The sequence below is a fragment of the Hyla sarda genome, chromosome 8 (assembly GCF_029499605.1).
Source record: "Hyla sarda isolate aHylSar1 chromosome 8, aHylSar1.hap1, whole genome shotgun sequence".
Classification (NCBI taxonomy): Eukaryota; Metazoa; Chordata; class Amphibia; order Anura; family Hylidae; genus Hyla; species Hyla sarda.
The window spans coordinates 233,646,003-233,790,181 of NC_079196.1; the positions used below are offsets into that span (position 1 = coordinate 233,646,003).

Consider the following 144,179-nt stretch of genomic DNA (forward strand, 5'->3'; position numbering starts at 1 on the left):
TAGGTTTGGCATCTTCTCCGGTCTTAGGATAAATTGGACCAAGTCCTACCTGCTCCCTCTCCGACCTTCTGGATGGCCCGCTGTTTTTGCTGTGCTGGTCTCCAGGTGGTCGAACAGTTCAAGTACCTGGGCATTATAATTCATACAGACATGACTAAGGACTTTTTGTTAAACTCTTTCCCTCTTTTAACTGTAATTAAAGATAAGTTTAAAATATGGAGTTCCCTACCTCTATCGGTCCCCGGGCGGATAAACTTGATCAAGATGATCATACTACCAAAATGTCTATATGTTTTAGAACATGCCGACATCCCTGTCCCTGTGTCTTTTTTTAAATCGCTCCACTTCCTATTGCCGGCGTTTATATGGGCCAATTCCCGTTCTAAGTTAAAGCTTTCCACTCTTCAGCGTGTGAGGGACCAGGCGGGCTATGCCCTCCCGGACTTTCATGTGTATTACCTGGCTGGACAGCTGCGGTTGCTCCGGTCCTGGGTGCGGACGGAGCCATTGCCCAACTCAGAACATCACTTAGCTCATTTTGCCCGCCAAACTCATCTCCGCACCTGGTTGGAGATGCCTTCCCCTGGGGGTAGCCGCCTTTTGCCTCTACATCGCTTGGCATCACAGGTATGGAAAACAGTTAAACAGCTCCACTCCTATATGGATGTAGCTGCTGACCTCCCTTTCTGGGACGCTACTTACCTGACTAATCTGACGACTGACTTGGACCCGACATTTTGGAAAGACCGTGGTGTTAGGGAACTGAACCATGTTTACTCTCACAATGTAGTATACTCTTTTGCCCAGATGCAAGATAAATATGACTTGCCCCGGACCGCTTTCTACAAGTACCTGCAGTTGCGTCATGCTTTATTTACTCAATTTCCCCCAACCACTACCAAGATTTCTGATTATCCGCTAATCGGTGTTCTGAGATCTCAGGGCCCTGGAGGCTTGATTTCAGCACTGTACACATACTGGAAACCAAGCACACTCGGATGCCGATTGCAGCTGAGACATATTGGAGTAGCCATATTCCAGGTCTGTCGGAGGAGCAATGGCAGGAGGTGCAGTTGTCCCATACCTTAGTCTCCCCTGCTGCCAATAATAAAATTATACAACTTTATATAATTCATAGTTGCTATATTACCCCTGTTAGGCTTTTTCGTATGGGTAGGTCTCCTAATGATTGGTGCCACTGATGTCGTTTTTGGCACCTTATGTGGTCATGCCCTTATGTTTCCTCATTTTGGGGTGATGTTCTCTTATTTCTCTCCTCTTTGTTAGGTAGGGTAGTTCCGAGTGACCCCTGCTCTGCTTATTTGGAGTTCTGGATGAGGAGAGTTGGCCACATTTTGTTAGGGTCATGTTGCGTGAGTCCCTTTTTATGGCACATAAAACGATAGCACTAAAATGGATGGACCCTAGACCTCCCACTCTTTCCTCTTGGAAAAGGCTGATTAATACTATGTTACCCTATGAACGGTTAGTGTACAAGCATAGGAATTTAACAAGGTGTGGGGTGTGTGGTGCTCCTCTGCTGACACATTGTTCTCGGCTAATGAGTTCCGTTCCTCCAAAGACGCTTTACTGTCCAGGATGTTACCTTGAGTGTACTGTATGTGACTGGGTGATACTTGCTTGTGTCTATTAGGATAGTGCTGGTTGTATGGCTGTTTCGTTTATTTGATTATTGCTTCTTCCCCTCTTTGGACTCTCCTGTCCACTTCTCTCCCCTTGCCTCCTCTTCTTGTGTCTAGTTGTCCTGGGCTCTTCCCTCCACCCCCCCCCCCCCCCCCCCCCGTCCATTTTTTTTTTTCTCTTTGTTTCCTTTTCTCTTCATGTGCTCTATTCTTTTTCTACCTCTGCTCCTTTTCCCTGATTCTGATCATTATGCTGTGATATATGGTAATCCCTTAATCGGAATATTCTTAAGTGTAGTGAACTTGTACTTATAGGCATTATGCTTCTGAAATAATGTGTCTTGATATTACATGTTCCTCCACTGAGCTGATATTATCACATACCCTTGTTGTCATTGTATTATAATCTCCCCTGCGAGGGATTTTGTCGCTTCGAGTTTTGGCTTGTGCGGAGCCTTTGTTATGCTTACTCTGTGTTATTGTCTTTTTTCCCTTGTTCAATAAACCGATTAAAAAAAGGCTGATTAGAGACTGAACAGACGTGATTACAGCCCAGGGGCCGGCGACAAGTTCGAGAAGCCTCATGCCCTGACGCCTAGTTGAGCCTCCTTTACATAGGGCACAGGAAGGAGGACATTCAGACATAGTTGGAAAGCTAAACTTCATATCTATAGCGTGTTACTCAGGGCCGGCTCTGCCTACAGGAAAAATAGGCAGCCGCCTAGAGCGCACTCTTGATGGGGGTGTCTCTCTCACCGCAGAAATAAAGTTATCAACATCCTTGATTCTTACAGCATGTGTAAGTGTACAATTATGTATAACACTAAGGGTTCCTGCTGCAGGACCCCATTACTGCATAATGTCAAATGACAAGACCCCGGTAAGGTTGGCATCATCTTCAGTGGAGGCTTCTGATTGATTACATGAGGAGGAGGTTTGTTACAGTGTGTCATCCCAGTAGTAAGGAGATTACATGAGGAGGAGGTTTGTTACAGTGTGTCACCCAGTAGTAAGGAGATTACATGAGGAGGAGGTTTGTTACAGTGTGTCATCCCAGTAGTAAGGAGATTACATGAGGAGGAGGTTTGTTACAGTGTGTCACCCCAGTAGTAAGGAGATTACATGAGGAGAAGGTTTGTTACAGTGTGTCACCCCAGTAGTAAGGTGATTACATGAGGAGGAGGTTTGTTACAGTGTGTCACCCCAGTAGTAAGGTGATTACATGAGGAGGAGGTTTGTTACAGTGTGTCACCCAGTAGTAAGGAGATTACATGAGGAGGAGGTTTGTTACAGTTTGTTACCCCAGTAGTAAGGAGATTACATGAGGAGGAGGTTTGTTACAGTGTTTCACCTCAGTAGTGAGGAGATTACATGAGGAGGTTTTTTACAGTGTTTCACCCCAGTAGTAAGTTGGGGTGTGTCAAAGGGTGGAGCCAATGGGCAGCAAAATAAGCTTTCGCCTAGGGTGGCAAAAATCCTTGCACCAGCCCTGGTGTTACTGCTAGTTATATGATAGTGGTCTCAAACTGTGGCCCTCCAGATGCTGCAAAACTTTCATACCCAGCGTGTTCGGACAGCCAACAACTGGGAGTTGACGTTTTGCAACATCAACGGGGTCACAGTTTGTAACAACTGTTTTATGGGGTCAAACTTGGGGACGGGTTTCCTTTAAGAACGCATTGGATGGAGGAAAAATATCAATAAATACATAGATTACTGGAATACATGTCAGATGTATCACATATATAAACCAAACTTTATTATTATACACTGTAAAAAACATTATCAATCTTTATTGTACACAAAACACACATTAAAACATATATTAACAATGGAAGAGAAATTGGTATACAGAATACACATGCTGAAGAATGGAGGTGAGGATGATAATACTGATCACGTGATCCGGGTGTCTAAAGATCAGGTACAAAAGCCCAACTCTGAAACAGTATCCTATATCATGGTAGATATACAGGTAACTCCCCCTGATGAAGCCATAGGCGAAAATGCGCGTTTGGGGAGGTGTCTCTATACAGGGTGCTATGTATCGACTCTGTATATTAGCACTAGATACTGTGTGTATTATTTGCTCTGATAAATATGCTCTAAACCTGTATTGACTATAAATTGATAACCCAAATGTGTTTAATATTATTGTAATTTGAGTTACCTGTATATATCTACCCTGATATAGGATACTGTTTCAGAGTTGGGCTTTAATACCTGATCTTTAGACACACGATCACATGTGATCAGTATTATCATCCTCACCTCCATTCTTCAGCATGTCTATTCTGTATACCAATCTCGCCTCCATTATTAATATATGTATACCATAAGAAGAAAAATGGAGACTAATGAATTGGCACTGGACACAACACCGCTAAATTCTATGGATTATTGATAATGGAACTTGCCATTACCGGACAGGAGTGCGGGAGGTGCTTCACGAATAAAGAAAGCTCCAAATACAATCACCACCACCAGTTATTATTCTGGATATGCAGCTCGACACCGACGGGGTATGCGTCTTCGGCAGAAAGGCGGTAGATGGAACGGGGGGAGCTCAGGGGTGATCATTTTTAATATATGTTTTAATATGTGTTTTGTGTACAATAAATATTGATAATTGTTTTGATAAACAATTCACATCTGGCCTCATTTTTTTGATGAGTGTATATTGTGGTGGCCGACGTTAATTTGCCCTCAGATAGCCGATCATTTTGGTAATTATCCTGTAAATAAATGTAAGAAAATAGCATCAAGACAAATGCCCCATAAATAAACCCCAAGAGTGAAAGAGTGAACTGTGTCAGGAAGAAATATATATATATATATACACACAGTGACCCCCCGACCTACGATGGCCCCGAAATACGATCATTTCAACATACGATGGCCTCTCAGAGGCAGCATCAACATACAATGCTTTTGTATGTCGGGGCCATCGCATAAACGGCTATCCGGCAGCGCAGACTGCTTCAGCTGCCACCGGATAGCCGTTTACGGTGCCCCGTGTGGTCCGCTGACGATCACTTACCTGTCCTCAGGGCTCCGGCGCGTCCTCTTCAGGATCCCCTGCATCGTCGGTGCTCTCCATTGTCATCATCACGTCGCTGTGCACGCCGTCCCATCATCCAATAGGAGTGCCGTGCGTAACGACATGATGGCGGCGACGGAGAGAGAAGATGCCAGGAAAGCAGAGGCCTTACCGGAGCGCCGGGGACACCTGGGGACGCGGCGACAGCGATGGAACATCCAGAGCAGCGGTGATGGTCCGGAGCGGTGGGGACAGGTGAGTGCAACTTCCTCTACCAGTGGTCTTCAACCTGCGGACCTCCAGATGTTGCAAAACTACAACTCCCAGCATGCCCAGACAGCCGTTGGCTGTCCGGGCATGCTGGGTGTTGTAGTTTTACAACATCTGGAGGTCCGCAGGTTGTAGACCACTGTTCTATACTTTACATTGCACGGATCCCTCAATATACGATGGTTTCAACAAACGATGGTCCATTTGGAACGGATTACCATTGTATGTTGAGGGACCACTGTATATATGTGAAAAAAGTAAGATAAAAGGTGACTGGGAAAGCTCTTGGCTACCATAGAGACAGAGACCCCACACTTTCTACTTCTTCATCAGGAGGAGCCTTGAGTAGCAGAACACTCGGGGACAAGAAGTTATTGTGATGAGCCTTTGTGTCTTTCGTCCCTGTTCACACTTAAAGTGTTTGGTTTGGGCTCAGTGTCAGTTTGTTGGGTCTCCAGAGATTCGTCTCCTTCTGAAGACCTTCCATGTTCTTCCTTGAAGACGGATTCGAGAGCCTTGGCGGTGGGGACATTCTTCCTCCATCTCCCCACAATGATGTAGATGTAGGGATTGACCGTAGAATTGATGGCAGAACACAAAGAAATCATAATGTAGCTGAGGATCTTTATCTTTCCTGTAGGTACGAACGAAAAGAAGAACAAGAGTCTCACCATGGTGGCTGGAACCAGAGAGATGAGGAAGGTGATGACCGCGGACACAACAACTATGTACAGTTTTATGGGCCGGCATTGGATGGACGTCTTCTGGATCTCTATGAGAAGGACGGCACTGGAGCCAAACATGAACAGAGTCACAATCAGGAATATGACCGATATAACTGCGTACACGGTGGACCTGGATTCAGGGATGAGGAACCTCTCCAGCACAGTTATGAAGACTGAAATAATCCATATAATGCCACACAATATGGCCGACAAGTGCTCAGGGCGACGACACTTGTACCAAATCGGAAAGCAAACAGAGAGGCAGCGTTCAATGCTGAGAATAGCCAAAAAGAAGAGACTGGAATTAAACCCAAAACTGTTCAGGAACTCCCCAAACCCAGAGAATACAGTGTCACTCTGCTGAGAGGTGGGGACTCTATTATACACGCACAGGAAGTACAACGACACCATGCAGCAGCCAAAAACGAAGATGAAATCCGCCATGGCTAAATTCAGGATGTAGACCGTCGACTGGTTCAACTTGAGGCGAAAACAGAAGAGATAGATTGTAATCCCATTACCGACCAGACCCACCAGGCAGATGAGGACTGTCAGGAGGCAAATGGTGATGGGGACGGTGAACAGAGACATGTCTGGGATGACCACCTGGACTGGAGGGTTCGTATTGTTCATGGAGGTGTTGAGGGACATTGTGGTATGCAGTTAATGGACGCCAACAATGTCCTATAAACTGGAAAACAAAAACATTTCATTGAGTTGTAAAAAAGCAGCAACAACAAAAAAAAAACACAACAGCAAGATGGGGTCCAGGCCCTGTTCTACAAGGATCGGGGTCACCGCCGGTTCACTTCTCTTAATTGTATGGGATGATGATCTATATGGCCTTTAATTGCTTTATTATTAGTTTAATCACAGACAGTCATCAATTTTACTTCTCTTATTATCCTTTTAAACCAATAATAATCAGGGCTGTATGATCTGAGGAGCCCACTAATAGGAGCCCACTAACCACTAACCAGAACGCACTGAGGGCCCATTGGATCAATAAAAAGAAGAGAAATTAACTACAGAACTGATTTTGTCTAAAGAACCAAAATAGAAGTAAAGAAGTAAAAGTTCCCACACAACAGACAAATAAGGAGGACCCCTGGACACCTCTACAGCCGGACATACATCTCACATTTCAGTGTTCAGTTGACATCTCTCCTGATCTCCATATACACATGTACATTTAGTATTACATCGGTGGGGAGAGGGAGGAAAGCTGCTCAGACCCTCCAGGCCCATCTCTCTTCCTCCAGACCCCTCTGTCCTCCTCCTCCTCTAGGATCCTCTCCCCTCCAGACCCCTCTGCCATCCTCTAGACCCCTCTTTCCTCTTCCTCCATACTCCTCTGTCCTTTTCCAGATTCCTTTGATCTCCTTCAGACTCCTCTGTCCTCCTCCTCCAGACTCATCTGTCCTTCTCCTCCTCCATACTCCTCTATCCTTCCCCAGACTCCTCTGTTGTCCTCCAGACCCCTCTTTCCCCTCAAAATTCCTCTGCCATCCTCTGTACCCCTCTGTCCTCCTTCAGACACCTTTTTCCTCCTTCAGACCCCACTATTCTCCTCCAGTTTCTAATGTTCCCTCCAGACTCCTCTGTCCTCTTCCAGACATCCCTGTCCTTCTTAATTCCCCCCTGTCTTTCCCAAGACTCCTCTGTGCTTCTCCCTCCTCCAGACCGCTTTGTCCTCCTCCTCCAGGCCCCTCCTCCAGACCCCTCTGTCCTCCTGCAGACCCATCTGTCATCCTCCAGACTTCTCTGACTACTCCAGACCCTTTGTCCTGCTCCATACTCCTTTTTCCTTCTCCAGACTTATCTATCCTCCTCCAGACCCCTCTGTCCCTCCAACTTCCTCTGTTGTCCTTTAGAAACATCTGTCCTCCCCCTCTAGAGCCCTCTGTTCTTATCCGGACTCATGTGTCCTCCTCCAGACCTCTTGTCCCATTCCCTCTGCTCTTTCTCCCGACTCCTTCTCTGTCCTCTCCTCCAGACTTCTTTGTCCCTTGTAGACTCTTTGGCTTCCTCCAGATTTCTCTGTGCACCTCAGACTCCTTTGTTTCTCTGAGACTTTTCTGTACTTTGACAGATTCTTCTACCCCCTTAAGATTCCTCTGTTCTGTCTTCCAGACTCCTCACTCCTCTGACTCTTCCTTCAGACTCTTCTTCCCCTCCAGACTCCTCTGTCCTCTATAGACTCTATAGCTCCTGATATTTGTGCTCCCAGCAATCTGTGTTTGGCAGCTTCCCCTTTAGCCTGTACACTCCAAGCCAATATCTTCAAAGAAGCAGATATATACACACCACATGTGAAGTATACTGTAATACTTATGCTGCTCCCCTGCCCCTTTATTATAGAAAACAAATTTACACATAGATTATCCTAAAATCCATACATCTAGTCCTCTTTATCCAACCGGCTCCACCAGACTGGGATTCCACTCATTACTGTGACCAGATTGTCCTGACTTAATGAACATCTCTAGAAACATCTGTAATATTTGTGAAGCTGTTTTCTTCAGACCCTTTTCTCTTTTTTTACCCACTGGACCCCTGTGTCTATTCCCACAGCTCCCCATTCACTCATTTTAACACTTCTAAGGCATAATTCCTCTTCTTGACCAACACGTTCCAAAAAACATACTTTACTCTGTTCCTAAGGTTAACCTCACTAGTGCAATTCCTGGTGTTGATTCTTAGAAATATGATATAACCAAGGGTTAAAATAACAATGCTCACAGTTAAGGAATTTCCTCCTGTCTATATCCTTAAAGATTATTATTTTTTTTTTAATCTGAAACCTTTATAAAGTTTGAAAATATTTACATTTAGTTTATTATTAGGGTCATTCTCATTTAGACGTCTTTTGAACGCCCCCAATTCCTCCCTTTTACCATCTCATATCAGAAAGTTGTCATCTATATATCGCCAACATTCTTTCACTTGTTCAGGACAACTCACATAGATGGTTCTTGTCTCCCAAACAAATAGGAACAATTTAGGATAGCTTGAGGTAAATGCTGTCTCCATTGAGGTTACTATAGTTTCTAGGGGGAAAACAAATCTGCCTCCCATCAGAAGTAATTGTGCACCAGGCAATGCTGATATTCTCCAATATAAACAAACATAGGGTACCACTGGTTTTCTATCTCTACCCATCTATTCTTTGACCACCTCCAACCCTTTTTGTGTGAAATAATGGTGTAAAGTGAGAAGACATCTGCTGTACATATCAAAGACTTTCCTGTTTTTATAAATTTTTTTAGGATATCCCCAGATCCTGACATCCTGGGAGAACTTAAGGTGAAAAGCTTTGCCCTAACCCACTCTATATCAGACAAGTTTCATATTTCAGGACAAGATTAAGAGACTGATAAATGGAGACAAAAATAAAAACACACATGTAAAAGTATGTACCCCTTATTACCTGCAATCCCTTCCAATGACGTCCTAATTTAGAGTGACGATGGGTTAACCATCATGCGAGGATCTTTGACCATTATATGTGAAGTTTTTAGGTCATGGATGTCTTGAATGAAGGAATGATCATCTCTGCTCCTCCTTCTAGAGGGGAAAAAACAAAAAAAACATTTTTTTGTCAAATATCTTTTTAATAAAAAATAAAAAAGTGCTTACAATTTTTCAGAACAATGAAGTGATCAAAAACAATTACACTGGTTACATAAAATGGCAAGGATTCGCACAGCCAACGAGTTTCGAGTTCGTAATGAACTCTGAGCGAGGGGATGCCGAGTGTGCTCCCGTTTTTTTCTTTCTATTTTTAGATACATATATCTTGGGGGTTATGTGCTTCTGTAGGGTTTATGCCTCTAGTAAAAAATGGAAGAAGAAGAAGATGACCGCTCTCCCTCCATCAGCTCAGGTTTGTACAGTTCATTAGAAGACAAAACTTCTGGAATAATGCCAACCGGTCAGAGACCAACGCACAGTCGTCTGCTATTATAATAAGAATCTGACTCATCCCCCAATCTATGGTCACATTGTCTCCTACATTCATGTTGGACAGAAGTCCAGGTGCTTTATGCTCCTTAGACTTTTGGGAGAATGTGGAGTTATATGCTGTTATAATAAATCTCTGGTACAATGAGAACGATTCCCCCAGTCCTCTCCATGTCTCAATCATTTATGTCTCTTCCCATGTGGGGAAGTCCTCTGGGATCTGACTCTTATGGGGATGTTCTCTGCTCCATTCATTGCGACATAAAATTCAGGTGTCTAAGGTTCTACCCCGGACTTATTCCCACAAGTAACCAAGAGAGTAATAAGAATGTTTACAGCATTTACCATTTACAGCAGATATGGACGAACCCAACCCAAGACTACAGCACAGAGGGTTTGTTGGTCACCAGAGATTTCCTGGGCTAGTCGTATTATTATTATTAATTTTATTTTTTTATATATATATTATTATTATTCTTGTTGTTGTTGTGATGATGATCATAATTATGAAGACTATTATTATTGTTATTATTTATATTATTAATGTTGTTGTTATGATGATTATTATTATTATTATGATGACTATTATTATTATTATTATTATTCAGTTTTCCCAACCTATGGCTCTCCAGCTGTTGCAAAACTACAACTTCAAAGGCTTTCAGAGCATTATAGGAAATGTAGTTCTGCAACAGCTGGAGAGCAACAGGCGGAGGGACACTGGTGTATGTATGTCATGTGGTGTGGTGATGTTGATCAGCTGTTGATATGTGGTTATGTCCCGCTATTTTAGAGAGATTTGTTGATTTCCTACCACAGTTGCCTGGGTCCACCATGTAATGTCTATGTCCACCATTTAATGTCTATGTCCCCTTGTGGCTGTAGGTCGGCAGAGCTTAACTTACCAGCTGTTCCCAGATGACTGTTGTAAGAGGATCCAGCACTCTCCATATGTGGACCCACGAAAACTCGCTGAGTGTCTGCCAGCCGGGACTGCGCGGAGTTGTACTTGGCTCTCAGCCTCTCCATATTTCCTCATCCTTACATTCCAGGGCGGATGGAGACTTGTTCTGAATGGTAATAACAGAGATCGATGACCCAAATTCTTCGCCTGTCACCAACATGAGCACGATATAACAATGAGACCTTTCATAGGAGACCCAAGTGTTATCACTGAGGGGATGGTGGAAGGTGTGAACATGCTCCAGCCCAGTCCGATCTTATTATTAAATGTATCTGTAGTTCTGTAAATATGCTTTTTATTCCTTCAATGTAAAGAAAATAAAGAATAAGTATCGTCCCTACTGTTTTGTGTCCTCAGTTCTTGTTCTTGTTTGGTCTATCGGGGGCATAACACGCAGAACTGCATTGCTCTCTATGTCCGGCGCAGGTCAAAGTGCCAATTCATTACGGTGGCGCATACTGCGCATGGAATGTCCACACAGAATTTCTCTGGACAGATATTCTGTAGTGTGCAGGGGCCCTAACAAGTGGGAGAAAAAGATGATTTAACTTGTACCTTATAGAGGATGCAAATAAGATTCAGAATCTCAGCCTGGGAAGGAAAAACAAGCGGCTCTTCTGAGACCCCAAGACTTGGTCACAACCCACCCCCCTCCTGCACCTCCTCCAGAATTATTGATTAGGGTCAGGATCAGGTGCATTGGTGATCACCGTGAGGTTCTGAGATCCATCACTTCCAGACCCTCACTGTACAGCACCAAAAATGACAAGGTGTCCAGTCGGTTATACAAGAAGCTGAAAGGCATCCGCACATTGTGCCACCTCCATAGATGGTGAGTCTCTGGTCGTCATGTCAGCAGTGGTGGAACTCTCCACGGATGGACTGACCCAGGACTTGTCTTTTAGTTGTCCTTGTCTGGAAGATTATCATACAGAATAAGCTCAGTTTGTATCGGTGATTTAATTGGTGATATTGTCAGTAATTGTATCATTGATGATATCAGTGATTGTATCGGTTTTTGGGTCAGTGATTGTATCAGAGATGGTGTCAGTGATTGTATCGGTGATGGTGTCAGTGATTGTATTGGTGATTTTGTCAATGATTGTTCCATGGATATTGTGAGTGATTTTATCGTTGAAGATGCCAGTGATTGTATTGGTGATGGTGTCAGTGATTGTATCGATGATGATGTCAGTCAGTGATTGTATCGGTGATGATGTCAGTGATTGTATCTGTGATGGTGTCATTTATTGTATAAGTGATGGTGTCAGTGATTGTGTCAAGGATGGCAGCGGATGAGGCCTTAAAATGTGCATGACTGCCACTGTATACTACTGAGTGTCGACACAAGAAATACACACCAGACAAAAAGTTGGTATAAAAATCTTTCTCAGCAGGAAGCTAAGGAGCTGTCCCCAAGAGTGGTAAAGAGTTCTGTTGATTACACAGAAATACATTGGTTTTTACAATTGACAAAAAAGGGAGGCTAGTTATCACGTCAAAATCATCATGTTATATTTTGATTGGTTATTTGAGTTTTGTGTGTGTATATATTAGCATATTTAAGAATCCATTTCTCTCTTGGCCAAAGTTCACTCATACTGGAAAATTCCGGATTTCTCTATCCTCCTCCAAATCTCAGCCTTCTTTATCTCACTTCCCTTGGCCTCATCGCAACGTCTCTATCTTAATCACGAGCAGATAGCAAGCTGGTATATAGGTTAAGGGTGGGTAACAAATACCTTTTTGCAGCATTAGCAATGGCATAAAAGTAAATATATTGATCAGTCATCAGGATCATTTTAATCAATTTCAACAATTGTGCTGGTGATTATGTCAGTGACTGTATCGGAGCTGTTATCAGTGATTGTGTCGATGGTGCCAGCAGCTCTTTAGCATTCACCTTTCACACTTCTCTACCTCTTATGTAATAGGATACAATACCTCGCCAAGTGTTTCTTGCTGCAGGCGGATTTACTCAGTGAAGGATTGTGCAGGTTGTGTAATCGTTCTTTTCCGGTGTCAGACCTGCAGGTCCTGGAGATCATCAGTCACATCTAGCACAAGGAACATTTCCTGCTAGAAGGAACCGAAACGGAACCTCAGCCACTGGTGTGATGCCTAAGTGTATGTACCAGGTATATTCTACCACATCAGCCGAGCTGTGTAGGTCCTCCTCAGTAGAGATTATTCTGTTTTAAAGTTACCCACATGTCTGGACTGAGTTTATTGCACAACAACATAGGTACACCCTCAGACACCATACCATACTGTACCCCTGGCTCATGGACTTCAAGGACTTACTATTGGGCAGACCCCTCTGGTGTCCAGGTGCAGAACACTTATCTACCTGTCCTGTCAGGTGGATATCACCTTATGTGACCGCTTCTGGCACATAGCTCCATGTCAAATGTATTGTATTTTAAACCATTTCTTCATTGTCTTCCCATTTTCTAATGTAATTGCATTCTTAAGTCATGTACGGAGTTTATGTTATATGTGTAAGAGGATGGGTGAGAAATCACATGAGCAATCCAGCCAATCAGGGCCTCCTGCCCTTCTTCACCCAGGTCTGTCCAGACAGGGAGGAGTTTAGTCAGTCTAATTAGTCATAGTAGAGGCAAAATCTCTGCTGTGTGACCCCTTCCCCACCTCATAAGGACAGTGCAACTATACTCTTCACAAGAATCCCACCGACCAGGTTGTCAGTCCAAAGTCTGCTTCAGAGAGAATAGAAGAATCTGACAGGGCCCCATAGGAACCAAAGGCCACCCACGTTGCCCCTGTCCACTAAAGTCCACCCTATGAATCAGCGCAAGGCAGTGATAGTCAGCTGTAAAGTCAAGCCTACACAAGTAATGTCTAGTCAAGTCTGTTCAAGTCATGTCACAGTCGGTTAAAACTACAAGTCCCAGAAAGCCCTGTAAGCCCCGTATCATTATATTTTCACATCTACTGAACTGTCTGCACTACCTATCCTGCAATTGTTCAATTAAAGTTCACGTGGTTACCTGGAATTTGAAGTATTATTTACCCGGCACCAACTTTACCTTGCAGTGTGGTAGGTTAACATGAACTTACTACATAATATTTACCTCACAAACATTTACCTCAGTCTCATTACCCAGCAGTCTACAGTTCCCACCACCCTAACCTTACACCCATATTTACAAAAGTTGCTTACATCCACAAGGGGACATACAGGGTTGGCTAACAACAAAACTTCCATGATCACATAAGAGACTTAACCAGAGGAACTACTACTCTCATTTGTCCTAAACTACCCCATATATCTTACTCTTGGTTACCACAATATCATGTTCTCACAAGGCCTACCTGGTGGTAGTACTAGTGAATCCTTTGGATTACCAACATACTTTTTCATTGGTTGTTCTAGGGATTCTAGGTGCAGAATCTTAGGAGCCTTCTGGTCTTCAGCCTTTAAAAGGGGTACTCCACCCCTAGACATCTGATGATGGGGGTCTGTAGCTCGGGACCTCCGCAATCTTAATTGCAGCACCCCAGACATCCAGTGGATGCAGCAAACTTCGTTCTGAGCCGAATGACTGTCAATGCTGGGAGGAGACTCATGGCGTCACATTCACACCCTGCTCGTGACATCACAGCCATGCCCCCTCAATGCATGTCTATGGGAGGGGGCCGTCATGCCCCCTCCCATAGACTTGCATTGAGGGGGCGTGGCCATGACATCACGAGCGGGGCATGACCGTTACATCTCGAGTCTCCAGCGCTGCATTCAATGCTCTAAATGAATGCCTGGTGTTATGGAGATTATGGGGGACCCCCGCTATCAGACATCTTATCCCCTATTCATTGGATAGGGGATAGAATGTCAACGGGCAGAGTACCCCTTTAACCCTGAACAAGATTTGGACTGGAGTGGATTGCAGGCCAATACCTTCACAGCAATTCCAGGCATGGTGCAAGAGGAGTAGACTGGAGACAAAGGTGTACAAGCCGTGATCAGGACGAGTGGAAATTATTATTTTTTTTATTGAAAGCCAAGGTACGTGCTCTCAAATCACCCAAGTGCTAGTAAAAAGTGCAAGTGTTCACACAAAAAAACGTGCACGAGGATGCGGTCTATCGCAAGCCCTTCCGAAAGGAGAGAGGCCCCCCAACAAACCAAACCCTTCGCCTCCGGGCCAAAAGGCACCTGCAAGGTTCCAGGTACAATGTCCCCTTTCGCCGAAGCTACTCAGGGACCGAAAGTGTTCTCGGCAGACAACTAGGCGTTAACCAGGTTGTCACCAAGGAACCAGTAAAACCGGTTTGGCATCCTGCCGAAACAGGATGTCACGGGTTATAGCAGGGAGGTGAGGAACCTAATGGTCACACACACCTCCCCTAGACCAGCAGGAGGGACACCCAGAAGGGCTACCGCACCCTACCAAATCCTAGTGGACAAAACAAACACAAAAAGTGGACACAGTGACAAAAAATAAATAAATAAATAAGTGGATGTGCACAGTGTGTAATACTCCCCGATCCTAGCCGGAAGGCTGGGATACTAAGGCTGAGTGCCCAAAAGAGTGAGAGAAAAAGTGCGTGCGTTGTGCTTTCATTCAAGCGGGGTCACCACTCCCAGGGCATGTGCACCTCAGCCTTCACTCTACCGGGACCTTAAGGCCAGATCCAGCAGGGAACAGGTCTCATCGGGGATGACTGCTGTGCTATACAGCCATCCCTGGTACACCCGTCCTACTGTGTGGTTCCCCATCCTGCCTTGGTGGTCTTCCACACCGCCAACTAACAGGAAAGGTACTACACTTGATCTTAGCCAAAAGGACGAGTGGAAATTATTTATCACAGTATACAGACATAAGGTCTTGTGATGTGTACAGCCCTGTCACAGAGACACAAGGGTTTTGAAGGGTAAACCTTACACTCCCTAAGGCTGATACAGAGATTAGGGGGCTGCACAGGTGGTGATAGCCCGCCTGGGTCACATCCTGTATGGTATCATGGCTGATGGTGGCTGGGGGTGCCCTTGATGTTGGGGAGGTACAGATGAAGCCCAGACAACAGGATTAAGGGAGTTGTGAACAGGTAACTTTACTGAAAATGTAACTTCATCCAGATAATGAAGGTTCTTAAGCTTTAAACTGTTCAAAGTTCTTAAATGGGTACTCTCATTAAAAGAAAACTAATTTTTGCTATTGCACTCCTTATGGTAAATAAAAAAAAAAACTTTCTAATGCACTTTGTTTTAAAAAAAAAGTTATGTTTTTTTGTTTTTTATTTGAAAAAGCTTCCACTAGGTGTCTCCCTACTTGTTCAGAGCACCCCCCCACCCCCATCTTTTGAACAGACTTTGGACTCTTGCTGGCCTGGCAGAAGTCCAAAAGCAGGAAATGCTGATGGGATGTGTGCAGCATTATCCAATCATAGCTTATCTAACACTGAACTGCTCTGGGCTGTGTGTAGCAGAGTGAGAGAGGAAGTTATCCCCTGTATGGCTTCAGATTAAGTCACGCCTGCTGGGGAACGCAGCAAATACAGAGCAATATCAAGGTAGAAAACTAACAAATAATAACAATAAAGGCAAAGGGTGGTTTATCATGATCGGGGCAGTGGCTAGAGAATAGTTAATGCTATTAGCCACTTGCAACTCAGGCGGGGTTATGTAAACCCGATGCTCTGCTTGTACACTCTGCTTGTGATTGGTTCTACTTTGATTGTTTTACGATTCACCTTTGCTATGTCTGTCTGAGTTTTTTCCATGGTTATTATGCCTGTTTATGATATAGATTTTAGTCTGCTTGGTTGAGATTGCCTGCTGGTTAGGAGTCTATTTGGCTTTATTACTGATGTCCCTCCATGTTTGGAGTGGGGTGTCTTGTTTGTTTCTTTGTTCAGTGTCCAGTGTGAACAATGTTCTATGTTTCCTGACCTGTTTAGTGTTTTACATTCAGTTCATCTGTTCATCCCCTTCATCTCCTGGTTTCTGCTGTATACTTATTCCATATCTAGTCTTGTTCATTTATTCATATCTGACATTTCTATTGTTTCTGAATTGTATGTTAGGATGCTATATGCTGCTTTGTTAGTATTATATTCTGCCTGGTATATCTGTTCTGGTTTTTGTATTCCCGTTACATTTTTGACCCCCCAACTAAGTACTGTATAATTTGTGTATCTTTACGCCCATTGCACTTTAGTGCAGGAAGGGACTGGCGCCCAGCTGTCGATCTATCATTTAGGGTGGATGGGCAAGTAGGGTAGGCAGGGAGAGTGTTTCAAGGGACAGTTTAGGGCTCACTTCTCCCTGTCCACCCCTGGTCATGACATATATCTTTTGAAATGTTCTGGAACTCTTTACCCTACACTACCACTAGATGGCAACAAAGTGTAACCTATACTGAATAAAGTGTGCGCAGTGTTAATCCTTCACCACTTCCTGAACACTTGGTGCAATGATAAAAGTGAAGTATAAATATTATCAGACAGACCCAACTTTTGTTTGGTGTTTTTTTAGCGTGAAATAAATATATGTGGCATTCATATAAAAAAAATGTGTATTAGTCCAAGATTTTTTAAATAAACTTGTTTATAATCCCCTGACTTTTTGTCATTGCAAATCATGTGAGATTACTCGGGGCACCTTAAAAGAGAACCCCCCTCTACAGGAAAGATGCCCTACATGCCCCCAACTTTTCATACACTAAAGAGCAAACATTCACCCGATCACCGAGAGTGTTCCTCCATACTTTTGCCACGGGGAGGATTATTTGTCTCGTCGACACTAAACACCTCGCTTGCCATGTGTGATACCAGACCACTACACTGACTAAAAATAAATTGCACTGGTTTGTGAAGGCCCCATAAAGCCACTCAGCATAGGAAAGGGCAGACAGTTTTGGTCAATCAATGGAAGCTCCCACCCTTTGATTTTACCTCTATATTAAAATTGCACTGAAGCAGGAAGTGGTCCATGTCCTCCTGCACACCCCCACACTCCTCCCAGGGACAACCCTTTTCATCGGAGTTCCTCTATTTCAGATTGCCCCTTACATATGGCAGACCATGGAAGCCTCGCCAGGTCAAGTCTCAATACTTAGGTGAATTTAAGAGAGACAACCCAACCCCTTGATTCCAACCTGGGCAATTATTGAGGGACAGTGGTTTCTGGAAATGCAAGACCCTGTTATCGAGGATTTTTGTCGGCAGAGTTCTTACCTCCCACATCCCCAGCCCCCACCTCCTGATGACCTTCAGAACCAGTGGAGAATAATCTTGCAGATGCCCATGTGGCCATTCCTAAAAAGTAGGTTAAAAATTTCCTGCAAGAGGAGCCCTATCTGTCCAGAGGTTAGATATATTTGTCTTTAAAAAGGTGTTTATGGTTGACCATACCCAACTCACCTATTCTCCTTGTGTGGCAAGTCACCACCCTCTTTAGTTCAGTCTGTTCCCTGACAACATTAGGAAAACAGACTGTAGACCTGAGTCCAGAGGGATTCCGGCAAAAGGCTGACACTGCCCAAGTAGATTAACAACAGGAGCAAGCAGGACTTAATCAAGAAGACCCTTTCCCTAAAGGTCAAAGACCAACCTTTCCACTGTTCCACTCTTTTGGAGACATCTTCCAGTCTGCTTTTCCCAATTTTGAGGACAAGGAGGGAAATATCTGATACTGACCACCTCTCTGTAACATCTAATCCAGACCATGATGTCTATACAAGATAAATTTGTTACACGTTAATACCGTCACTTTATTGATGTTGTTTGGACAACATAATCTTGCCACTTGGGTTCTATCTTTACTGGCTCTTATAGAGACCAAAAGAGCTTGAGCCCTTCGACCCACACAAAGTGACATCAAAAAGCTGGATAAGGATGTATGAGGACAAAGATTTTACCTTAAATCCATCTTAAGGAGAATTTCCACTACTACTTAAGACAGACCACATTCCTCCTGGTGACCCCAGACCCAAGAAATTATCATGGCCCCTCTCTGTTGTTCTCGGAAGGCCCTGAGGCCGTGCCGCTCTATCCAGAAGGACAGTTCTACCTCTCTACCCTCTACAGTGATTGATTTATCCCCCCTCCTCAAGGCCTCCAGAATGTGTCTCTGAAGGTCACTATTCCCAGGACCAGAAGGCCTACATGACCCTGATTGACCAATCACTCTGGCATCTTTTTCAGGAACCTCCCCCCCACATGACTGTCCACAGAATCCACACATTCTCCCATCTCTCACCCAACAACCATACGACCATCCAGATGTGTTACTTGCCTTAAGTGCATCTCAGCTACGCATAAAGGGGGAGATTGATCAATCCTTGTTTAGATGAAGAGTGGTGCAGTTGCCCATAGCAATCAATTGGATTGCTTCTTTTTATTTTTCAGAGGCCTTTTTAAGGGTAGAGCAGTTTTTCATTTGTGGGGTTAAACTGAAAGTCAAATGCTATTCTGACATTTTTGGGGGCTTCCGATTTTTACGCAGCTCACTTTACAGTACAAATGACCCATTATCTTTATTCTGTAGTTCCATATGATTACAGAAATACCCGATTTATATAAGTTGTATTTTATTTTTCTACTTAATTATAATTATATAAATTATAATTTTTCCTTAAAATCCTCCTCCTTTTCACCCCTATAACACTTCTATTTTTCCGTATGCCCCCCCCCAAAAAAAATTTGTAACCCGATCTCTTCTGAGTATGGAAATCACCTATGTTAGGATGTAAAATGCTCTGCGGGCGAACTACAATGCTCAGAAGAGAAGGAGTCACATTTGGCTTTTGGAAAGCAAATTTAGCTGAAATGGTTTTTGGGGGGCATGTGGCGTTTAGGAAGTCCCTTTGGTGCCAGAACAGCAAAAAAAAAAAAAAAAAAAAAACATGGCATACTATTTTGGAAACTACACCCCTTAAGGAACATAACAAGGGGTACAGTGAGCCTCAACACCCCACAGGTGATTGACGAATGTTCGTAAAATTGGGACATACATTTTTTTTTTGTCAATAAAAAGTTTGTGTTACCCCAAATTTTTCATTATTACAAGGGGTAATAGGAGAAAAAGCCCACAAAATGTTTTAACCACATCTCTTCTGAGTATGGAAATACCCCATGTGTGGAAGTCAAGTGCTCTCCTGGCGCACTACAATGCTTAGAAGAAAAGGAGTCACATTGGGCTTTTGGTGAGAGAATTTGGTTGGAATGGAAGTCGGGGGCTATGTGTGTTTACAAAGCCCCCGTGGTGCCAGAACAGTGGACCCCCCCCCACATGTGACCCCATTTTGGAAACAACACCCCTCACAGAATTTAGTAAGGGGTGCATTTAGCATTTACACCCCACTGGCATTTGAAAGATCTTTGGAACAGTGGTCTGTGCAAATGAAAAATAAATGTTTTCATTTTCACGGACCACTGTTCAAAAAATGTGTGGCATAAATGTGGGGCATAAATGCTCACTGTACCCCTTATTACATTACATGAGGGCTGTAGTTTCCAAAATGGGGTCACATGTGTGGGGTGGTCCTTTGTTCTGGCACTATGGGGGCTTTGTAAACACACGTGGCCTTCAATTCAACTCTTTCTCTTCTGAGCATTGTAGTTCACCAGCGTAGCACTTTACATCCACATATGGGATATTTATATACTCAGAAGAAATGGGGTTACACATTTCAGGGGGCTTTTTTCCTACTACCCTTTGTGAAAATGAAAAATTGTGGGTAACACCAGCATTTCAGGGGAATATTTTTTTTTTTCTTGTCCAACGTTAACGAAAATTTGTCAAAGACCTGTGGGGTGTTAAGGCTCACTATACCCCTTGTTACGTTCCGTGAGGGGTGAAGTTTCCAAAATGGGGTAAAATGTGGGTGTTTTTTCTTTTTGCACTCATGTCAGATCCGCTGTAACGATCAGCCACCCCTGTGCAAATCACCAATTTAGGCCTCAAATGTACATGGCACTCTCTCACTCCTGAGCCGTGTAGTTCGTCCGCAGAGCATTTTACACCCACATATGTGGTATTTCCGTACTAGGAAGAAATTGCGTTAGAAATTTTGGGGGTCTTTTTCTCCTTTTACCTCTTGTGAAAATGAAAAGTATGGGGCAACTCCAGCATGTTAGTCTAAAAATGTAAATTTTTTTACACTAACATGCTGGTATAGCCCCCAACTTTTACTTTTCATAAGGGGTAAAAGGAGAAAAATCCTTCCAAAATTTGTAGTACAATTTCTCCCGAGTACGGAAATACACCATATGTGGCCCTAAACTGTCTGAAGTGAGAGAGCTCCATGCGCATTTAAGGCCTGCAATAGGGGCGGACCCGGTTACAAGGATGGGGCTTGTCTCCACAAAAACCCTACAGCAGTGTTTCCCAAACAGGGTGTCTCCAGCTGTTGCAAGACTCCCAGCCTGCCAGGACAGTCTATGGCTGTCCGGCACTACTGGGAGTTGTGGTTTAGCAACAGCTGGAGTCTCCGTTTAGGAAACACTGCCAAATGAGATGTTTTTCATTTTTATTGGAGGTGGGGGGGGGGGGGACGTGTAAGGGGGCGTATATGTAGTGTTTTACTTTTCATTATTTGGTAGGTTAGTGTTTTTAGGGTACATTCACACGGGCGGGTTCACAGTAAGTTTTCCGCCGGGAGTTTGAGCTGCGGCGTAAAATTTGCCACAGCTCAAACTTGTAGAAGGAAACCCACTGTAAACCCGCCCGTGTGAATGTACCCTGTACCCTGTACATTCACATGGGGGGGGGGGGGGGCACCCCAAACCTTCAGCTGTGGCAAAATGACAACTCCCAGAATGCGCTGACAGACCGTACATGCTGGGAGTTGTAGTTTTACAACAGCTGTAGGCACACTGGTGGGGAACCACTGCGTTAGAAAACAGACTCTAACTCAGTGATTCCAACCCGTGTGCCTCCAGCTGTTTCAAAACTACAACTCCCAGCATGTACGGTCTGTCAGTGCATTCTGGAAGTTGTAGTTTTGCAACAGCTGGAGGCACACAGGTTGTAATCACTGAGTTAGGAAACAGACTCTAGCTCAGTGTTTCCCAACCAGTGTGCCTACAGCTGTTGCAAAACTACAATTCCCAGCATGGCCAGATAGACAGGGATGCTGGGCGTGTAGTTCTGCAATATCTGGCCCTTCAGATGTTGCAGAACTACAACTCCCAGCATGCCTGGACAGTCTGGGCATGCTAGGAGTTGTAGTTATGCAACAACTGGGGATATACAGTTTGGGCACCGCTAAGTAGTGGTCTCCAAACTGTAGCCCTCCAGATATTGCAAAACTAGAACTCCAAGCATGCCTAGACTGTCCAGGCATGCTGGGAGTTGTAGTTCTGCAACATCTGAAGGGCCAGATATTGCAGAACTACACGCCCAGTATCCCTGACTGTCTGGCCATGCTGGGAATTGTACTTTTGCAACATCTGGAGGGCTACAGTTTGGAGACCATCGTATAGTGGTCTCCAAACTATGCCACTTCTCAGGACCCCCCTAGGCATTGCCATGGGATGCCTGCTAATAGATATCAGCAGTTATCCCAGTCCGATCACCGCCCGGCGAGCTGCAGTGATCGGAAATACGGAGGGCGTTTGGATACGACCCTCCGCCCTTAAGTGACGGGATGCGAGGGCGTATGTATATGCCCTCTGTCCCCAAGGAGTTAAAGGCTGCAGTCAACTTTGATCACAGCATCTAAATGGTTAATTCTGGACATTACTCTGATCGGTGATGTCGCCCGTAGCCATGCGCACCCTGCGTCCTCTGGGGGTTTAATATGAAAGAAGTGATCTGATTGGTTGCCATGGGCGACTTTTCCTCTGGACAGGTTTATATAAATCTCCCCCAAAATGATTTCCTGTTCATTTTCATGAAGTTTCGGATTCCTTCTTAGAGGCTCCGGAGGCCTCCGCACCCCCCCCCCCCCCCCCACGCCCGGCTCCTTCACATCCACAACTTCTCCACCAGGTCTTGTCTCCTCCTGCATCACAAAATCTAAAGAAGGGAGAAGCTGCGGACAGCAGGGAGGCGGCTGATAACAGAGAGCAGTAGAGCAGCTGTAGACCTAGAGAAGATCAGGGTGTGATGAGGATGAGGAGGCCGCAGCACGTCCTCAGGGGTAAAGGTCACGAGGGGGAGGCCACAGCACGTTCTCTGGGGTAAAGGTCACGAGGAGGAGACACTTTCACTTTCACTTTCCTCTTAGAGCAAAAGAAGAAGAAGCTGAAAGAGAAAAGACACAAAAGAAGAAGAACGAGGAGGACGGGGAGGAGCGGACCCCAGGAAAAGAGGGGACACACTGACCTGTACAGACAGGTGGGGGACGGGACCACAACAAAGAGTTATCAACGCAGGAGAGGGCATGTTACAGCTGCTAAGTTGTTTTATGCAGTTCTGCAGCAGCTTAGGTGTGACTTATGAGGCTCTTTAGCAGTTGGGATGTGTATTATGAGGTACTGCAGCAGCTGAGGTGTGTTTTATGAGGTACTGCAGCAGCTGAGGTGCGTTTTATGAGGTACTGCAGCAGCTGAGGTGCATTTTATGAGGTACTGCAGCAGCTGAGGTGCGTTTTATGAGGTACTGCAGCAGCTGAGGTGCATTTTATGAGGTACTGCAGCAGCTGAGGTGCATTTTATGAGGTACTGCAGCAGCTGAGGTGTGTTTTATGAGGTACTGCAGCAGCTGAGGTGCATTTTATTAGGTACTGCAGCAGCTGAGGTGCATTTTATGAGGTACTGCAGCAGCTGAGGTGCGTTTTATGAGGTACTGCAGCAGCTGAGGTGTGTTTTATGAGGTACTGCAGCAGCTGAGGTGCATTTTATGAGGTACTGCAGCAGCTTAGGTGCATTTTATGAGGTACTGCAGCAGCTGAGGTGCGTTTTATGAGGTACTGCAGCAGCTGAGGTGTGTTTTATGAGGTACTGCAGCAGCTGAGGTGCGTTTTATGAGGTACTGCAGCAGCTGAGGTGCATTTTATGAGGTACTGCAGCAGCTGAGGTGCGTTTTATGAGGTACTGCAGCAGCTGAGGTGCATTTTATGAGGTACTGCAGCAGCTGAGGTGCATTTTATGAGGTACTGCAGCAGCTGAGGTGTGTTTTATGAGGTACTGCAGCAGCTGAGGTGCATTTTATTAGGTACTGCAGCAGCTGAGGTGCATTTTATGAGGTACTGCAGCAGCTGAGGTGCGTTTTATGAGGTACTGCAGCAGCTGAGGTGTGTTTTATGAGGTACTGCAGCAGCTGAGGTGCATTTTATGAGGTACTGCAGCAGCTTAGGTGCATTTTATGAGGTACTGCAGCAGCTGAGGTGCGTTTTATGAGGTACTGCAGCAGCTGAGGTGTGCATTATAAGACTTTTAAGCAGTTAAGATATGTTTTATGATGCACTGCAGCAGCTAAAGTGTGCAATGTAATGTTCTACAGCAGCTGAGGTGTCCAATATAATGTTCTACAGCAGCTGAGATGTGTATTATAATGTTCTGTAGAAGCTGAGGTGTGTACTATAATGTTCTGTAGAAGCTGAGGTGTGTGTATTATAATGTTCTGTAGAAGCTGAGGAGTGTATTATAATGTTCTGCAGCAGCTGAGGTGTGTATTATAATGTTCTGTAGAAGCTGAGGAGTGTATAATAATGTTCTGTAGAAGCTGAGGTGTGTATTATAATGTTCTGCAGCAGCTGAGATGTGTATTATAATGTTCTGTAGAAGCTGAGGTGTGCATTATAATGTTCTGTAGAAGCTGAGGTGTGTATTATAATGTTCTGCAGCAGCTGAGGTGTGTATTATGATGTTCTGTAGAAGCTGAGGTGTGTATTATAATGTTCTGTAGAAGCTGAGGTGTGTATTATAATGTTCTGTAGAAGCTGAGGTGTGTATTATAATGTTCAGTAGAAGCTGAGGTGTGTATTATAATGTTCAGTAGAAGCTGAGGTGTGTACTATAATGTTCTGTAGAAGCTGAGATGTGTATTATAATGTTCTGTAGAAGCTGAGGTGTGTATTATAATGTTCTGCAGCAGCTGAGGTGTGTATTATAATGTTCTGTAGAAGCTGAGGTGTGTATTATAATGTTCAGTAGAAGCTGAGGTGTGTACTATAATGTTCTGTAGAAGCTGAGATGTGTATTATAATGTTCTGTAGAAGCTGAGGTGTGTATTATAATGTTCTGTAGAAGCTGAGGTGTGTATTATGATGTTCTGTAGAAGCTGAGGTGTGTATTATAATGTTCTGTAGAAGCTGAGGTGTGTATTATAATGTTCTGTAGAAGCTGAGGTGTGTATTATAATGTTCTGTAGAAGCTGAGGTGTGTATTGTAATGTTCAGTAGAAGCTGAGGTGTGTACTATAATGTTCTGTAGAAGCTGAGATGTGTATTATAATGTTCTGTAGAAGCTGAGGTGTATTATAATGTTCTGTAGAAGCTGAGGTGTGTATTATAATGTTCTGTAGAAGCTGAGGTGTGTATTATAATGTTCTGTAGAAGCTGAGGTGTGTATTATAATGTTCAGTAGAAGCTGAGGTGTGTACTATAATGTTCTGTAGAAGCTGAGATGTGTATTATAATGTTCTGTAGAAGCTGAGGTGTGTATTATAATGTTCTGTAGAAGCTGAGGTGTGTATTATGATGTTCTGTAGAAGCTGAGGTGTGTATTATAATGTTCTGTAGAAGCTGAGGTGTGTATTATAATGTTCTGTAGAAGCTGAGGTGTGTATTATAATGTTCTGTAGAAGCTGAGGTGTGTATTATAATGTTCTGTGGAAGCTGATGTGTGTATTATAATGTTCTGTAGAAGCTGAGGTGTGTATTATAATGTTCTGTGGAAGCTGATGTGTGTATTATAATGTTCTGTAGAAGCTGAGGTGTGTATTATAATGTTCTGTAGAAGCTGAGGTGTGTATTATAATGTTCTGTAGAAGCTGAGGTGTGTATTATAATGTTCAGTAGAAGCTGAGGTGTGTATTATAATGTTCTGTAGAAGCTGAGATGTGTATTATAATGTTCTGTAGAAGCTGAGGTGTGTATTATAATGTTCTGTAGAAGCTGAGGTGTGTATTATGATGTTCTGTAGAAGCTGAGGTGTGTATTATAATGTTCTGTAGAAGCTGAGGTGTGTATTATAATGTTCTGTAGAAGCTGAGGTGTGTATTATAATGTTCTGTAGAAGCTGAGGTGTGTATTATAATGTTCTGTAGAAGCTGAGGTGTGTATTATAATGTTCTGTAGAAGCTGAGGTGTGTATTATGATGTTCTGTAGAAGCTGAGGTGTGTATTATGATGTTCTGTAGAAGCTGAGGTGTGTATTATAATGTTCTGTAGAAGCTGAGGTGTGTATTATAATGTTCTGTAGAAGCTGAGGTGTGTATTATAATGTTCTGTAGAAGCTGAGGTGTGTATTATAATGTTCTGTAGAAGCTGAGGTGTGTATTATAATGTTCTGTGGAAGCTGAGGTGTGTATTATAATGTTCTGTAGAAGCTGAGGTGTGTATTATAATGTTCTGTAGAAGCTGAGGTGTGTATTATAATGTTCTGTAGAAGCTGAGGTGTGTATTATAATGTTCTGTAGAAGCTGAGGTGTGTATTATAATGTTCTGTAGAAGCTGTGGTGTGTATTATAATGTTCTGTAGAAGCTGAGGTGTGTATTATAATGTTCTGTAGAAGCTGAGGTGTGTATTATAATGTTCTGTAGAAGCTGAGGTGTGTACTATAATGTTCTGTAGAAGCTGAGGTGTGTATTATAATGTTCTGTAGAAGCTGAGGTGTGTATTATAATGTTCTGTAGAAGCTGAGGTGTGTATAATAATGTTCTGTAGAAGCTGAGGTGTGTATTATGATGTTCTGTAGAAGCTGAGGTGTGTATTATAATGTTCTGTAGAAGCTGAGGTGTGTATTATAATGTTCTGTAGAAGCTGAGGTGTGTATTATAATGTTCTGTGGAAGCTGAGGTGTGTATTATAATGTTCTGTAGAAGCTGAGGTGTGTATTATAATGTTCTGTAGAAGCTGAGGTGTGTATTATAATGTTCTGTAGAAGCTGAGGTGTGTATTATAATGTTCTGTAGAAGCTGAGGTGTGTATTATAATGTTCTGTAGAAGCTGAGGTGTGTATTATAATGTTCTGTAGAAGCTGAGGTGTGTAATATGATGTTCTGTAGAAGCTGAGGTGTGTATTATAATGTTCTGTAGAAGCTGAGGTGTGTATTATGATGTTCTGTAGCAGCTGAGGAGTATATTTGATTGCTATAACTCTTTCCCTCCATTCTCCAGAAGACTTTGACCATGAAGCGAGTGGTCGCGATCTTCTCCCGGGACGGTGACACCAATTACAGGTTTCTCAGTGACTTCCTGAAGGCTGAAGGTTTAGAGGTGAGAAGCTGCATCATAACCAATAATGGCCAAAAGAGGTTCAGAGAAGAAGCGTCCACCTGTCACTTTGCCATCCTCTACCATACAAAGAACAGGGGAAGACTGAATATCACCGACGTGACCGACTCCCTGTACGACGAGGAGATCACAGAACTGAACACAACGTTAGGTAAGAGCAGGAACAACCCCAATGGATTAGATCAGGAGATTCCTCCACATACGGATCAGATCAGGAGATTTCATCACACGAGAGATCAGATCAGGAGATTCCATCACACGAGAGATCAGATCAGGAGATTCCATCACACGAGAGATCAGATCAGGAGATTTCACCACATGAGGGATCAGATCAGGAGATTCCATCACACGAGAGATAAGATCAGGAGATTCCACCACACAAGAGATCAGATCAGGAGATTCCATCACACGAGAGATCAGATCAAAAGATTCCACCACACTAGAGATCAGATCAGTAGATTCCTCCACACGAGAGATCAGATCAGGAGATTCCTCCACACGAGAGATCAGATCAGGAGATTCCTCCACACGAGAGATCAGATCAGGAGATTCCTCCACACGAGAGATCAGATCAGGAGATTCCTCCACATGAGGGATCAGATCAGGAGATTCCTCCACATGAGGGATCATATCCGGAGATTCCTCCACATGAGGGATCAGATCAGGAGATTCCTCCACACGAGAGATCAGATCAGGAGATTCCTCCACACGAGAGATCAGATCAGGAGATTCCTCCACACGAGAGATCAGATCAGGAGATTCCTCCACATGAGAGATCAGATCAGGAGATTCCTCCACATGAGTGATCAGATCAGGAGATTCCTCCACATGAGGGATCAGATCAGGAGATTCCTCCACATGAGTGATCAGATCAGGAGATTCCTCCACATGAGTGATCAGATCAGGAGATTCCTTGTTACACCGAACGCTCCGGCTCCTCCTCCGAAGCGCTCGCGGCATCCTCTGCCTTGCAGCGCTCCGGTCGGCAGCTCTGACCGGAGACGCTGCTCTGTTGTGCCCGGCGGGGATGCGATCCACCTAGCGGGACTTGCCCGCTCGCGGATTGCATCCCGTGCCACTCACCTGTCCCGATCTCCTGCTGGGTCCCGGTGTGCGCGGCCCTGCTCTCTAGGGCGCGCGTGCGCCGGGGCTCTCAGATTTAAAGGGCCAGCACACCGCTAATTGGTGACTGGCCCAATCACCCTAATGAGCTTTCATCTGGTCCATATATATATAAACCCACTTCCCCTTCCTGTCCTCGCCAGATCTTGTTGCCTCAGTGCCCTGAGAAAGCGTTTAGTGTGTTCCCAAGCTTGTGTACCCAGACCTTCTGCTGTTACCGACAGTTTATTCCCCACTTCTCCACCATAGTGGCCCCTATTGTGGCTCTGACCAGAAAGAATGCTAATCCTAAGTAGTGGTCTCCACAAGCGGATAAGGCCTTCAATCGGCTCAAAACTGCCTTCGCCTCTGCACCCGTTCTGTCCAGACCTGATCCATTGAAGCCATTCTTCCTGGAAGTAGACGCTTCCTCAGTCGGAGCCGGAGCCATACTTCTTCAAAAAAACGCTACCGGACGTAACATTACTTGTGGTTTTTTCTCAAAAACTTTCTCTCCGGCAGAAAAGAACTACTCCATTGGAGATCGTGAACTTCTGGCCATCAAGTTAGCACTCGAGGAGTGGAGACATCTATTGGAGGGTTCCAAACACCCCATTGTCATTTACACTGACCACAAGAATCTCTCGTACCTCCAGTCCGCTCAGCGTCTGAATCCTCGCCAGGCTAGATGGTCGTTGTTTTTTGCCCGCTTTAACTTTGAGATACACTTCCGTCCTGCTGACAAGAATGTCAGAGCTGACGCCCTTTCACGTTTCTCTGATGCCTCTGAATCTGAAGCCCCTCTGCAGCATATCGTACCGGCTGAGTGCCTGGTCTCCTCTGCTCCAGCCTCACTGGGACAAACCCCCCCTGGAAAGACTTTTGTTCCTCCACGTCTTAGCCTCAAGATCCTCAAATGGGGACATTCCTCTCACCATGCTGGCATTAAAAAGTCCATTCAGCTCATTTCCCGTCTGTATTGGTGGCGTACACTAGAGGGTGACGTTACTGATTTAGTTCGGGCCTATACTTTTTGTGCCCGGGATAAAACCCCTCGCCAGAAGCCTGCTGGACTCCTCCTTCCTTTGCTCGTCCCTGAGCAACCATGGTCCCAAATTGCCATGGATTTAATTACTGATCTTCCCGTATCCCATGGCAATACGGTCATCTGGGTGGTCGTTGATCGTTTTTCCAAAATGGCTCACTGCATTCCGCTTCCAGGCCTTCCTTCTGCGCCACAGTTGACGAAGCAATTTTTTCAGCAGATTTTTCGTCTTCACAGGCTTCCCACGCATATCGTCTCGGATAGAGGCGTTCAATTTGTGTCGAAATTTTGGAGAGCTCTCTGTAACCAATTAAAGATCAAATTAAATTTCTCGTCCTCCTATCACCCCCAATCCAATGGGCAAGTAGAGAGAGTAAACCAGATTCTTGTTGACTACTTGCGACATTTTGTCTCCTCCCGCCAAGATGATTGGGTCGACCTTCTGCCCTGGGCTGAATTCTCGTACAATTTCAAAAATTCGGAATCCTCCGCCAAATCCCCATTCTTTGTGGTGTACAGCCATCACCCTCTGCCCCCCCTCCCCATTCCCACTTCTTCTGGAGTTCCTGCCGTAGATGAAGTAACCCGGGACTTCTCTGTTATCTGGAAGGAGACTCAAAAGTCGCTCCTACAGGCCTCGTCTCGTATGAAGAGACATGCAGATAAGAAGAGAAGAACTCCTCCTGTCTTCGCTCCTGGGGACAAAGTGTGACTCTCTGCCAAATATATACGGTTTTGTGTTCCCAGCTATAAGCTGGGTCCACGTTACCTTGGACAATTTAAAGTCAAAAGTCAAATCTACTCTGTCTCCTACAAGCTTCATCTTCCTCCTTCTCTTCATATTCCTAACTCCTTTCATGTTTCCCTTCTCAAACCTCTCGTTTTTAACCGCTTTTCCCCCAAGGTCACCGTTCCTGCTCCTGTCTCTGGCTCCTCTGATGTCTTCACGGTAAAAGAAATCCTCGCCTCCAAGGTTGTCAGAGGTAAAAAAAAAAAAATCTTGTTTATTGGGAGAATTGTGGCCCCGAAGAGAGGTCTTGGGAGCCCGAGGAAAATATCCTCAACAAGGAGCTCATCCATAGGTTCCTGGGCTCCAAAAAGAGAGGGAGACCAAAGGGGGAGGGGGGTACTGTTACGCCGAGCGCTCCGGCTCCTCCTCCTCCTCTGGAGCGTTCGCGGCGTCCTCTGCCTTGCAGCGCTCCGGTCGGCAGCGATAACCGGAGACGCTGCTCTGTTGTATCCGGCGGGGATGCGATCCGCCTAGCGGGACGTGCCTGCTCGCGGATCGCATCCCGTCCCACTCACCTGTCCCGATCTCCTGCTGGGTCCCGGTGCACGCAGCCCCGCTCTCTAGGGCACGTGCCAGGGCTCTCAGATTTAAAGGGCCAGCGCACCGCTAATTGGTGCCTGGCCCAATCACCCTAATGAGCTTCCATCTGTCCATATATATATAAACCCACTTCCCCTTCCTGTCCGCGCCGGATCTTGTTACCTTAGTGCCCTGAGAAAGCGTTTAGTGTGTTCCCAAGCCTGTGTACCCAGACCTTCTGCTGTTGCCCCTGACTACGACTCTTGCTGCCTGCCCTGACTTTCTGCTACGTCCGACCTTGCTCTTGCCTTGTCCCTGTGTACCGCGCCTGTCTCAGCTGTCAGTTGGGGTTGAGTCGCTATCGGGTGGAACGACCTGGGGGTTACCTGCCACTGCAAGTCCATCCCGCTTTGCGGCGGGCTCTGGTGAAAACCAGTAACCCCTTAGATTCCGTTCCCCTGGTACGGCCCACGCCATCACCCCACTGACACAGAGGATACACCTCCAGTGTCCTCGCTGCATACCAGTCCGGATCCTGACATTCCTCCACATGAGGGATCAGATCAGGAGATTTCTCCACATGAGAGATCAGATCAGGAGATTCCTCCACATGAGGGATCAGATCAGGAGATTCCTCCACATCAGAGATCGAATCAGGATATTCCTCCACATGAGGGATCAGATGAGGAGATTCCTCCACATGAGGGATCAGATCGGGAGATTCCTCCACATGAAGGATCAGATCAGGAGATTCCACCACATGAGAGATCAGATCAGGAGATTCCTCCACATGAGAGATCCGATCAGGAGATTCCTCCACATGAGGGATCAGATCAGGAGATTCCTCCACATCAGAGATCAGATCAGGAGATTCCTCCACACGAGAGATCAGATCAGGAGATTCCTCCACATAAGGGATCAGATCAGGAGATTCCTCCACATGAGAGATCAGATCAGGAGATTCCATTACATGAGGGATTAAATCAGGAGATTCCTCCACATGAGGGATCAGATCAGAAGATTCCACCACATGAGTGATCAGATCAGGAGATTTCTCCACATGAGAGATCAGATCAGGAGATTCCTCCACATGAGGGATCAGATCAGGAGATTCCTCCACATGAGAGATCAGATCAGGAGATTCCATTACATGAGGGATCAGATCAGGAGATTCCTCCACATGAGGGATCAGATCAGAAGATTCCTCCACATGAGGGATCAGATCAGGAGATTCCTCCGCATGAGGGATAAGATCAGGAGATACCTCCACATGAGAGATCAGATCAGGAGATTCCATTACATGAGGGATTAAATCAGGAGATTCCTCCACATGAGGGATCAGATCAGAAGATTCCACCACATGAGTGATCAGATCAGGAGATTCCACCACATGAGGGATCAGATCAGAAGATACCTCCACATGACGGATCAGATCAGGAGATTCCTCCACATCAGAGATCAGATCAGGAGATTCCACCACATGAGGGATCAGATCAGGAGAGTCCTTCACATGAGAGATCAGATCAGGAGATTCCTCCACATGAACGATCAGATCAGGAGATTCCTCCACATGAGGATCAGATCAGGAGATTTCTCCACATGAGAGATCAGATCAGGAGATTCCTCCACATGAGGGATCAGATCAGGAGATTCCTCCACATGAGAGATCAGATCAGGAGATTCCATTACATGAGGGATCAGATCAGGAGATTCCTCCACATGAGGGATCAGATCAGAAGATTCCTCCACATGAGGGATCAGATCAGGAGATTCCTCCGCATGAGGGATAAGATCAGGAGATACCTCCACATGAGAGATCAGATCAGGAGATTCCTCCACATGAGCGATCAGATCATAAGATCAAGAGATTCCTCCACATGAGAGATCAGATCAGGAGATTCCACCACATGAGGGATCAGATCAGAAGATTCCTCCACATGACGGATCAGATCAGGAGATTCCTCCACATCAGAGATCAGATCAGGAGATTCCACCACATGAGGGATCAGATCAGGAGATTCCACCACATCAGAGATTAGATCAGGAGATTTCACCACATGAGGGATCAGATCAGGAAATTCCTCCACATGAGAGATCAGATCAGGAGATTCCACCACATGAGGGATCAGATCAGGAAATTCCTCCACATGAGGGATCAGATCAGGAAATTCCTCCACATGAGAGATCAGATCAGGAGATTCCACCACATGAGGGATCAGATCAGTAAATTCCTCCACATGAGAGATCAGATCAGGAGATTCCTCCACATGAGGGATCAGATCAGGAGATTCCACCACACGAGGGATCAGATCAGGAGATTCCTCCACATGAGAGATAAGATCAGGAGATTCCTCCACATGAGAGATCCGATCAGGAGATTCCTCCACATGAGAGATCAGATCAGGAGATTCCTCCACATGAGCGATCAGATCAGGAGATTCCACCACATGAGAATCGGATCAGGAGATTCCTCCGCATGAGGGATAAGATCAGGAGATTCCACCACATGAGGGATCAGATCAGAAGATTCCTCCACATGAAGGATCAGATCAGGAGATTCCTCCACATCAGAGATCAGATCAGGAGATTCCACCACATGAGGGATCAGATCAGGAGATTTCACCACATGAGGGATCATATCAGGAGATTCCTCCACATGAGCGATCAGATCAGGAGATTCCACCACATGAGGATCAGATCAGGAGATTCCACCACATGAGAGATCAGATCAGGAGATTCCATTACATGAGGGATCAGATCAGGAGAGTCCTTCACCTGAGAGATCAGATCAGGAGATTCCTCCACATGAACGATCAGATCAGGAGATTCCTCCACATGAACGATCAGATCAGGAGATTCCTCCACATGACGGATCAGATCAGGAGATTTCTCCACATCAGAGATCAGATCAGGAGATTCCTCCACATGAGGGATCAGATCAGAAGATTCCACCACATGAGGGATCAGATCAGAAGATTCCTCCACATGACGGATCAGATCAGGAGATTCCTCCACATGAGAGATCAGATCAGGAGATTCCACCACATGAGGGATCAGATCAGGAGAGTCCTTCACATGAGAGATCAGATCAGGAGATTCCTCCACATGAACGATCAGATCAGGAGATTCCTCCACATGAACGATCAGATCAGGAGATTCCTCCACATGAGGATCAGATCAGGAGATTTCTCCACATGAGAGATCAGATCAGGATATTCCTCCACATGAGGGATCAGATCAGGATATTCCACCACATCAGAGATCAGATCAGGAGATTCCACCACATGAGAGATCAGATCAAGAGATTCCTCCACATGAGGGATCAGATCAGGAGATTCCTCCACATCAGAGATCAGATCAGGAGATTCCTCCACACGAGAGATCAGATCAGGAGATTCCTCCACATGAGGGATCAGATCAGGAGATTCCTCCACATGAGAGATCAGATCAGGAGATTCCATTACATGAGGGATCAGATCAGGAGATTCCTCCACATGAGGTATCAGATCAGAAGATTCCTCCACATGAGGGATCAGATCAGGAGATTCCTCCGCATGAGGGATAAGATCAGGAGATACCTCCACATGAGAGATCAGATCAGGAGATTCCTCCACATGAGCGATCAGATCATAAGATCAAGAGATTCCTCCACATGAGAGATCAGATCAGGAGATTCCACCACATGAGGGATCAGATCAGAAGATTCCTCCACATGACAGATCAGATCAGGAGATTCCTCCCCATCAGAGATCAGATCAGGAGATTCCACCACATGAGGGATCAGATCAGGAGATTCCACCACATCAGAGATCAGATCAGGAGATTTCACCACATGAGGGATCAGATGAGGAAATTCCTCCACATGAGAGATCAGATCAGGAGATTCCACCACATGAGGGATCAGATCAGGAGATTCCACCACACGAGGGATCAGATCAGGGGATTCCTCCACATGAGAGATCAGATCAGGAGATTCCTCCACATGAGAGATCAGATCAGTAGATTCCTCCACATGAGTGATCAGATCAGGAGATTCCTCCACATGAGCGATCAGATCAGGAGATTCCACCACATGAGGATCGGATCAGGAGATTCCTCCGCATGAGGGATAAGATCAGGAGATTCCACCACATGAGGGATCAGATCAGGAGATTCCACCACATCAGAAATCAGATCAGGAGATTTCACCACATGAGAGATCAGATCAGGAGAGTCCTTCACATGAGAGATCAGATCAGGAGATTCCTCCACATGAGAGATCAGATCAGGAGATTCCACCACATGAGGATCAGATCAGGAGATTCCTCCACATGAGGGATCAGATCAGGAAATTCCTCCACATGAGGGATCAGATCAGGAAATTCCTCCACATGAGAGATCAGATCAGGAGATTCCACCACATGAGGGATCAGATCAGTAAATTCCTCCACATGAGAGATCAGATCAGGAGATTCCACCACATGAGGGATCAGATCAGGAGATTCCACCACATGAGGAATCAGATCAGGAGATTCCTCCACATGAGAGATAAGATCAGGAGATTCCTCCACATCAGAGATCCGATCAGGAGATTCCTCCACATGAGAGATCAGATCAGGAGATTCCTCCACATGAGCGATCAGATCAGGAGATTCCACCACATGAGGATCGGATCAGGAGATTCCTCCGCATGAGGGATAAGATCAGGAGATTCCACCACATGAGGGATCAGATCAGAAGATTCCTCCACATGACGGATCAGATCAGGAGATTCCTCCACATCAGAGATCAGATCAGGAGATTCCACCACATGAGGAATCAGATCAGGAGATTTCACCACATGAGGAATCAGATCAGGAGATTTCACCTGAGAGATCAGATCAGGAGATTCCTCCACATGAGGGATCAGATCAGGAGATTCCACCACATCAGAGTTCAGATCAGGAGATTTCACCACATGAGGGATCAGATCAGGAGATTTCACCACATGAGAGATTAGATCAGTAGAGTCCTTCACATGAGAGATCAGATCAGGAGATTCCTCCACATGAGGATCAGATCAGGAGATTCCTCGGCATGAGAGATAAGATCAGGAGATTCCTCCACATGAGAGATCAGATCAGGAGATTCCTCCACATGAGAGATCAGATCAGGAGATTCCTCCACATGAGAGATCAGATCAGGAGATTCCTCCACATGAGAGATCAGATCAGGAGAGTCCTTCACAAGAGAGATCAGATCAGGAGATCACATGAGAGATCAGATCAGGAGATTCCACCACATGAGGGATCAGATTCGGACATACCAGTCAGTAAATGGCAGATGGTCTCTGTGGCCCCTGAGATAACCTGGTCCAGTGTAACATTACCACCTCCACATCCCCCATTACCAATCTCCTTCCATTACATATCTGCCCTGGTCTTCAGTTTGATAGCTTTTCTGACTGCACCGATACAATGTAACAAGGCCTCAGCTCTGTGATCCACCCATTGTAAGTGGAGTGTTCCCTCCTTTCACACTGTTTCCTTGTTTCCCTCTGATCTTGTCTTATTATTACAGGGAAGAAGAATGTGGTTGTGGTGGTCGATGACCTGGACTGCAGCTCCTCAGAGAAGAAGATGGAGATCCTCGCGGGTCAGCCTTCTATACTCAACATGGCCGCCCAACTCTTCCTTGTCAGCAAAGCAGATAAAATTTCTGAGGCCCTTTTGAACGAGAAGCTGCAGCAATTATTACCTCACATCATGAAGAAAGGTATCAGCTCCTTCTCCCCTCTCCAGCAGGAAGTCACAGCTCGAGCCCAGACAGTAGTGACCACCAGATAAGTGATCACATGACTAGGCGGACCATAGACAGAAGCGGGAAATTGGGATGGCAAAAACTGGAGTGGTTATGTAACAATACTGTAAATGGTATGGGGGGTTATGTAACATTACTGTAAATGATATGGGGGGGGTTATGTAACATTACTGTAAATGATATGGGGGGGTTATGTAACATTACTGTAAATGATATGGGGGGGTTATGTAACATTACTGTAAATGGTATGGGGGGTTATGTAACATTACTGTAAATGATATGGGGGGGGTTATGTAACATTACTGTAAATGATATGGGGGGGGGGTTATGTAACATTACTGTAAATGGTATGGGGGGGATTATGTAACCTTACTGTAAATGGTATGGGGGGGTTTGTAACATTACTGTAAATGGTATGGGGGGTTATGTAACATTACTGTAAATGGTATGGGGGTATGTAACATTACTGTAAATGATATGGGGGGGTTATGTAACATTACTGTAAATGATATGGGGGGTTATGTAACATTACTGTAAATGGTATGGGGGGGTTATGTAACATTACTGTAAATGGTATGGGGGGGGTATGTAACATTACTGTAAATGGTATGGGGGGTATGTAACATTACTGTAAATGGTATGGGGGGTTATGTAACATTACTGTAAATGGTATGGGGGGTTATGTAACATTACTGTAAATGGTATGGGGGGATTATGTAACATTACTGTAAATGGTATGGGGGGTTATGTAACATTACTGTAAATGGTATGGGGGTTATGTAACATTACTGTTAATGGTATGGGGGGTTATGTAACATTACTGTAAATGGTATGGGGGGATTATGTAACATTACTGTAAATGGTATGGGGGGTTATGTAACATTACTGTAAATGGTATGGGGGTTATGTAACATTACTGTTAATGGTATGGGGGGTGAGGGTAGATGTTACTTAAGGTAAGAATATGAGATTTAATGTTTGAGAGCTGTAATTAGGTTAAAATAATTAAAATAAAAAACACCATCTCTTCATAACCCACCCCTTATTTTAACAGTCTTTTCCCAAAATTTCCCCAACTCTGTGGTCTCTTCTGTAACAAATGATGAACACAATAGTTTTGGGGTACTTCAAACTAGCAAAGGGCTAAAATTCTCCGAAATTAGACATTGTTCCATCAAAACCACCTATGAAAATTCATACTTTTCAACTGCCCCTCCACTTCTCCTCCGGTACGGAGATGGGATCTAATGGTACAACTGGGTCACAGCAGGACGTCCCTGGTCCGGAGGAGGAGCAGAGAACTGAAGCTGTAGGTAGTTTAGTCCCAGTGCCCGCTCCAGGGTCCAAACCAGTGCCCACACCAGGGTTCACACCAGGGTCCACACCAGGTTCCATGCCAGGGTCCGCTCCAGGGTCCACACCAGTGCCCGCTCGAGGGTCCACACCAGGGTCCACACCAGTGCCCGCTCCAGGGTCCACACCAGTGCCCACGCCAGGGTTCACACCAGGGTCCACACCAGGTTCCATGCCAGGGTCCGCTCCAGGGTCCACACCAGTACCCGCTCCAGGGTCCACACCAGGGCCCACACCAGTGCCCGCTCCAGGGTCCACACCAGTGCCCGCTCCAGGGTCCACACCAGGGTTCACACCAGTGCCTGCTCCAGGGTCCACACCAATGCCCACACCAGGGTTCACACCAGGTTCCATACCAGGGTCCGCTCCAGGGTCCACACCAGTACCCGCTCCAGGGTCCACACTAGGGTCCACACCAGTGCCCGCTCCAGGGTCCACACCAGTGCCCGCTCCAGGGTCCACGCCAGTGCCCACACCAGGGTCCACACCAGGTTCCATACCAGGGTCCGCTCCAGGGTCCACACCAGTACCCGCTCCAGGGTCCACACCAGGGTCCACACAAGGGTCCACAGCAGTGCCCGCTCCAGGGTCCACACCAGGGTCCAGGCCCACATTCTCCTGACGTCCCCTGCTGCAGGAGGCAGCCACCGATCACTGATTTATTGTGGCCATGGCACTGGCTGACAATTTAAGATCAGGTGGCACAAGCCATGGACACATTAAGAACATGACCAGTGGCTGCTGAGTCACAGAAAATACAGAAATGTCTATTTTGTTCAGTTTCGTTTTTAAAAATGGGACAAAATCTAAATATTTTTGTAATAAAGAAGTGACAGTCTAAATACAGGAAAAAAAACAGCAAAAAAATTGACGGTCCGGTTCAAAATGGGATATATGGTCGGACTACACATGACTCTGCACGTCTCTGAAGTCAATGTAACCCCATCAGTGCCAGGTACTACCCTTACTAATTGCTTATTATCAGTGCCAGGTACTATCCTTATTATTACTTATTACCAGTGCCCAGTACTATCCTTATTATTACTTATTACCAGTGCCCAGTACTATCCTTATTATTACTTATTATCAGTGCCAGGTACTATCCTTATTATTACTTATTACCAGTGTCAAGTACTATCCTTATTATAACTTATTATCAGTGCCAGATGCTATCCTTTCTTATTACTTATTATCAGTGCCAGGTACTATCCTTATTATTACTTATTATCAGTACCGGGTACTATCCTTTCTTATTACTTATTATCAGTGCCAGGTACTATCATTACTTACTACTTATTATCAGTGCCAGGTACTATCATTACTTATTATCAGTGCCAGGTACTATCATTACTTATTATCAGTGCCAGGTACTATCATTACTTATTACTTATTATCAGTGCCAGGTACTATCATTACTTATTACTTATTATCCGTGCCAGGTACTATCCTTATTATTACTTATTATCAGTAGTGTTGAGCGGCATAGGCCATATTCGAATTCGCGAATATTCGCGAATATATGGATGAATATTCGTCATATATTCGCGAATATTCGCATATTCGTAATATTCTCGCGTATGCGAAAATTACCATATACAAAAATTAGCAGAAAACAGAAATTTGCATATGCGAAAATTATCATATGCTATTTTTCGCATATGCGAAAATTCGCGCACCAGTCTCACACAGTAGTATTAGAGCCTTCTTTACACCACACAAGCTGGAAGTAGAGAGGGCTGATCACTGTGATGTGTACTGTGAAAAAATAATAATAATTAAAAAAATATATATATATTCGTAATTACCAATATATAGCGCTATATTCGCGAGCAACACTAATTATCAGTGCCCGGTACTATCCTTATTATCAGTGCCCAGTACTATCCTTATTATTTCTTATTATCAGTGCCAGGTACTATCCTTATTATTACTTATTATCAGTGCCAGGTACTATCTTTACTTATTACTTATTATCAGTGCCAGGTACTATCTTTACTTATTACTTATTATCAGTGCCAGGTACTATCCTTATTATTACTTATTATCAGTGCCAGGTACTATCCTAACTTATTACTTATTATCAGTGCCAGCTACTATCATTACTTATTACTTATTATCAGTACCAGGTACTATCCTTACTTATTACTTATTATCAGTGCCAGGTACTATCCTTATTATTACTTATTATCAGTGCCAGGTACTATCTTTACTTATTACTTATTATTAGTGCCCAGTACTATCCTTATTATTACTTATTATCAGTGCCAGGTACTATCCTTATTATTACTTATTATCAGTGCCCAGTACTATCCTTTCTTATTACTTATTATCAGTGCCAGGTACTATCCTAACTTATTACTTATTATCAGTGCCAGTTACTATCATTACTTATTACTTATTATCAGTACCAGGTACAATCCTTTCTTATTACTTATTATAAGTGCCAGGTACTATCCTAACTTATTACTTATTATCAGTGCCAGGTACTATCATTACTTATTACTTATTATCAGTGCCAGGTACTATCCTTTCTTATTACTTATTATCAGTGCCAGGTACTATCATTACTTACTACTTATTATCAGTGCCAGATACTATCATTACTTATTATCAGTGCCAGGTACTATCATTACTTATTACTTATTATCAGTGCCAGGTACTATCATTACTTATTACTTATTATCAGTACCAGGTACTATCATTACTTATTACTTATTATCAGTACCAGGTACTATCATTACTTATTACTTATTATCAGTACCAGGTACTATCATTACTTATTACTTATTATCAGTGCCAGGTACTATCCTTATTATTACTTATTATCAGTGCCCGGTACTATCCTTATTATTACTTTTTATCAGTGCCCAATACTATCCTTATTATTACTTATTATCATTGCCAGCTACTATCATTACTTATTACCAGTACCAGGTACTATCCTTACTTATTACTTATTATCAGTGCCAGGTACTATTCTTACTTATTAACAGTGCCCGTACTATCCTTATTATTACTTATTACCAGTGCCCAGTACTATCCTTATTATTACTTATTATCAGTGCCAGGTACTATCCTTATTATTACTTATTATCAGTGCCAGGTACTATCCTTATTACTTATTATCAGTGTCAGGTACTATCTTTATTATTACTTATTATCAGTGTCAGGTACTATCCTTATTATTACTTATTTTCAGTGTCAGGTTCTATCCTTATTATTACTTATTACCAGTGCCAGGTACTATCCTCATTATTACTTATTACCAGTGCCCAGTACTATCCTTATTATTACTTATTATCAGTGCCAGGTACTATCCTTATTATTACTTATTATCAGTGCTCAGTACTCTCCTTTTTATTACTTATTATCAGTGCCCAGTACTATCCTTATTATTACTTATTATCAGTGCCAGTTACTATCCTTACTTATTATCAGTGCCAGGTACTATCCCTATTAATACTTATCAGTGCCCGGTACTATCTTTACTTATTACTTATTATCAGTGCCAGGTACTATCCTTATTATTACTTATTATCAGTGCCAGGTACTATCCTTATTATTACTTATTATCAGTGCCAGGTACTATCCTTCCTTATTACTTATTATCAGTGCCAGGTACTATCCTTCCTTATTACTTATTATCAGTGCCAGGTACTGTCCTTATTTTTACTTATTATCAGTGCCCGGTACTATCCTTATTATTACTTATTATCAGTGCCAGGTACTATCCTTATTATTACTTATTATCAGTACCAGGTACTATCCTTCCTTATTACTTATTATCAGTGCCAGGTACTGTCCTTATTTTTACTTATTATCAGTGCCCAGTACTATCCTTATTATTACTTATTACCCGTGCCCAGTACTATCCTTATTATTACTTATTATCAGTGCCAGGTACTATCCTTATTATTACTTATTATCAGTGCCAGGTACTATCCTTCCTTATTACTTATTATCAGTGCCAGGTACTATCCTTCCTTATTACTTATTATCAGTGCCAGGTACTGTCCTTATTTTTACTTATTATCAGTGCCCGGTACTATCCTTATTATTACTTATTATCAGTGCCAGGTACTATCCTTATTATTACTTATTATCAGTACCAGGTACTATCCTTCCTTATTACTTATTATCAGTGCCAGGTACTGTCCTTATTTTTACTTATTATCAGTGCCCAGTACTATCCTTATTATTACTTATTACCCGTGCCCAGTACTATCCTTATTATTACTTATTATCAGTGCCAGGTACTATCCTTATTATTACTTATTATCAGTACCAGGTACTATCCTTCCTTATTACTTATTATCAGTGCCAGGTACTGTCCTTATTTTTACTTATTATCAGTGCCCAGTACTATCCTTATTATTACTTATTACCCGTGCCCAGTACTATCCTTATTATTACTTATTATCAGTGCCCGGTACTATCCTTATTATTACTTATTATCAGTGCCAGGTACTATCCTTATTATTACTTATTATCAGTGCCTGGTACTATCCTTATTATTACTTATTACCAGTGCCCAGTACTATCCTTATTATTACTTATTACCCGTGCCCAGTACTATCCTTATTATTACTTATTATCAGTGCTCAGTACTTTCCCTGTTATTACTTATTATCAGTGTCAGGTACTATCCTTATTATTACTTATTACCAGTGCCAGGTATCATCCTTATTATTACTTATTATCAGTGCGAGGTACTATCCTTACTTATTACTTATTATCAGTGCCAGGTACTATCCTTATTATTACTTATTATCAGTGCCCGGTACTATCTTTACTTATTACTTATCATCAGTGCTAGGTACTATCCTTATTATTACTTATTATCAGTGCCCGGTACTATATTTACTTATTACTTATTATCAGTGCCAGGTACTATCCTTATTATTACTTATTATCAGTGCCAGGTACTATCCTTTCTTATTACTTATTATCAGTGCCAGGTACTATCCTTATTATTACTTATTATCAGTGCCCGGTACTATCCTTATTATTACTTATTATCAGTGCCCAGTACTATCCTTTTTATTACTTATTATCAGTGCCAGGTACTATCCTTTTTGTTATTTATTATCAGTGCCCGTAACTATCCTTTTTATTACTTATTATGAGTGCCCAGTACTATATTTACTTATAACTTATTATCAGTGCCAGTTACTATCCTTACTTATTATCAGTGCCAGGTACTATCCTTATTATTACTTATTATCAGTGCCAGGTACTATCCTTCCTTATTACTTATTATCAGTGCCAGGTACTATCCTTCCTTATTACTTATTATCAGTGCCAGGTACTCTCCTTACTTATTGACAGGGTCGGGCCTTACTGCTTTCATTGAGGGAAATATAGTCCAAAGAGTGGAAGAAGTCTTGTTCTGGCTGATGCAGAGGATCATGTGATCTAGATCAGGGGTTGGTGGAATAATTATGGGACAGTAGAGGTGGAATTGTTTATAGTCCTGCTACGGTTGTGGTCCCAGGAATGATTTAGCACATGTCCTATAGCACTTGTGTTTATCCTGATTTTCTTTCTAGATATATTGGGAGTGATGTCTTTTATGTTACTCAAAGTCTCATTTATTATTTTTCTACAGTTTCAGAGACAAGTGAGAAGAATGTGAGCAAATCTGAGCCAAATACCATCATCATATGGTCCAGAGTAAGTAACTGGACACTGTACCCAAACCTCTTAATGTTCCTTCAATAAGACAACACGTGAAACTTCTCAATCTTTATAACTGATTCTAAGGTGTGGATCTTGTCATTCACACTAGGGGGCGCTCTATACTTACTCTCCCTGGTCACTACACCCTCCAGGTTCCTGTACTGTCCCCACTCTTTATTCTCTATTGTAGTCACAGATTTTTGTATATTTCATTTGGACAATATTTTAGAATCTTAAATCTTGAGAATTTTGATTTAGAACCAGATGTCATTTTATGTTTCTCTTTAGAAGATAATTCATGGAACCTTAGAGCTCCTCAATAAAGCCATCAATTATCTCCCGGTGAGTGGTAATCATACTTTATATACTTTATATCACATCCGACCCCTCACATCATCTCTCTCATTGTCATGTTACATCATTTCACACATTGTGTTCTGTGTGGCTCCTATAACAGCACTCCATGTGGTCAGGATGAGTATTACTGAAGATAAAGTTAGAGCTTCTAATGTAAAATAACTTGTGACCCTCTGTTATCATGGTCACCTTCCATCTCAGGGGTGATTCCTCCCTGTAGACACATTGTATGATCTCCCTTATATATCAGATTCCTTCCACATTACAAAAACTGACAGATAAATAAATGACTTATTCCATGAACAGAGTCCAAGATCCTCTGATAGACGGGACAGATGTGGGGGACGTATTGTGCGTCCAGATGGAGATGCTTACAGTGGACGTCTAGTCATTATAGTGACACAGGGGAGATCATACCCGTCCTGTGGGTTTTCTTGCACTTCACCCATCTGCTGATCTAGAGTCCTGCTGGGACCGTTCACACAGTGACGTCTCCTCTTATCAGTCCTTCAGTGTCAGGGTTGGTCAGCAATAACCAGAATTATTTATGGTGTTTTTGGACTATGAAGTTTTACGAGTCTTGATTATAAACAAGATTTGACTTTATTTTTCACTTTAGATACCATCGTGGTGCAAGCAATTCATCTGTGATAAGATACGTTGGTGGGTTATGGTAGGTAATATCCTTTCTATACATTACATAACTGGTTCACCGTCCTCTGAACCGGCTGCTCCACTTTCTTTCCTCTTAAAAAAATAAAAATAAAAAATGCTCCATGTGATCAAAATGGAAAAGCAGAGGAAAATAAAGGTTTGCACCAAGTGCAGATCAATGGGATAAATCAGGTCTGGAAAGGTGAAAAAAAAGATGGCACCTTACCTAGATGTGTAATGCTAAGAGCAAAATATCTAATTGTGCATGAATATAATGGCCGGTCCGCTGGACTCACAGGATCGAGTGTCATGTAAAATGATTTTATTTAGAAGGAGAGATGCTACGTAAAACAATCTAACTTTTCTAGCCCAAACAGGGCTCTTCATCAGGCACACAAGCTTTGAAAATATTGTCACTTAAAAAAAATTGTGTTGGAATACTTCTGGGTGACCGAGACTGGAGCACTACCGGAACCAAAACTGGGTTAAAGATCATACATTAAAAATAATAAATATATAAAAACTATGTAGAATATGAACCAAAGGCTCATTGGTAGTCAGGGCACAATGGTAATGTACATCCTTAAAGTGGTACTCCTGTGGAAAACTTTCCTTTTTTTTAAATCAACTGGTGCCAGAAAGTTAAACAGATTTGTAAATTACTTCTATTAAAAAATCTTAATCCTTCCAGTACTTTTTAGGGGCTGTATACTACAGAGGAAATGGTTTTCTTTTTGGATTTCTCTGATGTCACGACCACAGTGCTCTCTGCTGACATCTCTGTCCATTTTAGGAACTGTCGAGAGCAGCATATGTTTGCTATGGGGATTTTCTCCTACTCTGGACAGTTACTAAAATGGACAGAGATGTCAGCAGAGAGTTACTAAAATATATACCTTTAAAGGGGTACTCCGCTGCTCAGCGTTTGGAGCAAACTGTTGCGAATGCTGGAGCCGGCGCCAGTAGCTCATGATGTCATAGCCCCACCCCTGCATGACGTCACGTACTGCCCCTCAATGCAAGTCTATGGGAGAGGGTGTGACAACTGTCACGCCCCCTCCCATAGACTTGCATTGAGGGGGCGTGGCGTGACATCACAAAGGGGCGGGGCTATGATGTCATGAGCTCCCAGTTTGCTCCAAACGCTGAGCAGCGGAGTACCCCTTTAATAAAAAAATTGCACTCAAAGAATAGCAAAGCCGAGTTTACCGTATCAGCATAAGCGCTGCAGGGACCTTGTTTCTGGCCGCTAGTGCTGGGCGGTATGGCCTAAAATGAATATCACAGTATTTTTTTTTTATTATTTATCACGGTATTACCACCTGTCCCCCCCCCCATGGGGTCCCTGTGCCCACTAGCGGTGTCAAATGTGCCCCCCGCGAGCGCGATCGCTACCATCACCGCTATCGGGGTTCCTGTTCCCACTAGCGGTGTCACAAGAATGCCGAGCGCGGCTCTGTTCCCCGTCCCTTTCAGCTCTCAGGGTACGGGAACAGATTTAAAAGCTTTGTGTGCAGCTAACGTAGTAATGCGCATGCGCAGTACTACGCAAATAGCGTAGGGCTAACGCTAGGCTCCTAGCGCTGCCTACGTTAGCCCTGCGCTATTTGCGTAGTGCTGCGCCTGCTTCTGTGGGACAAGTGAGGGAGCCGCGCTGGGCTCTACAATTCATCCAGAGGGTGGGGAAGGGGGCCGAACGGTATAGTGGTATGGGCAAAAATCCATACCGTGGGAGAAAAAAAAACGGTATCCGATTCATACCGGTATACCGCCCAGCACTACTGGCCGCTGGCTGTGCTGGACGATCGTAGTGAGATGCGCTTGAGCATCTGGTTCTGTATTTCTAGACAGCAGTGGACGGAGCGCTGGAAGCGTTGTATATAGAGATTAGCGAACATACAGTAAATTTGATTCGTCACGAACTTCTCGGCTCGGCAGTTGATGAATTATCCTGTGTAAATTAGTTCAGCTTTCAGGTGCTCCGGTGGGCTGGAAAAGGTGGATACAGTCCTAGGAGACTCTTTCCTAGGACTGTATCCACCTTTTCCAGCCCACGGGAGCACCTGAAAGCTGAACTAATTTATGCAGGAAAAGTCATCAACTGCCGAGCCGAGAATTTTGTGACAAATCGAATTTACTGTAAGTTTGCTCATCTCTACTTGTATAGCCTGTGAATAAAGTGGATGAGTTCTGCACAATCCTGTGTAGGAATTGCTGGGAGATAATACTACTCGAGTGATTTCATGTAAGTGACTTCATGTAGCAGCAGGAATCCTCAGTCACTTACATGGAATCACTCGAGTAGTATTATCTCCCAGCAATTCCTACACGGGATTTTGCACAACTCATCCACTTTATTCACAGGCTATACAACGCTTCCAGCGCTCCGTCCACTGCTGTCTAGAAATACAGAACCAGATGCTCAAGCGCATCTGACTACGATCGTCCAGCGCAGCCAGCGGCCAGAAACAAGGTCCCCGGAGCGCTTCTGCCGATACAGTCAACTCGGCTTTGTTATTCTTTGAGTGTTATTTTGAGTGTATGATCTTTAACCCTGTTTCGGTCCTGTGAGTGCTGCAGTCCCGGTCACCCAGAAGAATTCTTACACAATTGTTTTTAAGTGACGCTAATTTCAATGCTTGTGTGCCTGATGAAGAGCCCTGTTTGGGGTAGAAACGTTAGATTGTTTTACGTAGCATCTCTCCTTCTAAATAAAATCATTTTATATGAAACTCAATCCTGTGAGTCCAGCGCCCCAAGTCCTGTTTTTCTACTGGTCAGCCTTCCATGGCGGTCCTTCCTTTGAATGTGATAAAGATGGATATTTGAAAAAAATCACATTTCTAGTGCCAAGCATTGTCATTACACCTCAGGCAGGTAATTTATTTTCAGGAGGCGCTGTCAGGGGTGCAGATTAGGAGCAGCACAATTTCTAGACATTAGATAACCTCTATATCATATTTTCAGCAGATTCTCATCTTTAATTTTCAGTTCTCCTAGTCCTCATGACAAGAGAGTAGAGGTTGCTAGAGCCCTGCCAGGACCTTGTATACAGTGATATACTGAAGTAATAGGAGAAGCTCCTCTAGAGCCCTGCCAGGACCTTGTATACAGTAATATCCTGTAGTAATAGGAGAAGCTCCTCTAGAGCCCTGCCAGGACCTTGTATACAGTAATATCCTGGAGTAATAGGAGAAGCTCCTCTAGAGCCCTGCTAGGACCTTGTATACAGTAATATCCTATAGGAGAAGCTCCTCTAGAGCCCTGCCAGGACCTTGTATACAGTAATATCCTGTAGTAATAGAAGAAGCTCCTCTAGAACCCTGCCAGGACCTTGTATACAGTAACATCCTGTAGTAATAAGAGAAGCTCCTCTAGAGCCCTGCTAGGACCTTGCATACAGTAATATCCTGGAGTAATAGGAGAAGCTCCTCTAGAGCCCTGCCAGGACCTTGTATACAGTGATATCCTGGAGTAATAGGAGAAGCTCCTCTAGAACACTGCCAGGACCTTGTATACAGTGATATACTGTAGTAATAGGAGAAGCTCCTCTAGAGCCCTGCCAGGACCTTGTATACAGTAATATCCTGGAGTAATAGGAGAAGCTCCTCTAGAGCCCTGCCAGGACCTTGTATACAGTAATATCCTATAGGAGAAGCTCCTCTAGAGCCCTGCCAGGACCTTGTATACAGTAATATCCTGTAGTAATAGGAGAAGCTCCTCTAGAACCCTGCCAGGACCTTGTATACAGTAATATCCTGGAGTAATAGGAGAAGCTCCTCTAGAACCCTGCCAGGACCTTATATACAGTAATATCCTGTAGTAATAAGAGAAGCTCCTCTAGAGCCCTGCTAGGACCTTGCATACAGTAATATCCTGGAGTAATAGGAGAAGCTCCTCTAGAGCCCTGCTAGGACCTTGCATACAGTAATATCCTGGAGTAATAGGAGAAGCTCCTCTAGAGCCCTGCTAGGACCTTGCATACAGTAATATCCTGGAGTAATAGGAGAAGCTCCTCTAGAGCCCTGCCAGGACCTTGTATACAGTGATATCCTGGAGTAATAGGAGAAGCTCCTCTAGAACACTGCCAGGACCTTGTATACAGTGATATACTGTAGTAATAGGAGAAGCTCCTCTAGAGCCCTGCCAGGACCTTGTATACAATAATATCCTGGAGTAATAGGAGAAGCTCCTCTAGAGCCCTGCCAGGACCTTGTATACAGTAATATCCTGTAGTAATAGGAGAAGCTCCTCTAGAACCCTGCCAGGACCTTGTATATAGTAATATCCTGTAGTAATAAGAGAAGCTCCTCTAGAGCCCTGCTAGGACCTTGCATACAGTAATATCCTGGAGTAATAGGAGAAGCTACTCTAGAGCCCTGCCAGGACCTTGTATACAGTGATATCCTGGAGTAATAAGAGAAGCTCCTCTAGAGCCCTGCCAGGACCTTTCAAATAGTTGTATCCCAGACTCTCATTTATTGCTTACAGTTTTATGGATATGAAATCTTAAATCTTGATAAAATGTGACTTAAAAAGTTTTTTAGTCTGTTAAAATAAAATGTTCAGCCCCACAGGATTCTGGGATTTCCATTTTCAGGATTTTCCTGAGGTTCTGAATCCTGCATTTGGAATATGACATCCTGAGAATTTTCATGTGATTTTATTTTTTCCCTCTAGATGCCAATAACAATCATTCAGCGTCTCCATGATATAATATTTTGTCCGCGCCCGATACGTTATACACTTCACTCTCCGTAAATTCTTCCATTACTGTCTTATTTTTAGAGGATGTTGAGAGTTATTGTTCTTAACAGAATTCCTTGTTTTATAGTCCAGCTACCAACGGGTAGAGGGCATAACCATCGACAATGATACCATCTTAGCCAGCATAGATGTCGAAGCCCTCTACTCCTCCATCCACCATCAGATTGGTCTACGAGCGGTCGAGTATTTTCTGAGCTTTCGAGGTGCCCAATTCCATGAACATAATTTGTTTGTGCTCCGTCTGCTTAGGTTCACTCTTACACATAACTATTTTCTTTTTCAAGGCCGAGTCTACCACCAACTCAGAGGGACCGTGATGGGGAGCCCCTGTGCCCCCAGCTACGCGAATCTCACGCTGGGTTGGTGGGAGGCCACCATCATTTCTCAGACACCCGAGAATATTTCAGTGAATCTGCGTTGATGTGGCTACGCTTCATCGACGACGTGCTCGTCCTGTGGAAGGGCACGAGAGACACCTTTGAACAATTGATTCATGCTATTAATATTAACGATATAGGCCTATTTTTTACATTTGAAACACAGGAACAAGTACTCAATTTCTTGGACATTAACATCTTGAGGGACTCTGATGGCACACTCCAGAGTACAATTTACCGTAAAACCACCTCCACGAACAGCCTCCTGAGGTGGAAAAGCTGCCACCCGGGTCCCCTTAAGAGGGACATACCCAAGGGACAGTTTATACGCCTCAGGAGGAACTGTTCACGCTCAGAGGACTATAAGAGAGAGGCACGCATTTTGAAACAACGATTCCGCAATAGGGGATATCAGGATTATATCCTGAATCAAGCCCTTAGAGAAGCCTCCTTGAAGCCCAAGAATTAACTTTTGACCCCAAAACAGAACATTGATCACTCTAGCACTAAACCACTTGCTAGAATCATAGGCACATATGACAAACTAGCCATCCCTATACGTAATATTATAACAAAACATTGGGATATCTTAAAAATTGACTCTGATCTACAAGAAATTGTAGGGAATTTTCCCACAGATTACATATAGACAAGGCCGCAGTCTTGGCGACCTGCTAGTCCACAGCCATCTGCAACAGCCTAATTCCATCACACAAAACTGGCTGGGTCGTCTAGCTCCAATGAAAGGATGCTCTAAATGTGGGCATTGTTGGGCCTGCCAATTTGTTGCGAGAACGAACATCTTACCCCATCAAACAGAATCTATCACCATTCAACACTTTAATAATTGTTCAACTAAGGCAGTCATCTATCTTGTAGTTTGTTCTTGTTCTCTTTCATACGTAGGGAAAACCAGCAGAGAGTTTACGAAAAGGATACTAGAACATATTGGGGACATTAGAAACCATTGTGACACCTCTATTGCTAATCACATCAATAGTGTACATGCTGGAAATGCTAATCAATTATCTTTTATAGGTATTGAGAGAGTTTTCACCTCAGAAAGAAGGGGGGATATAGACCGTATATTATTACAAAAAGAGTGCCGGTGGATACATAGATTAAAAACAGTAGCCCCTAGGGGCCTGAATGAGCATATACAATTTGGGTGTTTTCTCTAAACTGGATCCCAGATGGCCTCGGCAAATAATGACCAGTTAGGCAGTGAGGGACGGCTGTAGTCAGCCGACAGGAGATAGTGGTCATTACCATTATCTAGGTATGAATGAAGTGTGGCTATAGGAGGTTCCTGTGCGGGACCGCCCTTTTTAGGGTGCAGGGATTCTTAGGGCTAGTTTAGTATCCCTTAGCGCCATGTCAACATCCCTCACAATTTAAATAGTTACCTCCCTCCATTCGTGCGGGGCCACGTGGAATTCCTCTCACCCTATTGCTCAGTATCTATTATAGTTCCAACCCATGCACTTATAATCTACCCTGTATAAAATGTCTTCCTAACCCGCCTCTATCGATCCCCATCTTTAATGTTCTATTTACTACTGATATAATATTAATAACAAACTCGATTGATTGTCATCTCTGCCTATGATTTGAACGGCATTTGGCTCCTTACAACTTTTTTTTGCCAACTTTAAATTATAACTAAAATTATAAATTTTATTTAATTACTCGGATGTCCCCTGTAAATTGTTGGTGCCTCTCTGCTGATTACTGTAGAGATATTAATTTTGTCCTACTAATGGAGCCAGTGTAATGTTCGTGCCTTAGCCATAGACCTATCTGTCAAACACTCTAACTCCTAATCACATCAGCGTTCCATGCCGCGATTGAGTGGGCGTGGGCTCTTACGTGCGCAATTGCACACACCCTCTGTGTTCACGTTGACTGGGGGCGGGGCCTAACGTATACTTAGTCACGGCTAGCAGCGGATGTGAAGTCAGACGCCACACACTCGCAGGAACCCGCGAGAGAGCCGATAAGCCTCGGCTCCCTGCTGGATTCAGGTGTCTCACGTTGAATAGATGTAGAACCGCAGTAACCGCAAGTACAATGGTCTGTCAATGCACAGGTCTATAGCATTTCCTTTCACAGGACACCAGTGGGAATGGAATCCTTTGTGTTTCTATTTCAGGTGATCGTCAACATCAGTGGCATCTGAACAATTGAGCCCTGGGATATTGAAATATATTCTTCTGTCTTATTCCCTCAGAGCATCAGAGCTGTGTGCTTGACTGTGTGTATGCAGCAGAGCTGAGTGTGTAAATTTATATGCAGCAGAGCTGAATGTGTGATTGTGTAAATGCAGCAGAGCTTAGTGTGTAAGTGTGTGTTTGTAGCAGAGCTGAGTGTGTGATTGTGTAAATGCAGCATAGCTGACTGTGTGATCAGGTGTATGTAGCAGAGTTGAGTGTGTGTCTGTGTGGTAATGCTTACACATAATCACACACATTCAGCTCTGCTCCATACCCATGCCGTACACTAAGTTCTGCTACATGTACATGATCACACACTCAGCCCTGGTACATGTACTCAGTGTTTACCAACCAGGGTGCCTCCAGCTTTTGCAAAACTGCGTCTCCCAGCAAGCCAAGTTTTGCAACACTTGGAGGCATTCTGGTTGGTAAACACTGATATAGAGGTAAGGGGACAGATGGTTCAGCAAAATTACATATTTTTTTAAACCCAGACATTCTGGGGGAGATTCTCAAAAACTCCAGTAATTTCTGTTCCAGCGATATTATTCACACCTTTTTTTTCTCCTCACATTTTCAAGGTCTCTTGTGCTTCTTTGAAAATATGAAAATGTGAAAATTCATTGTTTTTTTGCGCCCAAATTATTACTATTTTTTACAGCCATATTGGATTTTTTTGTGCCAAAATTGCAGAGTGAGAAACTTATCACAAAAAAATATATATATTATATTATGAGAGTAGTTAGGAGTAGCCGTATTAGTCCAGTGACGCCACAGATCATCCATCAACCATTAACAACCATAGAGAAAAGGACTATTGCACCCCAGTTGGACACCATTTCACCCAAACAGGTCACTCCCTACAGGACCTCAAAATCAAGATCCTGAAAGGAAACTTCAAGAACATCCAGGAAAGAAAGACATTTGAAGCCAAAATGATAGTTCTTAAGACTCCAAGAACCGAGGACTTAATGTGGATTTAAGCTTCTTATCCCATTGTCAAAGTTTCCTATAACCTTTGCTAAACTGTCTTCCCTCTCCCTGCTCTAACACCATTACCCCCCTGCTCTCCCTCCCCTGTCTAAGTCTTATCTTCAGTCTATGGGTTTGTAGTAAAATTGTCCTTTCTCCTCTGTCCAGCATAATCACCACTCCCACCTCTCCCCCCCCCTCATCCTTATCTGTATCTATCATCACCATTCTCACCTCTCCCCCCCCCATTCTTATCTGTATCTATCGTCACCATTCTCATCTCCCCCCCCTCATCCTTATCTGTATCTATCATCACCATTCTCACCTCTCCCCCCCCTTTTTATCTGTATCTATCGTCACCATTCTCATCTCCCCCCCCCTCATCCTTATCTGTATCTATCGTCACCATTTTCACCTCCCCCCCCCTCATCCTTATCTGTATCTATCGTCACCATTCTCACCTCTCCCCCTCATCCTTATCTGTATCTATCGTCCTATAGCTATACAATTTATGGCCCAACTTATTGTCCATTCTCCACATATGTTGTTTTAACCCCTGCATATTTTGTGAGATAGAACCTGTGTTTTCTCCTTGTGAGCTCAGAAATGCTTATGACTTGATAAAGGGAGGAATCCCGAAAGCTTCTCTACAAAATCTTGTTGGTCCAATAAAAAAGGTATTACAAGATACTGCAACTACCGATGATTTTGCTATATATATATATATTTATTTATTTTATTTTATTTTATTTTTATTTTTTTTATTTTTTTTTTATTTTTTTTTATTTATTTATTTTTTTTAATTTTTTTTTTTATAACATTTTTCAATATATTTTTTTTTATAATTACTTAAATAACACCTTCTGACAAAAAAAAGTGTGAAAAAAAAAACCAAAACAATAAAACTACAACAAATCAAAAAGCTGGTGTGAAATTTTTGATGTAAACCAGACTCTGATCCCTTTGAAAATATCATGCCACGCCCACTTTTACAAAACTGACGTGAACAGTGTAAACCGCATCACAAAGCTCCTTAAAAAATGTGGTCGATACTTTTCGTGCCAATTTTATTTTTATTTTTTTGGGGCGCAAAATTCTTTGAGAATCTCCCCCTCCGTGTACTTTATAAAGATTTACGATTTTACTATTGAGCAGAGTTTTGTTTGGCGCACACTGCTGCTCCGGCACTTCTAGCTATGTGAGCAGTGTACAGCGGGAAAATGCCACCGCTCTGTGAAGTGTGCGGTAGAGGGAGTTCACAGTACAGAGACGGGGTGTTTCTATATTTGCACAAAATTTATCAAAGGACGTGCACAACTTCTGTAAATTTTGAGCAAGAATGAATACTATACAAGCAGTGTAAAGGGGGAGATCTGTGTCTACAATAGACGCCTAATGATAAATCCCCCCCCAATGTTCATATATTATGTCTGCTCTAAGAGCAGAGATTAGAGATGAGCAAAAATTTGATTCGGACAATTCACCAAATTTTCCAAAAATATTCGGTTCGGTACGAATTTTTTTGCGTCAAATTGTTTTAAAAATGGCTATTTCTGGCCTACAGCGAGCCTCAATAGGGGTATAGAACACTTTGCCTTGCTGTAACACACATATGGAGTGTGCTGGGGTAGTGAAATAATACTGTTATTCAGAATAACATGCAGATTACCGGCATCGCTCTTAGAATCACTGCTGCACAGCAGCACAATGACAGAGCCTGGAGGTGGCATCAGTGTCAGGAGACCATATAGTGACTGAATGACACAGCGTGGGGGTGTTGGCAGCATGAGGAGACCATATAGTGACTGAATGACACAGCATGGAGGTGTTGGCAGCAAGAGGAGACCATATAGTGGCTGAATGACACAGCGTGGAGGTGTTGGCAGCATGAGGAGACCATATAGTGACTGAATGACACAGCGTGGAGGTGTTGGCAGCAAGAGGAGACCATATAGTGGCTGAATAACACAGCGTGGAGGTGTTGGCAGCATGAGGAGACCATATAGTGACTGAATGACACAGCGTGGAGGTGTTGGCAGCATGAGGAGACCATATAGTGGCTGAATGGCACAGCGTGGAGGTGTTGGCAGCATGAGGAGACCATATAGTGACTGAATGACATAGCGTGGAGGTGTTGGCAGCATGAGGAGACCATATAGTGACTGAATGACATAGCGTGGAGGTGTTGGCAGCATGAGGACACCATAGAGCCTCATCTTCCCTAAGATTAAAAGATAAATCTTCACATTTAAATTGAAGATTTATGGTAGCTAGTGCTACCCTAAAAAAATTTAGGTAATGTCCCATCAGTATGAGGAGACCATATAGTGGCTGAATAACACAGTGTGGAGGTGGCTGAAGAATGAGGATAACATATGGTGGCAGAATGAGACAGCCTGGAGGTGCCAGCAGCAGCATCAGGAGTCCTAATAGTGACCGGGGGATAGAGTGGTGCGGTGGGTGGCAATACCAGTACTCAGTGACGAAGGTGGGTGAAAAAAGGTCTGATGTGGAGAAATGTTTGTAACTGGGGAGCAGCACCTTAAATCTGTTTGGCACTATCCATATTTGTGCAGTGTTGGTGTGGCACCATGGTCAATCTACTCTGATGCATCAGGCATTGGTGGCTGGAAATCCTGGCTGATCCATGCCTGATTTAACTTCACAAAGGTGAGTCTCTACACATTTTTCGTGGACAGGCGAGTTCTCCTTGTGGTGACTATGGCCCCGGCCGCACTAAACATCCGCTCTGATGGCACACTACTGGCCGGGCAGGACAGCTTTTTCAGGGCAAACTCTTCTATTCGCGGCCATAAATCAAGTTTGGCTGCCCAGAAGTCTAGCTGATCTTCAAGGTTTGTTGGCATGGCCATGTCAAGGTATGCCACCACCTGCTGGTTCAGGTCCTGCTCCATGTCTACCTGCTACTGATGAGTTGCTTCACTATGCGGGTGAAGAAAGGTACTCATCAGCGACTGTAGACTCAGGCTGCTGCTGATTGAGCTGGTACTGCTCCTGCCACCCCTCCCCAGCAGCCATGGCAGTGGAAGGTGAGCGCAGGGGGCCCCCCCGAGTCAGACCTGCGAGTGGAGGGATGATGGTGCCGATGTGCTGAATACATAAGATGCCTCTGTAGTAGGTCAGTTTGTCCTCCCTCTCAGTGGGTGTAAAAAAAGGCCCCTATTTTGTGCTGGTAGTGAGGGTCCAATAAGGTGGAGAGCCAGAAGTCATCCGCTGCCGAATGGTGACAAATTGGCGGTCACTACGCAAGCAAGCGAGCATGCATAGTGCCATTTGTGACTCGGAGGGACTCCCTGCCTCCATCTCCACTGAATACTGCCACAGTGTGTCTGGGTCCTCTGTCTCGCCTTCCTCATAACCCCCTAGCTCCTCTGGCTGATGACTAGAAAAACTACACATCTTGCAAAACCTAAACTGTGCTCCCCTGTACCTCTCCCCTCCTCCTCCAGTTCAGCCCCCACAGGGATCATGTGGCTGTGAGATGTAGGCGCCACGTCTCCTGTGCCCTGATCAGCTATCGTTTCCAACACGTGTTGCAAGAAATGATGCAGTGGAATTAAGTTGTTCATCCCGTAATCCTGTCGACTTACAAATAATGTGGCTTCCTCAAAGGGCCTGAGCAAACGGCAGTTGTCACGTATGAGCTTTCACTGGTTCACATTAAAGTTACACAGGGGAGTCCCCCTATCCGCTTGGATCATCAAGAAATCGGTGATGGCTCTTCTCTGTTCGTATAGTCGGTCCAACATATGTAGGGTGGAATTCCAACGTGTGGCAACGTCACAAATAAGACTATGTTGTGGGATACCGTTCTGACGCTGCAGCTCAAGGAGGGTGTGCTTTGCGGTGTACGAGTGGCTAAAGTGCATGCACAGTTTCCTTCCCATTGTTAGGATGTCTCGCAAATGGGGGGAGCACTTCAGGAACCACTTGACAACCAGATTGAACACGTGTGCCATGCAGGGTGCATGGCTCAGCCTTCCTTGTCGCAACGCAGACAAGATGTTCTTCCCGTTGTCAGTTTCAAGTTTTCGTTGAGTAAGCCATGCTCCGATTTCTTTACGAATTACTTCTAGCAGTTCCTTCCCTGTTTGACTCAACAAGGCAAACCATGTGAAAAACAACGTGACACCGCCGAGCCCTGCACACATGGTATGCTGAAGGGGACACTGAGACTTGTCCGGGCAGTGGAGGCTGAGGACACGGTGGAGGATGAGGAGGCGGCGTCGCACACTGTCACAGGACCAATGAGCTGACAGCGTGGAGTAGGAAGCGGCATGACCTGTCCAAGTTGGGGTTGGGGCTGTGCAGGAACCACATTCACCCAGTGAGCCGTAAAGGACATGTATTGTCCCAGACCATAGTTACAGCTCCAGACGTCGGCGCTGCCATGCACTTTGGTACACACCGAAAGGCTCAAGGACTGGCCCACCTTCTCTTCCACAAAATTAAGCAGGGCTGGTACTGCCTTCTTCGCAAAGAAATGACGGCTTGGGACTCTCCACCTCGGCTCGGCACAAGCATTCAGTTCTCTGAAAGGTGCAGAGTTCACCACTTGAAAAGAGAGGGACTGCAGCACCAGCAACTTGGACAGGTGCACATTCAACTTCTGCGCCGTTGGATGAGTGGGCGCATACTGTTGTCTCTTGGATAGGGCTTCGCCGATGGATTGCTGGCGGAATGGTTGACTAAAAGTAGAAGGACCAGGAGCATCTGGAGCGACAGAAGGAGGGTATGACACACATCTCACTTCGGTTGAGGTGGTGGAGCCTTGGCTGGCTGAAACAGGGAGCGGCGTGCCACTGGGGGATGCAGCAGACTGGACCACTACATCGGAGCCACGGTTCTCCCAGGCCGCTTTATGTTGGTGAAGCATATGTTGACGCAGGGCCGTCGTGCCAACATTGGGACCCGGCCACGCTTCACCTTCTGCTGACACATCTTGCATATGGCTACGTGAACCTCCTCTGGATGCTTAATGAAAAACTGACACACCCCCGAGTAGCTCATTTTCCCACCAACAGTCCGCAATAATTGACTGCTACTGCCGACGTCTCCAGAAATCCCTGTTCCACCTCCCAGGAAGGTAGACTGACGCGAAGCAGGTGGTCTCCCCCGGGCACGTTTGGCTCCAGAATTTCATCTTCTACCACCATGCTGACTGCCAACCATGCTACAGCCTTGCTGACTCAGCTGCTGCCTCAAGGGCAACCTGCAACCCTCTTCTCCTGATGATGATGAAGCCCCTCCTGCACCCGGCTCCCAATTGTGATCAGCTTCATCATCAACAGTTGTGTGCACGTCACTGATGTCCTCCTCAGGTTCCCCAACAGTATCTGCTTCAGGAGCCTGAACCCTTGCAACATCGCCTCCCACGTCACTCCCTCGTCCCTACTTGACCGCCTAGTGGAAGAAGCATCGGATGCCTCCTCCAATTCTTATTCTTGGCTGTCCAGTAGCTGCTGACTGTCCTCTATTAGATCGTCCTCACTGAATAGTGGAGCTGAACCCACAGCATAAGATACTTCTTTAGGGAAGGGAACAGCATAGGGCAGAGGGAATGGGAGGACAGGGACTGCTCCTGGGCCATGCCAAGTGAGGGTTGTGTCTGAGGAACCCACCGACTGTTGACTGGGGGTATCAGATGTCACTTGTGATGATTAGTGTTGAGCAGCATAGGCCATATTCAAATTCGCGAATATTCGCGAATATATGGACGAATATTCGTCATATATTCGTGAATATTCGCATATTCGTAATATCCTCGTTTAATTTTCGCATGCGCGAAAAATCGCGTATGCTGAAATTTGCATAAAAATTAATATAAATGAAAATTTGCATATGCGAAAATTAGCATATGCTAATTTTCGCATATGTGAAAATTCGCACGCCAGTTTCACACAGTACTATTAGAGCCTTCTTTCAACCAAACAAGCTAGAAGGAGAGAGGGATGATCACTGATGTGTACTGTGAAAAAAAAAAAAATAAATAACAATATTCGTAAGTACGAATATATAGTGCTATATTCGCGAATATTCGCGAATTCGCGAATATGCGATATTCACGAATAAAATTCGCTTTGCGAATATTCGCGAGCAACACTAGTGATGATGTGGATGAGCGTGTTAACCAATCGATGACAGCAGATGGGTTGCTGGTCGAGACACGACCGCTAGCTGATAACGGGAGCCCAGGCCTCTCGCTGCAACTCCTGCTGCCACTTGCCCCTAGTCTGCTGCGACCTCTGCCTGATGAATTTAGGCCTCTGCCACTCCTCTGTGCACGTCCTGGCACTTCTCTCCCTGACATACCAAGTGCTAATATGAGGGAAGTACAATACGCTTCACTATGCTTAAAACAGTATTTGCGTAGAACATCATCAGGTGATTACTTTTGCCTCTACTTTTACAGTATCTAGGCCTTTTAACAGGAACAAAATAGTACACTACTTAGATGTATGTATGTGGAATGCACTTATGAGGGCTGAAAAATGCTCTACATACACTTAAGTATTTGTGTACAACACACGCAGTACACAACAGTGCTGTAGCACAAAGTCGCTGTGTACTAAACCCAAAATTGCACTCTCTCCCAATCTCACTCCCTTCCCTATCAGTGCTTCTAGGCAGGATTTGTGCTTGAGCTGAATCGCTGCTGTTCTGTGCAACAAGCTCTCTGCCCCTCTCTGTAATACTTTAACAATACCAAAAAAAAGGGCCACCTATAGAAAATACAACTCCTTGGGGAATTACCTCCTCAGGGTAGCCCTGACTGAAAATCCCCCTAAATAATATTTAAAACTTAACCTTTCTTTCAATGGTAGAAAGTTGAATTTTTTTTCTCAGCGGCCACTAGATGGCAGTGTACTTTTTACGTTCCTCTAATCAATTTATTTTGAGCGTTACACAGACTATTAGGAATGGACTGCTAAGTATGTATTATACCATCTACAGACTAGTATAACCATCAGACCATTTGTTGTGGAACAAAGACACAGAGTTGCGCAAAAAAAATATTTCTTCCTCCTCTTCTAAGGTTTCTTCAGCTGAGCCAGCTTTTCCAATGGTATGAGGCAACACACAGCTCTCTGCCCCTCTCTGTAATACACTGCTGTAGAAAGTGACTGGGAGGTTAATGGCTGCAGTAAAATTTATTTTCTGTGAAAAATGCACTGCTCTTTGATTCAGGGTAATCCTGCCTACCCTTGTTCCCGCCTTCCCAGGTTTCCTTGCCCCATGTACGTACATATAGATCTACCATTTTAGATGCCCTGGAGCGTGGACTACCCTAAATTGAGTTTAATGAAGCGATTAACGAGATAGTGAATTTACGGAAATTACGGAAATATTCGCATTCATTGCAAATCAAATTTTTCCTGACATTCTTAACGAATTCAGGAATTTTTAGAATGTGATTCTGCTGCAATGGAATATCCAAGCTGAATTAATCCAACAGATTCCACTCGAGAATTTGGCTGTGTGAACAGGACCTAAGGGTGCAAGAAAATGGGGGATAATAAAAATAATAATCCTTCCCTGGATACTCACGAAGCCGACCTAGAAAAAATCTGGACCTTCCAACTTCTTGACAGCCGGATCTATGCAGATTACTATATTGTAACCTTGTCTTGTTAATATGTAATGACCGCTTTTTATTATTATTCTATGTACTTATTTTTTCTTTACTGACGAATATGGGGGGGGGGGGGATTCATCAAAAGTTACTTCAGAAAGTCATTATATAAGTAGTTTCTTTTTTTCTTTTGGTCTTTCTTTCTTGCTCAAAATTTATCAAAATGTCACACGGCAGTGATAAATTTTGCACACAAAAGTCACACTTTCAAAATCACCTTACAAAGTAACTTTCAAAAGACAGGATTTTATTTGCTTTGCTGTGCAATATTTTTTTCTTACCGTATTTTTCGCCGTATAAGACGCAATTTTTCCTCCCCAAAACTGGGGGGGAAGAGTTGGTGCGTCTTATACGGCGAATACACACCTATCGGGTCGGTCCCTGCGGCCATCAACGCCCGGGACCTGCGGCTAATACAGGACATCACCGATCGCGGAGATGCCCTGTATTAACCCTTCAGACGCGGCGATCAAAGCTGACCACCATGTCTGAAGGGAAAGTGACACTAACCCGGGCTGCTCAGTCAGGCTGTTTGGGACCGTCGTGGTGAAATCGCGGCATCCCGAACAGCTTACAGGACACCGGGAGGGACCTTACCTGCCTCCTCAGTGTCTGCTTCGTGCCGGGATCCCCTGCATGGCGGCACTCTCCTTCGACATCATCACGTCGTTGCGCATGCCGTCCCGTCATCCAATAGGAGCGGCGTGCGTAGCAACGTGATGACGGCAACGGAGAGCGTGGATCCCGGGGAAGAAGACGTCCAGAGCGTCAGGGACACCCCGGGAACGCGACGCCAGCGATGGAGCGACATCCAGGGCAGCAGTGACGGGTCCGGAGCGGCGGCGACACGTGAGTATTACCTCCTATCCAGTGGTCTTCAACCTGCGGAGCTGCAGATGTTGCAAAACTACAACTCCCAGCATGCCCGGACAGCCATTGGCTTTCCGGGCATGCTGGGAGTTGTAGTTTTGCAACATCTGGAGCTCCGCAGGTTGAAGATCACTGTCGGGTGCAGAATCTTTTTTTTTCTAGATTTTGCACCTTTAGAATTGGGTGCGTCTTATATGCCGGTGCGTCCTATAGGGCGAAAAATACGGTACGTGCGACTTTTTTTTGCAAATGTCACTGTAATAAATTCACTACTACTGCAAAGGGAAATACTGAAAACTTGCTTACCTAGGGTTTGTAACAAAAGTTGCTTATCAGCCACTGCCTTCAAAAAGTCGCACGGAAAGTTGCTTTGGCGCACATGCGGCAATATCTGCACATAGAATAAGCAAAAAAAGTCCCTTACCAGCTTTGATAAATTCCCCTCAATATCTGTTTTAAAGAAAAACACTTTTATAAACAAACAGTTGGAAAAAATTATAATACTAATAATAAATGTGATGGAAAGATTAATTATAAGCGTATGGGAATAAGTGATAAATAATGGAATTTTGATGGAGAAAAATATAATATCATATAAAAAAGAAAGGATATAAGAAAGAAGAAGAAGAAGAAGTGAATGCGATACTGTGCAGTTCACCTTTTCTTTTCTTCCCATATTATTATTATAGTTGAGCGAGACGACCCCGCTATAGTGAATTTATTATAGCGACATTTGCAAAAAAAAAGTTGCACTTAGCGTATTTTTCGCCCTATAGGATGCAGCGGCATATAAGAAGCACCCAATTTTAAAGGTGCAAAATCTAGAAAAAAAAGATTCTGCACCCAACAGTGATCTTCAACCTGCGGACCTCCAGATGTTGCAAAACTACAACTCCCAGCATGCCCAGACAGCCGTTGGCTGTCCGGGCATGCTGGGAGGTGTAGTTTTGCAACATCTGGAGGTCCGCGGGTTGAAGACCACTGGATAGGAGGTAATACTCACATGTTCCCGCCACTCTGGACCCGTCACCGTTGCCCTGGATGTCGCTCCATCTCGGTCGCCGCGTCCCCAGGGTGTCCCCGACGCTCCGGACGTCTTCTTTCCCGGGATCCACGCTCTCCATCATCACGTCGCTACGCAAGCCGCTCCTATTGGATGACGGGACGGCGTGCGCGACGACGTGATGACGCCGAAGGACGGCGCCGACCATGAAGGTGATGCCGGCAGGGAGCAGACACCGAGGAGGCAGGTAAGGTCCCTCCCGGTTTCCTGTAAGCTGTTCCGGACGCAGCGATTTCAACGCGATGGTCCCGAACAGCCCGACTGAGCAGCCGGGTTAGTGTCACTTTCGCTTCAGACGCGGCGGTCAGATTTGATCCGAACTTTGGTGGATTTGTGGCTCGCTGAACTCTTGATCCATGCCAGGTTCATCTGGAGAGTACCTGGTAATGTTGGGGCTGAGCTGTGCTCGCAGCTGGCAGCCCCATGTACAGTCCCGTGCCCAGCAGGAAATTAGTTTATTCCAGCGCTAATTAACTCCTTGGCGGGGAGAGGGGTGTATACATTATACAGCCATCTACAGTATATGGTTGTATAATGTATAAAGTGAAGACAGTGAAACCATCTCGTCTCTAGTCCAGGCCTCTTCTTGTGTAGCCCTGCCTCTAGTGATAATGTCAGAAGGGGGTGGAGCTAAAGAAGAGGCCTAGACCAGCGACAAAATGGTATCTCTCTCATCACTTTAAACATTACACAGCCATATAGATGGCTGTATAATGTATACAAGCCTCCACCCCAAAGAGTTAACTAGCGCTGCTTAGCAGCACTATGTAACTCCTTCCATGTTAGACCTGTGAATAGCGCTCCGCAGGAATTCTGTCATATTCTGTTTCTGATTATTTTGTCTAACAACAGATGATAAAAAAAATCTCCTAGCACCGACCTTGTTCACACAATTTACCTGAATACTTTGATTTTATTTTTCTTATTTCTTATTTTTTTTATAAGTTTCCAATGATAATGATTATTATTATTATTACTACTACTACTACATTTTGGAATACTCCTGTCTAAAGTTGCACCAACATGAGGAATAATCTTTAGTTGGTCAATAACAATATCATTGTTGTTTTACTATTTGAGCTGCCACACGGCCTGTTTGCTTTTTACTCATACACCTCACACTTTATCGTGAACTCTCCATTCTCCGTCCCTGCTGGACAGACTTGGGGATCACTTCTTGTCCTGACTATTACCTCTCGCTGGTTATACTCTGTAAACATTTAAGAACACAACATGTGAATGAGCTCTTTTTCATGGAGATTGTTTGTATCCACAGGGAACAAGGAACAATATGAAAACACAATGACCCTGGACCCTGCTCCCAACTCCACCACCGGTCCCTGCCCCTGACTCGACAGGACCCTGCGCCATCTCCATCCATCGGTCTCCACAGTCACTATTAATGTCCATAGAGAAAGAAGAATAAAATGTTATCACTTGAGTTTTTTTTGTAAAATGTCTGAAAATAAATAAATATTTTGAAATAAAAAGAGAAGAGAGAAGTTAATGTGAAATGTCTGAGCGGAGAAGAGGCAGAGGACACAACAAATTACACACATAGTGCCCCCATAACAGTGATTTCTACAACTCTTCCATATTATCTACAGCTCCTCCATATTATTTACAGCTCCCCCATAACATCTACAGCTCCTCTATATTATCTACAGCTCCTCTATATTATCTACTGCTCCTCTATAACATCTACAGCTTCTAAGAGCCCAAAGAGTTAATCTGCACTGAGTAATTTTGTTATTCTGGTTACTGTGAAAATGCCCTGTTCTCTGCATGGTCAGCTGACCTTGCTGACTTTTCACCTGCTTAGCTCCCTATTTAAATCCTCAGTATTCACCCAGGCCTCCCCTATGAAAGAGCTCATACTCCTAGCTAGCGTTTGTATTATATCTTGTATTTCTGGCATATCTGACCCATTGGCTCCACTCTCTGACTTCTCTTCTGTTTGGCTTTTCTGTTATTTCTTGGTACTGTCTTGGCTTGTGGACTGTGACATATTGTGTGTGTGTGTATGTTTAGTTATTATTTCTGTTATTGTGTGTGATTCCATACAGACAGTGTCCCGACCTCCATCTGTACTGTTAGTTTATTTTATTGACGTTTTACTCCCTGCACGTATTCAGGCAAGAACTCTCACCATGGTTGTGGATTCGTCGCCTAGAATGGGTACGTAAGTTGGCAGGGATAGTGTGAGCGGGCGAGTTCAGGGCTTCACTCTTCCCTGCCCATACATGACACAGCTCTTCCATAACATCTACAGCTCCTCCATAATATATACAGCTCCTCCATAACACCTACAGCTCCTAATGTCTTGACCGACTGTGGGGACAGGGAGAGTGAGCCTGAAACTTACCCTAAAAACACTCTCCCTGCCTACTTGTGCCTCCATCCTAAATGATGGATCGACAACTGGACGCCAGTCCCTTCCTGCGCAACAGTGCACTTGGTCACAAGCCCGAAACAAAAACGGAAAACTACTCATACAACACATACAAAAAAGAAAACACAAATATGGGGCGCGACTAAACTAATATGGGGCATGAAACATCTTAGCTACGAGGAGCGATTAAAGGAGTTACAATTGTTTAGTCTTGAGAAGAGAGGTTTAAGGGGGGATATGATAAACGTATATAAGTATATTAATGGCCCATACAAAAAATATGGAGAAAAACTGTTCCAGGTTAAACCCCCCCAAAGGACGAGGGGGCACTCCCTCCGTCTGGAGAAGAAAAAGTTTAGTCTCAAGGGGCGACACGCCTTCTTTACCATGAGAACTGTGAACTTATGGAACAGTCTACCTCAGGAACTGGTAACAGCAGGAAAAATTAACAGCTTTAAAACAGGATTAGATACATTCCTGGAACAAAATAACATTAATGCTTATGAAGAAATATAAAATCCCATCCCTTCCCCAATGTTGCGCCGCGCCCTTCCCTTCAATTCCCTGGTTGAACTTGATGGACATATGTCTTTTTTCGACCGTACTAACTATGTAAATGCTATTTAACAGCACTAAACAACAAAAATGTATGAAGTTTAAATCTCTCTTTTCCATTCATACTCTCAACATTCACCCAACATCCACTGCTTCCCTCTACCCTCCATCTCTGATCTTTATTATAAATTTTGCCTCAGTTTCCTAATTTTTGAATTTGTGTTCCAAAAAATTCCCAAATCTTTCTCCATTTCCTTCCGTTTCTTGAGTTAGGCAAACTATCCAATCTCAGATTCTCCATAGTGCAAATCTGTTTTAAATTTCTTATTATATCCGATGTTTTGGGGAGTTCCTTGGTTTTCATTTGTTTTGCAATACCTACACGGGCCGTTGCTAAGTTGTGATAGCTTATTGTTATTTTCTCTAATGAGAATGTCTCTAATCCCAATGATAGAAGGGCCATTCCTGGGCCCCAACCTTGGATATCCTCTAGATCTAGTAATCTGGATAGTACATAATAAATACTATTCCAGAAGGGCTGTATTTTTATGCAATCCCACCATATATGTAGCATAGACCCTGTGTATCACAACGCCAACACAAAGAGGAATTAGTCGATTTAAATTTAGCAGTTTTTAACGGGGTCATGTACCACCTGTACAATAACTTACGTGAGGACTCTAGATGGAACGCACAATGAGATACCTTTATTGGGATACGATATATAAAAGCCCATTTTTCTTCTGTAATTGTGATCCCCAGGTCCTCCTCCCATCTATTCTGGTAAATCTGCCTATTACTCTGCTTTATTGATTGAAGGGCTTTATACGATTTGGAGATACCCCCTCTTTCACCTTTGCTTTTGAAAAAATATTCATTATAGGCTGGTTTATCAAGAGAATTCTTTAATTTAAGAGATAAAATACAATGTCTGAGTTGAAGATATTTGAAAAATTATTTAGAAGAAATTCCAAAACTAGTTGAGATTTGGGGAAATTGAAGGAGTACTCCTTTTTCACAGATAGAGCCTACTGTCTTGGTGCCTTTACTTATCCATATGGACAAGTCCGTTTCTGGTAAGAGATGTTGTATGGCTTCCATCGGGATTGCCTCCAATCTTCCCAAATGAAGTATATTTTGTTTTAGGGCTTTTAGCCACTCTTCTATACTTGCTACCAGCACGGAAGGATAAGTTATTTTGATCTTATTTGCCAGTGCTGCCTCCCAGAGTATCAATCTGGGACATCTTACTCCCGCAGCCTGAGATTCCAGGGCAACCCAATGCATCTCCAAATCATTGTGCCTCAATCTTTGTGTTTGAGTGAGTGTTATGGCGTTATAATAAATCTAAAAGATTAGGGCAGCCTAAGCCTCCTTCTTCCACTGACTTGTATAAAATTTTTGCCGCTGTACGTGGTTTCTTATTTCCCCAAACAAAATGTTGTATTATTTGTTGAAGTGTTTGAATTATTTTTATTGGGATTTTTACTGACAAATTTCGGAACACATACAAAATTTTAGGCAGCAGTATCATTTTTGAGACTGCTTTTCTGCCGATCCATGATATCGACAGTTTTGTGTATGAACTTATATCTGTGTTTAGTTGCCGGGAAAGCCTGATTCTTGTGGGGAGGAGGCTAAATCAATGCCCAAGTAGGTTATCGACTTATTGGTCCAGTGGAAGGGGTAAGATTTTTCTAGTTGTAATTTAATTTCTGGGTCAGTGTGTAGTAGTAAATCTATTGATTTAGAAACATTTAATTTGTAATAGCTGACTGATGAAAATTGTGCTATAAGGGCCATCAATGATTTCAAGGATTCTATTGGGTCAATACATGAAATAAGAATATCATCAACGAAAACACTTATACAGTGCTCGCCGCTCCCTATTATGATGCCCCCTATCTCCACCGAACTCCTCACTTGGTCTGCAAAGGGCTCTATCGCTAGGGTAAACAATAGTGGAGACAGGGGGCAGCCCTGTCTTGTACCATTTGAAGTGGTAAATTTCTTTGATAACACTCCCTCCGTATATACTCTTGCACTAGGGGCTGAGTACAAGGCCATTATGACTGAGATTAACTTGGGGGAGAAACCAAATTTGGTCATCACTGAAACTAGGTATCCCCAGTGTACACGGTCGAATGCCTTCTCCGCATCCAGACCCAGGAAAAGAGAAGGCACCCGACCGCGTCCCACTATATCGATCAAATCCAAAACTCGTCTAGTGCCGTCTGATGTCTGGCATCCTTTTGTAAATCCGACCTGGTCGACTTGTATTAAATTAGGAAGTATTTTATTAATTCTATCTGCGATGATTTTAGCATAGAGTTTAATGTCTTCATTTAGTAATGAGATTGGCCTATAATTTGATGTAAGTGATAGGTTCTTTCCTTCCTTAGGAACAGTAATCACCATTGCCTCTAACATCTCACCCTTCACTGTACCTGAGCTAAGTATCTCATTAAATACTTCTGTTAATATTGGGGCTATTTTATTTGCGTGTGTTTTATAAAGTTCACATATTAACCCGTCCGGTCCTTGGGCTTTTGCTAAATTTAGTTTATGTATTTGTTTAATAATTTCCTCTCTAAGGATGGGTTGACACAAGGTTGCGTTTTGGGGTTCAGAAATAACCAGTAAATACATTTGTGATAGAAAGTCTTTTATCATTTCACCTGTTGGCTAATTAGTATTAGTGTCCTCTTTTAAATTGTACAGATTACTGTAATACTTGGCGAAAGCATTCTCCACACTCTTTGGGTCATAAACTCTTACTCCTGTAGGCAGGGCTATATAATCGATTTTATCTCTTTTGGTTTTCTTTTGAATCTGTCTGGCTAAATACTTTCCTGGTCTATTGGCCAACCAGTAAGTATTCATTTTTTTTTTTATTTTGAAGTGCTTTATTAAATTTATGTAAATCAAGATGATGTAATTCCGAGGTTATATCAGTAATCTTTTCAGATGTTTCTTTACTATGTTGATTTTTATTCTTCCTGTGAAGCTCCGAGAGTTTCATGTGTAGGGTTAGTCTTTTAGATTTGATTTGTTTATTATAAAAGGCATTTTGACTTATTAATTGACCTCTGATTGTTGCTTTCAAAGCATGGAAGATGTATTCACCGACTTTTTATTTATTTGTAAAAAAAGACTCAATAAATGAAGATATAATCGGTTTTAACTCTTCATTCATTATAATATGGGCTTTTGCTCTCCATGGTCTATACTCATGATTAGGACCTGCCTTTTGTAACGTTAATTGAATCGGGGCATGATCTGACCAAGAAATGGTCTTGATATCTGAAGATAATACGCCATCCAACAGAGGTCTGCTGATTAAAAAATAATCAATACGGGTATATACTGCGTGCACAAGAGAAAAGTATGTAAAATCAGACTCGGTCAGGTGACGTATTCTCCAGACATCAAATAAGTCGTACTGGACCCTAATCCCAACTATCTCATTGGTTCTCTGTGGAGTACCTTAGAGGTAGAGTCCACAGAGGGCCAAATTGTTTGGTTAAAATCACCCATTACTACAACATTGTCCCTACTTGAAAATGAAGCTTTACGAAGCACTGACCGCAAAAACTTATTTTGGTTAGAGTTAGGAGCATAGATTCCTATTAATACGAAATGAACCCCGTTGATACCTCCCCTGAAAATTATATATCTCCCCTGGATTGCTGGGTTTGTTAATGAAATAGAGTCCTTAAATATCAAAGCTACTCCTCCTTTCTTCCCTGGGGCTGGTGCCTGATAGATTGTTGGGAATAGTTTGTTATTTAATCTATGTGTATTTTATTTTAAAGGGGTACTCCACTGCCCCAGTGTTCAGAACATTTGGTTCCAAAAGCCCATTTAGTTCTGCCACGCCCCCTCAATGCAAGTCTATGGGAGGGGGCGTACGCCCCCTCCCATAGACTTGCATTGAGGTGGCGTGGTCGTGACATCACAACCACGCACCGAGCTTTGGGAACTAAATGTTCTGAAAGCTCGGGCAGTGGAGTACCCCTTTAAGGTGTGTTTCTTGTAGACATAGTATATCAGTTTTTAGTTCTAATGCTTCATTCCATACCTTGTCTCTTTTGATTGGGGTTTTCAAGCCTCTACAATTCACGGAGGTCAGTTGGAGTGCCATAGTATTTTATACTGGTGGTCTTCTTTAACCTTCGGAATTTCCTATATTAATTTCCTGAGTAGGAGGGAGGGGGGGCAGTTAAGTACCTTCACATATATCCACTCATACAACTTTCTACATTTAATAACCACTTCAAAGAAGAGACAACAAAACAATAAAACAAACAGATAATACAAGGTAAAGTAAATACATAGGGAAAGTTGGCGTGTTTCCCACGCCAGATGGTGAGTATGACTTTTTTTCTTGTTCATACTCTAACGTCAGCTATACCGGCTAATTGGGGAAAATCAAAATATTAAATAATTTATCCAACCCTTAAATACATTATTCTATTTACTTAAATTTGAACAAAACAGGAGGAACTGACACTCATTTTTCTTAATTCTAAGGCACTCTTCATAGTGAAGGGATAAGTGAAGGAAGAGCGGAAAAAAGAAGAAGAAAAAAGGGGGAAAAGGGAAAGGAAAAGAGAAAAATTGCAAAGATATAGGTCTTGAGGTGTGCAGCAAAAAATACTCAATCTCTAGTTTTTATCACTAGTACTGAACAATTTTCCCCTCAGATGTCATCAAATTTTGGCTGTTCTCCCTCTGTTGGGTTTTCCCTTTCACTATAGTCCATTCTGTCACTAGTTGGAGATTACCTGTATCTTGGTTTTGTGGAGCTAACCCCCAATTTTGGCACAGTTCTAATAATTTGCCTGGTGTGTTGATCACAAAGTTCACCCCTTTGTATTTAACCAATATTTTGACCGGAAAGCCCCATTTATAATCAATTCTGTTTTTTCTCAATATCTGTGTAAGTTGGGCAAACTGTCTCCTTCTCTCTAAGGTTACTGCTGAGAGGTCGGGATATATCGCAAGATGTGCAAATTTTTCTGATAATGGAGGTGGGTTTCTGAAAGACCACATTATTTTTTCCTTTGTCTCATAAAAGTGCACTTTTGTTATCGTGTCTCTTGGTTTAGAGGGAGGGAGATTTGGGGGTTTGGGAAGTCTAAGGACTCTGTCCATAGTGAGTTCCAAATCCGTGGATTCAGGTATCAATTGTTTAAAAAATTTGTTCAGAAACGATTTCAATTCTTGTTGTTTAATGGTGTCAGGGATTCCTCGGACTCTAATATTATTTCTTTGTGCGTGGTCCTCCTGCTCGGCTACTTTTAACTTTAAAGACTCAACTTCTTCTACTAAGTCCTCCACTTTTGTTGCCATTTTATTTTGCAATACATTTTTCTCCTCTATTTTAGTTTCCATATGTGATTACCTGTATCTTGGTTTTGAAGTACGAAGGCCCAGTCCTTGAATCTCATCATGAATATTTTTAACAGCATTCTGAAGGGTCGCAGTAAATGCAGATTGTAAATCTGCCAGAAAAATTCTAATAGAGGCTTCAGAAACTGGGGCTTTTGGGTCATAGGCTGTAGGTGACATCTCCTTACTTGTATCTCTTCCCCGTACCCCTCTCTCTCCCTGTCCCACCTCCTTACCCTGGTGACTTTGGGAGGTAACTGGTTGACTGCCGCTGAGCCTCAGGGCTGAAAGCTGCTGGGGCCAATAGTTCTGCTAAGGAGGGCACAGAATACTGCAGGCTTAGTCTTCTGGTTTGTTCAAAGGGATTTACCATTTTAATGTTAAAGTCTGTTTTAATTCCTGGGTACAATTTTTCAGATATAAGCCTTGGTTGCTGCGTTTTATCACTCACCCCTTTACAGGCTGTTGTCTGGCTCTCCGGTCCCACCTTTATCGGCGTTCCTATCTTAAGGTCTCCCTTTTGTTCAAGGGGCCCCTCGGCTGCCATCACGCACCCAGTCTGCACCGGTGGAGCCGCCTGAATCTCCGTCAGTCCCTCTAAGGGCATCTCTTCTCTCGTCAGCGGGGCGCGCGGCTCGTCCTCCACCATTGCCCGCTGCACGGCCTCTCCAGCTCTGGTCACATGACTCCTGGGGGCGGAGGCATCTCCCATATGTGTCTCTGGGAGACGCAGTGCGCCGCTTCTGTTTGCTGGCCTCTCCGTGGGACCGGGTCAGCCTGGGGAGTCTCGATTCTTTTGCCAGTTTCCCCTCTTGATATTCTGTGGTGAGTAAAATATGGTCATTTTCAAGGGGGATTTTTAGACCTTGTTTTAGACCTTGTTCGGGTCATTAATTGGTCTCCTCCACGTATAGTTCAAGTTACAACAGTAGTCTCGCTTTCAGTCTTAGGGTTTGTCAGCGCTTCAGTTTCTCCTGGGATAGATGCTTATTCCTCGGCTATCTTGGGCTGGTTAGGGCCGTAGTGAGACCGGTAGTTTGGCGGATCTCACCGATCATGGAGCCACCGCCATACACAGCTACAGCCGGGGGTTGATTCTGACGGAGTGCGGCTTGGAAGATCACAGGGGTCCCCAGTGGCGGGACCCCCGTGATCAAGTATCTTATCCCCTATCCTTTGGATAGGGGATAAGATGTCTTAGCGCCGGAGTACCCCTTTAATACTAAACTCAATCTCCCAGAGTCCAGCATGGAGAACAGAGATATATTGCAATAAATTTCAATTCCCCAGGGTCCCATAAAAGGTCACAGGGATGTCTTGTTACAATAACTCAGAAAACGGATGCAAGAAGACACAGTGTGGACAGCGACATAGCAGAACAGAAATACAATCCTAAAAACCCGACTAATGTAACAGATTAAAATATAAGGAGCATGCTATATAAATATGGATAAAAACCCAACTAAAATAACAAGGTAAGTACAAGGTAAATGTTCAAGCAGACTTAGCAGCATTATTGCTCAGACAAAGTGTATTGCACTGAATTACCAGCAGCAGTCAATCACCAGCCCAGAACCAAGACTGAGCTAGAGATATCTAGACACACCCGCATAGCCAATGGGTGAAAAGCTAAAAGCTTTAACTATTTCCTAGCCGGGGAACAACAAACTGTTCAGCCACAACCTAAATCCAATGGCCGTGTCAGAACATAAATCAAGACAAATATTACACCTTCATAACATCTACATCGCCATCTCCTCCATAACATCTACATCTCCTCCATAATATATACATCTCCTCCATAATATATACATCTCCTCCATAATATATACATCTCCTCTATAATATATACATCTCCCCCATAATATATACATCTCCTCCATAATATATACATCTCCCCATTATATATACATCTCCCCCATGATATATATATATATATATATATATATATATCTCCCATCTCCCCCATAATATATACATCTCCTCCATAATATATACATCTCCTCCATAATATATACATCTCCCCCATAATATATACATCTCCTCCATAACATCTACATCTCCCCCATAATATATACATCTCCCCCATAATATATATATACATCTCCTCCATAATATATGCATCTCCTCCATAATATATACATCTCCTCCATAATATATACATCCCCTCCATAATATATACAGCTCCTCCATAATATATACATCTCCTCCATAATATATACATCTCCATCTCCTCCATAATATATACATCTCCCCCATAATATACACATCTCATCCATAATATATACATCTCCCCCATAATATATACATCTCCTCCATAATATATACATCCCCTCCATAATATATACAGCTCCTCCATAATATATACATCTCCTCCATAATATATACATCTCCATCTCCTCCATAATATATACATCTCCCCCATAATATACACATCTCATCCATAATATATACATCTCCCCCATAATATATACATCTCCCCATAATATATACATCTCCCCCATAATATATACATCTCCTCCATAATATATACATCTCCATCTCCTCCATAATATATACATCTCCCCCATAATATACACATCTCCTCCATAATATATACATTTCCTCCATAATATATACATCTCCCCCATAATATATGCATCTCCCCCATAATATATGCATCTCCCCCATAATATATACATCTCCTCCATAATATATACATCTCCATCTCCTCCATAATATATACATCTCCCCCATAATATACACATCTCCTCCATAATACATACATCTTCTCCATAATATATACATCTCCTCCATAATATATACTTCCCTTATGTCCTAACTAGTGTTGCTCGCGAATATTTGCAATGCAAATTTTATTTGCGAATATCGCATATTCGCGAATATAGCACTATATATTCGTAATCACGAATATTTTTTTTTTTTTTTTTATCACAGTTCACATCACAGTGATCCCCCCTCTCTGCTTCCAGCTTGTGTGGTGTAAAGAAGGCTCTAATACTATTGAGTGAGACTGGCGTGCAAATTTTGTCATATGCAAATTTTTGTATATGCTAATTTTGGCATATGCTAATTTTCACATGCGCGAATTTTCGCATGTGCAAAAATAAAACGCGATTAGGAATATTCGTCCATATATTCGCGAAATATCGCAAATTTGAATATGGCCTATGCCGCTCAACACTAGTCCTAACCAGCAGCACAAGTGGCGAATATCTGCCCCTGTGAACTGGTAGGACAGACGGAATGTTAATGAAGTGAAGCAAATAAAATGGCAATTAATGCCTAATTAGCCCCCCACCTCCTACCTATAAGAGGGGACACTCCCCCAACAACAGTGCGTTTTTTATCTGTCCTGTCGGAATGATTGACAGACGGTGCGGCCTCCATAGGCTGCTGTACACATTACTAACCTTTGTCTCTCTCTTGTAGATCACTTCAGCTGGATGATCAGCTGTTCTGCAGACTCCCTGCATTCTGATCTCTGATCTCTGCAGGTTATGGAGGATTATCCTGTTGGTTTGTTGCAGGAGCGGTGTGTCGCTCCATGTTCTGCTTCTTTATGTTGTATACTCTGTATACTTTGTTACTGCTCTTGTATACTCTGTCTACTTTCTTGACTGTTACTGCTCTTGTATACTTTTGCTACTTCCATATACTCTGTTACTGCATCTGTATGCTCTGTATACTTTGTTACTGCTCTTGTATACTCTGTATACTGTCGCTGCTTCTATGTACACTGTGTCTGCTCCATACTCCTCACTGCTCTGTGTGTTTGCTGTTTATAAAGTTAGCCTGTTTGATTCCCCTCAGCTGGCGTCTGATGTCACACCGGGGGCGGGGCCTAACTCCAATGGAGCCAAATTCAAATAGGAAAGCTCCACTCTGCTGCAGGCTGCCTCTAAGTTGCAGCCTGGTTTGTTTAGGCGCAGCACAGTGGTCAGTGACTAGTCTGCAGTCTGTATATACAGTATAGTGGTCAGTGACTAGTCTGCAGTCTGTGTATATACAGTACAGTGGTCAGTGACTAGTCTGCAGTCTGTATATACAGTATAGTGGTCAGTGACTAGTCTGCAGTCTGTGTATATACAGTACAGTGGTCAGTGACTAGTCTGCAGTCTGTATATATACAGCACAGTGGTCAGTGACTAGTCTGCAGTCTGTGTATATACAGTACAGTGGTCAGTGACTAGTCTGCAGTCTGTATATATACAGCACAGTGGTCAGTGACTAGTCTGCAGTCTGTATATACAGTATAGTGGTCAGTGACTAGTCTGCAGTCTGTGTATATACAGTACAGTGGTCAGTGACTAGTCTGCAGTCTGTATATACAGTATAGTGGTCAGTGACTAGTCTGCAGTCTGTGTATATACAGTACAGTGGTCAGTGACTAGTCTGCAGTCTGTATATATACAGCACAGTGGTCAGTGACTAGTCTGCAGTCTGTATATATACAGTACAGTGGTCAGTGACTAGTCTGCAGTCTGTATATATACAGTACAGTGGTCAGTGACTAGTCTGCAGTCTGTGTATATACAGTACAGTGGTCAGTGACTAGTCTGCAGTCTGTATATATACAGTATAGTGGTCAGTGACTAGTCTGCAGTCTGTATATATACAGTACAGTGGTCAGTGACTAGTCTGCAGTCTGTGTATATACAGTACAGTGGTCAGTGACTAGTCTGCAGTCTGTGTATATACAGTACAGTGGTCAGTGACTAGTCTGCAGTCTGTGTATATACAGTACAGTGGTCAGTGACTAGTCTGCAGTCTGTATATACAGCACAGTGGTCAGTGACTAGTCTGCAGTCTGTATATATACAGCACAGTGGTCAGTGACTAGTCTGCAGTCTGTATATACAGTATAGTGGTCAGTGACTAGTCTGCAGTCTGTGTATATACAGTACAGTGGTCAGTGACTAGTCTGCAGTCTGTATATACAGTATAGTGGTCAGTGACTAGTCTGCAGTCTGTGTATATACAGTACAGTGGTCAGTGACTAGTCTGCAGTCTGTATATATACAGCACAGTGGTCAGTGACTAGTCTGCAGTCTGTATATATACAGTACAGTGGTCAGTGACTAGTCTGCAGTCTGTATATATACAGTACAGTGGTCAGTGACTAGTCTGCAGTCTGTGTATATACAGTACAGTGGTCAGTGACTAGTCTGCAGTCTGTATATATACAGTATAGTGGTCAGTGACTAGTCTGCAGTCTGTATATATACAGTACAGTGGTCAGTGACTAGTCTGCAGTCTGTGTATATACAGTACAGTGGTCAGTGACTAGTCTGCAGTCTGTGTATATACAGTACAGTGGTCAGTGACTAGTCTGCAGTCTGTGTATATACAGTACAGTGGTCAGTGACTAGTCTGCAGTCTGTATATACAGCACAGTGGTCAGTGACTAGTCTGCAGTCTGTATATATACAGTACAGTGGTCAGTGACTAGTCTGCAGTCTGTATATATACAGTACAGTGGTCAGTGACTAGTCTGCAGTCTGTATATATACAGTATAGTGGTCAGTGACTAGTCTGCAGTCTGTATATATACAGTACAGTGGTCAGTGACTAGTCTGCAGTCTGTATATACAGTATAGTGGTCAGTGACTAGTCTGCAGTCTGTGTATATACAGTATAGTGGTCAGTGACTAGTCTGCAGTCTGTATATATACAGTACAGTGGTCAGTGACTAGTCTGCAGTCTGTATATATACAGTACAGTGGTCAGTGACTAGTCTGCAGTCTGTATATATACAGTACAGTGGTCAGTGACTAGTCTGCAGTCTGTATATATACAGTATAGTGGTCAGTGACTAGTCTGCAGTCTGTATATATACAGTACAGTGGTCAGTGACTAGTCTGCAGTCTGTATATATACAGCACAGTGGTCAGTGACTAGTCTGCAGTCTGTATATATACAGCACAGTGGTCAGTGACCAGTCTGCAGTCTGTATATACAGCACAGTGGTCAGTGACCAGTCTGCAGTCTGTATATACAGCACAGTGGTCAGTGACTAGTCTGCAGTCTGTGTATATACAGTACAGTGGTCAGTGACTAGTCTGCAGTCTGTATATATACAGCACAGTGGTCAGTGACTAGTCTGCAGTCTGTATATACAGCACAGTGGTCAGTGACCAGTCTGCAGTCTGTATATACAGCACAGTGGTCAGTGACTAGTCTGCAGTCTGTGTATATACAGTACAGTGGTCAGTGACCAGTCTGCAGTCTGTATATACAGCACAGTGGTCAGTGACTAGTCTGCAGTCTGTATATATACAGCACAGTGGTCAGTGACCAGTCTGCAGTCTGTATATACAGCACAGTGGTCAGTGACTAGTCTGCAGTCTGTGTATATACAGTACAGTGGTCAGTGACTAGTCTGCAGTCTGTATATATACAGCACAGTGGTCAGTGACTAGTCTGCAGTCTGTATATACAGCACAGTGGTCAGTGACTAGTCTGCAGTCTGTGCTCCAGGTTCGGATCCCACGCGGACATCTTCCGAAAGGAGGCATCAGTAACATCCATGTGTTCCGGCAGCACAGTGGTCAGTTACTAACTCCGCCCATCAGTAACATCCATGTGTTTGGGCAGCACAGTGGTCAGTTACTAACTCCGCCCATCAGTAACATCCATGTGTTTGGGCAGCACAGTAGTCAGTGACTAGCTCCGCCCATCAGTAACATACATACTTTGTGTATTATAGAGAAGCTGTTCTGTGACAGTAATCTTGTTGTAAAGATTTTTAGTGATCTTTTTGGGTACGTTCCGGCCTCCGCCTTCCCTCCTAGTAGAGGATTTGCATTTATATTTACTTGTTTTCTCTTCTAGAAAATGTCGTCTGCTGTGACTGTGACCGTTCTGGGCACCAGGTGACGTCTAACCACAGACATCTGTGACCCCCATCTGGCGGACACCTATGAATAATCCCAGGTGTCCTTCATGCCGTCCTGCTCTTCTGCCTGAGGCCGAACCATCAGGACGCTGTAATACGGGTAAAGACCTTTGGAGTCTTCAGCCTGCGCCCAGCAGTGAGGATGCCATCACACAGCGGATGAAGTTCACTCTTCTGAATCTAGGAGGCAGTGAAATATTTCTTCTCAATTGAAGAAGACCCAGAGACTACTTAATCCATCCGCTCGGGGGACCAGGATGTTGATCTTGGGGAAGCTCCAGAAGCCACCTCTAGGGGCCATGGGGCCCCAAAGTGGACGAGTCTCTCCTCATGAAGCTAAGTAAGGCCTCCTGAGAAGGTGCCGCTAACCAAAGTGGTTTTACTCCATGTTCCCGATTGTGAGGATTCACTTGGAATGGAGTTCTGTGTCTAAGGTTGACTTAGCGTTTGCATAATTGTCTAAAAGGACCTTAGTCCCTGCTGTGCACAGAACCAACTTACAGAACCCTATGGATTAAGGTGTAGAATGCACCTTAAGAAGATCCTACTCTGCCGCTGATCCCTCAGCTTCTGATTCATTCAGATATTGGTTCCGGCCTAGCACAATTTTAATCCATCCTGTTGTGGATTTCTTGTGATGCTGCTCTGCAAGCAATGTAAGATGGGCCTTTAAATCTAGGCCTCTATCCTGCCAGGAGAAGGCCATTGTGGCTTAAACCTTGGATGCCTCCAAGTATAACGTATGTGCCCCCCTTACAAGCCAGGTCGGCTATTGGGCAGAACTTAATATATATGTAGGGCCTTGCTGATAAAAGCAATGCCCCACTCAAAACCTTTAGGTGTTGGGTAACCAAGATCTAGGATCTAATCCTTTCTTGGCCAATCTAAGCCTCTAAGTGGCCATGGACCTCAGAAAGCGATCAAGACCGTTTTTTTCTGTGGGACAAGGGACAAGTAGTCCAGCTTATGACTTCCCTCTCATTCCGCTAACACTTCCAAGTGTATTTCCTCCTATTATTCGGACCTCCCATTGGAGGCCATGTAATTTTTTTCTGGGTACCTGGACAGTGTTTGTTCCAGATCCCTGGGTCCTGAATGTTATAGGATGGAGTACAGCATAGACTTTTTATTTCTTTTCCCCAGGAAAAGTTTATTTCCACAAAGTTACTTCTGTGAGAAGCATGCAGGTTTATAGGAGTCTATCCTGGTATTCAGGAGGAAAGGGGAGGGTCCTCTAGGCGTTTATTCGCCAGTCTTCTTCTCTTGTCCCAAAGTCTACCGATTCACAAGTAATGACGGTTTTGGATGAAACCATCAAATTAGTCATCAGCGTCCTGAGTCCAGGAGCCCTGATGGTCACACCAGATTGGTAGGATGCCCACCATCTCATCCCTGTGTGCCAGGCTCACAGGAAATATTCTGAGTGGCATGGAGCCTGGGAAGATGAAGCTCTTCAGTTGGCCACTTTGTCCTTCAGCATCACCTCAGCTCTACATCTTAACCAAGATGGTCATAGCTGTAGTATTCCTCTATAAGAGGTTTGGATATCATCCTGTTCTTGGACGATTGACTCTTCATGATGCCCTCAGAGGAAATTCTTCATCTTCTGCTAGCTCAGTCTTTCTCCAGCAATTTGGCTGGATAATAAAGTGGCAGAAATCAGAGATCGCCCTCCACACCAGGAGGTTTCTGGGCTTCATAGTAGATCGGCCAATATGACTCTTTCTCATTCTCCAGGAAGGAAGATGCGTTCCAGAGCAGCAGAGTTTCTCAGGGACCTCGTCAGGTAACCATCTGATGAAGATGTTTGGCCTAATGTCTGCGGCTGTGGACATAGTCCGTTGGCCTTGTGGCATATTCGCCCTCTTTTATGGAAGTTCTAAGTCGATGGAATCGCATTCCCAGAGGGCTAGAGATAAGTGCTCCCTGTCATCACAAAGTCTCCACTTCCTGAGGTGGTGGAAGCAGGTCTAAGATGGGGTGTTTTTGATCCAATCCATTTGGATCTTATTGACGACAGATACATCCCTTCTAGGCTGGGGTGCCCATCCACAAGAGGATCTTTGGGTTCCATCCTACCTGAGGAGCTCAGGGTAATCCGGATGGCTCTTTAATTCCCCCCCCCCCCCCCCTTATCAGAAGAAGGCTGTAAGGGTTCGCTCAGTCAACTCTGCAGTTTCCTACATGAACAGACAGGGAGGCACCAGGTCTCGTTTCCTACTCTCAGAAGTAGGTCTAATTCTGTCTTGGGAAGAGCAGAATCTTTTCTCACCTTGGCAGTCCACATTCAGGGGTCCTGAATGCAGCTGTGGATCATGGCATCTGAGGTCTCAGTCCAAAGGGATTTGTCCGTGAGTAGAAGGTCTTTCATCAGATCACTCTCCGGTGAGGTCGCCCGGACTAATGGCGACAAGATTCAATGCCAAAGTGGAAACATTCTTCCCTGTTTGGGATGACAATCCTCTGGCACTAGACGCTTTGTACATGGAAGTTCAGGCTGGCCTACAACTTTTCCTTCCACTGCCATGATACCAAGGTATTGATGGAAATACGGCAGTACCATGCCTCAGTAGAGGTCTTGGTTTACCCAGCTCATGTAGATGAGCCGAGGGCACTATTGGAGACTTCCCCCAATGCAGAACCTGGTGTCCCGGTGCACTCCGCTCTGCCTGGATCCAACTCATTCTGACAACCTGAAGATTGAGGAGTCCCTTCTAGACTCTAGAGGGCTATCAGCAGTGGTCTTAAGAACGATTTCACACTCTAGAGCTCCTTCCACAGTCAAGGCCTATGGAGTCAAGCTAACGTTTCTTCAGTGGTGTTCATCATGAAGTTCCTCAGGACCCTCCGCTGTCTGCTATTCTACAGTTTATGCAGGACAGCCCTTTCTACACTTTAAGGTGAAGATTTCAGCTCTTTCTGAAGCCTTCGGTAGATCGTTACTTTATGACCCCCTGATTAAGAAGTTCCTTAAGGGAACCAGATGTTTCAAGCCTAGTTTCTCAAGACCTAGTCCGCAGTGGGATCTCTCAGCAGCGCTTAAGGGGGTGAGTGGTCCCCCCTCTGAGCCCCTGGAAGAGGTGGAGTTCAGTTTTATTCCTTGGAAAGTGACCTTCTTATTGGCACTGACATTGGAGAACTACAATGCCAAGCGCTTAGGAAAACTACAGAACCTTTTAGCGTTTGAGCCATGTACTCTATTCCTTCCAGATAGCGTTCCATTATGCTTTACTCACCTTTCTACCTAAGGTGCCTATCGTACATAATAGAGATGAGCGAACTTACAGTAAATTTGATTCATCACAAACTTCTCGGCTCGGCAGTTGATGACTTTTCCTGCCTAAATTAGTTCAGCCTTCAGGTGCTCCGGTGGGCTGGAAAAGGTGGATACAGTCCTAGGAAAGAGTCTACTAGGACTGTATCCACCTTTCCCAGCCCACCGGAGCACCGGAAAGCTGAACTAATTTATGCAGGAAAACTCATCAACTGCCCAGCCGAGAAGTTTGTGACGAATCAAATTTACTGTAAATTCGCTCATCTCTAGTACATAATAGTCAGTAAGTTGTTACTTACTTGTTTTATGTCTTTCTCCATCCTCTCCAGGAGTAGGATCCCTCCATGCCCTGGATGTGCCCAGAGGTGAAGAACTATATTGAGCGATCCAGGGAGTTCAGAAGATCAGGGAATCTTCTAATATTCTTTCCTTGGCAGGAATAAGGTATAAAGGCCTCCTAGCCTTCCCTGAGTAGGTGGATTAAGGAGGCTATAAAGGAGTCATTTACTTCCAGGATCAGCCTCCTCCTGCCGCTGTCACTGCTCATTCCGGAGCAGTGTCTACTAGCTGGGCCTGTCAGGCCCTTATTCCCTTGGAACAAGTTGTTCCGTAGCCTCCTGCACTCACACTCCACTTTGTGAGTCATTACAGGATTGACCTCAGGGGTTCGGAAGACACTGCCTTGTGCGGTCTGTTCTGAATTCCATTCAGCCTGAACTCCCTACCCAATAGGATTACTTCTTGCTAAGTCCCCACTTGTGCTGCTGGTTAGGACGTAAGGGAAGCGTTCATTTCTAAACATAAATTTGTTTTCCCTTAGTCCTAACAGCAGCACACAAATTTCCCTCCCTTATGTTATTTTTTTTTCCCCTTTTTTACTTCTTATATAACGCACTGTTGTTGGGGGAGTGTCCCCTCTTATAGGTAGGAGGTGGGGGCTAATTAGGCATTAATTGCTATTTTATTTGCTTGACTTCATTAACATTCCGTCTGTCCTACCAGTTCACAGGGGCAGATAGTCCCCACTTGTGCTGCGGTTAGGACTAAGGGAAAACAAATTTACGTTAAGAAATTAGCGCATCTCCTCCATAATATATACATCTCCCCCATAATAATAATAATATATATATATATATATATATATATATATACACACACACACACATCTCCCCATAATATATACAGCTCCTCCATAATATATACATCTCCATAATATATACATCTCCCCCATAATATATACATCTGCTCCATTATATATACTTCTCCTCCATAATATATACAGATCCCCTAAAATATATACATCTCCTCTGTAAGGAGATCTGATCATATCTAGGTGCCCCTGGTACCGAACTTCGGTGGTTAGCTTGATTTAAGTCTTTATCTGGATCCAGGAGAATGAATCTACCAGAAATAACACGTAACAACAGTTTGTCTGGTCAAATTCACTCTAGTTTATTCAGTAGTCCGTAAGCACATAATATAGGGGGGGGGGGGGTTGCACCCCTCCTTCCGTCACTCAAATATTTGGTATAATCTCTAGCCTATAATATTAGGTATACGGAGGTTTCTGAGAGAATTCATGGGAGAGACAGATGATCGAGAAAGCCATAACACATGTAAGAATAGGAAGTCCTAATATGGTTAGTTAACCTTCGCGGCTACATTCCTAGCAAGAGATAACATTAAATGCTGACAGGATAAAGACACTGTGTGATGGATACATACAATACAGTAACCCCTTCAGTATGTGAGATAGTCCTCTGAGGTGGGGCCTTGTCTCATATAGACACTGTGTGATGGATACATACAATACAGTAACCCCTTCAGTATGTGAGATAGTCCTCTGAGGTGGGGCCTTGTCTCATATAGACACTGTGTGATGGATACATACAATACAGTAACCCCTTCAGTATGTGAGATAGTCCTCTGAGGTGGGGCCTTGTCTCATATAGACACTGTGTGATGGATGCATACAATACAGTAACCCCTTCAGTATGTGAGATAGTCCTCTGAGGTGGGGTCTGGTCTCATATAGACACTGTGTGATGGATACATACAATACAGTAACCCCTTCAATCCCCTCTTAGAACCTTATATTATTTTATACTATACGGTTCTCCTTTTTTTACCTTCCTTTCTCTGTAGAGTTTTAGGTATTGCATGTATCCACTGGGTGTAGTGTCTTCATTAGCCAATGAGGGCGTGGCCTGGTAAAATGTGGCCGTGGCATTGACTACTCCCTTTTCTAGCAACCTCCTAATACATGGTATCCCACATAGAGAAAATGCAGAAATAACTATAATGATTACAAAAATTATAATGGCTAATTGTGTTAATCATGTTTCCAGTTAGTAAACCATCCAAAATATTGATCCCAGGGATCTGTAATACCTGAGTTATTTTTTAGTTCGGCAGACAGGTCCTCTAACTTTTGTATTGCAATAGTTACTTTGCCATTGGGACCAGTGTTATTAGGTATGAAGGTGCAGGATGATGTAGGATCCACAAGCACTTTGCACACCCCACCTTTTTCTGCCAGAATCATATCTAAGACCATTCTGTTCTGAAATGTCATAATTGAATCAGCTTGGAGCTGCTCTGCAACACCTCGTAACGCATCCCTCGTGTAGTTTACAAACCTTTGTTGATTATAGGAAATGTAATTAATCCAGTCTACATTTTTGTTCACAGTGATTATAGTAAGGATAGATTCAAAGCCCGCAGCGACTTGATTCCTGGCTTTGAACTCATCAGGGACCCCTCTTGGGACCCCTATTGTGTCTATGTATACATGTGGATCGAAGATACCTGCAGGTGTTGACGTCTTTATCCTTTTTGTGGCAGAGTTTACGTGTTCTCCCCCTTCTGTGAATATGTGAATGTTCATAATGGCTTTAGCTAGAGCACACTCTCCTTTCCACTTGCCCTCTAGCTTGAACCTTATTCTACCATCGCCACAGATCCAGTAAATGTCACCTATTGAAAAAACTTGGTTCTGAGTGAGTGACACTTCTACAGAGCTATAACTAGCACAATATCTCTTTGTAGAGTTCTTTCTATTGACACCTTCCTTTTCTCCCCTATAGCATGTGTAATTCCCTGGGTACATGTGTATACCTGCCCCTGAGTGTGGGGTCTCTGTTAGCAAAGGGTATTTCATTTTCCAGGTTCCGCAATCAGTGTCATTATTAGAAATATTCTTGAAAAGATTTAAAAAACATTTTTCTATATTTGAGGGAAGCGTGAATGGCACCGTACCCAAATGTGGTTTCGCAGTCCCGCAAATATAACAATTACTTTTATTGATGGAAGCTGCTGTGTATTTCATCCATTCTACCCAAAGATTGGCATCTGAGACTCCTGTTTCCATTGCTAAAGTGTCCTCATATGTTGAATCAGATACCGCTCTTTTATTCTTGAAAGCCATGGTGTGGGGTGTTAGAGGATTCTGCTGCTTGTAATTTTGCTTATAGCTCTCCGTGTCACTACATGTCAGAAAAGTCAATGAGATTGTTATCAGTATGATTTGGGGTGTCATTCTTGTCAATTAACTGCCAGAACTCATGGAGACTTTCGCTTAGTTGGGGGTCAGGGCTGTCTGCCCCCGTTTGTACCCCTTTTCCGCCTTTTTCGAGGTCACGGCAGTCTGCCTCCGTTAGTACCTCTCTTTTCTTTAACAGCTTGATCCTTGTGGCGTGGATCCAGGTGGGTGACTGCTCAGTGAGGACTGCTGTTCCTGTGATGGCGACTACCTCGGTGGGTTGTCCGTAGATGAAGCTCCCCGGCTTCTTTCCCTTCTGGAGGGCCTTGACAATCACCTGGTCTCCTACCCGGAATGGGTGAGTTGGTTCCTGTGGAAGAGAGGGAGATTTACAAGCAACTTTTTCTTCAGTTTTACTGAGGACCTTGATCAGATTAATAACATACTCATCTCTGATCAGGTCCAAATCCCCTTCCTGTATCACTAGGGGGCGCTGTGCCCAGGGTGTAGGGAAGGGCCTACCCATTAGAATTTCAAATGGTGACAACCCTAGCTTCTTATTAGGTGTCATTCTGATCTCTGCAAGTATTATGGGCAGGATTTGTTTCCATTTTTCAAATGTTCCAGCAGTGGCCTTCCTAAGTTTGTCTTTCACTGTTCTGTTCATCCGTTCCACGACCCCTGAACTCTCTGGGTGATATGGAATATGGAATAATTTCCACTCCACCTGTAACAGTCTTGCTATCTCCTTGTTAAGCTTTGAGGTAAAGGCCGGCCCACAGTCTGATTCAATGACCAGAGGATGGCCCCACCTTGGGACTATCTGTTGGGTCAGGATTTTGGCTGTAGTTTTAGCATCCTCTGATTTTGTAGGAAAGACTTCTGGCCATCTGGAGAACATGTCCACTATCACTAATGCATATTCCTGTTTCCCTTTTGTTTTAGGTATATGCGTGTAATCCACCTGCAAGTGAGTGAATGGTGTAGTGGGGTAGTCAAGGTGTTGGTGAGGAATCATCAATGGGTTGTTAGGATTGTTTCTCAAACATGTGATGCATCTGTGTATGTAGTCTGTGACTAACTGCTTGGCATCAGTGATGTGGAAACATCAGTAGAGAGACTCAAGGTTGTGAAGGGAAAAGCATGTGAAGCAGCGTGAGGAATGTAGGATTAGCAGAGCTGAAACTGTATAAAAATGTGCAATGAAGACAGATGCGTTGTGTTTTGGTATGCACGGCTTCCCCTCTTTGCAGATCAATCCTGTTTTTGGATTTTTCTGCAAAATTGGATAGCACCAATCTTTGTTCTGACATGTGCTGTGTATGTACACCTTCAAGTAACATCATGTGTGGTGTGCAGGAAGGTCAAGTGTCCCAGGGTAATAGGAGTTGTCAGTTCTACCATCATTGCACAGGCTGCAAGGGAACGCAGACATTCCGGCATCCCCTGTACAGAGGTGGGCATCACCTTTGAGAAAAATGCACAAGGACGTAACTTGCCTCCATGTTCTTGTGTCAGCACCCCCGCCATGGTTTTACAATTTTGGCGTGCAAACATGTGAAAAGTCATTTTATAGTCAGGGAGGCCAAGCCCTGGACTCGACATGAGCGAACATTTCAAATAATCAAATGCATCATACATTCCAGGAGACCATTTCACCAAATCTGGACTCTGTTCCAGAGTGGCTTGCCTCAGAACATTGTCATAGTGGGAGCAATCAGGGATCCATTGTCTACAGTAGTTTATCATACCAAGGAAGGAAAGCATTTCTTTCTTGGTGTGCGGGGTGACCAGGCCCGCAATAGACTTGACCCTTTCTGTGCTGATTCTCCTTTCTCCCTTCGTGAGGACAAACCCTAAATATTTCACCTGCGTTTTACACCATTGCATTTTCTTAAGCGCCACTTTGTGACCACATCCTGATAACCATTGTAACAGTGATAAACCATCCTGAATGCCGGCCTCCGCTGACATGCTACATAACAACAAATCATCGACATATTGCAGCAGCACAGAACCTTGGGGGGGGGGGGGGGTACCATGGTTTTAATGTGGCTTGGAGGACTATGCTGTACACAACAGGTGAATCAGCATATCCCTGGGGCATTCTGCACCAGGTCAGTTGACGTCCGTCAAAGGAAAAAGCAAAAAGTGGTCTAGTCGCCTTATCAACTGGGATAGAAAAGAAAACATTCTTCAGATCTATCGCACTGAAATAGACAGCGTCTGCAGGAATGGCAGAAAGAAGTGAATTGACATCTGGGACAATAGGAGCAATAGGCACAATAATGTTGTTTATTGCCCTCAAATCCTGTACAAAGCGGGTAGTACCATCTGCCTTTGTCACTGGATTGACGGGCGTGCTGTAGGGTGAAATCACCTCTTCCAGGATTCCTTTTTTGAGGAATTCTTCTATCATTGGCCTAAGTCCATCAAGTTTTTCTCTTGAAAGGGGGTATTGTTTCTGATATACAGGTGTACTGCCTTCCCTTAGGGTAGCTGAGGGAAGGCAGAATTTGACCAGACAAAGTGTTGTTACCTGTTATTTCTGGTAGATTCATTCTCCTGGATCCAGATAAAGACTTAAATCAAGCTAACCACCGAAGTTCGGTACCAGGGGTACCTAGATAAGGTCAGATCTCCTTACATCCTCCATACTATATACATCTCCTCCATAATATATACATCTCCCCCATAATATATACATCTCCTCCATAATATATACCGCTCCCCATAATATATACATCTCCCCCATAATATATACCGCTCCCCATAATATATACATCTCCCCCATAATATTTACAGCTCCCCCATAATATATACATCTCCCCCATACTATATACATCTCCTCCATACTATATACATCTCCCCCATACTATATACATCTCCTCCATACTATATACATCTCCCCCATAATATATACAGCTCCCCCATAATATATACAGCTCCCCCATAATATATACCGCTCCCCCATAATATATACCGCTCCCCATAATATATACATCTCCTCCATACTATATACATCTCCTCCATAATATATACAGCTCCCCCATAATATATACCGCTCCCCCATAATATATACCGCTCCCCATAATATATACATCTCCCCATAATATATACATCCCCCCATAATATATACATCTCCCCCATAATATATACATCTCCCCCATAATATATACATCTCCCCCATAATATATACAGCTCCCCCATACTATATACATCTCCTCCATAATATATACATCTCCCCTATAATATATACATCTCCTCCATAATATATACATCTCCTCCATACTATATACATCTCCCCCATAATATATACAGCTCCCCCATAATATATACCGCTCCCCCATAATATATACCGCTCCCCATAATATATACATCCCCCCCATAATATATACATCTCCCCCATAATATATACATCTCCCCCATAATATATACATCTCCCCCATAATATATACAGCTCCCCCATACTATATACATCTCCTCCATAATATATACATCTCCCCTATAATATATACATCTCCTCCATAATATATACATCTCCTCCATACTATATACATCTCCCCCATAATATATACAGCTCCCCCATAATATATACAGCTCCCCCATAATATATACATCCCCCCCATAATATATAATTCTCCTCCATAATATATACATCTCCTCCATAATATATACATCTCCCCCATAATATATACATCTCCCCCATAATATATACATATCCTCCATAATATATACATCTCACTATAATATATACAGCTCCCCCATAATATATTCATCCCCCCCATAATATATACCGCTCCCCATAATATATACATCTCCCCCATAATATATACAGCTCCCCCATAATATATACATCCCCCCCCATAATATATACCGCTCCCCATACTATATACATCTCCCCCATAATATATACAGCTCCCCCATAATATATACAGCTCCCCCATAATATATACCGCTCCCCCATAATATATACCGCTCCCCATAATATATACATCCCCCCCATAATATATACATCTCCCCCATAATATATACATCTCCCCCATAATATATACAGCTCCCCCATACTATATACATCTCCTCCATAATATATACATCTCCCCTATAATATATACATCCCCCCCATAATATATACTTCTCCCCCATACTATATACATCTCCCCCATAATATATACAGCTCCCCCATAATATATACAGCTCCCCCATAATATATACATCCCCCCCATAATATATACTTCTCCCCCATACTGTATACATCTCCCCCATACTATATACAGTTCCTCCCCTCTCCAGTGTGAAGTGGCTGATAACAGGGAGCAGTAGACGTCTCCTCTAGTGTTATATATAACAGGGTGGATCCCATGTAGCGGTATATGAGGGCGGATACATTTCTGCTCTTTACACTTTCACTTTCCATCTTACTCTGTGAAATTGAGAGGAAACTACGACCGTCCGTGAGTATAAGAGAGAATACTGCAGAGGATGATGGGAGTGATGATCATGGTGGGGGTAGTAGTGTGGGGGACCCCGGACCTTCCATAATGGAGGGAGCAGCCTATGTATACAGAGAGGATTTCATGCACTTTGTACTATCAGGTCAGAGATGACGCCACATTCTTCCTGCTGTAAATTCAGATTAACCCCTTACAGCCCATTCCATGTAACATCAGACAAATCATCACAATAATCAAGGTCAAATATTCATGTATCTAAGTATATACCGCCCCCTGCTGTTATATACATGTTATACCGCCCCCTGCTGTTATACATGGTATACCGCCCCCTGCTGTTATACCGCCCCCTGCTGTTATATACATGTTACACCGCCCCCTGCTGTTATACATGTTATACCGCCCCCTGCTGTTATACATGTTATACCGCCCCCTGCTGTTATATACATGTTATACCGCCCCCTGCTGTTATATACATGTTATACCACCCCCTGCTGTTATACATGTTATACCGCCCCCTGCTGTTATATACATGTTATACCGCCCCCTGCTGTTATACATGTTATACCGCCCCCTGCTGTTATATACATGTTATACCGCCCCCTGCTGTTATACATGTTATACCGCCCCCTGGTGTTATATACATGTTATACCGCCCCCTGGTGTTATATACATGTTATACCGCCCCCTGCTGTTATATACATGTTATACCGCCCCCTGCTGTTATATACATGTTATACCGCCCCCTGCTGTTATATACATGTTATACCGCCCCCTGCTGTTATATACATGTTATACCACCCCCTGCTGTTATACATGTTATACCGCCCCCTGCTGTTATATACATGTTATACCGCCCCCTGCTGTTATACATGTTATACCGCCCCCTGGTGTTATATACATGTTATACCGCCCCCTGGTGTTATATACATGTTATACCGCCCCCTGCTGTTATATACATGTTATACCACCCCCTGCTGTTATACATGTTATACCGCCCCCTGCTGTTATATACATGTTATACCCCCCCCTGCTGTTATATACATGTTATACCCCCCCCTGCTGTTATACATGTTATACCGCCCCCTGCTGTTATATACATGTTATACCGCCCCCTGCTGTTATACATGTTATACCGCCCCCTGCTGTTATATACATGTTATACCGCCCCCTGCTGTTATATACATGTTATACCACCCCCTGCTGTTATACATGTTATATCGCCCCCTGCTGTTATATACATGTTATACCGCCCCCTGCTGTTATACATGTTATACCGCCCCCTGCTGTTATACATGTTATACCGCCCCCTGGTGTTATATACATGTTATACCGCCCCCTGCTGTTATATACATGTTATACCACCCCCTGCTGTTATACATGTTATACCGCCCCCTGCTGTTATATACATGTTATACCCCCCCCTGCTGTTATACATGTTATACCGCCCCCTGCTGTTATATACATGTTATACCGCCCCCTGCTGTTATACATGTTATACCGCCCCCTGCTGTTATATACATGTTATACCGCCCCCTGCTGTTATATACATGTTATACCACCCCCTGCTGTTATACATGTTATATCGCCCCCTGCTGTTATATACATGTTATACCACCCCCTGCTGTTATACATGTTATATCGCCCCCTGCTGTTATATACATGTTATACCGCCCCCTGCTGTTATACATGTTATACCGCCCCCTGCTGTTATACATGTTATACCGCCCCCTGCTGTTATACATGTTATACCGCCCCCTGCTGTTATACATGTTATACCGCCCCCTGCTGTTATACATGTTATACCGCCCCCTGCTGTTATATACATGTTATACCGCCCCCTGCTGTTATATACATGTTATACCGCCCCCTGCTGTTATACATGTTATACCGCCCCCTGCTGTTATATACATGTTATACCGCCCCCTGCTGTTATACATGTTATACCGCCCCCTGCTGTTATATACATGTTATACCGCCCCCTGCTGTTATATACATGTTATGGCGCCCCCTGCTGTTATATACATGTTATGGCGCCCCCTGCTGTTATATACATGTTATGGCGCTCCCTGCTGTTATATACATGTTATGGCGCCCCCTGCTGTTATATACAACACTATTTCTAATGAATTGCTACAAATTAAAATTATTTCAGTTCATTACATTAATAGACACCACATAGCAGCCAAGTATGAACGTATAACAATATTCAGATTCCTCCTCCAGGACATTAATTCTCCCACAATTCACTCAGCTACAATATCAGTGATCAGTGCAGGTTCATATATAGTCCCTGTGTTCACCAAAAATAACTTACTATAGATTATTGTTACGTGAGGCCATTACCCAAGATTCTGCTGGTGTCTTCCAATTATGCTGATGCTGCAGGGTACAAAATCTTGTCTTCTGCTGCCCCAAGAGGGTTCCTTATGTAGGTAGCAGCTGATCAGACACCCCCGATACCAGACACCCCCGATACCAGACACCCCCGATACAGGCAGAGGTAACAGATCAGGAGCAGGAAACACACCACAGGTGAGGGTTAAATAGTAGCAGAAAGCAGCTCCAGTAGGTGGCGCTGGTCAGCAGCAGGAGATTTATCCCACCTGGAGGTGTAGATGTAGCAGAGATTATGATGTTTTGGTAGCAACAGAAGGAGAATCCAGTTTGATGCACTCCTTTGTCTGGGTGAGGCAGAGAAGAGTCAGTGACTACACAAGGGTCAGGCAGAGAAGAATCAGTGATTACACAAGGGTCAGGCAGAGGAGAGTCAGTGACTACACAAGGGTCAGGCAGAGGAGAGTCAGTGATTACACAAGGGTCAGGCAGAGAAGAGTCAGTGACTACACAAGGGTCTGGCAGAGAATAGTCAGTGACTACACAAGGGTCAGGCAGAAAGAGTCAGTGATTACACAAGGGTCAGGCAGAGAAGAGTCAGTGATTACACAAGGGTCAGGCAGAGAAGAGGCAGTGATTACACAAGGGTCAGGCAGAGAATAGTCAGTGACTACACAAGGGTCAGACAGAAAGAGTCAGTGACTATACAAGGGTCAGGCAGAGGAGAGTCAGTGATTACACAAGGGTCAGGCAGAGAAGAGTCAGTGATTACACAAGGGTCAGGCAGAGGAGAGTCAGTGTCTACACAAGGGTCAGGTAGAGAAGAGTCAGTGACTACACAAGGGTCAGGCAGAGAAGACTCAGTGACCACACAAGGGTCAGGTAGAGAAGGGTCAGTAACTACACAAGGGTCAGGCAAAGATCAGTAAGTGGTGACACAAGAGGTAATGACAGGTTAACAGGCAGAACCACAACATTGCTCAGACATGGGGGAGGGTAGAGCAGCCTTAAAAGGGTAATTAAAGGCAGGGAGAAGTGGAGAGCACTATGGCCCTTCAGGTTGCAGCTAGTGCACGTATGTGGCCCCTAGAGGGCACACAGCACATGGGGCAGCTGTAGAGGAGTTCTGGGTCATCTTCCTCCCATATTTAGGACACTTGTTTCTGTAGTACAATTCAGCACGAAATAAGAATTTCTATAGTGGCTCGGCCCTTATGTATCTCTTTGTCTTTCTACAAAAGGCCGGACACGGTGCCATCATGTCCTGTTTCGGTGACCTGGTAAGATGTGTGGTCCTGTATATGTCCCCTGGATGTTGCCGCCGGTCTCCCAGTGCAGCCGTTACTCACCACTGTGGGGAACTTCTCTCCTCAGGTCTCAGCCGTCTGCTTCCCTTGTGCCGTTTTGGGGCTGGTGATAAGATACATTTTCTCTATGGTAAGGACGAGGTGGTGGTTGGTTGGTCATTACAGTAAATATTACTGCAGTCATAACTATTGTGTTTTTTTATGTCGGACAGATTTGTGGTCCCTCCCCCTCCCGTCGTGTTGTCGGGATTTTCTCTCGCTCGGCTTCTGAGGACTATGAATGGCTGACAACTTCCCTAAATTCCGCCATGTTTAAAAACCTTGTGATGGAGTCCAGGTCGGTGTACATATCTAACAGAGATCAGAATCGCTTCCGAGAAGCCGTCCAAAGTTGTGACTTCGGCATTTTGTATCACACTAAGAACCACGGCAGAATCAACATCACCAACGTGACGGACTCCATCTATGATGAGCAGCTGGAGCTCATGTCTTCTTCTAGAGGTAGAGTCTGTATTTACGTTATGTTACATTGTATCGGGGATCAGGGAAGTATTTATCCTTGTAATCATAGATATCATGTATCATAGACATTGTGTGATCTCCGACAGACATTGGCCCTCATTTACTAAGAAAATCGGGTTGTAAGTCTATCTTGCTTTCTTACCCGATTGCTTTTTCCCCCTGATATTTATTATTATGTCGCATCCTGTTTGTCGCACGTGGGTTTTGTTGGTTTTGGTTTCCAACTCCTCTGAGCTGTCGGGAAAAAATCCACAACAATTCAACAAATTCGGGTTGGAAACCTTTATAAATACGAGGGAAAGCTCAGAAATGTCGGGTTACACCCCTTTTTCGGGTTTGGGAGAATCCACATCGGGTCCGTCGGGAAAAAATGTTGCATCGTGTCGCAGACTGGCGCACGATGTCTGCGACATGGCGCAGACAAAGATGCGACAAAAAACCCAGACAAAAGAGGTCGGGTTTAGAATAGTAAATGAGGGCCATTGTGCGATCTCCGACATTGTGTGATCTCCAGTAGACATTGAGCCTCATTTACTAAGCTGAAACCGACCAGTTTTTGTCTGGTTATTTTGTCTGAGACATGTCTGCGCCAGTGTGTGCCAGTGTGCGACAGTGTGCACCTGAAAAACCCGACAAACCCGAAAAGGGGCGGGATCTGTCGCAAAGGGGGCGCTGTCGGTCAAAAAGGGGCGTGGTTTCACAACCCGACCGATTTACTATGGAATTCACAGAAAATCCTGTGGGTAAATGGCTGGAAATATCGACCTAGAAAAAGCTGGTCAGAAAATGTTCCCGACTTTTCCCAATAGTGAATAGAGAGGAATCCTGCATGTCTGAAACAACTTTTCCAACTAGTAAAAACCCAAAACTCTTAGTAAATGAGGCCCATTGTGTGATCTCCCATAGACATTGTGTGGTCTCCCAAAGACATTGTGTGATCTCCCATAGACATCGTGTGATCTCCAACAGACATTGTCCGATCTCCCATAGACATTGTGTGATCTCCAACAGACATTGTGCGATCTCCAACAGACAATGTGTGATCTCCAACAGACAATGTGTGATCTCCAACAGACAATGTGCGATCTCCGACAGACATTGTGAGATCTCCGACATACATTGTGAGATCTCCGACAGACATTGTGAGATCTCCGACATACATTGTGAGATCTCCGAAATACATTGTGCGATCTCCGACAGACATTGTGCGATCTCCGACAGACATTGTGCGATCTCCGACAGACATTGTGCGATCTCCGACAGACATTGTGCGATCTCCGACAGACATTGTGCGATCTCCGACAGACATTGTGCGATCTCCGACAGACATTGTGCGATCTCCCATAGACAGACATTGTGCGATCTCCGACAGACATTGTGTGATCTCCGACAGACATTGTGTGATCTCCGACAGACATTGTGTAATCTCCGACAGACATTGTGTGATCTCCAGCAGACATTGTGTGATCTCCAGCAGACATTGTGTGAACTCCAGCAGACATCGTGTGATCATAGACATTGTGTGATCTCCGGTAGACATTGTGTGATCTTCCGTAGACATTGTGTGATCTCCCGTAGACATTGTGTGATCTCCAGTAGACATTGTGTGATCTCCAGCAGACATTTTGTGATCTCCGGTAGACATTGTGCGATATATATATACACATGCGAGGCGGGGGACAAGACATATAGCGAAGCAGGGGGCAAGATATATATATAGAAGCTGTGGGGAGTCAGACATATACATTCCCCCCAGCAATTCTTTATATCTTTCCCTTCCGCAGTTCTTCTATTTTAGAACCCCACCGGGATCCCTGATTGGTTCTTCAGTACCGGCCATTCAGGGATCCTGGCAGGGAATTTGAAAATGAAAGTAAAATACATCGTACATCGCTGGGGAGCAGAGCACGCCGCCCGCTCCCCTGCTTAATAACTTTTGATCGGATCGGGTCTCAGAAGTGAGACCTGATGCGATCAACCCCTTTTCCCCTGTACTACTACCCCCAACATGGAACAGACTCTGTTCCATGATGGGGGTAGGATTCACACGGTTTTCAGTAATTTCCCGACAGCTCAGAGCTGTCAGATTTTGGTGAAGAAAAATTCACAGGTTTTCCCTTTGTTTTTTCTTTTTTGTTGGGAACACGACCATTTTTGTGATAACCACGCCCATTTTGACTGGTTTAAAAACACTTGGAGTGATGATATATTTTGTCAGGTTTTGCGACACAAATTTGGTCGCACAACCCGACAAAAAAAGTCGGGTTGACATTTGTAAATGAGGGCTATTGTGTGATTTTCGGTAGACATTGTGTGATCTCCGACAAACCTTGTGTGATCATAGACATTGTGTGATCATAGACATTATGTGATCTCCGGTAGACATTGTGTGATCCATCATAGATCTTTTGTGATCTCTCATAGACATTTTGTGATCTTCATTAGATATTGTATGATCATCGGTAGACATTGTGTGATCTCTGACAGACATTGTGTGATCTCCGACAGACATTGTGTGGTCATAGAAATTGTGTTATCTCCGGTAGACATTGTGTGATCATAGACATTGTGTTATCTCCGACAGACATTGTGTGGTCATGGACATTGTGTGATCATAGACATTGTGTTATCTCCGGTAGACATTGTGTGATCTCCCATTGACATTGTGTGATCATAGACTGTGTGTGATCTTCATTAGATATTGTATGATCTCCGGTAGACATTGTGTGATCTCCGATAGACATTGTGTGATCTCCGATAGACATTGTGTGATCTCTGGTAGACATTGTGTGATCTCCGAATGACATTGTGTGATCTCTGAGATATTGTGTGATTTCTCAAAGACATAAAATAACATTAAAGGGGTACTCCACTGCCCCAGCATTCGGAACATTATGTTCTAAATGCTGGGTCTGTGCTGTGCCACGCCCCCTCCCATAGACTGTGTGATGTCTTGAGGGGTGTGGCCGTGACATCACGACCCACCCCCCCCCCCCCCCCCCCAGTCTACACCCAGAACTCAATGTTCCGAATGCTGGGGCAGTGGAGTACCCCTTTAATTGATCTTCAGTTGACTTTGTGTGATCTGTGATAGACATAATAAAATCATAAACATTGTGTGATTTTCGTTAGACTTTTTCTGATCTCCGGTAGACATTGTGTGATCTCCAGTAGACATTGTATGATCTCCCATAGACATTGTGGGATCTCCCATAGACATTGTATGATCTCCCATAGACATTGTGTGATCATAGACATTGTGTTATTTCTGGTAGACATTGGTTGATCTTCAGTTATCTTTGTATGATCTCTGGTAGACATCGTGTGATCTCCGGTATACATTGAATGATCTCCCGCAGACATTGTGTGATCTCCGGTAGACATTTTATGATCTCCCGCAGACATTGTGTGATCATAGACATTTTGCGATCTCTGGTAGACATTGGTTGATCTCTGGTAGACATTGTGTGATCTCCAGTATATATTGTGTGGTGAGCTTGTGGGGGAAGTAGGGTATGAGGAGTGTAGCTGTGCGGGTATTTAAAGGGTGCTTGTTAACCCTTGCTATTTGTGATGCCAGGGTGTGGGCTCCTCAATAAAGCTTTTCCTACCGCCACCCTTCCCAGGAACGATAGGGAGGTAGGTGATACTGAGTTTAAGTTGATAGTAATAATGGATTGTCCACAACCGGAAAGCTTCTGTAAACAGCGTTAACTTTTACTGAAGAGTTTCTGTACACTTCATCAACACAACAGTCTCTTATCATAACAACAGCTTCCTTTGGAGATTGACAATGGTCGGGACTTTAGCTTTAAGAGTCTTTTAGTCTATTGCGCTGTTCCACTGGATTTAGGGGTTAGTTGCGGTCCGGTAGTCAGGCTAGTATTAGCAGGAATTAGATTAGAACTCACGATTTTGGTTCTGCTGAGGCCGTAGGTTTTGAGGTCTAGCGTTTCTTTGAAAGTTGCATAGCACACCATCCTGTTAGTCCGGCGTCCACGAGAGCAGCAACTCAAGAGAGCGATAATTGGACGCAGCTCCTTTATATGGGCAGGGGCTGGACTAATGCTAATTGGTCCAAACGGATTTCAATCACCATTACAGGGATTTGTGGGTAACACGTGACCCAAGGACCTCCTAAGGTCCTGCAACATACCATAGAGGCTACTAGCATGGTCACCTGACCGAAGGTCCCGCGACGCTAAACAAGGTAAGTACTATACATTTCTATAGAATATAGCTATAATTATCAAACATATACATTTACTAATATTAAAGTTATACTTAAGGAGAGGCGACTAGGGGCTGTCCCACCTGAGGAACCCTACCTGAATGCAGTTACTCTGACTTTGGGGACCTCTACACTAGGTACTGGATGCAATACGGTACCGGAACACCACAATTGTATGATCTCCCACAGACATTTTATGATCTCCCATAGACATTATGTGATCTCCGGTAGACATTGGTTTATCTTCAGTTAACTTTGTGTGATCTCCTGTAAACATTGGCCCTCATTTACTATTGCAAACCAGACATGTTTTGTCGGGTCGTGCGTCATTTTCAGGCGCATTGCGCCTGAAATTCTGTCTGCGCCTGAATTTGCGCCTGAAATTGGGCAACTCAGAAACTTTTCCTCTGGACAGTTTTGATAAATATCCCCCATGTGATCTCCGGTAGACATTATGTGATCTCCGGTAGACATTATGTGATCTCCGGTAGACATTATGTGATCTCCGGTAGTCAATCTCCGGTAGACATTATGTGATCTCCTAGACATTGGTTGATCTTCAGTTAACTTTGTGTGATCTCCTGTAAACATTATGTAATCTCCGGTAGACCTTGTGTGATCTCCGGTAGACCTTATGTGATCTCTGGTAGACCTTATGTGATCTCCGGTAGACATTATGTGATCTCTGGCAGACCTTATGTGATCTCCGGTAGACCTTATGTGATCTCCGGTAGACCTTATGTCATCTCCTGTAAACATTATGTAATCTCCGGTAGACCTTATGTGATCTCTGGTAGACCTTATGTGATCTCTGGTAGACCTTATGTGATCTCCGGTAGACATTATGTGATCTCTGGCAGACCTTATGTGATCTCCGGTAGACCTTATGTGATCTCCGGTAGACCTTATGTCATCTCCTGTAAACATTATGTAATCTCCGGTAGACCTTATGTGATCTCTGGTAGACCTTATGTGATCTCTGGTAGACCTTATGTGATCTCTGGTAGATCTTATGTGATCTCCGGTAGTCCTTATGTGATCTCCGATAAACATTATGTGATCTCCGGTAGACCTTTATTTGATCTCTGGTAGACCTTATGTGATCTCCTGTAAACATTATGTAATCTCTGGTAGACCTTATGTGATCTCTGGTAGACCTTATGTGATCTCTGGTAGACCTTATGTGATCTCTGGTAGATCTTATGTGATCTCCTGTAAACATTATGTAATCTCCGGTAGACCTTATGTAATCTCCGGTAGACCTTATGTGATCTCTGGTAGACCTTATGTGATCTCCGGTAGACATTATGTATCTCCAGGAGATTTAAACCATATTTTTTAGCAGTCAGAAGAAAGGATCCAACACTCCTTGGAAAGTGGATAAGATCATTGCTTTATAGAATTCTTTAAAATCAGGATACAGTCATGTACCAATACAGCATAGCTCAGCTTGACGCATTTCGTATTATTGCGCTTTATCAAAAGCTGAGCTATGCTGTGTTGGTACATGACTGTATTCTGATTTTAAAGAATTCTATAAAGCTTTGATTTCATCCACTTTCCAAGGAGCGCTGGATCCTTTCTTCTGAACCGTTGGGTCCACTGCACTGTGGTTGTCCCAGCACCTGGATTACTTCCCGGTTAGAGGGTGAGACGTTTTTTTATGCATTTTCACATATTTTTTATCTGAAGCTTTCACTTTAAGGCAGGGTAAACGTTATCGTGATGGTGGACGACCTGGAGAAGAGCGACTATGAGGAGAAATGCCGCATTATTGACTCCCAGCCTGATATACTGAAATATTCCCAGGACCTGATACTGGTCTCCAGCAATGAGAAGAGGCAGCCGCAGTTACTGGAGAGAAAGCTGCAGGACATCAAAGCCCTGATCTCTGCCGGTAAGTGCTCTGCGTTGGGGATAAGTTACAGGTTCTGATTCGGTCAAAACTGCTGTTGGATTGGAAAGTGTCCTGAAAAGTGTTTTACACTCTGAGGTCTCCTATCTCTGTATCCAACTGTATCCAAGCTCTTTAATGCCAAAACACAGTAACCACAACCCTAAGCCCAACCTAACCTTAATACTTACCCTAACTTAAAGGTGTACTCTGCCCCTAGACATCTTATCCCTTATCCAAAGGATAGGGGATAAGATGTCTGATCGCGGGGTCCTGCTGCTGGGGACCCCCGCAATCTCTCCTGCAGCATGCCCGTTGTTCAGCTGCATGGAGCGAGGATCGCTCTGTGGCTGATGGTGGGCTACACAGGGGATTGAGTATCATGACGTCATGGCTCCGCCCCTCATGATGTCACGACCCACCGCCTCAATGCAAGTCTATGGGAGCGGGCGTAGCAGCCACCACGCCCCCTCCCATAGACTTGCATTGAGGGGGCAGGGCGTAATGTCACGATCCTCTAGCCCATGTATCACCAGTTATCAGGCACGGAGCAAAGCTCGCTCCATGCACCAGATGACAGGGGTGCTGCAGGACCCCCAGCGTCAGGACCCCCGCGATCAGACATCTTATCCCCTATCCATTGGATAGGGGGTAAGATGTCTAGGGGCAGAGGACCCCCTTAAAGACTCATTTAACCCTTATTTTGATCTCTGGAATGGTGGCTGCCATTTTGAGTCATTCCAAAGGCAAATTTTTAGTGAATTCAATGTTTTCTTTATCACTTTGCTCTTTTCTAGTTTGCTCCCATTCTGACAGATGTCCACATGTTAGACAATGGACAGATTTTGGTATAACATGTGGGGCCGTATTGTAACATCTCCATGGGGATCATATAGAAGGGTTCGGTGTGAGGTGCAGAACAATGATCGCCTTCTTCTCTCTTACAGGGTCTCGGGGTCCAGGGAATTTCTGTGATGATTTGGTAAGAATCTTTCTCTAGAATAACGGCACCAAAATAAGTCTCTGTAATGTCTCGTATAGATCTCCGATCAAGGAAACATGATGGATACAAATACTACAGAGGGGAAACAAATAGGGAAAGTGGAAAGACATGGAGCTAATACATGTAGGAGAGAGAGAAGAGCGGAGCGGCCTCAGATAACAGCCCCTCGGTTACTATACACTCTGCCCCACTCTGTTAGCAGGGAGTCAATAGGGAAATATGAAATGCCAAACCCACTGACCCCCCACATTTTTTTTTTTTATAATAATAATTTTTTTCATAACTTTAGATGCAAAACAAGCAGCAGCAGCAGCAGCCTGGCATTACCATGGTGGCAAGAACCATTTATTTTGGCCCAGCCTAAATAATGCCAACATGCTACTGCCCAGAGCGCCATTTTTAATTATCTGGGCCTGACGGTACCTGGCTCTTGCCAGTACCCATGTAGCAGTGCGTACTATGGTAATGAAGGGTGGTTAGTGAGACCTGTTTTACGGGCTAATTCTAAGCATCAGGCTATGTCTATAAGATGGCTTCCACTATGAAGCCTGCAAAGTAAGTCAATTAAAAACACAACATCTACGACAAAAAAAAGATTACAAAAAATTCTCCCCCACAGACCTCATTAACCGTTTTATTAAAATAAAAAATTTAGACAATTGCAGTGTTTCACTGAATACAACATAAACCACTGCCTTCTTGGATCTGAAAAAAACAACAACAAAAAAACAAATCAAGTGGGTTAGTAAATTTTGGGCTCTCACCCTAGAGAGAGCATCCATAAGTTACATGAAGGCTGTGCTCACATACTTTTTGAACATATTGGTCTCAGTTATATTAAGTAAATTGATAATATGTGTTATGGTGGATCATGAATACACAATATTGTAATTTTGACCTCTTAGGTATTTGTGACTGTGAGCGCCAACAACCTATTTTTATTTACTTTTTGAACAGTCTGACTCACCATCCTCACTCCTGTCATCGTCTGCAGTCCTGCCTCTAGTGACCATGATGTCATCACTAGAGGAGGGGCTACAGAAGTATACAGAACAGACAGGAACCACTCAAAGCAGGGACTCCTGTCTCTGGTACAGTATACAGTGGTGCACTCTGCATCACTACTTACCTCCACCGGCTGTACTGTGTACAGTAAATACATAGTTAGTATTGTTGAAAAAAAAACTTAGCAAGTTTAACTTAAATTTCTCCTGTGTTGCCTTCTTCTGGATCAACACAGAAGGGTTTAAAGGTTGAACTTGATGGACTCTTGTCTTTGTTTCCATCCTTAAAAAATGATAGGACTACTATATACTGTATGGCTGATGAGGTAAGAAGCGATGTTATGCATCACTACTTAACTCCTTACACTCCGTGGGCCGGGTACTATTCATCCCACCCATGAGGTTGTACCCTGAAAGCAGTGAAAAACTGCCAAAAGGTTTAAAAAAAAAAAAAAAAAAAAAAAACATTTTCCACAATAATTAGCAGTGGTAGCTTTTAGGCCTTTCTTTCTGGCATTTATTTCAGGTAAAAAAGCTGTGTGGAAACCTAGTCTAAGGCTGACACAGATGTTCATTCCTCCAGGGGTGTTCTGGGCCTCTAGTCTTCCTCAGGATGTCATGGTGACCTCCCTCTTCCAGGGGTGCTCTGGGCCTCTATTCTTCCCAGGATGTAATGGCGACCTCCCTCCTCTAGGGGTGATCTGGGCCTTTATTCTTCCCAGGATGTAATGGTGACCTCCCTCCTCTAGGGGTGCTCTGGGCCTCTATTCTTCCCAGGATGTAATGGCGACCTCCCTCCTCTAGGGGTGATCTGGGCCTTTATTCTTCCCAGGATGTAATGGTGACCTCCCTCCTCTAGGGGTGCTCTGGGCCTCTATTCTTTCTCAGGATGTAATGGTGACCTCCCTCCTCTAGGGGTGTTCTGGGCCTTTATTCTTCCTAGGATGTATTGGTGACCTCCCTCCTCTAGGGGTGCTCTGGGCCTCTATTCTTCCTCAAGATGTAATGCGACCTCCCTCCCCTAGGGGTGCTCTGGGCCTTTATTCTTCCTCAGGATGTAATGGTGACCTCCCTCCTCTAGGGGTGCTCTGGGCCTCTATTCTTCCTCAGGATGTAATGGTGACCTCCCTCCTCTAGGGGTGCTCTGGGCCTTTATTCTTCCTAGGATGTATTGGTGACCTCACTCTTCTATGGGTGCTCTGGGCCTCTATTCTTCCTCAGGATGTAAGGTAACCTCCCTCCTCTAGGGGTGCTCTGGGCCTTTATTCTTCCTCAGGATGTAATGGTGACCTCCCTCCTCTAGGGGTGCTCTGGGCCTTTATTCTTCCTCAGGATGTATTGGTGACCTCACTCTTCTATGGGTGCTCTGGGCCTCTATTCTTCCTCAGGATGTAAGGTGACCTCCCTCCTCTAGGGGTGCTCTGGGCCTTTATTCTTCCTCAGGATGTATTGGTGACCTCCCTCTTCTACGGGTGCTCTGGGCCTCTATTCTTCCTCAGGATGTAATGGTGACCTCCCTCCTCTAGGGGTGCTCCAGGACCCTTATGCTCATTCTGCCTGTCAGCTATAACTCTGTTTCTTTCTCCAGGCGTCTATGACCAGATGGGTCTCCAGTAATGTGAGTACATTGTACTATTATGTGATCATGATTATGATTCCACCAGTGTTATTGCTTCTCGTTTGTCACTCATCACTTCCACCAATCCCTCAGGTTCAGGGAACGAGACCAATCTCTATGGTGGTGTTTATCCCTCTGTGTAGATCTGGTTCTGTTCCGTTTCTCTGGGTTTACGTCATGTGTAGATGTTAACAAGTTTCTAAGTGTGATCCTGACTCATGTGAGATTGTGAAAGAAACGAGTCCTCAACCGTAAATCCTAATAAATCTGCTCTTTGTGAGAGTCCCCGCAATGCATTCTGGTGACTATGTGATTTATTTTATGGTAGTCCCTTATATACCAAGCCCCGCCCACTTTTTGAAACGTGGCGCAGATCTATAAGATAACCAAATTATTGCTAATGTCTTTGCAAGCCAAAGGTCACTGATTGTGCAAAAATTGTGCTTCTTCTGCACCAAACTCTGGAATAGAGGCAAAATGATTCACTAATTTTGTACCAAATGTTTTTTGGCTTAGACTACGCCAGAATCACAACTTTATTGCTCATTAATGCATCACAAGCCACACCCATTTCTAATAATAAATCTAGGCCTATTATTTATATAATGTTATAATACGTTCTGGTTACTATGGGGGAGATTTATCAAAACCTGTGCAAAGGAAAAGTTGCCCAGTTGCCCATAGCAACCAATCAGATTGCTTCTTTCATTTTGCAGAGGCCTTGTTAAAAATGAAAGAAACGATCTGATTGGTTGCTATGGGCAACTGGGCAACTTTTCCTCTGGACAGGTTTTGATAAATCTCCCCCTATGTGATTTCTTTTATGATTTGGTTACATTATATTATATGATCACTTTACAATTTTATGGCTGCAGAAATATTTACGGACATTTTGATCCTTTTCTAAGTGGATGAAATTCTGCGCCGTTCTGTGTCGGTAAGATATTTGTCCTTCTATAATATCTCATCTCTGGTTTATTCCTCTGAGCTGTGACTCCATGTTGTATCATGTGACACTGGACACGGCCGCCATCAGAAATTGTGGGTCCCCATACAGCTGAAGTTTTTGGCCCCCCTAACTATATAAACATGGGAATTAGTTTAACTGTATCGACCCACAGATATAATAGACGTGTTAGTTTTACTGTAAAATCCACTGCATAAAAATTGAATCCCTAAAGTTGCAAAATAATGTTTTGTTTTAAAATTCTCCCAAAATGATATATATATTTTTTGTGCGCTGTACAATTTATGGTGAAATGAAAGGTGTCATTGCAAAGTACATTTGGTTGCGCACAAAACCATTAAAAATGGGCGTTATAAAATCCCATTATAGTCTATGGGATTTTTACATTACCCGTTTTAACCCGTCATAGCCCGTTATTAATAATGCATGCACTATTTCTCCCGTTACCTCTCCCATCACTAAATAACATCCATTATTAATAACGGGTTATGAGAATTTGCCCCAGAATTGAAAAAGAAAACAGACTAACTCTCCATTTTGCTAAGAAAACTGAAAAAGGGGCGTGGCCATCAGGAAAAGGGGTCGTGGTCACCAAAAAGGCGTGTTCCCGACATTTTCACAAAAACCCAACATATTTACTAAGGTTTCCACCTAAAATGTGGTGGATTTCAGCTGAGGAAAAACCTGACAGATCAGAGCGGGTGTAAAAAAAAAGCAAAATGCAGGGAAAGTGGAAAATGTAGGGAAACCTTAGTAAATACTGTGGAAAATAAATTTGTAGGGAATTAAAACCCACAAAGAAACCTACACAACACTACATCACAGGTTGTGTCATGTGACACCGGATCACGTGTTGTGTCATGTGACACTGGATCACAGGTTGTGTCATGTGACATTGGATCACAGGTTGTGTCATGTGACATTGGATCACAGGTTGTGTCATGTGACATTGGATCACAGTTTGTGTCATGTGACAGCGGATCACAGATTGTGTCACCGGATCACAGTTTGTGTCATGTGACATTGGATCACAGTTTGTGTCATGTGACATTGGATCACAGTTTGTGTCATGTGACATTGGATCACAGGTTGTGTCATGTGACACTGGATCACAGGTTGTGTCATGTGACATTGGATCACAGGTTGTGTCATGTGACATTGGATCACAGGTTGTGTCATGTGACATTGGATCACAGGTTGTGTCATGTGACATCAGATCACAGGTTGTGTCATGTGACTCTTGTGTCTTCATATCTTTGCCATCTCTGAGGCAGATGATGAACATTCTCTTTATTTTTTTTAGATGTTTGGAAGAAGAATAAGAGGAGAACTGGATGAGGTGAAGTATCTTCTACCCGTCCTGTATTTCAGCCGATTGTACAGGATGAAGCCAGAAATTTTGTCAAATATATAAAACATTCTGTGCACTGAAGGGTGCCAAATCTTTATGGATAATAAAATTATGGGGGAGATTGCGCCAAATGTATTGCATGACCCCGGCTCCCTGATAAATCTGCTGCATGTTTTGATCAAATCTGTTAGTTGGCTTAAAGGGGTATTCCACTCCCCAGTGTTTGGAACATTTATTTCCAAGTGCTGGGTGCGGGCTTCGGGGGTCACCACGCCGCCTTCGTGACGTCATGTCCTGCCCCTCTGACGGCCATCAGCCCCCTCCCATAGACTTGCATTGAGGGACGGGGGCATGACACTATGAGGGGGCTTGACGACCCCCGAAGCCCACACCCAGCATTCGGAACTAAATGTTCCAAACCCTGGGGAGTGGAGTACCCCTTTAATCTGTGCCTAAATATCCACCCGAATCTGGCAAATTTTTTGGACTTCGTTTCACATGTAAAGCCACGCCCTTTACTGGAAGCCACACCCCCTGTGCAGAGGTCACACCCCTCAAACAGACCCAGTGGAATACTGTCTAAATTCAACAGGTAGTGGAGATAATAAAAGTATAAAGGATATTTATAATATTACATACTATGTTAACCCCTTATGGACATGTGAAACAATGGTGATTTCATTTATTATTGCGCAGGAACTTATTCACTTTTTTTTTTAAAACAGTTTTATTACTTTTTTTTTTTTTTATTCCCCACAATGGACTGTTTATATCAATGTTTCTATTGCTATCACTGTTCAGTGCTCTGATATTGGCGATCTACCTGTATGGTCTGCCAGAAGAGCGGCCCTGGAGCAGGTGCGCAGATCTACCGCCACCATCTTGGCTCATCAGACCCTTCCATATTTCCTACATTACAGCCTTCATCTTTGCTGATCCATATCTCATCATCAGTCATTCTGCTGATCACATATGAACATCAATAGGACAGAATGGTGAACTCCTTTATATAAAGTGACATCCCTGACTGTACACATGGGGGGGGGGGGGGGGGTGCTGAGCTCTCGGTCAGGGCCCTCATACCCTAAAGTCTCCGCCAGCCCCTGTTCCCATCAATGCCCTCATGTATAACCATCCTCTCAGTAATATAGATTTCCTATTATCTATATCTATATATTGTGATACAGTCGTTCTGGCACTATAATCCACTTCTCTTTGTTTTTTCAGCCGTTACTTGCCTGAACCATAACAGATCTTCTTGGGACCAGACATGTGGCCTCGTTGTCCCATCACAATCTCTACCCCGCCGCCTGGATAATGCACTGAGAAACCCTGGAATTTATTGAAGATATTCAAGGTTTTTCATCCAAGAAGATTCCATCAGTTGGGACTGGAAATCAAAAATATAAAATAACTTGACAGTTCCTGTTGTGTCACTGCCCCCCCCCCCATGTGATCTGTAACATATTCTATCACTTCATGTTCCAAAAATGTCTCTTAACCCCAAAAAAATATCTCTAATGTCTTGTCCAATAGATGTCTCTCTTCCCTGCAATCCGCAGTTCACTGCCTGTTGTTAGGCTCAGTGTGGTGTCTTGAACACTGTTTGGGTGGCTGTAGCCTCAAAGGTGTCTATCTCTTTTTCAGGTCTATTTCTTTAATAGTATTTTTATGCAAATGTATTTTTTCCATGTCTTTATTTGTTTACTGCATCCACGGAGCCTAACTCTAGTGTAAACATTTTACTAAGAGGCGTAGCTCACTGTGGAGACCTTTTGGGGTTGTAGGTAACACCATCTCCTTGGGTACATCTTTCACCACAGTGAGCTACACTATTTCTTTTTTTTTGTTTCTAGTGTAAAACTTTTACTTGAGTCAATGCTTTCTGCACAAGTAGTGTTAATATGTCACATGTCTATTCCTCAACCAATGAGGGCTGAGGACTGTCCCATCTCCACTCCAGTCCCAGGGACAAGGGAGAATCCTAACGCACATTTTCAGTCAGGATCTGGCCTCTAGTCGGAGCACACCTCCATCAGCTCTCACTCCTTCACTGGGAGATTGCCCCAAGCCACGACATTCCGTGACAAGGCGATAAAGCTTCAACCTGTCTAACGTTTCCTGCTACAGGAATTAAACCACCGCCAGTGGTATCCTCTGGGCTGACCTAGTCGAGTGATGGACTGATGTCTGGGAACATCCTTCTTGATGCCCTGTAAGATTATGGTGTCTTAGAGCAACCTGATAAAACGTAGGTGAGGGAGGGACTGTGACAAGTTACCAGTTACTTCTCAACTCTTAAAGGAGTACTCCCCCCTAGACATCCTTTGGATAGGGGATAAGATGTCTGATCGTGGGGGTCCCGCCGCTGGGGACCCCAGCGATCTCCCTGCATCACCCAGCATTTTTAGAGCATTGGGTGCAGCGCCGGAGGCTCATGACATCATGGCCATGCCCCGCTCGTGATGTCACCCACAATGCAGGTCTATGGGAGGGGGATTGACACAAGTGGGGCGTGACCATGACGTCAGGAGCCTCCACCCGGAACGCCAGTCACTTGGTATGGAGCGAAGTTCGCTCTGTGCATCAGATGTCTGGAGTGTCGCAGCTGAGATTATGGAGAGATGTAAGGCGAACTTCGGAAGGGATGGGAATATCGGCGCTGACCAAGGAGAGGACAATAGAGCCAGGTGTGTAGCGAACAGATTTAATCCAATGCGAAGCGTTTCACTGCGCTTGCGCGGTTTCATCAGGTTTCATCAAGGACGCAGGGCGTATGCATACGCCTGTGGGAATTCCGGTCCCCGCCGCTAGCCAGTTGGGGACCGGATCGGGATGACTGCTGAAATCATTCAGCAGGCACCCCGGTCCTGAGACCCCCCATGTCGGCGATCGGAGAAAATCGCATGTCAATTCAGACATGTGATTTTCTCCAATTCCGGGCTGATCGGGTCTCTGGTGACCCGATCACCCAGAAAATAGGGATGATCGGAGTTGTCAGCGACAGCCCCGATCGGCCTAAGGGATAGGAGTGAGGTCGCAGAGCTGCGATCTCCTTCTATCTCCTGCCATTAGTCAGAACGAAGTAGATAATAAAAGGGGTGAGGCTTAAAATGTGGGCGTGTCTTTGTGAGATGGGGTATGGCTTGCAAACCGGATTGACACATTCACCAGGAGATGCAGGGCAGAGCTTGTAGAGTAAGGTACTGGATGTCCCATATGCTTGCATTGGACTTGAAACAAAAACCCATCTTTTATATAAGGGTGTATAAGGGGGAAGCAATTATGGGTGTAGTACACAGCGACTGTGTATTGCAGCACTGGTGTGTATAACAACTGAAAAGCTGATAGTAGCCAGTAGTGTTGAGCGGCATAGGCCATATTCGAATTTGCGATATTTCACGAATATATGGACGAATATTCGTCATATATTCGCTAAATTCGCATATTCGTAATGTTCACGTTTATTTTCGCATATGCGAAAATTCGTACGCCAATCTCACACAGTAGTATTAGAGCCTTCTTTACACCACACAAGCTGGAAGCAGAGAGGGATGATCACTGTGATGTGTACTGTGAAAAACAAACAAAAAAAAAAAATATATATATATATTCGTAATTGCGAATATATAGTGCTATATTCGCGAATATTTGCAAATTTGTGAATATGCAATATTCGCGAATAAAATTTGCATTGCAAATATTCGTGAGCAACACTAGTAGCCAGCCAGTTAGGGTGAGCAGAGCACTAAAAGCCATAATCACCTGCTATTAGTGCCTAATACTGGTTGAGTAGCGGACCGTATTGTCCTCTATAAAGTGTAACCTGCATAGGCGTGCGCACGGGGTGTGCCGGGTGTGCCTGGGCACACCCTAATCAAGCCCAGGAGGGGGATCCGCGGCCTCTACCTAGCAGCCCGCAGGGGGCTCCTCGTCAAAGATCTTTTCGGGACACAAGGATGTCCCGGTTACCTCTATCTCTGCTCACACAGCGCCTGCCACGTGGGCGGAACGTTCACATCACTGCCACATTTCCCGGGCGGCCTAGCTTTTCTCCTGCACATTGCCTGATGTCTGTTGCCATGGAGACGCAGAGGCGGCAGAATAGAATAGAAGAAGCAGGAAGATGGCGCAGGACGTGCCTGGGGCTAAATTCACTTTTCATCCCCTTGAGAACCGGACATTTAACTTTTTGGATAACAGAAGCAGCCGGGAGCTGCTGACCAAGTGGTAACTAATAGTGTGTGCCCTTCTGCTCCCCACCATGTGTATAGCAGTGTTTTCCAAGCAGGGTGCCTCCAGCTGTTGCAAAACTACAACTTCCAGCATGCACGGACAGCCTTTGGCTGTCCGGGCATGCTGGGATTTGTAGTTTTGCAACAGCTGGAGGCACCCTGCTTGGAAAACACCAGTGTATAGTCTATAACAGCCATTGTGGTTAACCCTTTAATGACCAGTGCTGCCTTTCATCCTATATACCAAGGGGTGTCCAACCTGCGGCTCTTTAACTGTTGCAAACATAGGCGTACCCTAATAAAGCCCAGGGGGGGGGATCCGCATCCGCCACTGAACAGCCCGCAGGGGGGCCCCGTCACATTCCCCTGTTACAAAGATCTTATCGGGACACAAGGATGTCCCTGTTACCTTTCTGCGGCAGCCCCCGCGTTAACTTTAAAAACGCAGGGGCCGCCGGGAGGTAGTGCACGCAGGGATGTCACTGACGTCCCGTGCGTGCGCCCATAGCAATGGAGGAGCGGAGCATCGACGAGGAGAACGAGCTGGCAGCACCTCATCTTCAGTGTTCCGACCACCGCTCCTCCAGTCCCGGGACCTACTGCTATGGTCTATAGGCAGGACCGGAGGAGCGGTGGTCGGAACGCTGAAGTGGGCCAGTACATAGGCATACAGCCTCCAGCCATACACTGTATATGGCTGAAGGCTGTATGTCTGTGGGGAAACTATACTGCACCTAATGTGGGGGAACTATACTGCACCTAATGTGGAGAACTATACTGACCATAATGTGGGGGAACTATACTGCACCTAATGTGGGGGAACTGTACTGCACCTAATGTGGAGAAACTATACTGCACTTAATGTGGGGGAACTGTACTGCACCTAATGTGGGGGAACTGTACTGCACCTAATGTGGGGGGAAGTATACTGCACCTAATGTGGGGGAATTATGCTGCACCTAATGTGGGAGAACTATACTGCACCTAATGTGGGGGAAGTATACTGCACCTAATGTGGGGGAAGTATACTGCACCTAATGTGGGGGAAGTATACTGCGCCTAATGTGGGGGAAGTATACTGCACCTAATGTGGGGGAACTATACTGCCAACCTAATGTGGAGAACCACTGCACCTATTGTGGGGGAACTATACTGCACCTAATGTGGGCGAACTATATTGCACCTAATGTGGGGGAACTGTGCTGCACCTAATGTGGGGGAACTGTACTACACCTAATGTGGGGGAACTGTACTGCACCTAATGTGGGGGAACTGTACTGCACCTAATGTGGGGGAACTGTACTGCATCTAATGTGGGGGGAACTGCACTGCACCTAATGTGGGGGAACTGTACTGCACCTTATGTGGGGGAACTGTACTGCACTTAATGTTGGGGAACTGTACTGCCAACCTAATGTGGGGGAACTGTACTGCCAACCTAATGTGGGGGAACTATACTGCCAAACTAATGTACAGGGACTTTTATGTTTATGTATGTGTGCATGCAAGCAAGAGTGTATTTGTGTGTGTGTGCATATATGTATGTGTATATATATATATATATATATATATGCATGCGCGCAGTGTGAGTTTGTGCTTTAGGGTGCACACCCTAATGCAATAGGCTGTGCACGCCTATGGTAACCTGTGCGTACATCTAAGCGTTGTACCATTTTGTTCCTGTTAAATTCTTAAAGCGGCACTGCCATTGTTGAAAACTTTTTATATGTTACAAAACTAATCATATGATGGCTTTTTCGCAATATAAATTTATTTTAAAAAATGTCATTTTCCCCCAGAAATTAAATCTAAAAATAGCCACCACTAGGGGTCATCTGTCTTTAGCCACAGCTTAAGTGCGTGCACACACAGGCAGTTTGGGATACAGGCAGATCCCCCCCCCCCACCCCTGGGTCTTAGCTGCGCCCGATCCTGTGTCCCATAACACCCCCCCCCTCCCCCGGTTCTAAGCTGCTCCCAACCCGTTCCTGTGTCCCATAACACCCCCCCCTCCCCCGGTTCTCAGCTGCGCCCAACTGATCTTGTGTCCCATAACAACCCCCCCGGTTCTTAGCTGCACTCGACCCGATCCTGTGTCCCATAACACCCTCCCATGGTTCTCAGCTGCGCCTGACCCGATCCTGTGTCCCATAACAACGCCCCTCCCCTGGTTCTCAGCTGCGCCTGACCCGATCCTGTGTCCCATAACAACCCCCCTCCCTGTAGCTACTGTGGGGGAACTCCGATGCCTGTAGCTACTGTGGGGGAACTCCAATGCCTGTAGCTATTGTGGGGGAACTCTGATGCCTGTGCCTACTGTGGGGGACCTCAGGTGCCTGTGCCTACTTTGGGGAAACTCCAATGCCTGTAGCTACTGTAGGGGAACTCCAATGCCTGTAGCTGCTGCGGGGGAACTACGATGCCTCTACCTACTGTAGGGGAACTCTGATGCCTCTACCTTCTGTGGGGGAACTCTGATGTCTGTAACTGCTGTGGGGGAACTCCAATGCCTGTGCTTTACTGTGGGGAACGCCAATGCCTGTAGCTATTGTGGGGGAACTCTGATGCCTGTAGCTATTTTGGGGGAACTCTAATGCCTGTAGCTATTGTGGGGGAACTCCAATGCCTGTAGCTACTGTGGGGGAACTCAGGTGTCTGTGCCTACTGTGGGGGAACTTAGGTACCTGTGCCTACTGTGGGGGACCTCAGGTGCCTGTGCCTACTGTGGGGGAACTCCAATGCCTGTATCTACTGTGGGGGAACTCTGATGCCTGTAGCTGCTGTGGGGGAACTCAGATGCCTGTGCTTTACTGTGGGGAACGCCGGTGCCTGTAGCTACTGTGGGGGGAACTCTGATGCCTGTAGCTGCTGTGGGGAAACTCAGGTGCCTGCACATACTATGGGGGAACTCAGGTGCCTGAGCATACTGTGGGGGAACTTGGGTGCCTGAAGCTACTGTGGGGGAACTCGGGTGCCTTTCCTTATTGTGGGGGAAATCCGGTTCCAGCCAGTGACAGCTTTGTTGATTAGCCTCCAACTTTACTAGGAAAAGATAAAACTGATAGAAAACGTATTCATACTTGTACTGTACTTTTATCTATAAAATCCTTGCACTAATTTTATAAAGATCAATTCTTATATTTATACATTTTATCCTGTTATGAACTCGTCATAATGTTTTAGGAATACTGCAGGCAATCTCCAAGCATCTTCCTCTGTGTAACATGTATAGCATGAAACCAGAGAGGAAAGGGTTACAGAGTAGAGTGCTGTGATTGGCTGACAGCTCATGCGCGCTCCCGTGACTCAGAGCAGATGAGTCATCACAGTAAGGGAGACAGACAGACACGCCCCCTCCAGCCTGCAAGATGGAAAAGTAACTGAGCAGCAGATAAATGCTTATATCTCTGGATATTAAGATCCTAGAGACATAAAACATATATGTACACGATCAGGATTAGGTACCGGGTAACATATCGCTTTTATTTTGTTTTTTGGAACTATGACAGGTACACTTTAAGGGCCTAGATACTCTGAAAGGCGAGGCAAAAGTACACACCAGCTGGTGTAGACAAATACTGTTTTAAGTGTAGTGGAGTGCATGGTAATCCCCTCATAAGTGCATACCACATACGTACATTTAAGTGATGTACCATTTTGTTCCTCCTGTTAAAGTCTTAAGGGCCTAGTTACTGTGAAAGGCCAGGCAAAAGTACCCACCTGCTGGTGTTGTAGACAAATACTGTTTTTAGCATAATGAAGCGTATTGTACTCCCCTCATAAACGCACTAAGTATATCAGGCAGAGAAGTGCCAGGACGTGCACAGAGGAGTGGCAGAGGCCTAAATACTTCAGGCAGAGTTTTCAGCAGACTTGGGGCGAGTGGCAGCAGGAGTCGCAGCGAGAGGCCTGAGCTCCCGTTATCAACCAGCGGTCGTGTCTCCACCAGCAACCCATCTGCCGTCGTCGATTGGTTAACACGCTCATCCACATTATCACAAGTGACATCTGACACCCCCAGTCAACAGTCGGTGGGTTCCTCAGACACAACTCTCAGTTGGCATGGCCCGGGAGCAGTCCCTGTCCTCCCATTGCCTTTATCCTATGCTGTTCCCTCTCCTAAAGAAGTATCTTATGCTGTGGGTTCAGCTCCACTATTTACTGAGGACAATCTAATAGAGGACAGTCAGCAGCTACTGCCCAGCCAAGAAGGGGAAGAGACATCTGCCGCTTGCTCCACTAGGCGGCCAAGTAGTGATGTGGAGAGTAATGTGGCAAGTGTTCAGGGTCCTGAAGCAGACACTGTTGGGAACCTGAGGAGGACATCAGTGACGTGCACACAACTGTTGATGATGATGAAGCCGATCGCAATTGGGAGCCGGGTGCAGAAGGGGCTTCATCATCATCAGGAGAAGAGGGTTGCAGGTTGCCCGTGAGGCAGCAAGGCGGTAGCACGGTTGGCAGTCAGCGTGGTGGCAGGAGTGGAAATTCAGGAGCCAAACGTGCCCGGGGGAGACCACCTGCTTCGCAGCAGCCTAACTTCCCGGGAGTTAGTGGAACAGGGGTTCCTGGAGACGGCACCAGTAGCAGTCAAATAGTGCGGACTGCGGGTGGGAAAATCAGCTACTCTGCGGTGTGGAAGTTTTTCATCAGGCATCTGGAGGAGGTTCACGTAGCCACATGCAAGATCTGTCGGCAGAAGGTGAAGTGTGGCCAGGGTCCCAATGTCGGCACCACGGCCTTGCGTCAACACATGCTTCGCCACCATAAAGCGGCCTGGGAGAACCATGGCTCCGATGTGGTGGTCCAGCCTGTTGCATGATCCAGTGGCCATCCGCTCCCTCCTTCATCCAGCCAAGGCTCCACCACCTCAGCCGAAGGGAGCTGTGTGTCAAACCCTCCTTCTGTCGCTCCAGATGTTCCTGCTCCTTCAACTTCGAGTCAGCCATTCCACCAACAATCCATCGGCGAAGCCATGTCCAAGAGACAACAGTATGCGCCCACTCATCCGACGGCGCAGAAGTTGAATGTGCTCCTGTCCAAGTTGCTGGTGTTGCAGTCCCTCCCATTTCAACTGGTGGACTCTGCACCTTTCAGAGAATTGATGGCTTGTGCCGAGCCGAGGTGGAGAGTCCCAAGCCGCCATTTCTTTGCGAAGAAGGTAGTACCAGCCCTGCATAAGTTTGTACAAGAGAAGGTGGGTCAGTCCCTGAGCCTGTCGGTGTGTACCAAAGTGCATGGCAGCGCCGACGTCTGGAGCTGTAACTATGGGCAGGGACAATACTTGTCTTTTACGGCCCACTGGGTGAATGTGGTTCCTGCACAGCCACAACACCAACTTGGACAGGTCAAACCGCTTCCTCCTCCACGCTCTCAGGCCATTGGTCCTGTGACAGTGTGTGACTCCGCCTCCTCATCCTTCACGGTGTCCTCGGCCTCCACTGCCCAGAAAAGTCTCAGTGGCCCTTCAGCATACCATGTGTGTAGGGCACGGCGGTGTCAAGCTGTTCTTCACATGGTTTGCCTTGGTGAAAAGAGTCACACGGGATGAACTGCTAAAAGTCATTTGTAAAGAAATTGGAGAATGGATTACTCCACGAAAACTGGACTGACAACGGGAAGAACATCTTGTCTGCGCTGCGACAAGGAAGTGTAAACCATTCGCCCTGCATGGCACACGTGTTGAATCTGGTTGTCAAGCACTTCCTGAAGTCTTCACCCCATTTGCTAGACATTCTGAAAATGGGAAGGAAACTGTGCATGCACTTCAGCCACTCGTTCACCGCAAAGCACACCTTCCTTGAGCTGCAGCGTCAGAACGGTATCCCACAACATAGTCTTATTTGTGACGTTGCCACATGTTGGAATTCCACCCTCCATATGTTGGACTGACTATACGAACAGAGAAAAGCCATCACAGATTTCTTGATGATCCAAGCAGATAGGAGTACTCCCCTGTGTAACTTCAATGTGAACGAGTGGCAGCTCATACGTGACACCTGCCGTTTGCTCAGGCCCTTTGAGGAAGCCACATCATTAGTAAGTCACCAGGAATACGGGATGAACAACGTCATTCCACTGCTTAATTTCTTACGTGTCGCAAATGATGGCTGGTCAGGGCACTGCATCACATGGCCACATGAGCCCTGTGGGGGCTGATCTGGAGGAGAGGGAGGGGCACAGGGGAGCACAGTTTAGGTTTTGCAAAATGGGCAGTTTTTCTAGTCACTGAGGTTGACGGTATGCCCCTCTCCTTACAGCTCTATGGGAGAGGCAGGGAGGCACAAACGCTGCCTCCCCACCTCTCCCATACAGATACATGGAGGAGGTGTGTTGGCCGCAATCATGCTGCGGCCGACACGCCTCCTACATGGGAGAGCCATGGCAGAGGAGATTGTGAGGGGTCCCAGTGGTCAGATCCCCATGATAAGACACTTATCCCTTATCCTGTGGATAGGGGATAAGTTTTGTTCGCTGCATATCTCCTTTAATCTGCTGTTAATTTAGACTAGACAGTCCAAAAGTGTGTCAGATTAATCACAGTTTCTTAGGCTGTTTTAATCCCTTGAGGTCATCATTTGCTCATTAAAATTTTCCCTTCTCCAATCTATGGCAACACAGAAAGAAAAAATTTTGGGAGAAATTGGGGAAAAAAAAAAAAAGAAAAGAAAAAAAAATGCCACTATTTTCCAAAATATAGTGAAGGGGGGTGTAATTTTAATTTATTGCACTTTACGGTAAACCTGATACATTGGGGGACATTTATCAAGCCGTGTTTTTTACAGTTTTTTTCTTTTTTTTTTTCTTTTACAATAATGCATTTACAATGTCTTTGTGCTTTGAGGATCAGACATTTGTTTCACATCTAAATAAAACACAATCCTCAGGCAGAAATGTAATTTCCATTTCCCCCCTTGCCTTAAAGGGGTATTCTGGCTTTATACATTTTATCCCCTATCCAAAGGATAGGGGATAAGATGTATAATCACAGGGGTCCCGCTGCTGGGGACCCCCACGATCTCAGTGCAGCTCCGGCATTCTGTGCTTGGCAATGCATCCGAGATGGGGACGTGATGTCAAGGCCACGCCCTTCCATTCATGTCTATGGGAGAAGGCAAGATGACCATCACGCCCCCTCCCATAGTCTCAGACATAGCACCCGGCACAGAATGCCGACTTGAAAATCCCAATTGTTTTCAATTGGATTCTACTGCACCGAGCACACAGCGGACTTTCTGCAGCCAGACTCCGACATGTCCATTCTTCCTGAGGAATCCATTTGGAAAGGCATTGCTGTTTATGGAGAAACTTCCAAGTGGTCCAAGCACCAGCTTGTTGTGTCAGCGCCTTCAGCCTTTGGAATGCCCACCTGGAAATTTCCGCCATGTAATAGGGGCCACAGAAGGTCCTGCAAATCATGTAGACTGATTTTTGGTCGATGTATAACATGAAGGTCTACATGGTGACGGCTGATGGACCTGAAAGGAAGGTTAACCTCCTGATCTGTGGAGGCAAAGTAGCAGATAATGGTCTTGTATCAGTTACATAGGAGGTGACAAGCCGCATGGAAATCAGGTGCAAATGTTGGCTGTGGATTAGCAGGTTTTAGGCATCTACAGAAAACATTTGTACATCAGTCTTTGTCGACATCTATGGCTGATGCTGGCAGGTACATCCTAGTGCCGTCCTATATGACTTGATTATTGATTATACTGGTCGCACATTGTGTTGATTTGTACGGTATACAATACATAGCCCAGACATGAGCTTTGGACACATCGGTGCGGCTCAGGCTGTATATAGTGCGGATCAGGCTATATACAATGCTTCTTAGAGTTTTGCATGTTACAATGAATTTTGTAACCGCAGACCTGGATTGATATGACGTCATCCTGATGTTTAGAAATATTTAGATCCTCAGAAGTTTTAGTTGCACACGGCCCGGCTCAGAGGACACAACACGTTTCATGATTGAAGGTTCTTTGTCCATTACTTGTCCTTCCTCAGTCCCCTCTCAGGACCACACGTCTTCCTTTCCTGGCACTCGTCATTCCTCAGTCCACTCTCAGGACCACACGTCTTCCGTTCCTGGCACTTACTCATTCACCAGAGCCTCACTGTAGGTGATCCTCACACAGGGATAATAATGGCCGGCCACAACCCACTGATCCTCATGTTCATTGTTATCCTCAGTCTGGAGACCATTTACGGACTTTCGTCAAATTTCTTCATCATTTTTTTTATTTTCTTTTTTCATGCCAAAGGACTGGACAAAAGTGTCAGTAACAAAATCATCTTGGCTTTGAGCATCTCCAACATTTTATATACCTGTGTGTCATATATAAACATTTTATTGTTCTATATTAATCCTATAGTTTTTCTGGAGACCTCCATCACCCCCGCTGTCTACGTCTTCGCCATGTTCATCATCACCTCCTCATCCTGGCTCACCGCCTGCTTGTGTGTCTTCTACTTCTTGAAGATCAACACTTTTAGGTCCGGCTTTCTCTCCCAGCTAAAGATGAAGGTCAGCTCTGCTATCCCTTGGATGATATTGATGTCGGAGCTTGTATCTGTTCTTACCGCCACCCTGAACATACTGGAGTTTATTCAGAAAGATGATCCCCCCAAGAACATCTCCTTGGTCCAGCTGGCCATGATGAAGGTGTCATCCAATGGGGTATTTTCCAGTAATCTCTACATCTCTTTTGTCAGCAGCTGCCTTCCATTTTTGATCAGTGTGGGGACCACGGGGGTCACAGTTTGGTCCCTGAATAAACACAGCAAAAAGATGGAGAAAAAACACACACAATCTTCTGCTGGGGTCAACATGAAAGCTTATAAAAATACAATCAGAAACATGATTCGTCTTCTCATCTTCTACGGAATATTTTATGTAACCTTGTTTCTTTTTTACTTTAACCTGTTTTCTGCAAATTCTACTGGGTTTTGGTTATTTCTGCTGGTGACATTTTTATATGCCCCAGTACAGTCAACTATTCTGATTTTTGCTAACGCCAAACTGAAGAAGGCTTGGATGAAGATCTTTCACTGCAACGTGACGTCCACTCAAGAAGAAGAAAGCAACATGGAATAATGTCCCCATTGTACGGACTCATCAATATGGGACTGATTGATCCCTCACCTAAACCTGACTGCTATAGTCATGGTCCCAGACCCATCACCCAAAATCCTAATCACCCAATTCTCATCATCCAATCCCCTTCACCCAATCCCCACCGACCAATCCACACCGACCAATCCCCTTTACCCTACTTTCTCTTTTTTTATGAGCTTTGTATATGTTTTACTTCATTACTATTAATGTAAACCATGTGTAATATAAGTTCTTAATACATACTACACTTTATTGCAGAAGGTGATGTCTATTTTGTTTTGTTTTAATCTCGATACCTTATGTAATTCTGTAATTTAGCATTTTATGTTTTTCTTGTTTGTTACTCAATAAAAATAGATTTGCCAAAAAAATAAAGGTATCAGGTCTAATTTGTCAATTATAATAGAACGCAAAGCTTGAGAGCAGAATTTAAAGTCTTTACTAAGAGCAGAAGATGAAGGACACTGAAGCCTGTGCTGGAGGTAATATTATATCCTCACATTTTACATACCACAAAATACAACAACATCTCCAGGTGATGAATGAGCAGATCTGAGGTAAGAGCAATAATATGAGATCAGGTCATAAACACCGACTCTGGTGCAGTCTAGTGCAACTAAGCAGAGCCCCCCCCCCCCCAGCCCCCAGCAGAGCAACTGGACCAGGAACAGAGCCCCCCAACAGAGAGCCCAAAGCAGAAGCAGAGTCCCCCAACAAAACAACTGAACCAGGAATAGAGCCCTCCCCCCTTCCCCAACATAGAGCCCAAAGCAGGAGCAGAGCCCCCAACATAACAACTGGACCAGGAACAGATCCCCCCAACAGAGCAAACAAGTCAATAATAAAGTTTAACCAGTTTATGCCAATTAAAATACTGGTCTCTTATGGGGCAGATGTGTTTTGGGGCCGCATTGTGACCCACAAGTGACCACGGCCTGACAGTCTCAAGAAATCCAGCTCAGATGGGTACCTTGTGACCGATTGGTCTTGGCTGCTGACACTTTGGAGTTGATCCCAGTAGCTAACCATAACTGTGGTGCATGATCCACACAGTGCCACGCTGTAATATTTGATTGGGCAACCAATGTCACAGCCTTATAAAGCTGTGTCCGTTTGAAGATGCTAGGACCGGGCCAGGGAAGACCATTCTAAAATAGGGGTAACTTGACCTAGTATGCAAAAAACCTTCTGACAATATAACTAAGAGTCTCCCACAAATACACAGGTAATCCATCACCTTACAGATAAGACACAGACAGAAATAACTTGTGCCGGAGTCTATCAAGTGATTACTAATACCGGGAGCTGTCCTCTTTATGTCTAGGTTAGTAAAGATGGCCGGCGACTCCCATGACAGTCCAAGAACTATTAAAGGGGTACTCCGGGTCTAAGACATCTTATCTCCTATCCAAAGGATAGAAGATATGATGTCTGATCGCGGGAGTCCCCAGCGGCGGCATGCAGCACCCACCTGTGTGAGCTGCACGCAGCGCTGGAGGCTCCAAGTCTGAAGCCTCACGACCACGGGGCCGTAGTATCTGACATCAGCTGCGGGACCCCCGTGATTAGCCATCTCATTCTCTATCCTTTGGATGCGGGATAAGATGTCTTAGGGCCGGAGAACCCCTTTAATTGAATGAAGAAAAATCCTGGTCTGCATCTGCAGTCCAAAGACTATTAAGTAATTACATTTTCCTGGTCTGCAACTGCCATGACAGTCCGAGACGAAATTGCATGGTTGCGGACAAACAGTCACTATTAGCCACATTTTTTGGACATGTCCCACATTACATAAGTTAAAAAAAGACATAAACAAACTGATCCAACTGATATCACACAAACCTGTCTCTCTGACTAATAAGTTAGCCCTTTTAAATCTAGGCCTACATACAGTGAATGTTGGGTATAGAACTCCCATTTGCCATATCATGATTGGATACAGGTTACAAACTGCTGCTGAATGGAAGACTTCCTCCATACCGTCTACAGCTGATATTATTGATGCGGTCAAATTGAATTGTTTCTTTGAATCAACGTATGGCTGGAAGATGAATAATGGAGCTGCCTGCGAGTCAAGATGGAGGAGTTGGACGGCACATTACCCGATGTCCTAAGATGTTATGATATTTGTGTACACTTCCCTGAGTATTATCTGTTAGGGATGAACTTAGGTCACGGCTCTAACATTTTCACATGTATGTGGGATAACGTCTATTATAGCACACACATCATTTATATAATTTTCCACAGCTTTTTGAGGTGAGAGAGGGGAGGAATACGGGATCCTGAAACGAGTGATAGCATTCATTGCTAATGTGATCCGGTACGACTATACAATACTGTATGATTTTACCATTAATTATCATAACTTAACTCATTGTTATATCGCTGAAACGTATTGACTATCCCAGCTTATACAATATCTGGTTGATATAATACAATTATACAGTTTGATGTTATAACCTCACCGAGTGATCCTCTCTTAAAGGAATATGCAATATTAATATGTACTTCTGTATTTCCTTTTCTTTTTATTTTGGTCATTGTGTTAAGTTGGCCGAACTTTCTGTTTGTAATAATTCTGAAAAATGTCAATAAAGATCATTTGAACCTCTCTATAGGTGACGCGCTTACATAACTTTCTTTGGTGAAGCCAAACTTTCTTTGGTGGATCCCATTCCACAGAAGCAGCTCTCCTATTATGAGAGTTAGGTGGACGGCTGAGGCCTCAAGCTTGCGGAAACCACGTAGCTACCTAACTCACCTCCCTAAGTGAGTAGTGATACACACAATGTACACATCACTTCTCTGCAGTGTTTGTCTGGTAAACATTTAACTATAAGTGCGTCTTAATGACACTCCTATAGTTAAATGTGACTCTTAGATGTCTTGACAGAGCGAAGAGCCATTGGCTCCTTACCTTGCCAACAACTCTTGGCAGGCAGCCACAAGGTGCCCGAGCATCCTTCCTCTGTGCTCCGGGTGCTGCTGCTTTTATTACCTAAGGGAGGGAGGGAGGCTGTTATTATTATCTAAAGAGGGCTGCTACTACCTAAAGGGTACTGCTACTACTACTACCTAAAGGGTACTACTACTACCTAAAGGGTACTGCTACTACTACTACCTAAAGGGTACTACTACTACCTAAAGGGTACTGCTACTACTACTACCTAAAGGGTACTTCTACTGCTACTACCTAAAGGGGGCTGCTATAGCTACATTAAGTGGGCTGCTACTACTACTACTACCTAAAAAGGACTGCTATGGCTGCCTAGAAGGGGCTGCTACTACTACTACCTAAAGGGGACTGGTGCTACTATATGCGAGGGGCTGCTCTACTACTACCTAAAGGGGGCTGTATCTACTACTACCTTAAAAGGGCTTCTGCTACTTCTACCTAAACGGGTGGATGCTACTACTACAACATAAATGTGGCCACTACTACTTCTACCTAAAGGGGGCTACTACTAGTACTTAACGCCAGCAACTGCTGTTACTGCTACCTAAAGGGTGACTGCTACTATTATATGGGGGGGGGGGCTACTACTACTATATGCAGGGGGCTGTTACTACCATAAATAGGGGGGATGAAACTATATGCAGGGGACTGCAACTATACACAAGGGGATCTACCTACTTGGAATAAGCCCTACCTATAAGGAGCTGCTACTGCCTACACTCTACTATGTGGGACACTAAATGGCTTATTATTACTTTTTAGGGCACTCTAGGTGCTAGAAAAGTTCAGAGCCTAATATATTTGCCTGGCAGGTTCTGTGGAAATGACTTGTGGCTGAAATGATAATTTATATGGTCTGCAGAGCCTGTGTACAGCCGATGTCACTAACGTCTGTGTCCAGTGGTTTTATTCAGTGTCAATACAGTTGTATAGTGTTTTTTTTTTTTATATAATAACAGTATAATCGTATTAGTCATTGCAGTAGTAATAAGTCGTCCAGATGTGGAGTTATCATTTTATGTCTTTAAACCCCAACTTGTGAGAACATTCTGTGTGCGCCCCTGGTGAGCGGGGATGAATACACTATATGCACTGCCCTTCTATTAAATTTTCAGGATAGGGGGGAGGGGAAGGTCAGGGACCTCATGATCGAGTTTCACCTAAGGCTTAACAGTCTACAGCCGCTGCTGCCATTCCAGCTGGACACAGACCCCTCTGCAGGTCTGAACATTATAGGACTTGTTGATGTGAAGGAAAAAAGTTTTTAGAATCACTCTATGTTGTCAATTCACAGGATTGGTTATGTGCCTAATCACTAGGGGCCCTACAGAACATGGATATTGTGCCCCCCTTATTGGAGTATTTTTAAACAACAACAAAGACGTGGTCTCAAATTGCAGGAGGTGCTCAACCCCTAATGCAGTTGTACAATTGTGCATTTATTCTGGGGGAGCAGATCCTGCCCTTGTGATCTGTTGCTAAGGGCGATCCCCAGCATAAAAATGCATACAATGGAGGATGCCTGCAGTAGACTACAAGTGCCAAAATAGCATCCTACATCAGATAGACGGTGTGGATGTGTAGTTGCAGCTGTGAGGCCGGCAACTATATCAGCCAACTTGGGTGGGGCTTGTATTCTGCCTCGCTCCTCCCATTGCATGTGTGCTCAGTCACGCTGGAGGGTATCTGGGAGGAAGTTGTGAGTCGACCGAATGCTGCTGTAATTGCCCGCTGGCCCCTGGTTCTGCTTATCACGCACAGGTAGGTTATTGTTAGGTCCCGCGCCACTTGAGAAACCTTGGCATTGGTGTGCGGGCTCTGGTGTGTCCTTCATATAAGGATACACTGGCGAATGTCTCAATTTTAACATCAGTGTTGAAGGATTAGCCAATGTCATTATATACATCTACCACAGTAGTGACCTAAATTCCTGTATTATTCCCCTTATTGGAGTAGTCAGTGACCATGTGCACAGCAGCTCCTCTCCTTACCCCCACAGTCACTACTTGTGGCCTCTGCCCTTGTATCTTCCTGGACAGATTGGGACATGGACAACAATGAATCCCCTTCTACAAGAAACATTAGATGAGATCATTTTGCATAGATTAAAAGACAAAGTAAACATGGAGGAGCGATGACTGAGCGGCCGACATCAATCATATATTTTTAGCAGAGAATACAATGCATTGGAAAAAGTTTTTTTTTTTTTTTGGTTGTAGTTAAAAAAAAAGTTTTCTCCAACAATGTTTGCTAATTTATTCAAAAGAGCAGATTTAAAGGGGTATTCCAGGAAAAAAAACTTTTTTTTTATATCATCTGGCTCCAGAAAGTTAAACAGATTTATGAATTACTTCTAAAAAAAAAATCTTAATCCTTCCAATAATTATCAGCTGCAGAAGTTGAGTTGTTCTTTTCTGTCTGGCAACAGTGCTCTCTGCGGACATCTTTGCTCGTCTCAGGAACTGCACAAAGTAGAAGAGGTTTTCTATGAGGATTCGCTTCTACTCTGGACAGTTCCTGAGACAGGTGTCATCAGAGAGCACTTAGACAGAAAAGAACAACTCAACTTCAGCAGCTCATAAGTACTGAAAGGATTAAGATTTTTTAATAGAAGTCATTTACAAATCTGCTTAATTTTCTAGAGCCAGTTGATTTATATAAAAAAAAAAAGTTCTTTCCTGGATAACCCCTTTAACGATGCAGGACGTATATTTACGTCCTGCGCCGGCTCCCGCAATTTGAAGCGGGATCGCGCTGCAATCCAGCATCATACCGCGTCGGTCCCGGCGCTCATCAACGGCGATGTGCGGTATTAACCCTTTAAAAGCGGCGGTCAAAGCTGACCGCCGCTTCTAAAGCGAAAGTGAAAGTGACCCGGCTGCTCAGTCGGGCTGTTCGGGACCGCCACGGTGAAATTGCGGCATCCCGAACAGCTGACAGGACACCGGGAGGGCCCCTATCTTCCTCCTCGGTGTCCAGTCGGCGAATGACTGCTCCGTGCCTGAGATCCAGGCAGGAACAGTCAAGCGCCGATAACACTGATCACAGGCGTGTTAATACACTCCTGTAATCTGTGTAAAAGATGAGTGTGTGCAGTGTTATAGGTCCCTATGGTACCTATAACACTGCAAAAAAAAATGTTAAAAAAAAAAGTGTTAATAAAGGTCATTTAACCCCTTCCCTAATAAAAGTTTGAATCACCCCCCTTTTCCCATAAAAAAAATAAAACAGTGTAAAAAAAATAAATAAATAAACATATGTGGTATCGCCGCGTGCGTAACTGTTCGAACTATAAAAATATATCATTAATTAAATTAAATTAATTAAAATTCCAAAGTCAAAAAAGCACATTTTTGGTAACTTTTTATACCATTAAAAAATGAATAAAAAGTGATCAAAAAGTCCGATCAAACCGCCCTGTACGTGGAAAAATAAAAAAGTTATAGGGGTCAGAAGATGACATTTTTAAACGTATAAATTTTCCTGCATGTAGTTATGATTTTTTCCAGAAGTGCGACAAAATCAAACCTATATAAGTAGGGTATCATTGTAACCGTATGGACCTACAGAATAATGATAAGGTGTAATTTTTACCGAAATATGCACTGCGTAGAAACGGAAGCCCCCAAAAGTTACAAAATGGCGTTTTTTATTCGATTTTGTCGCACAATGATTTTTTTTTCCGTTTCGCCGTGCATTTTTGGGTAAAATGACTATTGTCACTGCAAAGTAGAATTGGCGAAGCAAAAAATAAGCCATAATATGGATTTTTAGGTGGAAAATTGAAAGGGTTATGATTTTTAAAAGGTGAGGAAAAACGAAAGTGCAAAAACGGAAAAACCCTGAGTCCTTAAGGGGTTAAACTTTTCATGGACATATGTATAATAGACACTTGATATTTATCTCTGGCTCCGCCTATTTCTCTTGATCATCTCTGAGATGTTTCTCCACCTTGATCTTAGTCACCTGGGGTAAATTCAGCAGATTGGACATAATTTGTAAAGACACAGCCCTGTCTATATAAGGTCTCACAGCTGACATGTGCTGTGGAAAAAAACTGCCTGTGGAGCTCAGAGACAGGATCGTGTGGAGGCAGAGATCTGGAGAAGGGACAAAGACATTTCTGATGCACTGAAAGTTCCCGAGAGCTCAGTGGCCTCCATAATTCTTACATGGAAGAAGAGGGAACAACCAGGGCTCTTCCTAAACTGCCGCCAACCAAACTAACTTATTGGGGAGATGGGCCTTGGTAAGAGAGGAGACCAAGAACCTAATGGTCACTCTGGCTGAGCTCCAAAGACCCTGTGTGCAGATGGAAGAAACTTCCAGAAGATCAAAAACCATCACTAAAGCCTCCTCAATCTGGGCTTTATGGCAGGAAATGAGCCTCTTCAATATAGGGATAGTATAGGGCAGGTGACAGGCAGTGCCTGGTTTCCTCCAGACATGATTCTGCCCCCACCATGATCACTGTAGGGATGGTATTGGGCAGGTGATGGGCAGTACCTGGTTTCCTCCAGACATGATTCTGCCCCCACCATGATCACTGTAGGGATGGTATTGGGCAGGTGATGGGCAGTACCTGGTTTCCCCCCAGACATGATGCTGCCCCCACCATGATCACTGTAGGGATAGTCTTGGGCAGGTGATGGGCAGTGCCTGGTTTCCCCCAGACATGATGCTGCCCCCACCATGATCACTGTAGGTATGGTATTGGGCAGGTGATGGGCAGTGCCTGGTTTCCCCCAGACATGATGCTGCGCCCACCATGATCACTGTAGGGATGGTATTGGGCAGGTGATGGGCAGTGCCTGGTTTCCTCCAGACATGATGCTGCCCCCACCATGATCACTGTAGGGATGGTATTGGGCAGGTGATGGACAGTGCCTGGTTTCCCCCAGACATGATACTGCCCCCACCATGATCACTGTAGGGATGGTATTTGGCAGGTGATGGGCAGTGCCTGGTTTCCTCCACACATGATGCTGCCCCCACCATGATCACTGTAGGGATGGTATTGGGCAGGTGATGGGCAGTGCCTGGTTTCCCCCAGACATGATGCTGCCCCCACCATGATTAGTGTAGGGATGGTATTTGGCAGGTGATGGGCAGTGCCTGGTTTCCTCCAGTCATGATGCTGCCCCCACCATGATCACTGTAGGGATGGTATTGGGCAGGTGATGGGCAGTGCCTAGTTTCCCCAGACATGATGCTGCCCCCACCATGATCACTGTAGGGATGGTATTGGGCAGGTGATGGGCAGTGCCTGGTTTCCCCCAGACATGATGCTGCCCCCACCATGATCACTGTAGGGATGGTATTGGGCAGGTGACGGGCAGTACCTGGTTTTCCCCAGACATGATGCTGCCCCCACCATAATCACTGTAGGGATGGTATTGGGCAAGTGATGGGCAGTGCTTGGTTTCCTCCAGATATGATGCTGCCCCCACCATGATCACTGTAGGGATGGTAGTGGGCAGATGATGGGCAGTGCCTGGTATCCCCCAGACATGATGCTGCCCCCACCATGATCACTGTAGGGGTGGTATTGGGCAGGTGATGGGCAGTACCTGGTTTCCCCCAGACATGATGCTGCCCCCACCATGATCACTGTGGGGATGGTATTGGGCAGGTGATGGGCAGTGCCTGGTTTCCCCCAGACATGATGCTGCCCCCACCATGATCACTGTAGGGATGGTATTGGGCAGGTGACGGGCAGTACCTGGTTTTCCCCAGACATGATGCTGCCCCCACCATAATCACTGTAGGGATGGTATTGGGCAAGTGATGGGCAGTGCTTGGTTTCCTCCAGATATGATGCTGCCCCCACCATGATCACTGTAGGGATGGTAGTGGGCAGATGATGGGCAGTGCCTGGTATCCCCCAGACATGATGCTGCCCCCACCATGATCACTGTAGGGATGGTATTGGGCAGGTGACGGGCAGTGCCTGGTTTCTTCCAGACATGATGTTGCCCCCACCATAATCACTGTAGGGATGGTATTGGGCAGATGATGGGCAGTGCCTCGTATCCCCCAGACATGATGCTGCCCTCACCATGATCACTGTAGGGGTGGTATTGGGCAGGTGATGGGCAGTGCCTGGTTTCTCCCAGACATGATGCTGCCCCCACCATGATCATTGTAGGGATGGTGTTGGGCAGGTGATGGGCAGTGCCTGGTTTTCTCCAGACATGATACTGCCCCCACCATGATCACTGTGGGGATGGTATTGGGCAGGTGATGGGCAGTGCCTGGTTTCCCCAGACATGATGCTGCCCCCACCATGATCACTGTAGGGATGGTATTGGGCAGGTGATTGGCAGTACCTGGTTTCCTTCAAACTTGATGCTGCCCCCACCATGATGACTGCAGGGATGGTATTGGGCAGGTGATGGGCAGTGCCTGGTTTCCCCCAGACATGATGCTGCCCCCACCATAATCACTGTAGGGATGGTATTGGGCAGGTAATGGGCAGTACCTGGTTTCCCCCAGACATAATGCTGCCCCCACCATGATCACTGTAGGGATGGTATTGGGCAGGTGATGGGCAGTGCCTGGTTTCCTCCAGACATGATGCTGCCCCCACCATGATCACTGTAGGGATGGTATTGGGCAGGTGATGGGCAGTGCCTGGTTTCCCTGAGACATGATGCTGCCCCCACCATGATCACTGTAGGGATGGTATTGGGCAGGTAATGGGCAGTACCTGGTTTCCCCCAGACATGATCCTGCCCCCACCATGATCACTGTAGGGATGGTATTGGGCAGGTAATGGGCAGTACCTGGTTTCCCCCAGACATAATGCTGCCCCATCCATGATCACTTTAGGGATGGTATTGGGCAGGTGATGGGCAGTGCCTGGTTTCCTCCAGAGAGGAGGGAGCCCCCACCATGATCACTGCAGGAATGGTATTGGGCAAGTGATGGGCAGTGCCTTGTTTCCACCAGATATGATGCTGCCCTCACCATGATGACTGTAGGGATGGTATTGGGCAGGTAATGGGCAGTACCTGGTTTCCCCCCAGACATGATGCTGCCCCCACCATGATCACTGCAGGGCTGGTATTGGGCAGGTGATGGGAAGTACCTGGTTTCCTCCAGACATGATGCTGCCCCCACCATAATCACTGCAGGGATGGTATTGGGCAGGTGATGGGCAGTACCTGGTTTCCCCCAGACATGATGCTGCCCCCACCATGATCACTGCAGGGATGGTATTGGGCAGGTGATGGGCAGTACCTGGTTTCCTCCAGACATGATGCAACCCCCATCATGATCACTGTAGGGATGGTATTGGGCAGGTGATGGGCAGTGCCTGGTTTCCTCTAGACATGATGCTGCCCCCACCATGGTCACTGAAGGGGTGGTATTGAGCAGGTGATGGGCAGTGCCTGGTTTCCTCCACCCAAAAGATCTCAAAATGCATTGAGCAGGTGCAGACGCCTTAGAGCATTGACATGCCTTGACCTCATCACTATACAGAAGGTCACTTGTTATAGTCACTTGTTATGAATTAGACTCTCCTTTTCATACCTACAGCACCCTGGAATAATAGGTGCTATATAATAAATAATGTTAGACAATTATGGACAATTTAGTCTTATTTTAGTCCGAATAGTAGAGATCAGAGGGGTAAGGGAAGAGAAGATTTGCTGAAGCTTATGATGTGAGGTGGCGTGTGGTGAACACATTCAGTCAGTCATGCAAATCCTGGAAGTCATTTAATATATGAAGAGTTTCCATAGAAGTTTCCATAGAAGATTCCATACACAGTGAGGAAGCTCCTTAATCCTTCACTGAGGTCTATATAACACTCACCTGACACAAGACTTTTATTAAAGGATATTACTTCTATTGTTTATAATAAAAAGAAAAGATTCAAAAGCACAGAAATCCTAATAACCAGAAGTAGAGACGTGTGAGGACCATCTCCAGGCATGGACACCGGTGGACTGACATCTCTTATCTGTGTCTCACTATTAATACTAGAGACAAGTGTCGGGGTCCTGGCCAGTGTCTCCATTCTCATAATAATGATGTTTCTTAATGTATATAAAAAGAAAAACATCAAGATTGGAAATAAGGTCCGGATGGCTCTGGACTGACTAATGTCTTACTTTCCGTCTTCCTATCTGCCAGCACTTTCAATGATTTCCTCTGGCCGGTGACCTCCAGGACGACCTCCGCTTCCTACGTCTTATACTCCGTCACCATGTTCTGCATCTGCTCCTGTTCATGGCTTCGAGCCATCCTCAGCTTCTTCTACTTCATCAAGATTGTCAATGTTAACACCAAGTGTTTTATGTGGGTGTCCTGGGTAATCGTATCCTGGGTAATACTGGTGGCAGAAATAGTTTTTTTTGGGAGTATTTTTGGCATATTTTTTCTGACTGTCCCTCAACCAACCTCTAGTAACACCTCAGTCTCCTTGTACAGTATGATGGCTGTCAGTGACCACAGGAGCAGATTCATATATATAATAATAGTTGTGACTTGTTTGCCTTTACTCACTGTTTTGGTCACCACTATCACTACGGCCGTGGTTCTTACGCAGCACAGACTGAAGATGAAGCAAAATATGGAACCTTCCACCAAGCTGGAGACCTACAGGATTTTGCAGTCTTTGATCTTTTTTACTACATTTTACCCGGTGATGTTGCTTTTTTATTTGCCTATTTTTGAGGAGATGAGCCCAGGATTTTGGGCCTCTCTTGTCATTTTGGGTGCATTCCCCCCTTTTCAGGCTATGCTTGTTTTACTTGTGAACCCAAAGCTGAATTCAGCGTGGAAAGAAATGACTAAAGATATTAGGAGCTGTATCCAACAATAATGGAGTGATAAGAAAATGGTTTCTGGTAACGGCTTGTACCACATGTTCTATGGAATATTTCTCCACTATCCCATATTACCAATATTGTTATCACTTCCATAGATCATCATTACTGTCGCACATACAATGCTTCCTTCCATTCCAAAATCTCCTTTTTTGTGCACAATTTTCTGTCATTGGGTGTAAAACATAAAATAGTTCACCAGCCCTGAACATCCACCTTTCAGACAATAACTCTGATATTTCCTCAGGTCAGGAATCCACTGACTCGAAAAGTCATAATATCCCAAAAGCGTAACAGTCCAGTTAAGGTGCAGAAAATGTACAAAAAGTTTATTATTCTTCCGTTAAAGTTCTACATTTTGTCAAGTTTATCAACGACTCTTTTTTTGGGTCGAAAGCTTAGCACTTTAGTGGAGAATAAGATAACTTTTCTATATTTTCCACCCCCGGAATGGACTCTTTGGGGTATCAAACTCTGCTCCGTGTCACCTATGGGAGTAAATGAGCATCACAGACCAGTGTGTAATTCACAGATGGACACAGATTCACATGTGATTTCTTAGATACAATGGTGTTTCTGAACATTGAGTGAATAGTGACACAAAGAATGAAAGATTAAAGAAGGACATTTTTTCCCCACATTTCAGTTTGTTTATACAATATAATGTCAATGGCACTTAAGTAGTAAAGTAATAAAATTGTGTTATTCTGGTGAAAAGAAGTTTTTGCGGCTTATCGTAAAGGGGGGGGGGGGGGCTGGACCATGGGCACCGTCCTCTCTCCTTCATTGGCCCCCATAATACATTCCCCGTTTTCCTCATTATATGTAATTTTCTAGAAAAAATATTACCGTATATACTCGAGTATAAGCCGACCCGAGTATAAGCTGAGACCCCTAATTTCAACCCAAAATCCCAGGAAAAGTTATTGACTCGAGTATAAGCCTAGGGTGGGAAATACCTCATCCCCCCCTGTCATCATCCAGACCCGTCATTAACATCCTCATCATCCCCTTGTCATCATCCCACACATCCCCCCTTCATCATCCCCTTGTCATCATCCCACACATCCCCTTATCATCCCACACATCCCCCCTTCATCATCCCCTTGTCATCATCCCACACATCCCCTTATCATCCCACACATCCCCCCTTCATCATCCCCTTGTCATCATCCCACACATCCCCCCTTCATCATCCCCTTGTCATCATCCCACACATCCCCTTATCATCCCACACATCCCCCCTTCATCATCCCCTTGTAATCATCCCACACCCCCCCCTTCATCATCCCCACCCCCCTTCATCATCCCTTCACCCCCCCCCCCCTTCATCATCCTCTTCTCATCATTCGCCCTCAGTGGTCTTCAACCTGCGGACCTCCAGAGGTTTCAAAACTACAACTCCCAGCAAGCCCGGGCAGCCATCGGCTGTCCGGGCTTGCTGGGAGTTGTAGTTTTGAAACATCCGGAGGTCCGCAGGTTGAAGACCACTGCGGCCTTCAACATCATCCAGCCCCCTCTCACCCCCTTTAGTTCTGAGTACTCACCTCCGCTCGGCGCTGGTCCGGTCCTGCAGGGCTGTCCGGAGAGGAGGTGGTCCGGTGAGGAGGTGGTCCGGGTTGCTATCTTCACCGGGGGCGCCTCTTCTCCGCGCTTCCGGCCCGGAATAGAGGCGTTGCCTTGACAATGACGCATAAGTACGTTGGCAATGAACGCACCTGTGCGTCGTTGTCACGGCAACGTGACTATTCTGAGGCCGGGCCCGAAGCGCTTAGAAGAGGCCTCCCCGGTGAAGATAGCAGCCCGGAACCACTATCCCACTGGACCACCTCCTCTCCGGACAGCCCTGCAGGACCGGACCAGCGCCGAGCGGAGGTGAGTACTCAGAACTAAAGGGGGTGAGAGGGGGCTGGATGATGTTGAAGGCCGCAGTGGTCTTCAACCTGCGGACCTCCGGAGGTTTCAAAACTACAACTCCCAGCAAGCCCGGACAGCCGATGGCTGCCCGGGCTTGCTGGGAGATGTAGTTTTGAAACCTCTGGAAGTCCGCAGGTTGAAGACCACTGCGGGTGGGGGAGTTCACTCGAGTATAAGCCGAGGGGGGTGTTTTCAGCACGAAAAATCGTGCTGAAAAACTCGGCTTATACTCGAGTATATACGGTATTTACATTTTCAGTATTGCCATCTCCGTAAGGCATTGGCTCATGAAATGTTACACATGATCGGTGAACATGACAATAAGAAAAAAAGGAAGGACCTAAATTACCACTCTTAGTTAATCTTACCTTCATGAAAATGAAATAACAATTTTATAATCATAATATTGTTCATAATAATGTTTTTATGTTGTGAATGTTATAAGCTAAAAAGTACATAAATTAGGTATTCCTGTAATCGTACTGATTTTTTAACCTCATAAAAATTGGAGCAAAAAGCGATCAGTCACATGTGTCCCCCAGAATGGTACCAATGAAAAACCAGGTACTGATGGGTAGTACCTGGTTTCCTCCAGACATGATGCTCCCCCCACAATGGGAGGGGGTGTGATGGTGGGGGCAGCATCATGTCTGGAGGAAACCAGGTACTACCCATCAGTACCTGGTTTTTCATTGGTACCATTCTGGGGGACACATGTGACTGATCGCTTTTTGCTCCATTTTTATGGGAGAGGATGTGATGCAGCAATCTTTTCTTCTCTTGTGCTATTTTATATGTTTTCACTGTTAGTAGCGCTCCTATCATAATTATTGATAGGTTGAGCCCCCCTTTCTTTCAGGCGCGATGGTTGCGCAAAGACCTGTCACATCTGCAGGCACGATGGTTATACAAAGACCTGTTAAGTCTACAGGCACAATGGTTACACAAGGCCTGTCAAATCTACAGGCACGATGGTGACAAAGGGACCTGTCACCTGCAGTGGGTCATTACTCTCGAGACCAGTTTGGGTCGGAATGTAGAGTTCAGGGCATGACTGACTGTACAGTCAGGTTAAGTCTCCAGGTAAGGTAATTACATCAGCTTTGTGTTTGTCTACGGGAGTTATCGTGCCGCAAGATCGCTATCACCAAAGGTCTGTCATGTAGTCAGGTCCTTTGCTTATCAATTAACTAACAGTGCAATTTTGCCTCTTAAAGGGGTACTCCACTGCCCCAGCGTCCAGAACATTTTGTTCTGAATGCTGGGTGCAGGCTGCGGGGGTCATGACATCAAGGCCACACCCCTCGTGATGTCTACCGTGATGACTACCACGCCCCCTCCCATAGACTTGCACTGAGGGGGAATTGTATGACATCACGAGGGGCGTGGCCGTGATGTCACGACCCCCGCAGTCTGCACCCAGCATTCGGAACAAAACATTCTGGATGCTGGGGCAGTGGAGTACCCCTTTAATAGCAGGGACTGGGGGAAGTACTATGTTATACCTGACAAGCATCTATTGGTTTCCCTCTTGCCGTGATGTCATAGATAATCTTGTTAATAGGTGTTTATCAGCTAGTAGGTCAGCCTGGTCCTGTTTCAGTGTCGGCTCGTTTTCAGAGTTGGCGTGACCACTACAGCTTCTCAGTACCAGATACCACCTCATGTTGTTGCTAGTTGGTAGATGCAACCCTTCTGTCACGCAAGGTAGCGTTAAAGCGTACCTGTCAGATACAACATAAAAACATTTTTTTTAAATATGTCACTCAGTACCTAATCCTGACCATGTACATCTAATGTTTATGTGTCTAGCACCTTTATTTTTTTATTACACTTTTAATTTAGCTCACAAGTCTGAATTCCTCTCAAATGGAGGGGGCGTGGCCTCACTGTGCAGGTCTCCGCCCCCTCCCTCAGTATGCTCTCTGCTCACATCTCCCCTAGCATTAGCAAAACTACAACTCCCAGGTTGTCCTCACTGACAGTAGCGGAACACAAGCTGACAGTGGGAGGAGCCCTGCACTCACAGCTGTCAATCACGGAAGTGTGTCCATGACATAGGTGAAGACGCATGGACACAGCAGGACTAGTATGTGTCCAAGCAGGCAGGGGGGGGCAGTTGTTTGACTGGCTTTTTCAGAATGAAATACTGAAAATTTTCTAATGAAAGCAATTACAAAACCTATTGGTTATACATGCTTTACAACATATCAAAAGTTTTTGTATCTGACAGTGCCCATTTAAGTATAGGGTAGGGGATGTTTTATGCGGCTAGTGTGTGGTGTTGGTTATGATAACCATGAACATTGTCATTCATCCTAATAGGTTGATTTTTACCCTCGGTAAATGGCAAAACTCAAACTGCTTGGTAAGTTAATGTTTGTATATATAGGTTTGTATGAAACATTTACAGCCACAAGTACGAGTGTGAAGCCCCAAGTAAAAATCCTTTTTTTAGTGATCATGGGTTGCATATGTGTAAGCCTGGCTGGAAGTAGCAACCGCATCAAGGGTGATGGTGGACTGGTGGTAGTTGTTGTAGGCAGCGGACAGGAAAGAAGGCAGGGGTGGACTGGTGGGTGTGGTAGTAGTCGGCGTACAGATGGGGTGGTGGTAATACTGTTTAATTAGTGGCATCAGGTATAAATTCCTCACTGATCCAACGTCAAGAAGTACTCCAACGTAACAATGCTGCTGCTGCTGCTGCTTCTTGCAGGGTAGTGCTGGCAGGGGGAGTGGAAAGTGAAGACTGGACCCCGTACGTCAGGTGTTTGATGCTGGAAAGCTGTGGTAAACTGGCTGCGTAGCTTTTCTCTTCTCCCTATATAAGGTTGGTCATTGTCATCATCATTATCACTGTTATCTTGTGTAGGTTCCTCGTCCCCTTTCCCTTCAATAAATTCCATCTCTAAAGCCTCCTCATCCAAGTCCTCCTCACCCAACTCCTCAAGAAGAACATCTGTACTGCTGCCAGCAAAAGTGAACTCTCCTCTATCCCTCAATCATCCCCGGCATTACATCACTAATTCCACTGTTGTCCTTCCTGACAAATCTTGTTGGCTCTTTGAAACGTTTCATACATTTGACAGGTGTTCTGGCCCTACCACGACTTGGCTGACAATACCAATAACCTTCTGCTCTGAACTTGTCACCTACTCCTCACCTGGCTCCCACATCCTGTCTAACACTACATTTTTAAAAGCCTCATCATCATCCCTACCCCTCCTCCCTGGATGAACTACTGATGTCTAATCGGGGCCTCCTTGCTCCCCCTCAGCACATCCCCAATAGTGTTGAGCGGCATAGGCCAAATTCGAATTTGCGATATTTCGCGAATATATGGACGAATATTTGTCATATATTCGCTAAATTCGCATATTCCTAATATTCACGTTTATTTTCGCATATGCGAAAATTCGCATAAGTGAAAATTTGCATTAGAGAAAATTAGCATATGTAAATTTTCACATATGCGAAAATTCGTACGCCAGTCTCACACAGTAGTATTACAGCCTTCTTTACACCACACAAGCTGGAAGCAGAGAGGGATGATCACTGTGATGTGTACTGTGAAAAACAAACAAAAAAAAAAACGAATATTCGTAATTGCGAATATATAGTGCTATATTCGCAAATATTCGCAAATTCGCGAATATGCGATATTCACAAATAAAATTTGCATTGCGAATATTCGTGAGCAACACTAATCCCCAATAATGCTCTATACTATCCCCACCACGCCTACCACCACCAGTCCCACTAGTGCTATTTTCAGCCACTGCTTCCACCTCCTCTGCTACACACTCGAAAAGTTGACTGTCCTTACACAACTCTTCATTGTGATTTATGCTATCGCTATCCTTTTGCATAGTGCTGGGGGAGGGGGGGGAATGGACAGAAAAGGAGCAGGCCATTTAGAACGGATATTTCCACCACGCCATGTAACTGTAGATTATGTGGAATCCACTGACACCTGTAATATCTTCAGACTCTTCTTCCTTCTCCTGAGAAGCCCTCAAACCAGTCCACAAGGAATGTACTATCCTCTGAAACCACACAACTCTTGGAAGACATTGACAACTTATACTTGCTGACGCAGCTGCTACTTGCTGACCATGTATCTAGCTGACGCTACTTGTACTGGTGCTGGTACTACCACCATCAGTCATATGGGCAGAAGACATGGCAGGGGGGCTCTGTCCTCTACCCCTTCCAACAATTTTACTACTAATATATATATATATATATATATATATATATATATATATATATGCTAGTGGGGTAATTTTTTTTTTACTAACCTTATAATAATAATGCTAGAAATGCCTATTTATGGGAAATCATAGAAACCCGTAAACTACCAGAAGCCAGTACCGATCCAAAAAAGCCACCCAAAAAAGAAACAAAACGAAATAACAAAAGGTTAAAGAGTACCTGTCACCAAACTAAACTTTTAATACTGTATATTGTTCCTTAAGTAATTCTAAGACACTTTGCTATTTACTTGCTGTTAAAATTCTCTACCTTTATATGTTTTTAATGTGATTGAACAAATGGTCACTAGGTGGCGCTGTTCTGTTCCCTGCTAAACAGTTAGTTTGGTCTCTTCCCAGCCCGGCAAGAGACCAAACTCAGGAAGCGCATGCGGGGCATGGTGAGGCACAGCTCTCGCAGTGACATTGCTGGGGAACGCCCACTTTCTCCTGCCGAGAGCTCACACAAAGTGAACAAGAGTAAAGGTATGATACACAGCTTTTTAAAGCTCGGAAATTTTTTCTGGGGCAGGATGGGCGTTAGGAAGAGTTATGGAATATAATCTGAGTTAGTCTAGAAAATATGGTTTGATGACAGGTTCTCTTTAAGGAAAAAAACAACTAAAGTAAATATTCTATGCACGATAAAACTACAAAAAGGAGCTACATCTATATGATCATTTAGTCCTGTGGGACCTTGTTCATTGCTCTGTAGAATCCAGCCCGCTTCTCGCTGTAATAGCAGAATATGCATATCTCTACCATCAGAGGGAAGTCAGATTCTCTCTAAGCCACCAATTCTAAGCACTTCACCGTTATTACCTTGGGATTCTTTCACATGATTAAACGAGGGCCTCCTATAGCTGTGCACAGGGAATATAGGTGTTCCCTGAATCGTACGGTTGGTGTTTCGTTTTTCCTATATAAAACTTACCACAAGGGCTGGTTATATAGTATACGACATATGTACTCCTGCACTTAATGAATTGAGTGATGTTATGATTAATGCCGCCTAAATTGCAGTATTTATCACACTTGTTGAAACAACAAAAATTATAATTACCACATTTTAAAGCGGTTTTCCGCTGCCCCAGCCTTCGGAACATTTTTTTCTGAATGCTGGGTGAGGGTGATGTGATGTCATGACCACGCCCCATGATTTTTCACACCACGCCCCCTCAATGCAAGTCCATGGGAGGGGGCATGGTGGTCACCAAGCCCCCTCCTATATATTTGCATTGAGGGGGCGTGGTGTAACATCACAAGGGGAGTGGCCATGACATGATGACCCCCGCCGCCCGCACCCAGAGTTCTAAACGAAAACTGGGTGCTGCACCGAGATCGCCAGGGTCCCAGCTGTTGGATCCCCATGATCAGACATCTTATCCCCTGTTAAAATGGAGTAAAGAATTCTTGGCTATCTCCTTTCTTTGTCCTTCAGTCTCCAGTCGACCTGGAGAAGCTTTAATTTTTACATCAAGAAATTCAAGTTCTTTATTTCCATAAACTCTAGTGAATCTTTAATTTGGTTTGATGTATTCAGATATGTTACAAACTCATGAAACAAGTCCTGGGGACCTTCCCAGATGATCAGAATGTCATCAACGTATCTCATGAAAGCTTTTATGTTCTTAACAAATGGATTAGACGAGGTGAATATATATTGACTCTCAAATATGTCAAGAAAAGATTAGCCTATGTACAAGATATTGGGGTACCCATCACAGTGCCCATCTTTTGTTTATACCATTGTTGTTGAAATTGAAAAGTATTATTTTCTAGAATGAACTTAGTAGCTTTACATACAAAAAAAAATCTAAGAAATCCAGAAAATATGCATAGCTTGTCCTTAGATGGCTATGCTGCGTTCTTTACAATTACTGCATAAGGATCACCTAATATATTACAGGTTAGTCTACCTTTTGGGGGATCATGGCTTGCTGCATTGGGAAACAGACAGCATTAGGTGGCGAACATCCTCCATACTTAAAGGGGTACTCCACCCCTAGACATCTGATCCCTTATTCAAGGGATAGGGGAAAAGATGTCTGATTGTGGGGGGCCTGCCGCTGGGGCCCCCCATGATCTCTCTGCTGCACCTGGCATTCGTTTACAACATTGGGTGCAGCACCGGAGTCTCGTAACATCATGGCCTTGCCCCTCAATGAAGTCTATTGGAGGGCCGTCACGCCCCTCCAATAGACTTGCATTGACATCACGAGCCTCCACGAGCGGTGACGTCACGAGCCTTCGCGCCGCATCGCCAGTCATCCGGCACGGAGCGAAGTTCGCTCCGTGCACCGAATGTCTGGGGTGCCGCAGCCAAGATCGTGGGGTTCCTTTGGATAGAGGATAAGATGTCTAGGGGTGGAGTACCCTTTCAGTCCGTGCACATTTTTTGAAAGAGTGGAAGCAGATTTCAAAGCAGAATACAAAGAAATACTCCCTAAACAATGACACTGCCACCACTGTCCTCTTTAACCCCAATAGTGTAAAGAGGGGATACGTCATCATTGGTATGGACCCGACCATCCATATTATTCATGATTTGTAAATGTTGCCTTCAGCTGTGCAGAGGAGAATTCAACACTTTATCTTGGAGCGGATTGTGACGTGACCACTATGGGGTTTAAAAATGATTGGTCAAAAGATGTTAGGCCCCAACTCTCCCTACTGTAGTGATCATTCAGTGTATATTGTACAGTTCCTCGTCCTCCATCAGCCCCAATACAACATTTCTCTAGATCTAACTTCAGTGTTGAGATTCGGTCCCATCTTCTGCCTTCCCTAGATGGTACCACTAGCACTCCTGTTCTCAGCCACTGCTCCCCTCTTAGTGTTGTCCCTCATTCCGCCTAACGCTTCATATTTGGAGAACTTGTCATACACATTAATGACTTTGTTATTAATTTTATAATTTCATATTTTTGATTTAAAGATCTTTTTAATAATTATTTCTAGTCAGACAATTTTAGAGATTTGTTAAAACTGGAAAACTTCGATGCATGGAAATAAGATTTGTTAAACCTGTAATAACATGAGGTCGGGCTTACTAGTTGCGTGTGGTGAACACATTTATTATCAGTCATGCAAATTCCGGATGTAATTTAAGATATGAAGATTTTCCATACAACCAAGGTCTTACTGTACTTGAAGAAGAAGAATTGTTAGTACAGCTGGATGTGAGGAAGCTTTCGGACTCTCCACTCATAGCCGATGCCAGACACACCTGACCTGAGATTCAAAAAGCACAGAAATCCTAAACACCAGAAGCAGAGACATCTGGGAAGATTGGAGGTGTCAGGAGGAGAAGCATCGTTTCCAGTCATGGACACCAGAGGATTGACATCTCTTATATGTGTTGCACTTCTAATACTTGAGACAAGTGTTGGGGTTTTGGTCAGTGTCTATGTCATCATCATAATTCTTCTTGATTTCTATAAAAAGAAAAACATGAGGACTGGAAATAAAATCCGGATCGCTCTGAGCCTGTCTAATGTCTGTTTTTCCATCATAACATCTGCCAACACCTTCAGTGGTTTCTACTGGTCGGCGACCACCTTGACGACCTCTGCTAACTACATCTTATACCCCTTCACCATGTTCTGCATCAGCTCCTGTTCATGGCTTAGTGCTAGTCTCAGCTTCTTCTACTTCATCAAGATCGTCAATGTTAAGACCAAGTGTTTTATTTGGGTAAAGACAAATATTAGCTCCATTGTATCCTGGGTAATACTGTTGGCAGAAATTGTGTCTTTTGGGAGTTTTATTTGTGTATTTTTTCTAATTGTCCCTCAACCGATATCAAGTAACACTTCAGTCTCCTCGTACAGTGCAGTGGCTGTCAGTGACCACAGGAGCAGATTCATATATATGATTATAGTTGTGACTTTTTTGCCTTTACTCACTGTTTTGGTCACCACTATCACTACGGCCATGGTTCTTACGCAGCATAGACAGAAGATGGAGCAGAATATGGGACCTTCCGTCAGGCTAGAGACCTACAATAGTTCCATCTACAGGATGTTACGGTTGTTGTTCTTTTTTTACCATGTTTTACACTGTGATGTTGATCTTTTATTTGCCTGTTTTTGAGGAGATGAGCCTGGGGTTTTGGGTGTCTCTTTTCATCATGTCTACATTCACCTCAGTTCAGTCCATACTTATTGTCTTTGGTAACTCAAAGCTGAAGCAAGCGTGGAGAGAGTTGACTGAATGTGTACGGAGCTGTAAAGGGAAATAATGGGAAAAGAAGGAACTGAGCTCTATACATTCTAGGAATTAGATTTACATATTAGATTATAATTTTTGTACCTCAGTGAATCCACATCGCTCAGTGCCATATATATGTGCCATGTGTACTTACATTGCTTAGTGTATTATATGGCAGTGTTCACTGCATTTGGAAAGTCTTTAACCCCCGGTCACTGTTGTCACATGTGCCTTATGTAAACTTTGGGTGGCTTTCATGTGTCATTATTGAGAAGAGGCTTTTTTTCTGGCCACCCTGTCATTTAGCCTAGATTGTGGAGGCTGCAGTTGTCTCTCTTACCAAGGCCCTTCTCCCCATATTACTTAGTTTGTTGGGACAGTAGTTCTTGGAAGAGTCCTGGATATTGTAAACATCTTCCATGTAAGTATTTTTGAGGCCACTGATCTCTTGGGAACTTTCATTGTAGCAGAAATGTTTTGTCATTTTCTCTATATCTGTGACTCCACATAATCCTTTCTCTGAGCTCTACAGGCAGTCATTCCCCCTGCATGGCTTGTCAGCTGTGAGACCTTATATAGACAGGGTTGTGTCTTTCCAAATCATGTCTAATCAGCTGAATTTACCCCAGGTGACTGTTATCAAGGTGTAGAAAGATCTCTAAGATGATCCAGAAAAATGGGAGGAGCCAGAGCTAAATTGTGAATCATAAATGTTATAGGAAAAAGTGTGAAAATGTATTTCCATTCCAAATTTTAGCTTTTTAATTTTGACATTTTCACATTCTCAATATGAGATATTGAGTGCAGAATGATGGTGAAAAATAGATTATTTTTTTAGCATAAGGAGTAAAACAAAAGGAGTAAAACAATGTAACATCAATCAGTAATTTTTATTTTTCACATTGTAATTGTATTTTAATATGTTTTTGAAGTTTATTTTTTTATTTGTTGCACTGCATAATTCCTGTTGTGCCTGAGTAGTAAATGTAATAAAGTTGTGTTATTCTGGTGAACATGGTGAGATGATTTTTCACTAAAGCCTTAATCAGTAAGAATTGAGATCATCGAGAGTTAATTGATGGGTAATGATCATGTGACAGTCAAGTTGCCTCAACTTAATATTGGGAATGAGAAGAAGATCTATTAAAGAGTTACACGACCCATGTGTCACTGGACGACCACAGCTATCCAAATTTTTGCCAAATAAATAGTGGACATGGATAATGAACAAATAATTTGGGGCAAGGTATGATGGACAATGAATGATAACCGATGAATGGTGGACAATGGATGATAGACAAAATAAGTGGATGGTGGACAATAGAAGATGAACAATGAATGGTGGACAATGGATAGTGGAACATGGGGGATAAAGAATGATTGGCAGACAATAAATTAATACATGTAATGGAGCAAGGAAATGAAGAGGAGAGCACTACTATAGGATCGCCACTATGACACAAAGGATACGTGTGGATGTAGATTAAGGTCCCGTGAAATGCTTGACAACTGTGGGTTGCACGCAATAGAGCTGCAGTAAATGGCAATGACACGTAAAGAACATTAGCATGCACTTACCACAAGGATTGCGTCTAAACGTTCGGAGGTCCAGTATCCCGGGGAAACATAAGACAGGTGCCGAAGCACTCAGAGGCTACGTCGGTCGTTTCACGCGACTATGCGAGCTTCTTCCGGCCTCAGGCCGGAAGAAGCGTGCATAATCGTGTGAAATGAGTGGCGTAGCCTCTGAGCAATTCAACATCTGTCTTATGATCCCGGACCTCCAGACAATAAATTAAGTAACTGGTGGTCATATATAATGAATTATGAATAATTAATTTTGGGCAATATATGACTGAAAATGAATGGTAACTAATGAATGGCGGACAAATTATTTTGGGCCATGAATGGCAAATAAGGAATGGTGAATAGTAAATAGCAGACAATAGATGGTGAACAATGAATGTTGAAAGGTAAAAAATAAATAATGGACAGTAAATGGTGAGAAATGTATGGTGGTCGATCACAGGAAAATTATGTTATGAAACCATTTTTCCACAGAACAAAGATATCTAGTAAACTTTGGTGTGATTACTGATGTCCGCCATTACCGGTGGGTCCCTGCGGTCAGGATGTACAGACATATGTCCTGGTGCGCCAAGTCTCAGGTGCCCAGGGCATACCTGTATGCTCTGCGTCCTCTAAGAGTTAATAGCAGCAGCCATCTGTAAACAACTAGGAAGCTTTAGTGTTAAAGAAGAACTGCGGCACAATACTTTTTTTTATTGTATTTCAATGTAACATACACAACAAAATGTAAAATACTTCTTCACAAAGCAAGAGAAAGTACAGCAAAAAAAATAATAGGCAATAAGTTCAAAAACTTTAAAAAAAAACTTGAACTCACCTTCCTATGTTCCATAGTTGCACCGATATCGGCGTTCCTCTGGTGCTGCTCGGCTTTCTGTTTCTTAGGCTCGTCACACTGCAGTCATCGTATCGCCGGTGATAGGCTGAGCGCACTGTCATGTAAGGAGCCTGGGCCTCACCTTCTTCCTGCTGCCCGGGCTCCTTACATGAAAGTGCACTCAGCCTATCACCGGCCAAGGCGGGACATCGCTGCGGCCGGTGATACGCTGACTGTAGTGTGACGTTCTGAGCCTAAGAAGCAGGAAGCCGAGCAGCACAGGAGGAACGGGACACCGATATTGGTGCAACGGAACACCGATAATGGCACTAACACTCCATTTTTACCCTGATACACACTGGCATTAGTGATACTGGGAAGAGCTGGTTACTATCAGACCCAGAGTGTCAAAGAAAAATGATCCCGCTGGTGTTGGTAGGCTGGTAATTTGAAAGCAAACCAATATGGCACTCCCTTTGGATAGGTGTACAAGTAGGAATCCCACTTCATATCAAATCTTCGTGAATAAACTTGGCACTCAAATGTATGATGCGTAATTAGATATTATTGTGCAGTTCTTATATAAAGTAAACGTCCGAACACCGATTACTTTATAGGTTTAGTGACCTAGCATTGCCTTGCTGACCTAGGTCACCACCACATTCTCCTACAGCACGGCGCTCGGCCGTTTACTTTAATTTCTCCTTATTCCTCCTCTGCAGTCAGGGATGTTCTGATGAAGGTCCAGGTAGGACTGAAATGTTAATAACAAATTGTATATAAAGACTGCACAATAAAATCTAATTACATATCAAAAATTTGAGTGCCAAGTTTATTCACGAAGATTAGGTTGGTAATCACATTTGCCACCCTAGTAATACCAGGCTGTTATTGCTTGGTTTTGTACCTGGCTGGTTGTGGAATATACTTAAAAATAAATAAATAAATAATAATAATAATAATAATAATTATATATATATATATATATATATATATATATATTTAACATAGGCTCCTCCCTATTTTCAATAACATGCCAGGTACAAAACCAAACAGCAGCTAAGGTGGCAGGGGCTATTTATTTTCTTAGTCGCCAGCCTAATAATGTCAAAATACTACCACCCAGTCCTGGAGCGCCATATTTTGACACTCCAAGCCCTCCTGAAAGTGGCTCTTCCCTGTACCCTGGTTGTGGTGTGTACTGGGATAATAATGAAGAGGTGAATGTTAGCCTTTTACAGGCCAATGCAAGCCCAAGCTTAGTAACAGATGCCATCTATCCAAAGGGAGAGAGTTGTCAGCACCACTCCACCTGTTGGGTTACGTCACTTAAGGGCTGGATCCTTGCCAGAGGTCAGCGGGCATACAGCAGACTATCCGATACTCGTGAATAA

At 44.3% G+C, this 144,179-nt stretch overlaps 5 protein-coding genes across 9 annotated transcripts; 4 read left to right on the top strand and 1 right to left on the bottom strand.

Moving 5' to 3' along the window:
• Positions 1–5,098: 5,098 nt before the first annotated feature.
• Positions 5,099–74,242, bottom strand: LOC130284975 (proto-oncogene Mas-like). 4 transcript variants are annotated; one of them, XM_056535983.1, is made up of 5 exons: positions 73,923–74,242; positions 69,197–69,313; positions 10,547–10,711; positions 9,109–9,245; positions 5,099–6,369 (listed from the first exon to the last, which is right to left on the bottom strand). In XM_056535983.1, the coding sequence occupies exon 5, from the start codon at positions 6,327–6,329 to the stop codon at positions 5,325–5,327; it is 1,005 nt and encodes a 334-aa protein (XP_056391958.1). In that variant the 5' UTR covers positions 6,330–6,369; positions 9,109–9,245; positions 10,547–10,711; positions 69,197–69,313; positions 73,923–74,242; the 3' UTR covers positions 5,099–5,324. The 4 variants fall into 4 exon arrangements, with proteins under 4 accessions (XP_056391958.1, XP_056391961.1, XP_056391959.1 ...); XM_056535986.1 differs by lacking the exon at positions 10,547–10,711; XM_056535984.1 differs by lacking the exons at positions 69,197–69,313; positions 73,923–74,242 and adding an exon at positions 10,947–10,976.
• On the top strand, positions 22,566–63,662 carry LOC130284976 (uncharacterized). 2 transcript variants are annotated; one of them, XM_056535989.1, is made up of 8 exons: positions 22,566–22,715; positions 22,803–22,912; positions 26,863–27,127; positions 35,970–36,164; positions 43,171–43,235; positions 43,530–43,583; positions 44,218–44,271; positions 63,445–63,662. In XM_056535989.1, the coding sequence occupies exons 1-8, from the start codon at positions 22,682–22,684 to the stop codon at positions 63,472–63,474; spliced, it is 807 nt and encodes a 268-aa protein (XP_056391964.1). In that variant the 5' UTR covers positions 22,566–22,681; the 3' UTR covers positions 63,475–63,662. The 2 variants fall into 2 exon arrangements, with proteins under 2 accessions (XP_056391964.1, XP_056391963.1); XM_056535988.1 differs by having other exon boundaries at positions 22,568–22,715; positions 26,860–27,127.
• Positions 74,243–88,599: 14,357 nt separating the features above from the next.
• Positions 88,600–107,141, top strand: LOC130284120 (uncharacterized). Its single transcript, XM_056534143.1, has 10 exons — positions 88,600–88,616; positions 92,192–92,230; positions 92,325–92,387; positions 92,470–92,758; positions 98,716–98,907; positions 99,852–99,886; positions 102,500–102,529; positions 103,437–103,466; positions 104,800–104,835; positions 106,075–107,141. The coding sequence occupies exons 2-10, from the start codon at positions 92,210–92,212 to the stop codon at positions 106,087–106,089; spliced, it is 711 nt and encodes a 236-aa protein (XP_056390118.1). The 5' UTR covers positions 88,600–88,616; positions 92,192–92,209; the 3' UTR covers positions 106,090–107,141.
• Positions 107,142–117,228: 10,087 nt separating this feature from the next.
• On the top strand, positions 117,229–118,455 carry LOC130285398 (taste receptor type 2 member 8-like). The gene has a single exon (XM_056536759.1). The coding sequence runs from the start codon at positions 117,229–117,231 to the stop codon at positions 118,177–118,179; it is 951 nt and encodes a 316-aa protein (XP_056392734.1). The 3' UTR covers positions 118,180–118,455.
• Positions 118,456–139,382: 20,927 nt separating this feature from the next.
• LOC130285399 (taste receptor type 2 member 39-like) lies at positions 139,383–140,261 on the top strand. The gene has a single exon (XM_056536760.1). The coding sequence runs from the start codon at positions 139,383–139,385 to the stop codon at positions 140,259–140,261; it is 879 nt and encodes a 292-aa protein (XP_056392735.1).
• Positions 140,262–144,179: the final 3,918 nt, after the last annotated feature.

Bases quoted from the DNA above. Each gene is read 5' to 3' on its own strand.
- LOC130284975 (XM_056535985.1), bottom strand. From the start codon at position 6,329: ATGTCCCTCAACACCTCCATGAACAATACGAACCCTCCAGTCCAGGTG.
- LOC130284976 (XM_056535988.1), top strand. From the start codon at position 22,682: ATGAGGATGAGGAGGCCGCAGCACGTCCTCAGGG. The intron at 43,584-44,217 runs GTGAGTGGTAAT...TTTTCACTTTAG, and splicing joins AAGCCATCAATTATCTCCCG to ATACCATCGTGGTGCAAGCA. The intron at 44,272-63,444 runs GTAGGTAATATC...TTGTATCCACAG, and splicing joins AGATACGTTGGTGGGTTATG to GGAACAAGGAACAATATGAA.
- LOC130284120 (XM_056534143.1), top strand. From the start codon at position 92,210: ATGTCCTGTTTCGGTGACCTG. The intron at 92,759-98,715 runs GTAGAGTCTGTA...TTTCACTTTAAG, and splicing joins GCTCATGTCTTCTTCTAGAG to GCAGGGTAAACGTTATCGTG. The intron at 98,908-99,851 runs GTAAGTGCTCTG...TCTCTCTTACAG, and splicing joins CAAAGCCCTGATCTCTGCCG to GGTCTCGGGGTCCAGGGAAT.
- LOC130285398 (XM_056536759.1), top strand. From the start codon at position 117,229: ATGGCCGGCCACAACCCACTGATCCTCATGTTCATTGTTATCCTCAGT.
- LOC130285399 (XM_056536760.1), top strand. From the start codon at position 139,383: ATGCCAGACACACCTGACCTGAGATTCAAAAAGCACAGAAATCCTAAA.